Here is a 125,798-nt window from a genome sequence, read left to right as displayed (position 1 = left end):
ACACAGGTAGCTGGGGAGCAGCAAACCCAGACAAAGGCAGAGAGGAAATGACGGTCAGAGGTTCATCTTACATGGCACCATCCCGTCAGATCTTGGCCCTGGGATGGAGTTGGAAGAGTTGCTTGATGGCACGTGGGCCATGAAGCAGATGACACCATGGATTTTTGTCACCTACGAAAGAACCAATGTGGTACCTGACTAGACATTGTTGATGTTTAACTACGAGAGAAAGAGACCAAATCAAGACGCTGGACAGAGTGGAATCAAGTATAGCAAAAAGGCAGTTTATTAAAGTCAAAGATATCTTGTCCTTGCAGTTAAGCGTGCACGGACCTATTCATATAGCTCAGAAGGAGTTAGCTGAAAAGGCTGCTTAAACAGAGTGTCCAGCGGATTTTGTACATAGAATGACGTAGGTTGATTCTTGTAGTTCTGTCTTCTGACTGGTCGGTGAAGGTTGGAGGCGGGCCTGCTCTAGCCAGAGCAGGAGCCCCATTGGTGCACAGCGGAGTCCCCTGCTCTTGGCACCCGACCAGTAGAGGGGAGTGGAGTGTGCGTGTGCGTGCTCATGAAATGTTTGTGTGTCAAGGAGTCGTGAGATAGGGGGACTGGCAGTGTCTGCTTTAGGCTCAGGTGTTTCCTGTTTTTGCAGGAGTGCATACAAGGGTCAATGTCAGTGAAATAGTTTGGCACTCTAAGCTCGTTAGTGTTGCTGGATGTTCTTTGTAGTTTACAGGGGAGTGTATTTGAGTGATGGCAGCTATGTGTCCTTCGGATAATCATGTTATTGCATGTAGGCTCTAAACTTGACTGAGGACATCCGGTTTAACCAGAGGGTTGGCCAGCTAGTAATGCTTGATATTTGATTATTTATATAACAACATCCTGTGTAAAGGAGCAAATTTGTGTTAATAAACACAAAAGGAGCACTGGATGTCTATTGTTAGTCCTTACTCAGACGAAGTGTCGAACCACGGCTTTTCAGCTAAAAATGAATTTCAAGAAATGAGTCTTAGCTGAAACCCTATACCCGGGACTTAGCGAGTGTGATTCACCCGTGAGGGTGAGGTCCGGTCAACTAGAAAGGGAGTACCAGCTGCTAGCAGGAGTGTCTGAGACTATGCCACACTTATAAAAATAGTATAACCCGACTTGCGGCGACGATATGGCGATGAGCAGCAGCTAACTAAAGAGGCTGTGTAGCTCCACTTGAATGAGTAGGTGTGTCCAAACTTTTGACTTTTTATGTCTTCACTATTATTCTACAATTTAGACACATTTGCACACATATGGAATCATGTAGTAACCTTAAAAGTGTTAAACAAATCTAAAAAATATATACAGTGGGGCAAAAAAGTATTTAGTCAGCCACCAATTGTGCAAGTTCTCCCACTTAAAAAGATGAGAGGCCTGTAATTTCCATCATAGGTACACTTCAACTATGACAGACAAAATGAGAAAAAAAATCCAGAAAATCACATTGTAGGATTTTTAATGAATTTATTTGCAAATTATGGTTGAAAATAAGTATTTGGTCAATAACAAAAGTTTATCTCAATACTTTGTTATATACCCTTTGTTGGCAATGACAGAGGTCAAACGTTTTCTGTAAGTTATCAATGAACCTACCAGGTACAACCCCAAATCCGTTAACACGGGCACCCTCATAGATAGCACCCTAACTAACTCGCCCTCCAAATACACCTCTGCTGTTTTCAATCAATAGCTCAGCGATCACTGCCTCATTCCCTGCATCCATAATGGGTCTGCGATCAAACGACCACCCCTCATCACTGTCAAACACTCCCTAAAACACTTCTGCGAGCAGGCCTTTCTAATCGACCTGGCCGTGGTATCCTGGAATGACAATGACCTCATCACGTCAGTAGAGGATGCTTGGTTATTCTTTAGAAGTGCCTTCCTCGCAATCTTAAATAAGCATGCTTCATGCAAATTTTTTTAACTAGGAATAGATATAGTCCTTGGTTCACTCCGGAACGGTCTGCCATTGACCAGCACAAAAACATACTGTGGCGTTCTGCATTAGCATCAAATAGCCCCTGTGATATGCAACTTTTCAGGGAAGTTAGGAAATATACACAGGCAGTTAGGAAAGCTAAGGCTAGCTTTTTCAAACAGAAATTTGCATCCTGTAGTACAAACTCAAAAAAGTTCTGGGACACTAAAGTCCATGGAGAATAAGAGCACCTCCTCCCAGCTGCCCACTTCTCTGAGGCCAGGAAACACTGTTACCACCGATAGATAAATCCACTATAATTGAGAATTTCAACAAGCATTTCTCTACGGCTGGCCATGCTTTTCACCTGGCTACCGCTACACCGGTCAACTGCCCGGCACCCTCCACAGCAACCTGCCCAAGCCCCCACCATTTCTCCTTCACCCAAATCCAGATAGCTGATGCTCTAAAAGAGCTGCAAAATCTGGACCCCTACAAACTCAGCCGGGCTAGACAATCTGGACCCTCTCTTTCTAAAATGATCTGCTGAAATTGTTGCAACCCCTATTACTAGCCTGTTCAACCTCTCTTTCGTATCGTCTGAGATTCCCAAAGATTGGAAAGCTGCCGCGGTCATCCCCCACTTCAAAGGGGGTGACACTCTAGACCCAAACTGCTTCAGACCTATATCTATCCTACCCTGTCTTTCTAAGGTCTTCGAAAGCCAAGTTAACAACCCAGCCATCCTACAATCTAAGCTTGATGCCCTCAATCTCACACAAATTATCAATGAACCTACCAGGTACCACCCCAAAGCCGTAAACACGGGCACCCTCATAGATATCATCCTAACCAACTTGCCCTCTAAATACACCTCTGCTGTTTTCAAACAAGATCTCAGCGATCACTGCCTCATTGCCTGCATCCGTAATGGGTCAGCGGTCAAACGACCTCCACTCATCACTGTAAAACGCTCCCTGAAACACTTCAATGAGCAGGCCTTTCTAATCGACCTAGCCAGGGTATCCTGGAAGGATGTTGACCTCATCCCGTCAGTAGAGGATGCCTGGTTATTGTTTTAAATGCCTTCCTCACCATCTTAAATAAGCATGCCCCATTCAATAAATGTAGAACCAGGAACAGATATAGCCCTTGGTTCTCTCCAGACCTGACTGCCCTTAATTAACCAACACAAAAACGTCCTATGGCGTTCTGCATTAGCATCGAACAGCCCCTGTGATATGCAACTTTTCAGGGAAGCTAGAAACCAATATACACAGGCAGTTAGAAAAGCCAAGGATAGCTTTTTCAAGCAGAAATTTGCTTCCTGCAACACAAACTCAAAAAAGTTCTGGGACACTAAAGTCTATGGAGAATAAGAACACCTCCACCCAGCTGCCCACTGAACTGAAGATAGGAAACACTGTCACCACCGATAAATCCACTATAATTGAGAGTTTCAATAAGCATTTCTCTACGGCTGGCCATGCTTTCCACCTGGCTACCCCTACCCCGGTCAACAGCACTGCACCCCCCACAGCAACTCACCCAAGCTGATGTTCTGAAAGAGCTGCAAAATCTGGCCCCCTACAAATCAGCCGGGCTAGACAATCTGCCGAAATTGTTGCCACCCCTATTACTAGCCTGTTCAACCTCTCTTTCATGTCATCTGAGATTCCCAAAGATTGGAAAGCAGCTGCGGTCATTTCCCTCTTCAAAGGGGGGGACACTCTTGACCCAAACTGCTACAGACCTATATCTATCCTACCCTGCTTTTCTAAGGTCTTCGAAAGCCAAGTCAACAAACAGATTACCGACCATACCTTCTCCGCTATACAATCTGGTTTCAGAGCTGGTCATGGGTGCACCTCAGCCATGCTCAAGGTCCTAAACGATATCTTAACCGCAATCGATAAGAAACAATACTGTGCAGCGGTATTCATTGACCTGGCCAAGGCTTTCGACTCTGTCAATCACCACATCCTCATCGGCAGACTCGACAGCCTTGGTTTCTCAAATGATTGCCTCGCCTGGTTCACCAACTACTTCTCTGATAGAGTTCAGTGTGTCAAATCGGAGGGTCTGTTGTCCGGGCCTCTGGCAGTCTCTATGGGGGCCACAGGGTTCAATTCTTGGACCGACTCTCGTCTCTGTATACATCAATGATGTCGCTCTTGCTGCTGGTGAGTCACTGATCCACCTCTACGCAGAAGACACCATTCTGTATACTTCTGGCCCTTCTTTGGACACTGTGTTAACAACCCTCCAGGCGAGCTTCAATGCCACACAACTCTCCTTCCGTGGCCACTAATTGCTCTTAAATACAAGTAAAACTAAATGCATGCTCTTCAACCGATCACTGCCTGCACCTGCCCGCCTGTCCAACATCACTACTCTGGACGGCTCTGACTTAGAATATGTGGACAACTACAAATACCTAGGTGTCTGGTTAGACTAAACTCTCCTTCCAGACTCATATCAAACATATCCAATCCAAAATTAAATCTAGAATTGGCTTCCTATTTCGCAAGAAAGCATCCTTCACTCATGCTGCCAAACATACCCTTGTAAAACTGACCATCCTACCAATCGTCGACTTCGGCGATGTCACTTACAAAATAGCCTCCAATACCCTACTCAATAAATTGGATGCAGTCTATCGCAGTGCCATCCGTTTTGTCACCAAAGCCCCATATACTACCCACCACTGCGACCTGTACTCTCTCGTTGGCTGGCCCTCGCTTCATACTCGTCGCCAAACCCAATGGCTCCAGGTCATCTACAAGACCCTGCTAGGTAAAGTCCCCCCTTATCTCAGCTCGCTGGTCACCATAGCAGCACCCACCTGTAGCACGTGCTCCAGCAGGTATATCTCTCTGGTCACCCCCAAAACCAATTCTTGCTTTGGCCGCCTCTCCTTCCACTTCTCTGCTGCCAATAACTGGAACAAACTACAAACATCTTTGAAACTGGTAACACTTATCTCCCTCACTAGCTTTAAGCACCAGCTGTCAGGGCAGCTCACAGATTACTGCACCTGTACATAGCCCATCTATAATTTATCCCATACAACTACATCTTTCCCTACTTTATTTATTTAGCTCCTTTGCACCCCATTATTTCTACTTTGCACATTCTTCAACTGCAAATCTACCATTCCAGTGTTTTACTTTCTATATTGTATTTATTTATTTAGCTCCTTTGCACCCCATTATTTTTATTTCTACTTTGCACATTCTTCCACTGCAAATCTACCATTCCAGTGTTTTATTTGCTATATTGTATTTACTTCGCCACCATGGCCTTTTTTGCCTTTACCTCCCTTATCTCACCTCATTTGCTCACATTGTATATAGACTTATTTTTCTACTGTGTTATTGACTGTATGTTTGTTTTACTCCATGTGTAACTGTGTTGTTGTACGTGTCGAACTGCTTTGCTTTGTCTTGGCCAGGTCGCAAATTGTAAATGAGAACTTGTTCAACTTGCCTACCTGGTTAAATAAAAGTGAAATTAAATAAATCAATAAAAAAATAGGCGGTATCACAGGATTTCTACCCATCCAAGCAGTCCTTATCGATTCACTTACTCAACACGATAAGTGGTATTACAGGATTTCTACCCATCCAAGCAGTCCTTATCGATTCACTTACTCAACACGATAAGTGGTATTACAGGATTTCTATTTCTATTATTTGACTATGCAGATGGACGGTTGCCACTCCAAACTGTATCAAACAGAACAATCAACAGGGCAGACAGACAACCTGAATGAGACTGAACACACCCACCCCAGATGAGCATCTGAGCGATGAATTGAATGGCCCACTGACTCGGAGTGATTGAATAAGATGAATGGGTTGCATTTTGTGCACAAACTCAGACAGGTCTAAACAAATAAGTCCAGCCAAACTGAATCAGACAACACAATCACAACTCAAACAGACTGAACAAACTGGTCAGATGAACCGTCTGAACAAATGAGTGAATAACCCCACTCAACTGAGCCAGTCAAGACAGATGAGGCACACAACTCTCCCTCTGCAGTGGTCACACACCCATTACTATACATTATTCACATTTTCAACCCTCAAAGTTTCTTATTATACCCCCAATATTTTGCATGCATTTCATTTGAACTGAAAAGCTCCCAATATTTCTTTGGTTCGTCAATTTGGAGACCAACTTGGTGATCTACCGCTGAGACACGTTCCTGAAGCGAACCACACAAACTCTATACTATAGGCAAGAACTTTACCTTTGTTTTCAAGTGGCTGTTTGTGCTGTTCATCCAAGAGGCCCATTCACAGCTGTAGATTTTCACCGTCTCTGGTCCCTTTTTGCCACTCCTGGCAAGCTCGTCATTTATCTTGTGGAAATATTCAGTCAATAATATTTCTGAAATACCGTAGCCTGCAAGTTCAAATAGACTTAATTACAAAGTAATATACGCCGAGCTGGTTCATGAAGTAACTCACTTTCCAGCCTTGGCACACACTGAAATGTAATGTATAAGTGAAATGTATAAGGGCCACACATGTTCTGGAAAATGTCCAATACTATCATTTGTTTTTCAATAGGACAATGACCCAACACACCTCCAGGCTGGCCTCCACAATCACCAATTGACCAATCAACCAATTGAGATGGTTTGGGATGATTTGGACCGCAGACTGAAGGAAAAGCAGCCAACAAGTGTTCAGCATATGTGGGAGCTCCTTCAACACTGTTGGAAAAGCATTCAACCCTAAAAAGTTGACAACCAATTCATTGAACTACATTACCCTAGCAGTAGGCAAAATGCTTATGCTGAAAAGCCTTGTTAGTGCATAGGGTAAATTAGCTTTTGGATTTCCTGTTGTTTTTTTTCGGATTCAGACGAAAGCTAATATTTCACTTAACTTTTTTTGTATTCATATGTTACAGGTTTCTAGTGATACTTATTACAAAGACAATTTCCTCTGGGCTGTACATTAATTCACTTTCGTTTTGCTTTCTGTGTAAGGGACAATACAAACAAGACAATAATGAAGAGAAACAAAGAGATTCATCTCTTTTATTCCCTGTAAACACCATATATACATATTGAATCTGGAATATTAAAAACATTTGACCATTTTACAGAAGATCATATCTACAAATGTATAATAATCACAGTTTGAATTTTCAATCAAACAGAGCACATTGAACAACACCAAGACAATCAACAGAAAATACCAACATCTCGCTATAGTCAGTCATAATTTTACACTCACAACACATCTGTTCATATTGCTAATTTCACTGTTACGGGAGACAAATTTGCCACTCTCTCTCTTTGTGGACTGGTCTCCCAGGCAAATAACATTCATTTAACAATGCTCCAATGTTTTCATGTTGTGAGAATGTAGGCCTAGGTTGGACCACACATGGGAGTGCTTGACCCTTTTCACAATTCAAATGGTACTTTCCAGCACGTTCAAAGTAAAGGTTCCAGCAACTATGGTGGATGCGGAACCAGGCCAGTGCATGGCTTAGTAGTGTGAAACGGGTACTAGAGTTATGCTTCCAATGGTTTTGTTGTCATGGAGGACACATTTCTTTAACCATAAGAGTACCACAATATCCACAGTCACTACATCTGTCTTACCAAGATATCTAGTATGTTGTTCATTTGACAATCAAATTAAACAGTAATGAAACGATTCAGGCAAATTATTTTTGCTGTGTCAAATGAACAATTGTTGCCTTTGTAACATAAGTTACAAAAATCATTGATTGGTGAAAGTCTTCATTGGTTGAAGATACTCTACAACGTTAATCTTTAAGCCATATCAACAGTTTGCTGATCAATGATAAACTGTTTTACCCATAGTGTATATAGCTCTGCTTCTGGGGTATTTGGGTAACTCAGTGATAATAACGAGATGTCTGCTACCCATTTCATTATGTTAATGTATTTATTCAGATGAATTCCTTCTTCAATATTCTCTCAAGCTGCTCCTGAACAATCGATTGACACATTTGCCCACGCTGCATGTTCTCTACGCAATGTTGCGGAGTAGAGAGCCAGACTGGGAATCCTGTGTTTTAGGTTTGCCAAGTTGAAAGGGTGCAAAAAGAAGAGTAGTGTTTCCCCTAGATTTTTTTCCCCTAGGCGGGACTTAAAAGCCCTCAAACCAACAAGCCGTAATCAAATTACACAAATTGATCCTGTGATTGTTCAATAGCGGGGGGCCAAGTAGACTTGTTTGGGGGAGAAGGCATCCCACCTAAACAATGGTGGGAGAAACACTAAAATCCCAGAGGAGTCAAGAGTGGCCTCCTTTACACTAATCGAAATAGTTACACATAGGTGACAAAAAACAAATTGGGGAAAATAACTGCAACCAAAGACTGCAGCTTAGGAGCTAGTCTTCATCAGAATTCTCCATACTTCTCTGTGTGTGTGGTGTGTTGGTTGTAGCATAGGCAGCCGTGGCTGAGGAAGTCACTCTTTATCATGTCCTTGCCAGAAGACAGTGTGTTGCAGGTGCATGTGAGCTCCTCTGCGAGTGGTCGGGCTACCTTTAAAATGTAAATGTTGTTTACACCCATCCCTGGGACCATACGCCTCTAGCTCGGCCAGGTGACCCTCACTATGACAGCTGAAGAACATACTGGTGAAGAAGCAAATGGGGGGAGGCTACAATGCGTTGTCCTACAAATTAATGACAGTAAAAACAAGGGAGTGTGTGAGAAAGGATGGAAACAAACAATTGAATATAAAATAATAATCTAAAAGATTTCCTTCAGTGAATGGACAAAATGAAGAACAAAAAGGAGAGAGCAATGGACTTGATTTTAAACTAAAGAAAAGCAAAGAAAACATTACATGCCAATCAAAACCGACAGAAATAAATAAATCACATTCAATTAACAACTAAAGACCAGCCCTAGATTATCCAGCTGAACTCATTATTATTTATACAACTTCATAGTAGGACATTTGGGGTCAAGCCAGGAGTTCTTCTTTGACATTGGTGTTTGCAGAATGTAGGCCAAATAGCGAATCGTGACTCCAGATACTTTGTCATAAATCGAACATTTGATGTCAATGGGAGATATGCATACAAATACAAGTTATGAATGATCATCTCAAGTAACATTTTTGCCTTAAGTGCTTTGTAGGGCTACGGTGAGAAAGGAAAGTGGACCTGGTGGACAAATGTTTGAAGGGTTGTGGGTTGAGTGCATTAGTAGTCTTTAGTTACTGGTTCACAGTGAGAGTACTACTGTATGCGTTAGGGGTCACAGCAGGAATTCAAAAATATATTCAGCAAATTGGCACAAACACTTTTTTGGGAGAGTAATAAGGATTGGCATGCACATGGACCTGCATTAGCAACTGGCTTCAGAAAATGCTAACCAACATAATCCTTTCAATTCATTCATAAATAAAGCTGTCCTTGGCATCCCAGGAAAGTGTATTAGATTATGCGGGGAGGGGGTAGTAGGGCAATCCATTGGTCAGAGGATCTGAGTACTCATCCCATTGGAGAGAAGAGTTGGGGTTTTTCATAAAGAACAGGCGACTGGTATTCAACACTCAAATTTCTCTGTTACACTGCGTGTGCGTGTGTGTATGCGTGTGTGTGTTCGTGTGTGTGTTCGCATGTGTGTGTCTCAGTTAAATTCTTGATGTGGCACAAGATAGTTAGTTGGTGGGGTCTTCAACATTCCCTCTTCACTTGGTCCTCTATAATTTCCTTCAGACACTCGTCTAGCATGCGCAACTTTCTCTGAGCAATGTCCTCCAGCTATCGTTGCTGTTTGATAAGTCGCTCAATCTCCGCCCCTAACGTCTGAAGATTTTCCTACAGAGAGATGGAGACAGAGACAGAGAGAGAGAGAGAGAGAGAGAGAGAGCGAGAGAGACATCAGGCAACCCATTCAACAGTAAAATATTCTGAGCTGGACTACATTGTTTTCCGTGGGTCATTTTGAGTCCTTCGCCTTGCACATTTCTAGGTCATCAAAGTTAGAAGACTGGAGAAATGGAAGATGAGAATGAGGACAGAGAGAGAGAGTACAAGACAGAGAGAGGGAACAAGATGGTGAAAAAGACGCACAGAAGAAAGAACGAGAGAGGAGAGAGAAAAACAGTGAAAAACAGAAAGATGCTTGCAGCAGGGATGGATGTGTATCGTCTTGGTGCTTTCCTCAGAGACTGATTGCCTGATCACCCCAGTAGACTAATCCTTCTACCATGGGCAATGCTCTGCTGGTCAAACAATTGGACATCAAACCTGGGTCTTCTGTGCAACTCAAAACCTCAATAACCCACTGAGCTTAAGTCTAGGAATTTGTTCTGGGAGCTAACATGGGATTTTGGGTTTCAGTCAAGGTAACTCATAATGCGAGGTTAGTTCACCAAACCAGCGCTCTGGTTGTGATATCTGTGAAGCCAGCTACCATAATTAGTGGCTTTCCATAGCAATATCCCAGTGAGCAATGACCAACGCAGGACATCCATGGACGTTAATAGTGGTTGAAATTTGGTTAGTCTGCTCTGGCCTTGAATTCAACGTCTACAGACGTAGATTTTTGGTCAGGTCCGAACCGGCCTTGATTTGACCCAAACATAGACGTCAATACTGTTTTACTGTACTCTACTATACAGTACTCTACTGAACTCTACTGTACAAACTTGTGAAACAGATGTCTATGATTGGTTCAGATTTGGTCCGGTTTATTTAATTGTCAGCCATTGTTGCCATTAATGCTAATTATTGCTAGTTTGACCACCATAGGGCATCTTTGAGAAGCATTTGATAGTCTTCAATATTGGCTGTACTAGAGAATTTAAAACCTTTTTTTATAAGAACATAGTATATGGGATTGATTTGAAGAAATGTAGCCTAATTGATTGATTAACATTATAGTGTTTCTATTCCAAGAGAAACGAAAAGCGAAACCCTTGGGTTCCGTTAGGAAAATATGGTGCTGTACAACATGACGGTCGGGAGTAGGTTACAGTACTAAGAGCATAACATTTACACACCCTAATTGTAGTCTAACCAAATCCCAAACAGAGATTAAGTGAAAATAAAAATCTCATTGATTTACCAAGACCAGTCCCCATGCTTGTCTCAGAGCAGTGCAAAACAATGCTGAAACAGTTGACCACACAGGCTGTTGCTTCAAATCCTATTGCTTCTAACTTCAATATGCTTTTAAAATAAATAAGACATACACCACTTTTAACAGCACATTACTCAACACTAGTGAGACTCATGTTGCCTACGGTAGGCCTACAGCATATCTACAAATATTTTTTTCAATGACGTGACTCTCTGCCAATAATTACATTTAGAGGATTGGAGGATTCTAAATTAATATCTAAAGGGGCATTTTTTGATAGGGCAAATCTGATATGTGAGAATATCTAAGGGACTTTTATATAATTCTAAATGAAATAATATGAAATGAAATAATAATTTGTTTAAAAAATAACTATATATATATATATTTTTTTTAATTTTACCCCTTTTTCTCCCCAATTTCGTAGTATCTTGTCTCATCGCTACAACTCCCGTACGGGCTCGGGAGAGACGAAGGTTGAAAGTCCTGCGTCCTCCGATACACAACCAACCAAGCCGCTGCTTCTTTAACACAGCGCACATCCAACCCGGAAGCCAGCCGCACCAATGCGCCGGAGGAAACACCGTGCACCTGGCCACCTTGGTTAGCGTACACTGCGCCCAGCCCGCCACAGGAGTCGCTGGTGCGCGATGAGACAAGGACACCCCTACCGACCAAGCCCTCCCTAACCCGGGCGACGCTAGGCCAATTGTGCGTCGCCCCACGGACCTCCCGGTCGCGGCCGGTTACGACAGAGCCTGGGCGCGAACCCAGGACTCTGATGGCACAGCTGGCGCTGCAGTACAGCGCCCTTAACCACTGCGCCACCCGGGAGGCCCAAAATAACTATATTTTGGAGATTATTTCATTTTCAAATAACCGAAAGTGAGCGTTTGTAATCTGAATAAAGGCCCAAATTATATTTATAAAGTCAAAAATATAATTTATATTTTTAGAGGGAGAGAAACCAAAAGCCCGGCATGCCTATAGGGACATCCCGGCCCGCCAAACCCAAATGATGCTGGGCCAATTGTGTGCCCATGGGACTCCCTATCATGGTCGGATGTGATACAGCCTGGATTCGAACCAGGGACTGTAGTGATGCCTCATGCACGGAGATGCAGTGCTTTAGACCACTGCGCCACTCGGGAGCCATGCACAATATAACCAATATATATTGTCCTGCTAATAGCCCTTCCTAGAAACGTTGTTTGCAGAATTCCCTGCCTGCTATGCTTGTGAAAACCAAGGTACTACTTTTTCACCTGTTAAAGGTTCCAATTGATAAAAATTTAAAAAAGTAACACATTTGCATATTTGAGTTTAACCATAATATTTGGTGTATTATTTGTTCTGTTTTCTGGTGGATTAAACTGAAATTGCAACCAACTTTCTATGGTTTATTTAAAAAATAATCATATTTTGGTTTCAAATAACCGAAAGTGAGCGAAAAAAAAGGCCATTCTTGAACATGAGGTGAGACAAATTTGTAAATAAAGCCAGTTTGTCATTTAGAATGGGACTTGACTTTAAGAAAGCTGAATTAATTTGAGTAATATTATGGAGTTTCTATTCCATGAAAAACAAAACCCTCAGGGTTTCCGTTAGGAAAATATTGCGCTGTACAACGTGACCTTTATTTAACTAGGCAAGTCAGTTAAGGACAAATTCTTATTTACAATGGCAGCCTACATTGGTCAAACCTGGACGACGCTGGGCCTATTGTGATACAGCAAACCTAACTAAAGAATACATTTGATGATAGAATTCTCCCCCTACCCTCCTTCTTTGCAAGAGTCTATTGTCCTGCTCACATCCCATAATGGCACTGTACAACATGACCGGTAGGGAGTAGGCTACAGTACTACACCAAGAGAAAAATAACCCTAACATTTCCACACCCTAATTGTAGTCTAACCAATGCCCAAACGGAGATTCAGTGAAAATAAAAATCTCATTGATTTATCAAGACCAGTCCCCATGCTTGTTTTAGAGCAGCGATGTCTTGACCTCTGAATGCTGTCTTTTCCCCCTTCCACTTGCCTCTTCCATTAATTTTGAAAGAGTATTTTCCAGTAAGCAACCATTTGTTCCCCTTCATTAGCCTATTTTGTTCCAATATTTCTGTCATTCAGTTATATTTATTCCTTATGGATCATGAGAGATGGTGGAAATATTTTTCCTTTTACAGACTATAATACATGGTGTCCAGGTCAGGATAACCAAAACATTTATTAATTAAAAGAATATCAGAAAGAATGTTGGTACTTATTTATTTTGATCAAAAGCCATGAATGAGTGAGTCACTCAGCTTTATGTAGGTGCCGAGGCTATATGACTGTGCCATCAGTTTGACTTTTTAGCAGACATCACTTGCTTATGTTCTCTTAGAATAAAAACCTCCGTGTAACAACCCTTTTAGTAAGCAATACTGACATGTAGTAACAAAAAAAATATATGTATTTTTCCGGGTGCGCGTGCAGGACAGAGGAATAGCAATTCTTACACTATTGTTCAGGAGGAACGGAAAATTGCATGTAATTTCATAAACCATGTGCCATGTGCCATCGAACATCAAAAATCTCTTCCCAACTATTTTGCAACCTATATGGCTTGCAACCAACAATTACATTTAGAGGAATTGGAGGATTCTAAATAGTTTGTTTAAAAAAATAATTATATTTTGGAGATGATTTCGTTTTCAAAGACCTCCCCTAAACCGGACGACACTGGGCCAAATGTAAGTTGGCCGGCACGGCATCGAACCAGCATCTGTAGCAACGCCGTTTGCACTGCTATACAGTGTCTTAGACCACTGCGCCACTAGGGAGGCCCCATCCACAAAGTTTTAAAAGTTTTAAATGCTGATCAATTGCATGTTGGTAAGAGTCTATTGTACTGCTAATAGCCCATAATGGCGCTGTACAACTTGACTGGTCGGGAGTTCAATATAATTGAAAAGTTTATTTCTCTTAGAATAAAAACCTTACTGTAACAACAGTTTTAGTAAGTAATACTGGTGAGTAGTAACACAAAAATAGGTGTATTTTTCTGGGTGTGCGTGCTGTACAGAGGAATAGCAATTCTTACACAATTGTTCTAAATTCAATCACCTTCTTCATCCTCATCATTCAGGTCATTGAAATTCAATTTTGAAGTCGTGCACAATTATCAGTTTCTATTTGGTTTATGTCGCCCATTCATTGTCAGTTAGTGACACATTAGCGCCTTGGGACCCAAAAGCATAATCAGTGCTCTAACTCCCCCTTGCACTGGCCTGGAGCAATGAAGCAGTGACGCAGGGTACAGTACTAAGCCACAAATTCCATATTAAATTAATTATTAAGTCTCAACCACTGTAAAAAAGTTTCTGTAACCTTTACTGAGAATGTCATTGTAGTTGAAAGGTTCTGTTGGTTTGTGTTAGGAAACTTTGAATATGGTCACTGCCAGTTCCAAAGCTCTTGGTTAACACAATGGGAGTAATAATACGTATTCCATACTGTAATCTTCATTTTGATCCATTATCCTTTATTCAATGTAACAACTTTTAAACGTGACAATATTTGTTGACATATAGATAGAAAAGTGAAATGATGTACGGTTGAAATTTGCTAATAGAAACAATGACCCCAAAAAAACATTCTCAACATCCGTGAAAGACCTATTTTCAATGTCCATAAAATACGTATTTTTAACATCCGTAAAACACTTATTTTAATCTTTCACTTAGAACCAAAAATGAATGTGACTTCAATGTCCATAAAATATGTATTTTCAACGTAATTTTGCTCACAAGAATGTCATTGTCCTCACACTGTACCTTGGCCAATGCCATACTAAACAATGAGTCCCCAGTCCGTCATTAAAAAACATATAATAAAAAAAGATTTAAGAGGAAAAAGTAAATAATTGAAAACTTTCAAATTACTATCTTGGCCTTATTTGCCAGATCCTTGGAAATGTCAAGATCATATTGCTAGATTCAACAGATCAGAGAAGTCTTCTAAAAACCATTGCTACATTACAGCCAGTGTTTCCACTTGAATTCCCCATTTTTGTTAAACATCTAAAACCAGACAAAGTATGTAGAAAGGAGCAATATATTTTTAATAAGTAATCTTTGAGTACTATCACCAAAATAAAAATTCCAAATGTCATTGATTTTGTTATAATGTTCTTGACAGCCATGACAAAATGTGTACTATTGCAGGAAATTGCACCGTTGGTCATGCCAACTAACTAGAATAATCCCAGTAAGCAAAACTACATTGAAATATTTTATTTTCCAGACGTTGAAGTTCATTTCAATTTAGGCTCTGAATGAAAGTTGAAAAGACGTATTTTCCAGACATTGAAAATACATTTTTTCCAGACGTTGACCAAAAACCGGACATGTAAACCAACGCTGGTCCGGACTGCACCAAAAAAAAAGACGTCCAAAAGGTGTCAGCGTCGGCCTGTGCTGACTGAGATATAGCCTACAGTGTGGCCTGAAGTTACATTTTAGCAATGCCCATTTATGAGGTAGGCCTACCGTTTGTAAAAAAAAATATTTAAAAAAAGACAGCTGGACCAGAAAAAGACATCCAAAAGGCGTTGGCGTTGGTCCATGCTTACTGGGGTATAGCCTACCATGTCGGCCCGCTATGGAATTTTATGAACGCCCATATATGTGGTAGGCCCACTGTTTGTAAAACAGTCGGTTGCATTGGCTTTATTAGTCCTGATTCCTATGACTACTCAATTTGGGTATTTAAGATCTGAATATCAGCTACACAACTTTATCAGGAGGACTTATCATGAGCCTATTTGCAATGTGTTTACATAGCGGGAAATGCAGAAATATTCTATTTTTCGCTATGATCAGCACCTAAAAAATTGAAGGATACAAACTTGAAACCACTGATCATGACAATTTAGTCCACAGGATGACATTTCTGAACAGCAGTTGTGAGCAGCCTGATTGTCCATTACATATTGTCCATTTTACCTTGACCTGTCCTGTTTTTAGGATACAGTGTTTGTTAACATGTCAGCACATTTTTTACTTAGATTAGGCTATTTGATCGGAGAAACCTGCAAGATCTAAAAAGTTTCCATACTCTTCACATACTCTTTCTACCATATGCAACATCTGCTAAATAATTTTTTCGGATGAAATGTTGGAGCCCGCAGCGATGTGTTTCTCCAACAGCACCCTGGAGAGGCGCGCTGGGAATGTACAAAATAAATATTTTGCGTCCCTGCCTTTTACAAGGTGGTCACATGGCGACATCAGCACTCAGCTAAAAAGCCAATATGCCAGTGGTTGAGAGAAATTGTAGGTTGTTTTTAGGCAGAATTATGTGAGGTTTTATGTGTTGGAGTTGCGTCTTGGTCAGTTTAGCTCAGAAAATGCAACCCTCGTCAATCTGCCACCATTGGTGGCCACCTAATCCTGCTTAATGAGCGGGCCGGCCCTGTGTGTGCATAAAAGCGTTTCCACTGCAATTTGTTGCTTCATCTTTATTCCCGACAAAAAAATGTAATCTACATTTTTCTAGTTTGCATCATGCCTGTTCTTTTATGTGTCAGGTAATTAATCTGCATAAAATGGTTGGATGGAAACATGGTTACTGACTGATAGTGCAGGGGTATGTAGTGTGAGCAGAAGTTAATTGTATAGCTTAATAAACTGAACTCTGGGGCTCTTATTCCCAGCAACACAAGGTGAGACAGTGTGTTCGGGGGACCCACCTTGAGTGTGATGTTCTTGAGCAGCGTGTCCTCCAGCACGGCCTGCAGCTTCCTGTTGATCTCCAGCGAGAGGTCAAGGGTCAGGCCGCTGTCAGCCGGGTGTGAGGTGTATAGGGAGGCCATAATGCCCCCCCGCCTGCCAAATTGGGCTTTGTTAAAGTCTGAGGCCTCTGAAGAGAGGGCGCCCGACTCCTCTCTCAGCACATAGCTCTGGATGATCCTGTAGGGGGCAGAGAAACAATAGTCCAGTCAGTTGCGCACATTAGACTACCATTTCAGGTGACTGCCATCCACACTCAATACCCATTTTAAACTGTTGGGCACATTCAATCAGAGCCCTAATGGCAGTAGTTGTGCACATAAGAGTTAATTAAGCAGGTCACCACAGGAGAGAGGGTTGCCAAGACCCTATTAACCAAAATCACCCATCTAATCAGTATGTGTGTGCGTGCGTGCGTAGGCTATAATGCTTCAATGTTTCACTTGTTCATTTTCTTAGCATCAGCTCCAAATCAAAGTCTATAAACAAGCTACAATGAGCAACAATAAATGCAACAACTTCAAATATTTTAGAAATCAGTCAATTTAAATAAATTCATTAGGCCCTAATCTATGGATTTCGCATGACGGTGAATACAGATATGCATCGGTTGGTCACAGATACCTATAGAAATAAGGTAGGGGGGCCTCCCGAGTTGCACAGCGGTCTATGATAGCTAAAGTATGATAGCTAAGAGAAAACACCTGTCTCCAGATTACATCTTCAAACTAAGGGCAACCGTGGCATGGCATTCGTGACAGGGAGACGCATCCATCATGCATGAGGATGTATACGGTTAAGATAGTCAAGCGTTAGCTAGCTACCTTTTCAGATATTACACATTTCTAAATTTGACAGAAAATGGTTTCATTTCAAGCTAGCTAGCTAACATTAGCTGGCTGGCTCCCTAGCTGACATTATTTATATCCCAGAGCTGTTTGCTTTGCTAGTTAGAGCCTAATGTTAGCTCCCAGCAGATTCATGCAGGGTAGCAATGACATGATTTGGCACTATGTTCATTGTTGTTTAACTACCTAACGTTAGCTGGCCTGCTTATTAGCTAACGTTACATGTGTGATCTTACAAGTTGTTTACATAGCTAGGTTCATTGTTTCCCTAGCTAGCTAGCTACACATCTATCTAGCTAGCTACAAGTGTTACAACACCCGGTGAATATGGCCGGTGTCAGTAAACGTTGGCAAAAAAGCGTAATGAAATTATTACCAGCAGAGCTGGTTAGGATGTTTTCATGTTATACAGAGGTAAACAAATCATTGGCCAGAGTGTGCGCTCTGAACCCCCCGAGAGCGAAACAAGATGGGTGGGGCTAAAGCTTAAGAAGGTGTAAATGATGCTGAATGGGTGTAGACAAATTAGAGCTCTTCACTAGATACTAAAACAGTTGGCCAACAGCAAAATTGACAGAAACTTGTGTCCCTAAAAAAACGATTGCATAACCCTAACTCTTCTCTCCAGCTATCACTCAATAGTCTGGCTGCTGATAAAGTGTTTAATGTGATTAAACATGGTAAGGAGTCCCCCTAGCTTGTGATGTGTTCCATACTGTCTGTTTGGCTTTGGAGGTGGGCATGAATATGGATATGCCATCGTTAGTGATCGACACTCACGCACCATGGACCGAGCAGCTATAAATATCCGATAGTCTTGTCTGTCAGAAGAGGGGATGGACAAGTGTATGTGTGTTTGTGAGAGAGAGAGCGAACGAGTGAAATGCTTACTGGCTGACAAAACATTGATAAAGAGATGATGTGCCAATCCCCTGCAAAAAATCACTCAAACACAGCCTTCAAGAATCCACCAAGCACTCTAAAAAGGAATGACGTCATGTGACACCACCTGACTCTGTGACGGTGTCAGCAAATCAAAGCAGAGTTTGTAAGAGCAGAGTGAGTTAGCAGAGGCTAAAGCCAGGTTAAGGCTAAATTAAAGTTATTAGCTCCCATGGTAGAGACTCTCTGCTCGTCATTAGCATACACTTTGGTAAGACCTCTACTAACCCTTACATTAGCATTAGTTTGCTGAATTTTCTAACCATTAGCATCATGTTTTGCTATGTTTCTGCTTGCCATTAGCTTCCTATTTGACTAAGTCTTCATGTTTTTCTAGGCTGCTTGTATTAGCTGTTATAGCCATACTTTCCCAAGCATCTAGTGTGGCAAAACACAAACCATACCAACAACGCAAGTAGACTAAACAGTTTTGTAGAAGAAAAAAACTAAAATCCAATGGCAAGCCAACACCTGCCAGTAAAACAAATCCTTATCAGTCTCCAACATCTCTCTTTTGCCGCAAGGAGAAAAAGTCTAAATAAGGGATTGAACCCACAACCATTGGAGTTGTACATGTGTGCTTTCTGCTGGGAGTGTTAACACTTCTCTCACTCACTTTGTCTTCTTGCGGATCTCCTCCACCAGCTGCTTGATGTGGTCCTCCATGAACTCTATCTTCTCCTGCTTGCGGGCGTGGGACTTCTGCAGACGCACAATACGCTCCACAAGCACGGCCTTGTCCACCTCGGGGTAGCTGTCCACCACCGTCGGGCCCGACTGGCTTTCCAGTGAGCGCTCCTCCATGCTGCTGCCACCGTGCCGCGCATTCAGGGAGCCTGGAGAACATAACATACAACTTCATTGTCTATCGAAACGTTTTCCTATCTTATATTCCCAACCCCATGCACACACACACACAAGACGCTGGAACAGCACAGGCTCAGCCACAGAGGAGCGTCCGTGCAGCAGGTTAGTTGTTAAGTGCCTCAAGGGCACAAACATAGACATCTAATTATTTTTCAGTAGGTGGCACCAGAGATTCTGATGCCAGCTACACTCTGGTTGCCGGCTCATTCCCCCAGATTTACCAAATCAGCCCTGGGATTTGAACGAGAAGGATGTGGGAGAGCATAGGACTTCTGTAGATTCCGTCTGCAGCAGTGCACCAACCCTGGTTTGTTCCAGCCTAGCACTAACACACCTGATTCAACTCATCCTGGTCTGCATTGAGGATTGTTTGAATCAAGTGTGTTAGCGAAGGGCTGGAACAAAAGCACATACTGCAGGTCTGGAATTATTAATACTAGCCCTACTCCTCATGTTCTCATCTCCTTCTTAAAACCCATTGGATGAGAAAGCCAGAGGTCCTTCCCCTCTGACCTTTCCCTCCAATGGGCTGTGAGAAAGCAATGAGGAAAGAGGACGTGAGGAGAATGCAATTGAGATCTTCCCTAGCACACGCTAGCTAGCTGTTCATTATAACAATGTTTTCTTATTTATACCTTATGTGCATTACACTATGATATTTATATTCAATACAAAATGTATTGGCTATATACAGTGAGGAATATACAATGACTATAAGGTTAAAGTGCAGACTGAGGGCATTTCCATCCATATCGCATGAAGCGTTTAGAAATTACAGCACTTTTTGATTATTTACCAATGAATGGTAAATGTATTGTGTCATTACTAACAATTCATTAAGGATTATCTGTAGTCATAGCAGCATCTACTTTAATGTAGTGTTTAGAAACATATGATATTGTAATTTACAATAACAGTGACTCCAAAATGACAAAATGAAGCAATTAGGCACCTCAGGGGTTTGTGGTATATGGCAAAAATACCACAGCTAAGGGCTGCTCTTATACACGACACAACGTGGAGTGCCTGAATACAGCTCCTAGCTGTGGTATATTGGCAATATAGGGGCGGCAGGTAGCCTAGTGGTTAGAGCGTTGGGCCAGTAACCGAAAGATGGCTGGATCAAATCCCAAACGCTGACAAAGTAAAAATCTGTCGTTCTGTCTCTGAACAAGGCAGAGTAGGCCGTCATTGTAAATAAGAATGGGTTCTTAACTGACTTGCCTAGTTAAATAAAGGTTAAATAAAATAAATATACCACAAACCCTTATTAACTGGTTACCAACGTAATTAGAGCAGTAAAAATACATGTTTTGTCATACCCGTGGTATACAGTCTGATATACCACCGCTGTCAAACAATCATAATTCAGGCTTCGAACCACCCAGTTTATAATACATTATTTACTATAAATTTCGATGGGGCACAAAATAATCTGAAACAACCAAAACAAACGGAAAATGCGTCCAACAAGTTAGTTGCAAATGCAAGGAATATGGGACCAAATAGAAAACTTTATCCTACTTTAATACACATAAGTGAAGAAAATATGTACTGATGCTAGTGGTTGAATTAATTTGGGATCTACCACATCCCACAACTGTCCCAAACTATATTTGGAATATTTATTTTAATTGTATTTATTCGCACAGAATAGGTAAACTTTTGTACTATGGGGGAGAGTATATTGACATAGGCTAGTGCTTTTGCTGTTCGTTAGGCTTAGTCATCTTGTTGGCTGACGAAAAGTAAATGTGGACTTCTCCCAATATCTTCAATATGCACCTCGGAATTGGTAAGGACGTGCGCAGTTGCGTCCCTGATGTATCTGTCTTGTGAGTGAGAGGTGCAGCACTCAGGAAGAAGGGAATTATAATTATTATATTTAGCCCAAGGGCACAAAGACCACTGGCCCCAAAAGCCATGGATTTTTTTTAGGGGGCATTAGGGCCACACAAAGGGGATGCCAATGGAAAATTTGAGGCATTATTAAATTGTGAATGAGAGACTGATGAAGTGTTGTGTGGAAGCCAGGAGAGGATAAATGTGTTTATGCTCATTAATGGTCAATTACCGAGAGCTTGACAATCACCGGCTGACAACATTTAGTGACCGACACAGCCCTATCTGCAGTTTAACTTCATAGTCATTGTATCATTAAAATCTGCTGGAGTACAGAGCCAAGATACAAACAAATGTGTCACTGTCTAAATACTTTTGGACCTCACTGTTTTTCAATTGTAAATGGCATGTGCTGATGACTGAAAATGTTTATGCATGAAAATGCTTTTCGTCACACACTTGCAGAGCAAAAAAACTTAATACACCAGCTGCGTCAGAGAACCGCAAATCAAACCATACCTGAGATAACTGACGAGCTGGGTAACAAATGTATTGATGATTTAGAGGTCAATTCATGCTTTCGTAACTTTTACTCACAATTATACACTTCAGAATCTGCTGGCAATCCTACCTTACTCGACACCTTCTTTGAGAACTTAGTTATTCCTACAGTTGAACCTGAGATAGCTGCTGAATTAGAAAAACAGTTCCTCTGTAGAATAGATTGTTTTAGCAATTAAATCTATGCAGTGTGGCAAATCCCCTGGACCCGATGGAATTCCCAAAAAAATATATCAAAAAAATTATCAGATCAACTCTCTCTTCTCTTGCTTTGCGTATTTGAGGAATCATTCTCCTCAAACTCTTTACCCTCAACAATGAGACAAGCATGTATTTCAATTATTCTAAAAGGGGGGGGGGGGGGAAACTTGAATGTGGTTCATATAGGCCAATTTCTTTACTCAATTGCGATCCCTCCATTATCTTAAATATCGTCATTCTATTTTTCAACATTAGACGTCTTTACAATATACGTTATAATCCCTCTTCATCTGGCAGAGATATTGTTATCACTTGATGCAGAGAAGACGTTTGATTGGGAGGAGTGGGAATATCTATTTTATACTCTCAAACTATTTGGATTCGGTCCCAATTTTATGTCCTGGTTCAAAGTCCTTCACTCTTCCCCTACGGCTGCAGTGTGCACAAATAATGACCTTCCTATTTTCCAACGTGGACCAAGACAGGGATGTCTTCTATCCCCTCAGCTGTTTGCAATCGCAATTGAGCCTTTAGCCATAGCAATACGTAATAACATCACTATCAAAGGTATTCAAAGAGGGGGCATAAAGCATATAGTTTCACTCTATGTGGGTGGTTCTACTAAAGACATTTGGTAAAATATTCGGGTATAAGGTTAATTGATGCCTATTAATCCTTCTGCCATGCAAACTTCTTTTAGTTATGTGACGACTCAGAAATGTAAATATTTATGAATTTGGGTCACACACAATTTCAAAAGATCTCTACAAAGCCAATTTCCCTCCCTTGATACTCCGCCTGAAACAGGATCTTGAACGCTGGGATTTACTTTCTTTGGGTGGAAGAATTAGTACTGTTAAAATTAATATATTACATAAATTGTAATACTTATTTCAATGTATTCCTATCTCCATAGATAAACTGATATCTGCTTTTATCTGGAACAAGAAAAACCCTTGGATATGTAAGAGCGTATTACAGAGATCTCGTCCCCAGGGTGGTCAAGCACTTCCAAACTTCCAATATTATTACTGGGCAGCTAATATAAGAATCATTCTATATTGGATGACAGAAATCCCTGATGTTACAGGCCCAAAATGAATGGTGTTGGAGATCTCATCCTGCGGCACCACTTCCTTGGCAGTCTTCCTCTGCTCAAAACTTGCATTAATAGTTTCCAAATACACTAAAAACCCTATTGTGAAACATTCTCTAAAAATATGGAAACAGTTCAGGCCATCGTTTGGTCTCAGTAAATTTTCAACTTCTGCCCCATTATTAAAGAACCATACATTCTCTCCATCATTAATAGACCGGGTGTTTCATATCTGGTCTGAAAAAGGGTTCTCCTCAATGAACGACGGTTTTCTAAGATACTGGAGAAACCTATAGAACCTTCTGCCTTTATTAAATTATTCAGTGGCACCACGGGAGGCAGTTCTATGGGCAACATGCTGGCATTTACTACTCTTCTAGCTAGACGCTTTCTACTATTTAAGTGGAAGGATTGGTTTCCTCCTACTTTTAACCATTGGATAAAAGGTAGCTATGCAACATCTCAAGCTAGAGAAAATTCACAACTCTGTTAGGGGTTTCCTATCCTTTGTAGAAAACATGGACCCAGGTAATTTCACAACTCCATAAACAACCCAAATTGGAATTGGTATAATTATTTTTACTATTTTTTAAATACTTTTTTTGGGATAAAGAGTTACAGTTGGTGAAGTATTTTATGAATATTAAAGCAAATGTATATAGTTTAGTTATGTATTTATTATGGATCCCCATTAGCTGCTGCTTTGGCAGCACGTTACAATACATTTCACTACAGGCCACTACTCTAAAAAACACATTTCTATAACACAAAATCCATGTGTACATGTGTATAGTGTATATGTTAGCTGTATATACTGTACAGTTCAAGTCGGAAGTTTACATACACTTAGGTTGGAGTCATTAAAACTTTAAAACATTTTTCAACCACTCCACAAATTTCTTGTTAACGATGTATATTTTTGGCAAGTTGGTTAGGACATCTACTTTGTGCATGACAAGTACTTTTTCCAACAATTGTTTACACTTATAATTCACTGTATCACAATTCCAGGGACTCAGAAGTTTACATACACTAAGTTGACTGTGCCTTTAAACAGCTTGGAAAATGCCAGAAAATGATGTCATGGCTTTTGAAGCTTCTGATAGGCTAATTGACATCATTTGAGTCAATTGGAGGTTTACCTGTGGATGAATTTCATGGTCTACCTTCAACCTCAGTGCCTCTTTGCTTGACATCATGGGAAAATCAAAAGAAATCAGCCAAGACCTCAGAAAAAAATTGTAGACCTCCACAAGTCTGGTTCATTCTTGGGAGCAATTTCCAAACGCCTGAAGGCACCACGTTCATCTGTACAAACAATAGTACGCAAGTATAAACACCATGGAACCACACTGCCGTCATATTGCTCAGGAAGGAGACGCGTTCTGTATCCTAGAGATGAACGTACTTGGTGCAAAAAGTGCAAATAAATCCCAGAACAGCAGCAAAGGTCCTTGTGAAGATGCTGGAGGAAAACAGGTACAAAAGTATCTAAATCCGCAGTAAAACAAGTCCTATATCGACATAACCTGAAAGGCCACTCAGCAAGGAAGAAGCCACTGCTCCAAAACCGCCATAAAAATGCCAGAATACGGTTTGCAACTGCACATAGTGACAAAGATCAGACTTTTTGGAGAAATGTCCTCTGGTCTGAAACAAAAATAGAACTGTTTGGTCATAATGACCATCGTTATGTTTGGAGGAAAAAGGGGGATGCTTGCAAGCTGAAGAACACCATCCCAACCGTGAAGCACGGGGGTGGCAGCATCATGTTGTGGGGGTGCTTTGCTGCAGGAGGGACTGGTGCACTTCACAAAACAGATGGTTTCATGAGGAAGGAAAATCATGTGGATATATTGAAGCAACATCTCAAGACATCAGTTAAAGCTTGGTCGCAAATGGGTCTTCCAAATGGACAATGACCCCAGGCATACTTCCAAAGTTGTGGCAAAAGGGCTTAAGGACAACAAATTCAAGGTATTGGAGCTGCCATCACAAAGCCCTGACCTCAATCCTATAGAAAATGTGTGGGCAGAACTGAAAAAGTGTGTGTGAGCAAGGAGGCCTACAAACCTGTCTACAAACCTGTTACACCAGCTCTGTCAGGAGGAATGGGACAAAATTCACCCAACGTATTGTGGGAAGCTTGTGGAAGGCTACCCAAAACATTTTACCCAAGTTAAATAATTTAAAGGCAATGCTACCAAATACTAATTGAGTGCATGTAAACTTCTGACCCACTGGGAATGTAATGAAAGAAAGAAAAGTTTAAATAAATCATTCTCTCTACTATTATTCTGACATTTCACATTCTTCAAATAAAGTGGTGATCCTAACTGACCTAAAACAAGGTATTCTTACTAGGATTAAATGTCAGAAATTGTGAAAAACTGAGTTTAAAGGTGTATGTAAACTTCTGACTTCAACTGTAGATGGTAAACCGAAGGGGGCCTAAGTTGGACCCTCGTGGGATGCCAATGTTTCAGTAAAGAGAGTCCAACTGAGTGTCCCCCAGATGAACCCTTTGACTTCGGTTTGTCATCCAATTAGTGGCTTCAGTGGACACATTAAGGGAGGATAGTTTGGATAGAAGGACCTCATGATTCACACTATCAAAGGCCTTTTCAAGATCCAAAAAGACTGCGCCCACTTCACCACCTATGTCCAGTTTAGATTTAATTGCACTCCAGAAAATAGCAATTGGCTGTTTGTGTAGAATGGTTAGTTCTGAACCATTTGATGTATGGAGTTGCCCTGAATGAGGTGATCAGTCAGCCACCCATCTTTCAGCTACCTTTTGATAGCACTGGAAGAATGCTTATAGGTCGGTCATTTTCCACCAGTGTTGGGTCGCCAGATTTTAAAACAGGTATCACTACAGCATACTTCCAAGCATTGAGGAAGAACCCATATTTGATGGACAGATTAACTGTATGTACAATAGGGGCAATCAGATAATATTTGTATTTCTTCAGGAATACAGTGTCTAGACCAAATACATATTTTGTTCTAGAGCTCCTGAAGAAGCTAATAATACTGTCCACTGCTGATGCTGAGATTTCAAGAATTCTGAATATTGGTTTATTATTATCTATGGGAGTGAGAACTGTGGTCTTGGTTGAAAATCTTTGAGCCAGTTCCCTGACAGAGTCAACAAAACATTGTTAAAGGTGGTGGATATGAAATTGGAGCCTTGAATTAGAATCCCATTCATCTTTAATTCAGGATGCTTTTTGGACTTTTCAGCTCCTCTCCCTGTTAGTTTGTTGAGATTTTCCCAAATCCCTTTGCCATTTCCTTTTGCTTCATTGATCAGGAGGAACTGAGGACTTTAAAAAAATATATATATATGCCACCGTACTTCTCAGTGATGTTAAATATACATCTGTCATCATTCTTACCAGACTTCAGTGCCTTTTCAAGGAAAACTCCCGTTCTCTGATCTGCCTCCAGAGGTCCTTGTTGAGCCATGGTAGAGAGGTTTTCCATCTTGGCTTACGTTGAAATTTCCTGGTAAAAGAGGTATCCACTTTGTCAATAGCTGACAGAAATGTTGTGTATCCAGACTCTGGGTCTTCATTGCGTAATAGATCAGACCAGTCAATTTGACTTATAGCTTCAACACTTTTCGGGATTTTCAGATATGCCAGTTAGTAAGTTAATGGATTTAGTTATTCAATCAGGTCTGTTAGTGAACACCAGATCAATTATAGTCTGGGATGTCTGTGTTACTCTGGTTGATCCTTGTATTATTTGACTCAGGTTGAAATGCTCTGTGATTTGATTTTTTTCCTGCAAGTTTTGTTTTTCCAGTTTAAATTGAAAATCGCCCATGAAGATGAGCTCCTTCTTATGATGACATTCTTTAAGCATGGCATTAACATGGTGAAAAAATTAGATATCAGATGTTGGTGGTCGATATAATCCAATAACAGTTTAAGACATGAGGGGAGAGGAAGACATTCAGCCCCATACATCCAAGGTCATTGGCATGTTTACATATGATACGATTGCATTTAGAGTTATCGTTGATGTACATAACGAATCTAACCCCCTCTGCCCTCTCCCTCCGGAATATGGGATATCCAGGGACAGTAAAGGCAGAAATAGGAGACGATTTATTCAGCCATGTTTCAAAGAAACAGAAAGAAATCAAGATTAGAAATAATGTGATGAATTTTCAGATGACCTAGTAATATTTCTCTAGGCTTGGAACGAGGGTCCTAGAGTATTTTAGGCTGATTAACGGTTTGAAAAAGGTTCATAGTACAATGTTTTCTAATAGCTGGGTTAAGGGAACTGAGTTTCTGTCTCGAAGGCGGATTTTGTTTGGGACACGTATCAAGAGTTTGCATTAAAATTAGATTATCTGCAGATTGCTCATTCTCTTGAAAAGCCATGTTAGTGACAGAGGTTATGCTCACATACACACAATGTCCTTCTCTGAACCAGGCAATATAGGCTACTCAAATATAGATTTTTCAAATCATGCATGTTCCACCATTCATCAATGATTTCGGGTCTGGATAGCTAATTAGGGGGACTTTGCCACTTCTCCCAGAATTACATCCTCCATACCAGCCATTTTTTCTGCAGGTGTCCTAACTCCAGAGAGCGTGTTACCCTGGGCTGCTTGGGTGTTTGTTGATTCCGGATTGTTTGAATGAAGGCCAGCATTGATGTTTGGCTGCCTTCTATTGTATTCCCCAGAGAGTTGCACCGCCTTCGGGGTCCCTTATTATCCTCAGAGTTTTTGGGTTATGATTGTCACTGGTCTCAGTAGCCCCTTTCCCAGCTTCATTTTAAACATCTTCCCTCTTCTTCTTCTTCTTCTTCTTCTTCTTCTTTTTCTTGGAATGAGAGGTCATTGCTGTAGACTCTGACTCACCAGATACCAACGCAAATAATTAATTTACTCCACCATTGTCCTCGGGAGCCGAGAAGTTCTGTTCTTCAACCTGTCTCACTTTCTGTCATTTCAGCTGGGATGCGTGATACGTCTGCCCTACTCATGGGGACTGGATTGTTGTCCTGCACAGTGTGAAAAAGTTTCCTCTATGCACCTTATGTTGTCCAGTGTAGTAGGACTGTACTCTACCATCTCCTGACCCCCTCTAGAGTGAGATTGTGTCTGCCAGTCCTGTGTACATGCAGGGCCTTGTCCATTATAAAATACTTTGATCCAGTGAGGGCCTATCTTTACAGACCGTGTCATGGGAGTGATGGGTGCTGCTTCAACATATACAAAACTATCTTCATTGGAGCAGTTTGTGAGTTGACCCTTGTATCTTATCATTTCCCTCAACAATCTCCCCACCACCTTACATCCAGCTTCAGCCAGAAACTCAGTCACAACACTATCATCTGCTGATTCAGGTAGTTCTTCAATTGTAACTTGAATTGTAACTTGTTTTCCTCTGACTGTTATTCCTTTGATCAGAAGCTTTGCCCTTGCTTCCTTACTGAGAAGATATAAATGCCAGAGTGAACGTACTCTCTGTACTGACCTCAAGTGACCTCGGGGTGCCATTTGAAAATCCATAGGCGAATGAGTAAACTCACACTACCATCAATTCTACTTGCTAACATGCAGTCATTGGAAAATAAAATTGATGATCTATGATTACGAATATCCTACCAACGGGACATTAAAAACTGCAATAACTTATGTTTCACTGAGTGGTGGCTGAATGACAACACAGATAATATAGAGCTGTAGGGATTTTCAATGCACCGGCAGAACAGAGAAGCTACGTCTGGTAAGATGAGGGGTGGGGGTGTGTTTATTTTTGTCAATAACAGCTGGTGCGCAATGTATAATATTAAAGAAGTCTCGAGGTATTGCTCGCCTGAGGTAGAGTACCTAATGATACGCTGTAGACCACACTATCTACTAAGAAAGTTCTCATCTATATTATTCGTCGCCATCTATTTACCACCACAGACCGATGCTGGCACTAAGACGTTGGTAGCCATGAAGTGCTTTGAAAGGCTGGTCATGCCTCACATCAACTGCATCCTTCCGGATACCTGTGACCTACTCCAATTCACATACCGCCCCAACAGATCCACAAATGACACAATCACACTGCCCTTTCCCACCTGGACAAAAGGAACACCTATGTGAGAATGCTGTTCATTGACTACAGCTCAGCATTCAACACTATAGTGCCCGAGAAGCTCATCACTAAGCTAAGGACCATGGGATTAAACACCTCCCTCTGCAACTGGATCCTGGACTTCCTGACTGGCTGCCCCCAGGTGGTAAAGGTAGGCAACAACACGTCTGCCAAGCTGATCCTCAACACTGAGCCCCTCAGGGGTGTGTACTTAGTCCCCTCCTGTACTCTCTGTTCACCCACGACTGCGTGGCCAAACACAACTCCAACACCATCATTAAGTTTGTTGACAACACAACAGTGGTAGGCCTGATCACCAACAACGATGAGACAGCCTATAGGGAGGAGGTCAGAGAACTGGCAGTGTGGTGCCAGGACAACAACCTCTCCCTCAATGTGAGCAAGACTAAGGAGCTGATCGTGGACTACAGGAAAAGGCGGGTCGAACAGGCCCCCATTAACATCAACGGGGCTGTAGTGGAGCGGGTCGAGAGTTCCTTGGTGTCCACATCACCAAAAATCTATCATGGTCCAAACACACCAAGACAGTCATGAAGAGGGCACGACAAAACCTTTTCCCCCTCAGGAGACTGAAAAGATTTGTCATGGGTCCCCAGATCCTCAAAAGGTTCTACAGCTGCACCAATCGAGAGCATCCTGACGTGCTGCATCACCGCCTGGTATGGCAACTGCTCAGCATCTGACTGTAAGGCGCTACTGAGGGTAGTGCATACGGCCAAGTACACCACTGGGGCCAAGCTCCCTGCAATTCAGGACCTACAGTTGAAGTCGGAAGTTAACTGAGGTTGGAGTCATTAAAAGTTGTTTTTCAACCACTCCACAAATTTCTTGTTGACTATAGTTTTGTTAACCTCTCTGCGCACCGAACCTGTTAGCGGGATTAAATTCAACAACATACGGTGATCGCTACAAAAATAGTCATATTAAACATTCGCGAAAATACAAGTGTCTCACATGTATCAAAAGCCTAGAATCTTGCTAATTAAACTGCGTTGTCAGATTTAAAAAAGGATTTACTGCGAAAGAATACGATGCGATTATCTGAGGACAGAGCCCTAACAAAATCACAAATTGCAATAAAATAAATAGTTTACCTTTGACGATCTTCTTCTGTTTGCAATCCCAATGCTCATTGTTACACAATGAATGGTCTTTTGTTTGATAAAATGCATTTTTATAGCCTAACACGAAACATTTTGTGAACCGTTTGTGTCGTGAATTCCGTCTCACTCAATTTTCGACGACACATTCGATGTAAATACACACACTAAACGTGACTTTATCCAGTCATGTTTGGTTTCATTGCAATCAACTGGTTGTTTGTAACACAACCAAACTTGATGGGTCATTTCACGGGACGTATTAACTGAAAGAAACCGATTTGAAGACAAGTAATGACATCATTGTGCACCAATGATATGACCGCTGTTTCGTTGATTGACTGTATTTTAACCCAATGACCACTGATCGTCTTGAAATCTAGCTTGGTCGATAGCCAATGAGCTGAGGTAAACTGCAATATGTAATGGTTATGTGTTGGAAGACCAACCCATGTAGTAAACTCCGACGTAAAGAGGGTCATTCGCCATTGAAGATTCATACTGGAGCAACGCATGTTACGCACAGCACTATTTTGGTAAAGCACATCTTCAGCTGTTTATATATCAATAAGTATGGCGACTAAGTCAGGGAAAGCTAAATCTAAGTCTAGATATACAGATGTACACACAATTTTAGAATAAATTGATCGGGAAAGTGAGACAGAGATTGTTGGAGGACGATTCATTTAGCTAGCATAGCTTTGATTTCCAAATGGAGGAATATGTTTTGAACGGAAAGAACATCATTTTGGACTGGTAAGCTAATGCCGTTGTTTGAAATTAATAATATAAAACATGTGATTTTTAAAATTTAAGTAGCAATATATAAAAATGTAATGAAATGTGTGAAGTACACGTTGGATATTCATTGTGGGTGGGGGTAAGTTTGTATGTATGTGTATGACCCGTAGCCTATGTTTGTATGTATGTATGTGTATGACCCATAGCCTATGTTTGTGTGTGCATATATACATATTGTGGATTAGAGGGAGCATGGCTGAGATGAGTGTGTCTGCCGCTCCACCCCACCCCCACATGAAATAGCCTATTTGAGGCTGTTGAGGAGAGGGCAGGCCCACAACAATGGCCAAAGTGAAATGGAGACAGTAGATACAGCTGAATCTGTTGTAATATAATAAAGACAGTAGATCTAGCTTAAATGTCATAATATAAAATAGACAGTAGATCTAGCAGGTCTATAATAATATATTAAACCTTATGTTCCCTGTACTCATATATATATATATATATATATATATATATTTATTATACCTGTTGATACAGGGCTCATATGTCAAACTATTCTAACTGAACATTTTCTTTCACAGTGACACTGACTCCAAATGAGACCCCCCAGTGCCAAGGTGTCCATCCCCCACTGAAGCTGGTTCATCCAGCCGGACACCTGTTGTCTCAGCGCTACTGGGGCATGGACCGCAAAAAATGTCCCCATTCCAACTGCACTAAAGGACCTTAAGAGCATGGGAGGTGTGGACCTGTCAGATGTGCTGATAGGCTATTACAATGTTCTCCATAAGACGATGAAATAGTACAAGACCTTCTTCTATCATTTCATCGACATTGCTGTGGTGAATGCATTCATCCTACACAAGGAAATGGCTAAGAGCTGTGAAAAGCCCCCCATCTCACAGCTAGCCTTCAGAGAGCTGCTCATTAAGGAGCTTGCTGGCTACAGCACCACGTTCTGCTCCTGCCACAAGTGGTGTTCATCTGCCCAAATGTATTTCTGCAGGCATGGATGTGCCTCAGGGCCAAAAGGACACAAGCATAGAGGCGTCGCTGTGTTCTTTGCAAAATGAAGTCCCCTATCACCTGCACATGCTTGGTGACCCTCTGCTTTAGAGCAGAAAGAGACTGCTATGGCACCTGGCATCAGCAGCACAATATTGTGTAGAGGACTGAGGGTCTTCCAAATATTGAAAGTGTTATTTTGTAAATCTATTTTTTTTTATTCATGTTTAATCTAAAAAAGAAATGTGGGGGGGGGGGGGGGGGGGGACTGTTTTAGAATACCATTTTGGTATTTTGTATATAGTTATTCAATTCAAAATGTATAACTTCACCAATTTGGCCACTTGGGTACATTTGGGCTACTTGTGTGGGACACCTGGGTGACTTCATGATAAATGTCATGTAGCACACTCATTTTGGAAGTTATCATTTTGAAACTTTGCACAAGTACTGTTGCCCTCTTATATTTTTCACTGAAATTGTCCCTATCATACTATCTGAATGTTTGTTTTGTCTTGTTCATTTTAAAGACGATGATACAACAATAAAAGTAAAAAACATATGTTTTTTTCATTGTATTATCTAAACCAGATCTATTGTGTTATATTCTCCTACATTCAATTCACATTTACTAACTTCAGTGTGTTTTCTTTCCAATGAAACCAATAATAAGCATATCCTTGCTTCTGGGCCTGAGCTACAGGCAGTTAGATTTGGGTATGTCTTCAGGCGGAAATTGAAAAAAGTAGGGGGTAGCTGTAAGAGGTTAAAGTCAGTTAGGTCATCTATGACAAGTCATTTTTCCAACAATAGTTTACAGACAGATTATTTCACTTATAATTCACTGTATCACAATTCCAGCAGGTCAAAAGTTTACATATAAAGTTGACTGTGTCTTTAAACAGATTGGAAAATTCCAGAAAATTATGTCATGGCTTTTGAAGCTTCTAAAAGGCTAATTAACATAATTTCAGTCAATTGGAGGTGTACCTGTGGATGTATTTCAAGGCGTACCTTCAAACTCTGTGCCTCTTTGCTTGACATCATGGGAAAATCAAAAGAAATCAGCCAAGACCTCAGAAAAAATATTGTAGACCTCCACAATTCTGGTTCATCCTTGGGAGCAATTTCCAAATGCCTGAAGGCACCACATTCATCTGTACAAACAATAGTATGCAAGTATAAACACCATTGGACCACGCAGCCGTCATACCGCTCAGGAAGGAGACGCATTCTGTATCCTAGAGATGAACGTACTTGGTGCAAAAAGTGCAAATCAATTCCAGAGCAACAGCAAAAGGACCTTGTGAAGATGTTGGAGGAAACAGGTACAAAAGTATCAATATCCACAGTAAAACGAGTCCTATATCGACATAACCTGAAAGGCCACTCAGCAAGGAAGAAACCACTGATCCAAAACCGCCATAAAAAAGCCAGACTACGGTTTGCAACTGCACATGGGGACAAAGATCATACTTTTTGGAAAAATGTCCTCTGGTCTGATGAAACAAAAATAGTACTGTTTGTCCATAATGACATTATGTTTGGAGGAAAAAGGGGGATGCTTGCAACCCGAAGAACACCATCCCAACCGTGAAGCACGGGGGTGCAGCATCATGTTGTAGGGGTGCTTTGCTGCAGGAGGGACTGATGCACTTCACAAAATAGATGGCATCATGAGGCAGGAAATTATGTGGATAAATTGAAGCATCATCTCAAGATATCAGTCAGGAAGTTAAAGCTTGGTCGCAAATGGGTCTTCCAACTGGACAATGACCCCAAGCATACTTCCAAAGTTGTGGCAAAATGGCTTAAGGACAACAAAGTCAAGGTATTGAAGTGGCCATCACAAAGCCCTGACCTCAATCCCATAAAACAGTTGTGGGCAGTTGCGAGCAAGGAGGCCTACAAACCTGACTCCGTTACACCAGCTCTGTCAGGAGGAATGGGCCAAAATTCACCCAACTTATTGAGGGAAGCTTGTGAAAGGCTACCCGAAACGTTTGGCCAAGGTTAAACAATTTAAAGGCAATGCTACCAAATACTAATTGAGTGTATGTAAACTTCTGACCCACTAGATTTTGATGAAGGAAATAAAAGCTGAAAGAAATCAGTCTCTCTACTATTATTCTGACATTTCACATTCTTAAAATAAAGTGGTAATTCTAACTGACCTAAAACAGTGAACTTTTACTAGGGTTAAATGTCAGGAATTGTGAAAAACTGAGTTTAAATGTATTTGGCTAAATGTATTTGGTATGTATTTGGTTTGTAAACTTCCAACTTCAACTATATATAATAGGCGGTGTCAGAGGAAAGCCCATAAAATTGTCAGACACTCCAGTCACCCAAGTCATAGACTGTTTTCTCTGCTACTGTACGGCAAGCGGTACCGGAGCACCAAGTCTTGGACCAAAAGGCTCCTTAACAGCTTCTAACCCTAAGCCATAAGACTGCTGAACAACTAATCAAATGGCCACCGGACTATTCCATTGACCCCCCCCCCCCCCTCCATTTGTTTTGTACACTGCTGCTACTCACTTTTTATTATCTATGCATAGTCACTTCATCCCTACCTACATGTACAAATGACCTCTAACCTGTACCGCCGCACACTAACTCGGTACTGGTACCCCCTGTATATAGCTCCGTTTTTGTTATGTTATGGTGTTACTTTTTGGTTATTTTTATCTTAGTTTATTTGGTAAATATTTTCTTAACCAACAGTGCAGTTAAAGAAGAGTCAAGGGCTTGTAAGTATTTCACGATAAGGTCTACACTTGTTGTATTCGGCGCATTAACAAATAAAGTTAGATTCTATTTGAAATGGTTTGGATGAGTTTCATGTATGAAACTGTGGTAGAGATTATTCTCCTTAATGGGGTTGGCTATGGCCTCCTGCTTTGTCAGAATTTCTCTTTCATGATAAAAATAGGTAAAACAGTCTCCTTTTTTGACATTTTGTCCCACAACCTTGCTCAAGGTCTCATTTTCCTTGACTTTAGTTTTTGCATTGCTGGAAATAGCCACAAATACACCAGCCATTTTAATTGTAGTGTTAATGTTTAAAGTAATTTGTTTAAAATTGAAATGTATCAACAATTCAACATTATACAGTGAAGATACTTCCTACTCAATAATTGATGGATGGTTGAAAAACATTTTTAAGAATTTGAAGTTAGGATAGCCCGAATATGTGAATTTTTGGTTTGGTGCCTCTAGCTTGAACAGTTCAAGAGTTACTGTTGGTAAGTCATGTTATGCTAATTTATGCAAATATATATACTTATTAGTTGATAAGTGTTTAAGAAAATGTACTTATGAACATGAGCAAAGTAGTTTAGAATCTCTAGCTTGAATACGTCTAATGTAGATAGTTACAGTTTATAAAAGCGTTAAAGAATTTGATAGCCTGAATATTGTAAAGTTGATCTTGTAGCTTAATTGTCCAAGGAGCAGGACCATTTTTAATTGCTATTTCTGTATTGCCATGGTTCTCATTCAACCCCATGTTAATTTAGGCACATTTTAAATGGTTATGTTAATCAAACGGCCACCTAAACTTTTTATATTGAACGCCCCCAAGCTGTACCCCCGCACATTGACTCGGTATCAGTACTCCCTTTATATAGCCTCGTTACTGTTATTTTATTCTGTTCATTTTTATTTTATTTTATAATTTATTTTATTTTGTAAACTCTATTTCTTGAACTGCATTGTTGGTTAACTTCTAATGGCTGGGGGCAGTATTGAGTAGCTTGGATGAATAAGGTGCCCAGAGTAAACTGCCTGCTACTCAGTCCCAGTTGCTAATATATGCATATTATTAGTATATTTGGATAGAAAACACTCTGTAGTTTCTAGAACTGTTTGAATGATGTCTGTGAGTATAACAGAACTCAAATGGCAGGCAAAAAAAAAATATCCAACCAGGAAATGCGAAATTCTGAGGTTGGTCGTTTTTCAACTCATTCCCTATTGAAGATACAGTGGGATATTGGTCATGTTGCACTTCCTAAGGCTTCCACTAGATGTCAACAGTCTTTAGAACCTTGTTTGATGCTTCTACTGTGAAGTGGCCCCCACTTCACAGTAGAAGCATCAAACAAGGTTCTAAAGACTGAGAGGAGAATGAGTCAGAGGTCTGCCAGAGAGCCACGAGCTGGTGATGCTTGTTCACGTGAGAGCGAGCTCTGTTCCATTGCATTTCTACAGACAAAGGAATTCTCCGGTTGGAACGTTACTGAAGATTTATGTTAAAAACATCCTAAAGATTGATTCTATACTTCATTTGACATGTTTCTACGGACTGTAACGGAACTTTTTGACTTTTCGTCTGCTCTTAGTGAACGCGCTTTGTGAGTTTGGATTTGTTTACCAAACGCGCTAACAAAAGGAGCTATTTGGACATAAATGACGGACATTATCGAATAAAACAAACATTTATTGTGGAACTGGGATACAGTGCCTTGCGAAAGTATTCGGCCCCCTTGAACTTTGCGACCTTTTGCCACATTTCAGGTTTCAAACAGAAAGATATAAAACTGTATTTTTTTATGAAGAATCAACAACAAGTGGGACACAATCATGAAGTGGAACGACATTTATTGGATATTTCAAACTTTTTTAACAAATCAAAAACTGAAAAATTGGGCGTGCAAAATTATTCAGCCCCTTTACTTTCAGTGCAGCAAACTCTCTCCAGAAGTTCAGTGAGGATCTCTGAATGATCCAATGTTGACCTAAATGACTAATGATGACAAATACAATCCACCTGTGTGTAATCAAGTCTCCGTATAAATGCACCTGCACTGTGATAGTCTCAGAGGTCCGTCAAAAGCGCAGAGAGCATCATGAAGAACAAGGAACACACCAGGCAGGTCCGAGATACTGTTGTGAAGAAGTTTAAAGCCGGATTTGGATACAAAACGATTTCCCAAGCTTTAAACATCCCAAGGAGCACTGTGCAAGCGATAATATTGAAATGGAAGGAGTATCAGACCACTGCAAATCTACCAAGACCTGGCCGTCCCTCTAAACTTTCAGCTCATACAAGGAGAAGACTGATCAGAGATGCAGCCAAGAGGCCCATGATCACTCTGGATGAACTGCAGAGATCTACAGCTGAGGTGGGAGACTCTGTCCATAGGACAAAAATCAGTCGTATATTGCACAAATCTGGCCTTTATGGAAGAGTGGCAAGAAGAAAGCCATTTCTTAAAGATATCCATAAAAAGTGTTGTTTAAAGTTTGCCACAAGCCACCTGGGAGACACACCAAACATGTGGAAGAAGGTGCTATGGTCAGATGAAACCAAAATTGAACTTTTTGGCAACAATGCAAAATGTTATGTTTGGCGTAAAAGCAACACAGCTCATCACCCTGAACACACCATCACCACTGTCAAACATGGTGGTGGCAGCATCATGGTTTGGGCCTGCTTTTCTTCAGCAGGGACAGGGAAGATGGTTAAAATTGATGGGAAGATGGATGGAGCCAAATACAGGACCATTCTGGAAGAAAACCTGATGGAGTCTGCAAAAGACCTGAGACTGGGACGGAGATTTGTCTTCCAACAAGACAATGATCCAAAACATAAAGCAAAATCTACAATGGAATGGTTCAAAAATAAACATATCCAGGTGTTAGAATGGCCAAGTCAAAGTCCAGACCTGAATCCAATCGAGAATCTGTGGAAAGAACTGAAAACTGCTGTTCACAAATGCTCTCCATCCAACCTCACTGAGCTCGAGCTGTTTTGCAAGGAGGAATGGGAAAAAAATGTCAGTCTCTCGATGTGCAAAACTGATAGAGACATACCCCAAGCGACTCACAGCTGTAATCGCAGCAAAAGGTGGCGCTACAAAGTATTAACTTAAGGGGGCTGAATAATTTTGCACGCCCAATTTTTCAGTTTTTGATTTGTTAAAAAAGTTTGAAATATCCAATAAATGTCGTTCCACTTCATGATTGTGTCCCACTTGTTGTTTATTCTTCACAAAAAAATACAGTTTTATATCTTTATGTTTGAAGCCTGAAATGTGGCAAAAGGTCGCAAAGTTCAAGGGGGCCGAATACTTTCGCAAGGCACTGTATCTGGGAGTGCATTCTGATGAAGATCAAAGGTAAGTGAATATTCATAATGTTATTTCTGACTTCTGTTGACTGCACAATATGAACTTTATCGAACAAAACATACATGTATTGTGTAACATGAAGTCCTATGAGTGTCATCTGATGAAGATCATCAAAGGTTAGTGATTCATTTTTATCTCTATTTCTGATTTTTGTGACTCCTCGCTTTGGCTGTAGAAATGGCTGTGTTTTTCTGTGACTTGGCTCTGACCTAACATAATAGTTTGTGTTGCTTTCGCCGTAAAGCCTATTTGAAATCGGACACTGTTGTGGGATTAACAAGAAGTGTATCTTTAAAATGGTGTGAAATACTTGTATGTTTGAGGAATTTTAATTATGGGATTTCTGTTGTTTTGAATTTGGCGCCCTGCACTTTCACTGGCTGTTGTCATATCGATCCCGTTAGCAGGATCTCAGCCATTAGAAGTTTTAAGGGCTTGTAAGTAAGCATTTCTCGGGAAGGTCTATACCTGTTGTATTAGGCGCAGCTTGGCTCCTGAACTCCATCCACGCATTTCAAGGCGGCGTTGAAACAATGATTTATCAATGACCCAAGACCAGTTCAGTTAATCCCTACCATTGTGACAATGAGTCGTCATAATGCTGCATCAAATGTACATTATCCTTGGGGCATTGGAAGACACAATGTAAGTAACGTAATTTATGTCCCTCTAATTTCCCTGAATACCTCTGTTGTCCTACAGCTATTGGATGCGTAATCATGAGCCTATGAACCAGAGTTATAAGGTTAGCACTGAGGCAGTGTGCCCTAGTAGGAAGACCAGAATGGGTAGCAAGGGATACGTTTGTCCTAAATAATTCCAAAACTAAAAGCATTGTATTTGGGAGTAATCATTCACTAAACCCTAAACCTCAACTACATCTCGTAATGAATAATCTGGAAATTGAGGTGACTAAACTGCTTAGAGTAACCCTAGATTGTAAACGGTCATGTTCAAAACAAGCAGTAGGAATCAGATTTTAAAAAACAGATAAATATACACCTTATGGAACAATGGGGGCTGTGAAGAGACACACACAAAGGTACAGACCCATTCATACACACACGTTGTGATATTGTTGTATGGTGGTATTAAACATTTTGTATTGTAGATATGTAGTGGTGTAATAATAGTATATGATGTACTGTTTCATCTTTTGTTTTATATGTAAGTGCTTTAATATGTTTGGACCCCAGGAAGAGTTGCTACTGCCTTAGCAGCAGCTAATGGGGATCCCAAATAAATACAAGTACAAATGTGAGAAATACAATTGTATTTTATATAGTTAAAAAGTATATATAGTTTCTAAAATCTTTTGTCAGGTAATCTAAGTATGGTCAGTCTAAATATCTCAGCGTTGTTTTTTTATGGCACTTTTTTTGGCATTGAAATGTACTGGTATCCATAGCAACGTCTCCATTTGGGCTGCTCAATGACATGATATGCTATTATTTCAGCTTTGAACAGCAGAGAAGTACAGGAAGATTTAATATTCCCCAACTTGTTGTCTAAGTTGATTGCAAAGTGGGGAGCTTTAGAATGCTGAAAAAACTCCCATTACAGTGAATGAAGATGGACAAAAGAAAGACAAAGTGTATTAGTTTAACAGATATCAAAACGTTGTACGCAAGCAACCAAATCCACAGTCTACACGTTACAAAGTTTGAAAGACGTTTCCAGCTTAAATGATGTAAGAGTAGCGTGAAGAACAATAAGAAGAAGTATGACGAAGATCTGAAGTTCGGACTATTGCTGTGCAAGTCCCACCTAATAATAATATGAAAGAAATCTAGAGTTGTGCATTGCTTTGCAGGCACATCAAAGAACACTGATTCAACATATTTCTGCCGAATGTGTATACTGAGGTCTTGTGGGTAATGTAGTCAGAGATGAACAGGTGCCAAGTGAACATACCTGAGGAGCTGGAGCGACTTCCCATGCTGCTGACATCCCGGTCACAGCCACCATTCTCCACCTGCTCCAGCCTCTTACGGGCTGCTCACAGTCAGAGAAACACACCGGTCAATTAAACTGATACACACAGAAAGGGACATGCACTAAAACACACAGCACATAAACATACATAACATACATATAAACATAAAGATGCATCCTCACATGCTCATGATCACACACACACACACACACACACACACACACACACACACACACACAAACACACACCTCAATTTGAAACAGTATATTCCAGAGTGATGGCAAAGGCTTATGACCAATGATAGTACTTTGTCCCGTGAGAAAGTCTGCCTGCACTGCATGTCAAAATACCTTAAACTAAGAGCTTCTCCAGCTGAGGTAGGGAGCAGCTGACATGAAATAATTTCTATTAGAACCTATAGAGAAGGAGCAGTGTGGCTCTTTAAAAATATCCCCACCTTTGTCTTTCTCAAATTCCTAAGAGTGGGTCCCTGAGCGCTCTAGCTCCTGCTCTCTCTCTCTTTCTCACTCCATCTCACAGCGTAACTGGAGCAAAATCCTTACCTTCCAACAGCTTAGCCCAATGCTAGTCTGCAACTTCATTGTTTTGTTAGAATGTGACACATTTCTGACCTAGCGTTAAGTTCGTTCTTGAATAGAAGTGGTATTTGGGCATGGCATTTTGGAAAAAATGAAGTTTCTAGATTTTGTATTTATTTAAAATGTATTTGGGTACATCTTCCGACTCAAAAATCTACTAATATGCTTAATGACTAACATTTACCACCATGATAACATTGTGTCACCAGTAGGATTAATTAAGGTAATTGAGGATTTTCATAAATGGAAGCCACAGAATCTAAGGACATTCATTTGTAAAAAAAATATTTAGTGGTCTCTCGAGTGGCGCAGTGCTAGCTGTAGTTCGAGTCCAGGCTCTGTCGCAGCCGGCGGCGCCCGGGAGACCCATGGGGAGCCGTACAATTGGCCCAGCATCATCCGGGTTAGGGGAGGGTTTGGCCGGCAGGGATGTTCCTGTCCCATCGCACACTAGCGAATCCTGTGGCGAGCGCACGCTGACACAGTCACCAGGAGTACAGTGTTTCCTCCGACATATTGGTGCGACTGACTTCCGAGTTAAGCGGGCATTGTGTTAAGAAGCAGTGCGGCTTGGCTGGGTTGTGTTTCCGAGGATGCACAACTCTCAACCTTCGCCTCATACGAGTCCGTATGGGAGTTGCAGCGATGGGACAAGACTAACTACCCATTGGATACCATGAAATTGGGGAGAAAAAGGGGTAAAAAATATTAATATTTAGTGAAGTCATTTCATTAATCATTTTGCTCACAATGTAATTTCATTTAATTTAAATTGAGTAACACAGTAAATAACCTTTTCATTTAGACAGAAAACCACCAAATTATCACTGGGAAGCTCAAATTTATGATTAACGAATCATTTTCTTTAATATAGACCCATCCCACGATTATAGTTTCTCACTGGAGGAAATGGTCAAGGTCCCTGTCGATCTTTGTAATTAGTGATTTTCAAGGCGGTTACACCAATTACAAATCTTAGAAGCATTTAAAAAAAAAAATGTTTTATTTAACCTTAATTTAACTAGGGAAGTCAGGAGCCCCATTATATAAAAAAAATAGAAAAGGGATTTTAATAACCTTTGTTTTCATTGTTCTATACTATATATTACATATTTAGTTTACTTTCTAGCATTCAAAATAATAGATATCTCTAAATCCCCAAAATATGTCACTACAACTTTAATCATCACCACTGGGACAAGCCAATTTGCTTGCCCTGACTACATTAAACAATGCACAAAAAACGCCCTCGTGCGGGTCATTCGCTGAAGCCTTATTCAATCATGCCCAGCAGGCCAATCAGGGCTTTGCGGGTGTAAGCCCCACCATCCTATATAATGGGCCGAAAGCCCTGGTTCCCTCATTCTTCACCAGTTCACAAGTCTGTTTGCTTTTGAGCCTGTTTAGCAGCTTTCTTCAGAAAAATTTGCTCTCAACTTTACTGTTCCATTCTGTTTGGGTTACAAGTTTCGAGATGTATGTATGGGAATCACATGGTATACACCGTCAAACAAAATACTTACTTGCAGGTTTCCGTCTCAACAATGCAACAATAACAAATAATAAAAGAATACGCACATAAAGTAGATGGATCAGTAGAATAGAATAAATGTTTTAGCATAAGTTTACTACAGGAAGGCATAATTTACAGTCCATTTTAACACATGTTTTGGGGAAGGGGAAATTGGGAGGCAAGTATTTAAATTGTGCAGTATTAGCAATCATAATGAGTCTGAAAGCAGTAGTTGTGATGCGTGGGTAGTATTCAAACCCCTTGACTTTTTCACATTTTGTTACGTTACAGCCTTATCCTAAAATGGAATGAACTGTTTTTTCCTCATATATCTAAAAACAATACCCCATAATGGCAATGCAAAAACATTTATTTATTTTTTTATGTTTATGACGCTACAAGCTTGGCACACCTGTATTTGGGGAGTTTCTCCCATTCTTCTCTGCAGATCCTCTCAAGCTCTGTCAGGTGGGATGGGGAGCATTGCCGCACAGATATTTTGAGCTACTCCTGCGTTGTCTTGGCTGTGTGCTTAGGGGTCGTTGACCTGTTGGAAGGCGAACCTTCACCCCAGACTGAGTGTTCTGGAGCAGGTTTTCATCAAGGATATCTTTGTACTTTGCGCCATTCATCTTTACCTCGATCCTGACTAGTCTCCCAGTCCCTTCCGCTGAAAAACAACATGATGCTGCCACCACCATGCTTCACCGTAGGGATGGTGGAGGTTTCTTCCAGATGTGACACTTGGCATTCAGGCCAAAGAGTTCAATCTTGGTTTCATCAGACCAGATAATCTTGTTTCTCATGGTCTGAGAGTCTTTAGGTGCATTTTGGCCAACTCCAAGAAGACTATCCTGTTCTTTTTACTGAGGAGTGTCTTCCGTCTGGCCTCTCTATCATAAGGCCTGATTGGTGGAGTGCTGTAGAGACGGTTGTCCTTCTGGAAGTTTCTCCCATCTCCATAGAGGAACTCTTGAGCTCTATCAGAGTGACCATCCCTGACCAAGGACCTTCTCCCCCGATTGTTCAGTTTGGCCGGTGGGCCAGCTTTAGGAAGAGTCTTGGTTGTTCCAAACATCTTCCATTTAAGAATGATGGAGGCCACTGTGTTCTTGGGGACCTTCTATGCTGCAGACATTTTTTGGTACCCTTCCCTCCCAAGAGCTATGCCTCGACACAATCCTGACTCGGAGCTCTATGGACAATTCCTTCGACCTTATGGCTTGGTTTTTGGACTCCAATCAAGTTGTAGAAACATCTCAAGGATGATCAATGGAAACCGGATTCACCTGAGCTCAATTTAGAGTCTCATAGCAAAGGGTCTGAATACTTGTGTAAATAAGGTATATCAGTTATTTATTTTTAATACTTTTGCAAAAGTTTCTAAAACCCTGTTTTTGCTTTGTCATTATGGGGTATTGTGTGTAGATTGATGAGAAAAAAAAGATAGAATACATTTTAGAATGAGGCTGTAAAGTTTTTATTTTTATTTTTTTAAGTCAATACTTTCCAAAGGCACTGTATATGTGTGTATGTCTGTGTGGGTGTGTGTGTGCATGAGTGATTGCATGTGTGCTAAGGTGCAGAAAATCAGAGCAGGTGGTCAGTCCAGTTCAATTGTTCAGCAGTCTGAGCAAGTTGAGATGACTTGTAGATAAAAACTGTCTCTGAGCCTGTTGGTATCAGACATCATGCTCCGATACCGTCTGCCTGACAGTAAGGGAGTGAACAGCTCGTGGCTGGGGTGTGTGAGGTCCTTGATGCTGTGGGCCTTCCTCAGGCAACATTTCGAGAAGATGTCCTGGATGGGTGGGAGCACGGTCCCAGTGATGTACTAGGCCATTTTCACCACACGCTGGAGGGCCTTGTCGTCCTGGACGAGCAATTCAGACACTTTAGGAAGTAGCGACACTGTTGCACTCTCTTAACAAGAGCTGTGGTGTTGTTGGTACATGTTAAGTCCTCGATGATGTGGACGCAGAGGAACTTAAAGCTGCTGATTCTCTACTGCAGTCCCATTGATGTGGATCGGAGCATGTTCCCTCATCTGCTTCCTGAAGTCAACAATCAAAACTTTAGTTATGCTGATGTTAAAGGAGAGGTTGTAGTCCTGGAACAACAATGCCAATTCACCTACCTCCTCCCTATAGGCTGACTCGTCGTTGTTGGTTATCAGGCCTACAACGGTGGTGTCGTCAGCAAACTTGATGTTGTGCAAAGCCACACAGTCGTGGGTGAACAGTGAGTACAGCAGAGGGCTGAGGAAACACTCCTGGGGTGCCCCTGTATTAAGAGTCAGTGTGGAGGAGGTGTTGCCAATCCTCACCGCCTGTTGTCTGCCCGTCAGGCAGTCCTGGATCAAGTTGCAGAGTGTGGTGTCCAGACCCAGGGCTCTCAGCTTGGTGTCAAGCTTGGAGGGAACAATAGTGTTCACGAGTCTGAGTTGTCGAACATCAATTCAAGTTTGGGTTGTCTTTTTGCGTTCCTAATGGATTTGTGGAGCTTGCACCTGCTTGCCTTGTACGTGTAGTGCGCCACTGAGTCGTCGGGGTTCGTTCTGCTGACATTGAATGCTGCAGTACAGGTCCTCAGCATTGTATGGATACCTCCGATCATCGAGGGGTTTTTGGTTGGGGTATGTCCAGATTTTTTATTGTGGGTACAACATCACCAGGCCGGGCAGTTCCCCGTCCCTTCCTGGGACAAGTTGCTCACATGCACAAGGGAGCCGTACGTCAAATCAAATCAAAAGCTGTGTTTGAAAACCCATACTAACATACTGTATACTACATACTTAACGAGTATATACACTAGATACTATATATTATTAGTTCATTTTAGTATACTGTAAACGAACACAATCATTTCAGTTGAGCGTGCGAGCGCTTTGCCCGTCTACCGGAAGTTCATGCTGTTGCTATGCAACATCTCACTAGCTTGTTAGGATAACAAATTACTAGCTAGACATTTTACAACTTCGGGCGTGTTCTTAAATTCAATCTGGAGTGCCAGAGTGCGCTCTGGGCGTTTGTAAATTCAGAGCGTTTCACTCTCGGAGCGCACACTGGACGCTCTAGCCAAGGAGTAAGGTTGATTCCAGCGTTCTGACCTAACAACAGCAGTCAAGCACCCAAGCTAACTGGCTCATGTTGGCTAGCTTGCACTCTGACCATTTTACTCGCCCTAGCAGAGCTGGATAAGCAGTTTTCATATTATCCAGAGCGTTGGTGACACACTGTACTGCTGGCAACGATTAAATTACACATTTTTGCCGACGTTTACTGACACTGGCCATATTCATCAGGTGTTGAGCGTTCGTAAATTCATCAGTTGTTCTGCGCTCTAATCTTGTACACTGAAATCGGAGTAGATAACCAGCGCCAATTCATGAAAGCCCCCGAATGTCCATCCAAAACTACAACGACTATCCCACTTAGCTAAACTAAGAATGACGTGAATAATCAAGTCAATAAACGTTGGGTAGTTAGTTATACCTACCATATAGTTAATATACTGGCAAGTTTGATATATTAGTAGCCAACTAATCAAATCAAAAGTTATCACATGAGTACGCAGTTCAGCTGGTGAATAGAGGGTGCAGTGAAATACTTATGTTACTAGCTCCTAACAATGCAATAAAATGTCAAACAATTCAAATAAGGAAAAAAATATTTCTATAATATATATATAAGAAATATAAGAAATCAAGAACACCGGGACAAATCCAATCATCCACCCAAATAGCACTGTAACAGTACTCAAAATCAGTCTATACGTATGTACAACAGAAGTGACCAGTGGTTCAATGTCTCTATATCATGAGACCGCAGGATTGGCTGTGTGTGCGCACGAGTGTGAGTGTGTATGTAAGTGTGTGTGCAAGGGTTTGACGTGTGTGTGTGATAGCTTGTGTGTGTGTGTTTTATGTGAGTGAGTGTGCATCACAGGGCACGGTACTGGGCAGAGGCCGGCTAGTGGTGACTGTTAAACTGTCTGTCATGGTAATAGAAGATGTTTTTTTTACATCTCCATCTTAGTTCTGATGCACCTGTACCGTCTCCTGTCAGACGGTAGCCGAGTGAACAGGCCGTGGCTTGAGTGGTTGAGGTCCTTAATAATGATCTTCTTGGCCTTTCTTTGACATCGGGTGCTGTAGATGACCTGGAGGGTAAGCAGAGTGCCCCCGGTGATGAGTTGGGGTCCTTAATAATGATCCTCTTGGCCTTTCTTTGACATCGGGTGCTGTAGATGACCTGGAGGGTAAGCAGAGTGCCCCCGGTGATGAGTTGGGCTGCTTACACCACCCTCTGGAGAGCCATGCGGTTGAGAGCGGAGCTGTTAACCATTCCAGGCGGTGATGAGTTGGGCTACTTACACCACCCTCTGGAGAGTCATGCGGTTGAGAGCGGAGCTGTTAACCATTCCAGGCGGTGAGGAGTTGGGTTGCTTACACCACCCTCTGGAGAGCCATGCGGTTGAGAGCGGAGCTGTTAACCATTCCAGGCGGTGAGGAGTTGGGTTGCTTACACCACCCTCTGGAGAGCCATGTGGTTGAGAGCGGAGCTGTTAACCATTCCAGGCGGTGATGCAGCCTGTAGAATACTCTCAATGGTGCATCTGTAGAAGTTTGTGACGGTCTAGGGCCATGACAAATTTCTTCAGCTGCCTGAGGTTGTAGAGGTGCTGTTTTACCTTCTTCACAAAGATGTTGGTGTGCCGAGACCATTTCAGGACCTCAGTAATGTGCACGCTAAGAAACTTGAAGGTTTTGACCCTATCCACTGAGGCCTGTCTACTGCGGCCAAAACACGCCTTTACAAGGTGTCAAAAGCGTTCCACAGGGATGCTGGCCCATGTTGATGCCATTGCTTCCCACAGCTGTGTCAAGTTGGCTGGATGTCCTTTGGATGGTGGACCATTCTTGATACACACGGGAAACTGTTGAGCGTGAAAAACCCAGCAGCGTTCCCGTTCTTGACACAGACCGGTGTGCCTGGCACCTACTACCATACCCCGTTCAAAGGCACTTAAATATTTTGTCTTGCCCATTCACATGTCTCAATTGTGTCAAGGCTTACAAATCCTTTAACTTGTCTCTTCCCCTTCATCTACAATGATTGAAGTGTATTTAACAAGTGACATCAATAAGGGTTCATAGCTTTCACCTGAAATCACCTGGTCAGTCTGTCATGTAAAGAACAGTTTGTTTTGTATACTCAGTGTATGTTGATAACTGGTAGAAATAAATATAATTTCTATTTACATGAAATTTCTTGCAAAAATAAAACACCATATTAAATAAACAAAAATACCATCAATTTCCTTATGCAAACCATATCGGAGACTCAGAGCAGACAAAATAATGGTACAATTACATCTAAACGGTTTTAAATGTAATTTGATACATGTCAGGGTTAATTTGCTAATCGATGGCCATAATATTGGGTTAAATGACATTCATTAGACCTATGATTCATTATTTGCCAGCAGCATACCACCCTGCAGCCCACTGCTGGCTTGCTTCTGAAGCTAAGCAGAGTTGGTCCTGGTCAGTCCCTGGATGGGAGACCAGATGCTGCTGGAAGTGGTGTTGGAGGGCCAGTAGGAGGCACTCTTTCCTCTGGTCAAAAAATATCCCAATGCCATAGGGCAGTGATAGGGGACATTGCCCTGTGTAGGGTGTCGTCTTTCTGACGGGACACTAAATGGGTGTCATGACTCTCTGAGGTCATTAAAGATCCCATGGCACTTATCGTAAGAGTAGGGGTGTTAACCCCGGTGTCCTGGCTAAATTCCCAAGATGTCCCTCATACCATCACGGTCACCTAATCATCCCCAGCTTACAATTGGCTCATTCATCCCCCTGCAACTATTCCCCAGGTCGTTGCTGTAAATGAGAACGTGGGGAGTTTCTCCCATTCTTTTCTGCAGCCCAGACAAATGCAAAGTAGTGTAAATATATTGCTGTCAAGTTATGAGTGCATTTCCCATTACTTTGGGTTGTGTAATTATATTATAATTCTCACATGAATGTGATGCTGAATGTACATTCATGACTACAACCAGCTTTCCATCCAAACGTTTTATGCGAGTGAAGTACATGTCAGATAAAACATTTTATGGCAGGCCTGATGGAAACAGAACATTATTCTGTAGACTTTCCAAAAGTCCACAAAACAAAATAATCTAGACTAGATGGGATCTTTAGTGTCATTAAAATGAATTATGCGAGAAATATAGGTGGAAACACTTATGTATAAATATTGATATAAAAACCAACATATCGAAGTAAACTTAAAATCACGCGATGACACTATAACTCGCCAGGAAAGCATGCAGTTCATTAGGATACAGATGAAATAAGTTATGAAAGCTTAATGCTGCTTTCCAATAAATATCGAGGGTCTTATTCTGGTGACATGATCATTGACGCCTGGCTGCCGTTCGACAAATAAAAATTATCTTGCTCTTTTGTCCATAATAATCTCATCATGTAGGCTTATACGTGCGCTCTAGCCAACAGCGCGCGCACTCACTATATAACACAATATTTTTTGTGAGGAAAAACATCAGTAGAGTTGAAAATGCGATGGAAACCCATGGAAACCTAGCTATTGTCACACAAAAATTATTATAATTTAGTAGAATAACAACATGTTACAATGCCTATGTGTAAAATTGATTTCTATGTCATTTAGAAACTAAATCGTCCGTGCACTGCACTGCGTTGTTCACCTTTTACTTAGTTGTTTCTGTGGGCTGTCCCTCATCAGCTCTGTAATCAATGTAATCACATAGTTCGCTTCTGCAGCCAGTTTTGTCAAACTACAGACATAAAGGTATGATGTTTTCATTAGAAGGAGCCATGCTGTTCGCAATTTCTCTCTCCTCTCTCTTGCTTCTCAAAAGTCTCTCACACTATCAGCTGCATGCGCAAGTGCAAGTAGCCTGGCTAGCTACTGCTCCCATGAGAACATTCAGGCAAATTACTAGACAGACTCAATGTACTCAATGTACATGGCGTGACAGCAGTACCGAAAGTTACAACAATTCTAGTACCGAACCGTTTTTCAAATTGTATCGGTAAAATGTGCAACACTCACTATTCCATATGTTAGCCTAGTAGACCCCCCCCTATCACTTTGAACCCCCAGAAAGGGTGGATTTTAAAGACTCACTCCAGTCTCCTTTTCACTTAATTTATCAACCGATTTACTTAACAAAAGATACATCTCAATAGGTGGTTCAGGTATGTCATGACACGGCTCAAGTGGGGAGGTGGGCTGCAAATTCGATCCGGGACCTGGGAAATAAAAATTGAGGCCCCCCCCATCTTGGCAGGGAAGAACACATTTTGCTGTTTTAAATCTAATTTCCTCCAATTCTACACATTTTGTCATGGAACTGAGAGAATTGTGGTTTTAAAAGCTACACTGAACAAAAATATAAATGCAACCTGTAAAGTGTTGACTTGTTTTATGAGCTGAAATTAAAGATCCAAGAAAATGTCCATGCGCTTATTTCTAATCAAATTTTGTGCAAAAATTTGTTTACATCCCTGTTCGTGAGCATTTCTCCTTTGCCAAGATAATCCATCCACCTGACAGGTGTGGCATATCATGAAGCCGATTAAAATGTGTAGTTATGTCACAACACAATGCCAAAGTTGAGGAAGAGTGCAATTGGCATGCTGACTGCAGGAATGTCCACCAGAGCTGTTGCCAGAAAATTGAATGTTCATTTCTCTACCATAAGCCACGATAATTTGGCAGTACATCCAACAGATCAGATCTAAAAACTCACATTTCTCAGGTCGCCCAAAAAAGTCACATACTGCAGCTTTAACTTTTCTAAATACCTCCTATCTGGTTTAACTGTTTGTTTACATATAAACCTTATTTATTTTTTGTCATTTTTAATTCATTGTTTTACACCTAGACGGTCTGCCCAAGACTTTTCTAGGCAGAAAAAAAACAAGTTGTCTAAAAAAAACACTATTTAGCTGAAAAAAATGTTTTTACCCTTAAGTATGTGTACATTACTGTATTTATACTTGGGATATTGTTTGACCAATTGTTTGATTGCTTGCCAACCCTGCCCGGGGTAGGGCTTCATCCTCTTGGTTACCGGTCCAACGCTCTTAACCACTAAGCTACCTGCCGGTTCCCCCGAAAGGGATGAGGGAGACATCTCACCAGATTGACCCTCTTGCACGAGGGATCCATGGCTTGGGGCGTGTTATACAGTATAGGCAGGCAAGGCTTACACCCGCAAATCTCTTATTTGCCTGTTAGGCGAGATTTAATATGTCTTCAGCGAATGACCCACACAAGGCCATTTCCCATAGTGAAATGTCTCCCTCAACTCCTTCAGAGAACTGGGGTTACATTCCATAACTAGGGCTCTGATGGTCATGGAATTTTGGATGATGGTAATTGGCAATATTTCCATTTTAAATACTTTCAAATAGAATGCGTCACATGTAATTGAACCCAGGTCTGAAACGTGGAAGGTTTCTAACCTTGCGATAACATCTTGATTTGAGTGTGGTTGATTTCTGACGCACCATCAACTATGTAGTTAGACTGTGGACGGATTCTGACCTAGAATTAGCTGCTTGGTCAGGTCCTTGATGTTGGCCGCCTGTTTCCTCTTCTGGGTATGCAACTCGTCCCTCTGCTCCTCCACATGGGTCTTCAGCTGGGCCGTCTCCATCTGCAGCGTGGCCCTCTCCGCCTGCAGAGCCTGGACCTCATCCTGCCGCAGGGCCTCCTCCTTCCGGAGACGCTCAGTCTGCAAAATACATTGAATATGCAAGTCAGATAATACAAGATAAACACACAAACAGAATCACATTTTTTAAGGGCAGGGGTGCTCAGCTCCAATTCTGAAGTTCTGCAATCCTATGGCCCTGTTTCCTAAATCATTAAAATGCTCATAGGAGCATTGTTATATCTGAGCTGTTTCTCAAAACCATTGTTACTAAACTTGTACCTAATCCAAATTATTGTAATTAAAGACTTGGGATACTCGTAGAACAGATAAGTGCATTGTTAAATTATGCTTTGCCCTCCCGCTAGAGGTTGATATTACCTTGGGAGTCCCGCGGGTCTTAAGGTTCCTGCGGGACTCCTACAGCAATGGGCGTGAAATTCTAAAGTAAATTTCGGGACAGGACGGGAAAGGAATGACAATCCACAGGAACGGGCAGTACAGGAATAATTTGCAACTTTAAAAAAATATATACCAGTCAAAAGTTTGGACAGATACTCATTCATTATTTTTTCCAATTGTGTACATTGTAGAATTATAGTGAAGACAAAAAAAACTATGAAATAACACATATGGAATCATGTAGTAACCAAAAAAGTGAAACAAATCCAAATATATTTTATATTTGAGATTCTTCAAAGTAGCCACCCTACTACAGGTACTCAAGAAGGTGGTCTGATTTCATAACTACTAAAACAGGACCCAGGTGGTAAGTATAAAGATCCAGTCTATTTAAAAACTGGAGGCCTCATACACTTCAATGTTGTGATGCGAAAATCCTGGCGAAATGCATAGCACATAAAAAAGGTTTTACCAGTTCATCCTGATCAGACAGGTTTTTTACATGGACGATATATTGGAGATAAGTGCCGCAACGGTCTAAGACACTGCATAGCAGTGCAAGCTGTGTTGCTACAGATGCTGGTTCAATACCCGTGCAGCCCACCACACTGGCAACACTTTAAGGGGCATTGCACTAATAATGGCGCTGACTAGGGAAACGTTCCCGCTGTTCTTAGTGCCAGTCTGCACGTTCAAACTAAAACAATGTAACTACTAATGATATATTTATGCTTTCTTCAATAACATAATTATGAAAATACTCTTTCAAAATGCCGATGTTTATTTAGTTATGGATCCATAACGAATTACTATTGGGAATAAAAATTACTGAATTACAGAAATATCCTCTAATCCTCTATATGTATCACGTCATATTTTTCGATATACCATAGGCGACAAAAGTCTTACTGGTATTGAGTAATGTGCTGTTAAAAGTGGTGTAGGTCTTATTTATGTAAAGAGCATATTGAATTTAGAAGTAATTGGATTTGAAGCAATAGCCTACAACTATTTTAGCACCATTTCACGCTGCTCTGAGACAAGCATGGGGACTGGTCTTGATAATGAGATTTTTATTTTCACTTAATCTCCGTTTGGGTCCCGACCGTCACGTTGTACAGTGGCATATTTTCCGTTCCATCCTAACGGAAATCCAGAGGGTTTTTAGTTTTTCTTGGAATAGAAACACCATAATATTAATCAAATTAATTAAGCAAGTACCAGACAAAGGTTTGGACACACCTACTCATTCCAGGATTTGTATTTATTTTTTACTATGTTCTACATTGTAGAATAATAGTGAAGACATCACAACTATGAAATAACAAACATGGAATCAGTTAAGAACTAATTCTAATTTACAAGGACATCCTACTTCTTCCTCCCCGTCGGGGAATTGAACCCTGGTCTCCTGCGTGCTTGCATTCTCTAGTACAGCCACTATTGAAGACTATCAAATGCTTCTCAAAGATGCTCTCTGGTGGTCAAACTAGCATTAACTAGCATCAATAGTACCAGTGGTTCACTTAATGGCACTTAATTAACGTGCCATAGAATTCTGTGGCACCATGCAAGCTGCGCCACAGTACATTGCAACTTTTAACAGACAAACCACTGTATTTAGTCTAGGGTGTTAATAATTATTTTCTGATTTAAATTGATATATTAAGTTCTGAATCAAAAACAAAGGTTCTGTAATATTAACAGTAAAATAAAGATCTGTCGAGACCAAATACTTTACTCAATTTCAACTTATTTTTAGGGGAAATTGTGAGTTACTTAAAAAAATTGTCGGGGCCAAAACTATCACCACCACGTTTCCATTTCCTCTCTCTCCTTTATTCCTTTCTCGAGCGTGCAGAGGGGCTGTCAACCGTTTAGTGAAATAGGTTTTGTTGCAAAAACATGTTACTATCGATGTTCCCAAACATGTTACTATCGATGTTTCACTTGGTTTTCCAAATTAAGTACTGGGTAGCTGTAGGAACAGGGTTTGGAGAGCCCATGGCATATTAATAAATATCACCTGTTGCGCAGTGTGAGCATGCTCCTCAAACAGTGGTTGATGCATGGAGAGAAATAAGTGTTCTTATATTTATTTCTCAGCTGCTCATTTTAAGTACAGCTCCGCTATAACACCGAAATGGGCATCATTGAAAATTGGACCGGTAGGAAACCGTGTGGCCTCCATTCGCTATTCGAGTGCATGTCTTTTTCCCCTGCCCATTTGATAAATGGGCCACTCTAAATATTACATACTAGTAAAGACAAGATTAAATTGAGAATAGTCTGATGGGTGAACATATGGTCACTTGATGAGAGAACAGCTGTGCTGCCTGAGACAAGGAAAAGAGCACAAGGTTTTTTGCAAATTTATAATATCATCAATAGCCTATAGTTGCATCATGCAGCCCGTATATGTTTTGATTTCTAAGACATTCTAAGGTTTGTATCGTTCACAACTAAAGTTGCCAAATAACCCTAAGTCTAGCGTATAGGACCTGTTTCAAATGAGCACTTTTACGCTCAACAGTTCATACTGTATGTGCACTCGCTCCGGAATGGGAATAATATCCTTTGTATTTTTATTCAATTATATTTTTCTTACTATAAAAATAATATAATGTCTTGTCAGCTAAATGAACAAGCCTACAACCTGTCATGGAGCATAGCCAGATAACATACAGTACTGTTTTTCGTTAAATGTTTCTTCAGATCTGACCAAAATAAATAATGGATTTTTTGTGATGGTGTATATTTTCAGATTCAGAGTAAAAAACAATAATAGAAATATACACATAACAACTGTGGCAGTGATTAATAAATAAATGTCCATTGGGGTAGAGGCAGAGTAAAGACTGTTGAGGGGTTGGGGAGAATGACCATAGGGAGAGCAACATGACCCTTGAAGGAGTGTGGGGACCAAGTGAAATAAAAACAATAAAATACATCCATAGGGGGAGTAGCAGGGGGACCAGGCGTTCCACGGCGGTGGAGTTGTCTTACCAGGCTGTGATGCTGCCCGACAGTATGCTCTCGATGGTGCTACTGTAGAACACTGAGGGTCCTCAGGGACAGGCCGAATGTCTTCAGGATCCTGAGGTTGAAGAGTCGCTGTAGTGCCTTCTTCACAACGGTGTCCGTGTGATTAGAGCATTTCAGCTTCTCTGAGATGTGTATGCCGAGGAATTTGAAGTTATTGACCATCTCCACGACTGCCCTGTTGATGAGGATGAGGGCGTGTCCAGCCGGGTTCCTCCTGAAGTCCACAATCAGCTCCTTTGTTTTGCTAACGTTGAGGGAGAGGTTGTTTACCTGGTACCACGCAATCAGAGTGCCTACCTCCTCCTGTAGGCTGTCTCGTCATTGATGGTCATTGATGGTGATCTACTACTGTCGTGTCATCAGCGAACTCGATGATAGAGTTGGAACTGTGTGAGGCCATGCGGTCGTGGGTATACAGGGAATACAGGAGAGGACTGAGGACGCACCCTTGTGGGTCCACGTGATGATAATCAGTGTCGCGGAGGTAATGTTGCCTACCTTCACCACCTGGGGGTGGCCTGTCAGGAAGTGAGCTTTGTAATGAGCTTATAGGGAGGGCACTATGATATTGAAGACCGAGCTGTAGTCGATGAACAGCATCCTTACATATGCATTCATTTTGTACAGGTGGCTAAGGGCAGTGTGCAGTGTGCAGCGCAATGGCGATTGCATCGTTCGTGGATCTGTCAGTGCGGTAGCCGAATTGGAGAGGGTCGAGTGTGTTGGGGAGGGAGGCGATATGATCTTTGACTAGTCTCTTGAAGCACTTCATCATAACTGAAGTGAGTGCTACTGGTCGGTAGTCATTTAGTTCAGTTACTTTCCCTTTTTAGACATCTTGAAGCAGGTAGTTATAGCGGCCTGAGCTAGGGAGAGATTGAACATGTCCGTGATGTGGCTGGCTTTCTTTTTTTTATACCATGATCGTTATGAGCCCCTGCCATATAGGCCTTGTGTCCAACCCGCTGAATCGCTCCTCCACTTTGTCCCTATGCTTGTATTTCGCCATCTTGATTGATCTGCGTAAATCATATTTGTACTGTTTAACCAAACTATTGTCCCCGGTCCCCTTGCCCTGTTTATAAGCATAATCTCTTTCAGTTTTGCTTCAAGTAGATGTAGATGTTCCAAAGGTGCACATCAGCTGCTTGTATGCATAGAGGCCTGGAGATGCTAAACGTGTGTATGTTAATTAACGGTCAATTACCGTGAGACCGGCAGTCTGTTGCATAAAAATAACCGGCAGACAAAATGTCATGACCGCCACAGGCTATCTTACAAGAGCATTATCATCATGTGAACTAATTCACAGTACTATTCCAACCTCAGTATGGAAATATACAGTACCAGTCAAGAGTTTGGAGGCACCTACTCATTCAAGGGTAATAGTGAAGACATCAAAACTATGAAATAACACATGGAATCATGTAGTAAGCAAAAAAGTGTTAAACAAATCTAAATATATTTTATATTTGAGATTCTTCAAAGTAGCCACCCTTTGCCTTGACAGCTTTGCACACTTTTGTCATTCTCTCAACCAGCATCATGCGGCAGTCACCTGGAATGCATTTCAATTAACAGGTGTGCCTTGTTAAAAGTTAATTTGTGGAATTTCTTTCCTTCTTAATGCTTCCTTCAACCAGCTTCAGCTGGAATGCTTTTCCAACAGTCTTGAAGGAGTTCCCACATATGCTGAGCACTTGTTGGCTGCTTTTCCTTCACTCTGCGGTCCAACTCGTCGAAAACCATCTCAATTAAGTTGAGGTCGGATGATTGTGGAGGCCAGGTCATTTGATGCAGCAGTCCATCACTCTCCTTCTTGGTCAAATAGCCCTTACACAGCCTGGAGATGTGGTGGGTCATTGTCCTGTTGAAAAATAAATTATACTCCCACTAAGCGCAAACCAGATGGGATGACGTATCGCTGCAGAATGCTGTGGTAGCCATGCTGGTTTTTTGGTTACTCCATGATTCCATATGTGTTATTTCATAGTTTTGATGTCTTCACTATTATTCTACAATGTATAAAACAGTAAACAAAGAAAAAGCCTTGAATGAGTAGGTGTGTCCAAACTTTTGACTGGTACTGTATGTAAAACACAGGCAAATTACGTTTTCGAATGCAACGGGCCTTAAACAAAAAGGAAAGAATGGGAGCCAGTACTTTGTGGGCTCTTTCTCTGTAGGTAATATAATTTTGCTGCCCTTTTTGTAATGTGCGTGTGTGTTGTACTATGTTTTTCTCTTTCTATTCTGTTTTCTTCTGTTCTATTATAGTCAGTTTGATCATTGTTTTCTTTCCCCTGGGAAAAAATGTACTACCTGAAATTACCTTGAAAACCTCAATCAAAAATGACAAAAACATTGAAAACAACAGTCTGTGTTGTGTCAACTCACCTGGTCGGCCAGTGCTGTCTGCGTCTCGTCTAGGCGGCCCTGCAACTCCATGGAGTTGGTGCCCAGTCGGTCCAACTGGGCCTGTAGGCCATTGCTCTCCGACTGCAGCAGGGCGTTCTTGCTGCTTAGCTTCTCCGTGAAGCCCAGGAGCTCAGCCTCCCGCTCCCGGCTGCCTTGCACATCCAGCTGGAGGTCACAGATCTGGACGTTCACGCTCTCCACCTCCTCGCGTAGACTGACCATCTCATGCTCATCCCTGAGGAAGACACATTGCACATCACATTTTTTTCCTAATTATCTAGCAGACAATTATTTGTAGCGATTTACAGTCACAGCGCATTCAACTAAGGTAGGTGAGAAAACCACATTTCATACAAAATCACAGTCATTGCAAGTAAAGCTATCCTCAAAGAAGCTGTAAAGCTATCCTCAAAGAAGCTATCAGCAAAATCAGTGCTAGTAAGACACACACACACCATAAGTCAGTGTGCCCTTAGAAGTGTACGTGTGGATTAGTGCACAGGGATGTCAATATGGACAGTGACAGCCATTTCTCTTAAGTTGCTCCCTTTCCTATGGCCCATTTATTTGTCCTCAGAATGCTTTGACAGGTGAAAAAAATGGTATGGAAAGTCAACCTCTACTGTGTTGCGTTTCCCTTTACAGTGCTGTCGAATCAATGAGGATTGGGAGAGATAGGACAGGATGCCACTTCAGAGAATTGGCATTCATTCACAAGGTCACACACTAGAATCAGCCAAATGGTGCAGAGGCAAGCAATACAAGATCAACCGACTAGTCTGTCTGTGTGTGTGTGTGTGTACGTTTGTGTGTGGAGGGAATGTTATAGTGTGTGAGAGGGAAAACGAGTGTGACTGTCTTTGTTTGTCTGTGTGTGTGCACAAGTGTTGGCTCACTGTTGGTGCTGTTCCTCCAGTGCGTGTATCTCTCCCAGCTTGTCTCTCTGCCTCGCGATCTCAGCCTTCTGCCTGTTGATGATCTCTCTGTACTTGGAGAGCTCATCCTCCCAGCGAGGCCTCTCATCCTCCAGACACTTCACCTAGGACCCAGCACCGCGCATGCACAAGCGAGTGCACACACACACACACACACACACACACGAGAGAATCCCAATTTATACCTGGTGCTAACATGTGTCCTTTGTCCTGATCTTGTCCACATTCTGTTTGTGCCCACATTTTTTGAAAGGTGTCAGTGTTTTCCATATATGCATTTAGCAGCGGCGCACCTCCACTGCTAAATCGCAGCCGCCACTGCAATTTAAAAAATTATAATACAAATGACTTAATTTCAATAATTTTTGGGGGGTAAAACATTTTCAGTATAAACTTAAATGAGTAAAAACAGATATAAAGCATGTAGAATAGATAATGGAGCTATTTATTTTGTAATGACATCATCTTTGAGAACTAACAAATCATCCCCCCCAAAAAAATAGACAGTCAGGGAGATAAAAAAATTCCAGACATGTCATGGCATGGGGCCCCCCCATTGATTTTGTGATAATGTTTGAGTCACTCAGATAGCATAAGAACAAGGCATAAGCCATGGCAAAATGTGTATAATTGCAGGAAATTTGCTTTGAAACGGCAATTTTCTCTCATACCCATGACTAAATGTGTAGAATTACAGGAGAATAGCTTTAAAACTGTCAAATGTTCTCTCTGCCCAATGGCAAAATGTGTAGTATTGTAGGAAATTATATTTAAAACAGCAACATTTTCTCAGCAAAATGTTTTGTCTCCGGACGTAGTAAGGCAGACACATTTCAATACCATGTGTAAACATGACGGAACTTAATTAGATAGTGAATGGATTATCTTGATTGGATAATGAAAGCCACGTTAGTGCAAGGTGTAAATGAGGCTAGAGAGACAGACACACACACGCAGAGGCCAAGACACACACACACACCTTTGCCCGCAGAGTGGTCAGTTCATCCATTCCCTCATTGAATGTCCTCTTTAGGTCTTCTAGCTCCTTGGCCTTGGAACGGTGCATCTGTCAATTAAAGCAGAAGATTTGCTTGGTTAGCTAACAGTCTGAAAAGCTAGTGTTTCAAATCCAATTGCCACCTATTCGCGATGACGTTACAAAATGCTTTCTAGAATATGTACTAGAATATGTAAAGTAGTAAGAAGAATAGCTCATTTAGCATAATTTTAAGAATATTTTAAAGCTTTCCTATTTCTCAGTAGCCTGAAGTGACTTTGGGATATTACTCAAGCAATACGTGAAAGGTTTGAATCTGGAGAGCATAGGTGAGGTGAATGCAAACCAGCAATATCACTTCCAGTAAAGCAACATTAATCAAATCGAAGCTAAAACATCCTCATAAAAACAAACTTCCCAAAATACTACAAAATGTGCCCTTGAATTAAGTTGATATCCATGGCAACGGGGCATTGCATAAATGAGAAACAGCAGTTCTGAAGTGTTTTGAGTTGTGACCGATTGCTTAAATATTGATAATTTCTCTGAGATTTCTATGAAGTGTTAATCTTAAAAGAGGGCAGTGGATATGGGGCAGTGTGTAAGTGTATGTCGGTGTGTGTGTGTGTCTGTGTGTGTTGTGTTGGACCTCTAGCTGGTCTGTCTGTTCCTGTTTGTGTTTCTCCAGTTCGCCTTTGGTCTCGCGCAGCTTGGCGTCCAATTCGTTCGACTTGATCTCCTCTGACTCCTGAGAAAGTCAGGGGGGGGGGGTGTTAAAGAGAGAAAGCACAGAGAGGAACAGGGGGGAAGGAGCAACAGATGGAGTGAGAGAGGATGGGGATAGGAAAGGAAAGAAACAAGAAGTAAAGAGAAAAGAGATCGATTTAAGGGTAAGATCGTGTCAGAAAAACCAGTGATTTCCACAAGAAATAGAAAAAATAGCCAGCCTAGCGATGCCAGGCCAGGGGGGGTCTGGCCCAAGAAGCTCTATTTTGGTGGCTTCTGGTACACTCTAATGCCTTGATTACATCTGAAATACACAGCAAAATAATTTAATACTTTATAGTTCATCTCCAAGATTGGAAAAATGTGTTGTGGTATTGTGTCGAAAGACATGACTGTACAATTGAAATGAAAATGTATGAATTCAGTGAATTGTTAGTTGTTTTGGATATTGTCTTGGTCTAGTCCTACATGATCAGGAATAGTTTCCAAGTAGAACACGAAACCTTTTTCTAACATTTAACCTGTCTTCTCTTGAGATTAAAGTATATTTACAGTTTTACTGCCAAATATTTATTGCAACAATGAGGTTAGTTCTTCAAATAATATATTTTCTTAAAACAAAAGAAAATGGCGTAAATAGCCCACATTATCTTTAAAAATAAAAGGTTTTGTTTTTCTAGGTAGAGAATGCAAAACAAATTTCCACTGGATTCATGAAAATAATCATGATGTCATTCTGCCAGTTAATCATAGGCTACTTCGTAGTTAACATTTAATTGAAAAGGGTTTTGGGATAGTTTTTCCATCTACCAGTAGACTGTTTTCATTTTACACACACACTTACACACACTTACACACACTTACACACACTTACACACACTTACACACACACACACACACACACACACACACACACACACACACACACACACACACACACACACACACACACACACACACACACACACACACACACACACACACACACACACACACACACACACACACACACGGCATTTTTCCTATTTTGTTACCTTACAACCTGGAATTAAAATTAATTTAAAGGTTTGTATCATTTGATTTACACAACATGCCTACCACTTTGAAGATGAAAATTTTTTGGGGGTGTGAAATAAACAAGAAATAAGACAAAAAAACAGAAAATGTGAGCGTGCGCAACTATTCTCCCCCCAAAGTCAATACTTTGTAGAGCCACCTTTTATAGCAATTACAGCTGCAAGTCTCTTGTCTCTAAAAGCTTGGCACATCTAGCCACTGGGAATTTTAACCATTCGTCAAGGCAAAACCGCTCCAGGGCCTTCAAGTTGGATGGGTTCCGCTGGTGTACAGCAATCTTTAAGTCATACCACAGATTCTCAATTGGATTGAGGTCTAAGCTTTGACTAGGCCATTCCAAGACATTTAAATCTTTCCCCTTAAACCACTCGAGTGTTGCTTTAGCAGTATGCTTAGGGTCATTGTCCTGCAGGAAGGGGAACCTCTGTACCAGTCTCAAATCTCTGGACGACTGGAACCGGTTTCCCTCAAGGATTTCCCTGTATTTAGCGCCATCCATCATTCCTTCAATTATGACCAGTTTCCCAGTCCCTGCCGATGAAAAACATCCCCACAGCATGATGCTGCCACCACCATGCTCCACTGTGGGGATGGTGTTCTCAGCGTGATAAGAGGTGTTGGGTTTGCGCCAGACATCGTGTTTTCCTTGATGGCCAAAAAGCTCAATTTTAGTCTCATCTGACCAGAGTACCTTCTTCCATATGTTTGGGGAGTCTCCCACATGCCTTCTGGCGAACCCCAAATGTGTTCACTTATTTTTTATTTTAGCAATGGCTTTTTCTGGCCACTCTTCAGTAAATGTCCAGCTCTGTGAGGTGTACGGCTTAAAGTGGTCCTATGGACAGATACTTCAAACTCCGCTGTGGAGCTTTGCAGCTCCTTCAGGGTTATCTTTGGTCTCTTTGTTGACTCTCTGATTAATGTGTTTTTGTGGGCAGCCCTCTCTTGGCAGGTTGGTTGTGGTGCCATATTCTTAATGGATTTAAATAGTGCTCCGTGGGATGTTCAAAGTTTCTAATATTTTTTTATAACCCAACCCTGATCTGTACTTCTCCACAACTTTGTCCCTGACCTGTTTGAATAGCTCCTTGGTCTTCATGGTGCCGCTTGCTTGGTGGTGCCCCTTTCTTTGTGGTGTTGCAGACTCTGGGGCATTTCAGAACAGGTGTATATATACGGAGATCATGTGACAGATCATGTGACACTTAGTTAAATAAAGTCCACCTGTGTGCAATCTAATTATGTGACTTCTGAAGGTAATTGGTTGCACCAGATCTTATTTAGGGGCTTCATAGCAAAGGGGGTGAATACATACGCACGCACCACTTTTCAGTTTTTTAAAAATATTTCACTTCACCAATTTCGACTATTTTGTGAATGTCCATTAGATGAAATCCAAATAAAAATCAATTTCAAATACAGGTTGTAACGCAACAAAATAGGAAAGGGGGATGAATACTTTTGCAAGGCACTGTAACTACAACCAGTTAGCATGTCGAAGATTTTAGAGTTCTAGCACATGAACGCGGCATAATTCCAACGTATGCATGCCAGCTGGAAATCGTTGCATAAGTTATTGTACCCTACTGATGACGTTACAAGCGTAATTGAGAAATTACGGAGAGGTTTAATTAAAGAAGAAAGGATTGACTTTTTCAAATGCTAGTTAACCTGTTTGGGCTAGGGTGCAGTATTTTCACGTTTGGATGAAAAGCGTGCCCAGAGTAAACTGCCTGCTACTCAGTCCCAGTTGCTAATATATGCATATTATTAGTAGATAGAAAACACACTGAAGTTTCTGTTTCTGTTTGAATGATGTCTGAGTATAACAAAACTCATATGGCAGGTGAAAACCTGAGAAAATTCCAACCAGGAAGTGGGAAATCTGAGGTTTGTAGTTTTTCCAACTCTTGGACAATCGTGGGGTCATTTTGCACTTCCTACGGCTTCCACTAGATGTCAACAGTATTTAGAACCTTGTTTGATACTTCTACTGTGAAGTGGGGCCGAATGAGAGGGGAATGAATCTGGCAGAGAGCCACGAGCTCGTGACGCGCGTTCCATTGCTTTTCTTCAGACAAAGGAATTCTCCGGTTGGAACATTATTGAAGATTTATGATAAAAACATCCTAAAGATTGATTCTATATATCGTTTTACATGTTTCTACGAACTGTAATATGACTTTTCGTCTGAACTTTTGCCTGGACCTGCCCGTATGTTGTGAGTTTAGATTGTGTACTGAACGTGCGAACCAAAAGGAGTTATTTGGACATAAATGATGGACTTTATGGAACATATCAAACATAAATTGTGGAACTGGGATTCCTGGGAGTGCATTCTGAAGAAGATCATCAAAGGTAAGTGAATATTTATAATGCTATTTCTGACTTCTGTTGACTCCACAACATGATGGATATCTTTTTGGGTTGTGTTGGTCTCTGAGCGCCGTACTCAGATTATTGCATGGTTTGCTTTTTCTGTAAAGTTTTTTTTTTTTTAAATCTGACAGCGGTTGCATTAAGGAGAAGTATATCTTTAATTTTGTGAATGACACTTGCATCTTTTATCAATGTTTATTATGAGTATTTCTGTAAATTGATGTGGCTCTGTGCAAATTCACGGGATGTTTTAGAGGCAAAGCCAAATGTAAACTGAGGTTTTTGGATATAAATATGAACATGATCGAACAAAACATACATGTACTGTGTAACATGTTGTCCCGGGAGTGTCATCTGATGAAGAATATCAAAAGGTTAGTGATTCATTTGATCAATATTTCTGATTTTTGTGACTCCTCTCTTTGGTTGGAAAATCGCTGTATGCTTTCTGTGACTAGTTGCTGACCTAACATAATGATATGTTTTGCTTTCGCCGAAAAGCTTTTTTGAAATCGGACACTGGTTGGATTAACGAGAATTTTATCTTTAAAATGGCGTCAAATAATTCTAAGTTTGAGAAATGAAATTTGAATTATGAGATTTCTGTTCATCCGCTAGCGGAACCCCGTTCCTAGACAGGTTAAAGGTCATCACATTTCACATTGGATTTCTTAACAAAAAGGTAAGACTGCAGTGGAGTTCTGCACATACAAGCTTGTTAGCAATCTAGCTAAATGTTTGCTCTGGTCCAACGTTAAACCAACTCTGAAGTTCAAAGACATTAAACTTTCCTCCATAGAAGCCGTTCATCTGTAGGTATAATTCTGTGGGCCCAATTCAGCTTCAAAGCAAGCTTCCTCCATCCTCTCTCGCTGTCTCCTCACCCTCAAAATTTCAGTTGCATCTCGCACCCTACACTGACAGGCAGCAGTGTGTTTGTCTTTCATTATGCTTAAATCATGCTGTTAGGGCAAAATAAAATTAGCTCTTAATGAATTTCCTATACAGATTAAATTGCTTACCCGCTCCACAGCAAGCTACTTTATCTGCACTTAATTTAATGTTTGCTTAAATCATAATAATACAAAAAAAGTATATTTCAGAGGTTTAAAAAGGAACAGAAAGGAATGATGTAAACCGGTACTTTTTGAGGGTTCGAACCAGTTCAGAACTTTGCTGGTCGGAGCAGTGGAATAGAACAAAAAAAAGTATCATTCCGTTCAGAACAAAACGGACTGGCAAATTGAAACTTATAAATTAAAAGTAGCCTAGTTAATATGAGGTGGAAAGTGTAGCCATCTGTAACTGGCCGATTTGCCCACAGCCGGCACTAATGTAAAACATTGAATAAACATAATCAATTCCAAAGCAAAGATCTGAGGCCATATGTATTAAGTGTCTCAGAGTAGGATTTGATGATCTAGGATGTAGGACCCCCCCCCCCCATAGCCATGTAATCTTTTTCATCGTGCTCTAAAAGGCAGACATCTGCACTCCTACAGCATGTCGTTTGATACATAATACGGCACCAGATAGCATATGAAAGGACACAGCCCTCTACTGGCCCCTAGTGGACAGAAACTAGCCTGATTTCAGAATATAAGTCACATGATACTTTCTTGGATTTCAAATAAAGCTCATCAACACAGGTTTTCCATCTTTGAAAACACACAGACGCACACCTGATATGTGCGGATCATGTCCTGGCAGTTCTTGCGGATCTGCTCCGTCTCCTCCTTGGCCTGGGTGAGTTTGGCCGTGGTCTCTCGTAGTTTAACTTTAGTCTCCTGTGGCGAGAAGAAGCCAGTGAATGTTACAGTTTTTCGCAATCACAGACAAGCATTTTGTGAACAATGTCATCAATTTTCAAAACCCTGTACACACGACACAGAACTATGGCCTTTTGCAAAACAGTAAATGTATTTTCAAAATGTAGTTGCCATCAAAAATAATTGGTACCATAAAAATTGCAAATACATTACACAAAAGAACACGACTGCAGACAAAAAGATGATCAAACATACATACCACTTGAGTCAAGTTGACAAAACAAAGTTAGCTTGTCTAAATAAATAAAAAACATTTAAATCAATATTTCTTTACAGTCAATCAAAAATGCAGTCACACAAATACAACCATCAAAATGTGCAGAATTATGGGTAATTCAGCTACTCTCATTTTATCCTTATTTCACCAAACAATTTAATACGCATCAAATCAAAGATTGTTCCATCGGTATAATCACAAACCAATTACAATTACATTGCAGGGGTTGTCATTAACGGTTGCCTGATGGCCCGGAGATAAGGCGAACTGAACAGTCAGGCAGGTGGAATTTGGTCCCGAAGACAACCGTTACTTTGCATTGACTATAGTGTTCCATTTGTTCATGTGCATCACACAACAACAAAGAAACAAGGAAATATAGAAAATAGATTATTTTCATCAGAATAATCTACTTCCTTTCATTTTTAACAAAAGCCTGACCACCTAGTTTAAGATCAAAAAGTAAACACAGGGGAAAAAATGTATGACTGCCAAATGCGGGTAACTTATTGGTGACAGGGGGGCAGTATTGAGTAGCTTGGATGAATAAGGTGCCCAGAGTAAACTGCCTGCTACTCTGTCACAGATGATAATATATGCATATTAGTAGTAGTATATAAAAAACACTCTGTAGTTTCTAAAACTGTTTGAATGATGTCTGTGAGTATAACAGAACTCTCCAACCAGGGAGTGGGAAATCTGAGGTTTGTAGTTTTTCAACTCTGCCTATCCAAGATACAGTGTAAATTTGGTCCGATTGCACTTCCACTAGATATCAACAGTCTTTAGAACCTTGTTTGAGGCTTCTACTGTGAAGGGGGAGAGAAAGAGAGCTGTTTCAACCAGAGGTCTGGCAGAGTGCCCTGAGCTCAGTCTCGCGCGCGCCTGTGAGATTTAGCTACGTTCCATTGCATGTCTAAAGACAAAGGAATTCTCCGGTTGAAACATTATTGAACATTTATGTTAAAAACATCCTAAAGATTGATTCTATACTTCGTTTGACATGTTTCTACGAACTGTAACGGAAATTTTTGACTTTGTCAGGATCTAGTGCTCACGCCTCATGAATTTAGATTTGTGAACTAAACGCGCAAACAAAAAGGAGGTATTTGGACATAAATGATGGACTTTATCAAACAACACAAACATTTATTGTGGAACTGGGATTCCTGGGAGTGCATTCTGATGAAGATCATCAAAGGTAAGTGAATATTTATAATGCTATTTCTGTCTTCTGTTGACTTCACAACATGGCGGGTATCTGTATGGCTTGCTTTTGTGTCTGAGCACTGTACTCAGATTATTGCATGGTTTGCTTTTTCCGTAAAGCTTTTTTAAAAATCTGACACAGTGGTTGCATTAAGGGGAAGTGGATCTATAATTCCATGCATTACACTTGTATCTTCTATCAATGTCTATTATGAGTATTTCTGTAAGTTAGTGTGGCTCTCTGCAAAATCACTGGATGTTTTGGAAGCAAAACATTACTGAACATAACGCACCAATGTAAACTGAGATTTTTGGATATAAATATGAACTTTATCGAACAAAACATACATGTATTGTGTAACATGAAGTCCTATGAGTGTCATCTGATGAAGATAATCAAAGGTTGGTGATTAATTTTATCTCAATTTCTGCTTTTTGTGACTCCTCTCTTTGGCTGGAAAAATGGCTGTGTTTTTCTGTGACTAGGTGCCGACCTAACAATCATTTGGTGTGCTTTCGTCGTAAAGCCTTTTTGAAATCGGACACTGTGGTGGAATTAACAAGTTTATCTTTAAAATGGTGTAAAATACTTGTATGTTTGAGGAATTTTAATTATGAGATTTCTGCTTGAATTTGGCGCCCTGCACTTTCACTGGCTGTTGTCATATCGATCCCGTTAGCGGGATCTCAGCCGTAAGAAGTTAAAGGCACAGTCAATTTAGTCTACATAAACTTCTGACCCACTGGAAGTGTGATACAGTGAATTATAAGTGAAATAATCTGTCTGTAAACAATTGTTGGAAAAATTACTTGTGTCATGCACAAAGTAGATGTCCTAACCAACTTGCCAAAACTACAGTTTGTTTACAAGTCATTTGTGGAGTGGTTGAAAAATGTGTTTTAATGACTCCAATCTAAGTGTATGTAAACTTCCAAATTTAACTGTATAGGGGTAAGAGTTTAGCTACAGTTTCAAATATACATTTCAAATTTTGACAGAAAGTTGTTGTCATTGCAAATTAAAGCATGATGTTAGCTAGCTAACATTACGTGTATAATTTGTGTGTAGTAATGATCTCTCAGAATGTCAATTCTGGATTGCTAGTTATAGCCAAATTTTAGCAAACTAATATTGAACGTATTAGTATATGTAAGTAATATAGTACATATTAGTACCCAAATTAATACAACCACGAGCATCAAAATAACTGTTTTAAGCAATGAGCCTGACGCAACAGATCAGAATTTTCAGCTTAAAATGGTGATAAACTATTAGGCTATTTCTTCACATTATAAGTGCAGCAAGGCAGTAGGCTATAAGTGTGAATGTTCCATTAGCAGGAAAATACCATTATCAAAAGTGACCACAAATGTGATTATGAAGGTAATGCTTTTATTATAAAAGGTGCATTTATAATGGTGAAAATGGTCTTCCCAAACTTGAAACTCACGCGCTGCGCTGTGTATGAATGCCAGTTAGGCTGTACACTCGTTGTAAAGCAGATTAATGTGCTTCATTTTAAAAAGGTATTTGGACACTTTAGTTGTGATTAAAACCTTATCACAACATATAGGCCTTAATCTTGTCTTTACATATACTAAATAAGTGTGAACTTTGTTTTGATTTAGAATGAACCATTATCATGCATCCGTCTCTGAAATAAATACATGTCATCTATGCACTTGAATAGCAAATGAAGGATGCTTTTCCTTTTTGGTTAATTTTCATGCCAGCCAGGTACCCGATACTCCTGTTGTAAAGACAAGAAATGTGCTTAATACTAGGAAAGTTGATAAATATAGTAGGCCTAGCCTTTTGAAAGCTGATGGAATCCGCCTCTTTTTAATAGAGGCCATCACTCTGTTTTCTCCTGCAATTGCAAAGCCTATAGAAATGTTGCACAACATGAGCTCATACGCTCTCGTGAAGAGTTTGATTAGATTTTCGATAACATTTTCATTGATGTCAGAATGATTAGGTGGACAGTAGAGTGCTGAGTAACATGCAGTTAGGAAGTTTGGCAGGCTACTAATGACCATCAGCAGCATCATAGCTTGGAGAAACCTAATTACCGTGACTAAACAGTCACCTAGAATTTGACTGCCATCATGACTCGTGCCTGCCCGTGTGGCGGTAATACGGTCACTGTAACAGCTTCTTTTTACGATGTAAAATATAAAAGAGAATGATATCAACCCGCAAGGTGTGCAGTCAAATTACTAACATGAGCGCCAACGCTGATAAATATGCATAACACAAACTCATTACACTATTGTTGTTCTAAATTAAAACAACCTCATCATACAGTTAGGCCTAATTTAAATTGTATTGTTAAGTAATTTGCACAATTATAGCCCATTGTCATTAATTCAGTAATTGGCATAGTTTGCGTCGCTTGACAGAGTCAAGGATATGTTTCGCATTATTCCAGAGGTCTACTGCAACATGATGAATGTTATCGTTTCCCTTACAAGACATTCGATTAGTAATAGAGTTATAGTAAACAAAACAGTTCCATAAGAGCTTATTTTTAGACACGCATCAAATTATTTGCTGCTGATATGAGCATAACAAACTCATCATTACACAATTATCTTTCTAAATTAATTCAACCTCTTCACCCTCATCATTCAGTTAAGCGTAATTTAATTTAAATTGTGAAGTAGGTGCACAATTATCGCCCATTCACCTATTTGTCATTCATTCAGTAAGGAGAGAGACGCATTTGCGCCTATAGCACTTTGTCTTGGCGGGTTAAGTTACGAATAGGTGTGAAAAATAAAAGGTTAAAAGGCTCTAAATACTTTTCTATTTGCGATTTCAAAATTCTGACAAATGAGCAGTGTAAAATACCACCATTTAGAAAAGTCAGGGAAGGAGCCGGACAAAGCTTTTTATTTTTTTTATTTACAAAATCAAGCGTCAGTGGCCTTTGGCGGTTCTCGTGAGATTTAAATAGTTTTTCCCCCTCATCACTCTACACACAATACCCCATAATGACAAAGCAAAAACAGGTTTGCAATAAAATATCAAATTGAAATATCACATTTACATAAGTATTCAGACCCTTTACTCAGTACTTTTTGAAGCACCTTAGACAGCGATTCCAGCCTCGGGTCTTCTTGGGTATGATGCTACAAGCTTGGCACACCTATATTTGGAGAGTTTCCCCCATTCTTCTCTGCAGATCCTCTCAAGCTCTGTCAGTTTGGATGGGGAGCGTTGCGGCACAGCTATTTTCAGACGTCTCCAGAGATGTTACATCAGTTTCAAGTCCAGGCGCTGGCTGGGCCACTCAAGGACATTCAGAGACTTGTCCAGAAGCCACTCCTGTGTTGTCCTGGCTGTGGGCTTAGGGTCGTTGTCCTGTCAACTGTGACAGGAGTATATAGACGGGTGTGTACCTTTCCAAATCATGTCCAATCAATTGAATTTAACACAGGTGGACTCCAATCAAGTTGTAGAAACATCTCAAGGATGATCAATGGAACAGGATGCACCTGGGCTCAATTTCGAGTCTCACTGCAAAAGGGGTTGAATACTTATGTAAATAAGGTATTTCTGTAATTTATTTTTGTCAATATGGGGTATTGTGTGTAGATTGCTGAGGATTTTTTATTTTATTTAATAAATTTTAGAATAAGGCTGCAACGTAACAAAATGTGGAAAAAGTGAATGGGTCTTTTTACTTTCTGAAGGCACTGTAGGTGTCGATATGATAGCAGACAAAAAGTCCATTATTTTGTATGTCGATACCATTGCAAATGTGTGTTTCCAGGAGTCGCATTCTCGCTTTGTCATCAAAACAGAGGTAAGGCATGATGTCTCTTAAGCGATCCCATGAAATGTTCTCTCCAAAGAAAGGTATCCCATATACAGTACTAGTCAAAAGTTTGGACACACCTACCGTAATTGCTGGAGCTATAAGCCGCTACTTTATTCCCACACTTTGAACCTGGCGGTTTATACAATGACGCGGCTAATTTATGGATTTTTCCCGCTTTCGCAAGATTCATGCCGCCGCCAAAAAACAGCACCGTCACATAATGTGACGTAAATCGAGCGCGCTCAAACTTCCCATCATTCTGATTACGGTAGTAATTTTGTCACCCTCATCATGGTAAAGACACAGAGAAATGCATTTGATGCAGCTTTCAAGTTGAAGGCGATCGATCTGGCTGTTGGAAAAAGAAATAGAGCTGCTGCATGGGAGCTTGGCCTTAATGAGTCGATAAGACGTTGGAAACAGCAGCGTGAGGAACTGACTCAGTGCAAAAGGACAACAAACCTTTCAGAGGGAAGAAAAGCAGATGGCCCAAAGTATTTGCAGCCACTCGACATCAGCGTAAATCGTGCATTTAAGGTGGCGCTCCGTGTTCAGTGGGAGGCTTGGATGACAAGTGGGGAGAAATCCTTCACTAAAATGGGACGCATGCGAAGAGCAACTTATGGTCAAGTCTGCCAGTGGGTCCTGACAGCGTGGAGCATTGTCAAAAAATCCACTATCATCAACGGGTTTCGAAAGGCTGGACTGCTGCGTGTTGAAGTGGCGGATGAAAGAGACGAGAGCGACAATGAAAACAATTCTGAGGCTATTCAACTCCGACACCGAAGGAGATGACTTCAGTGGTTTCAGTGCACAGGAGGAGTCTTGGTAAGCTGTTTTAATTTTTGTTACAAGCCGTGTTTCGTTAAAGCCTATTTATTTTTGTTACAAGCCGTGTTTCGTTTAAAGGCTGTGTAAAGTTAATTTGTTTCAATGTACCGGTAGGCACCTGCGGCTTATAGACATGTGCAGCGTATTTATGTACAAAATACATATTTTTTAATAATTCAGTGGGTGCGGTTTATATTCAGGTGCGCTTAATAGTCCAGCAATTACAGTACTCATTATTTTTTACTATTTTCAACATTGTAGAATAATAGTGAAGACATCAAAATGATGAAATAACACATATGGAATCATGTAGTAACTAAAAAATTGTTAAACAAATCAAAATATATTTTATATTGGAGTAGAAAGCTGAGTATCTTGGCTATTGACCTGAGACACTTACTACCCTATATGGGCATACGATTGTATAAGGGAAGGCGAAGCCGATTAACCTAATTTCAAGATGGCTGCTACCTACATTCCGGTTAGCGTTGTGAAGCATAAATTAAATAAACACGGAATACGTTGATTCACACCGAAAGACAGGTCTCCTAAGATCATGAGGATGTCTTATTTGTCTGCCTGTGACCTACCGTTACTGACCACCAGCCCCGAGAGTCAAAATGTTTTTTTTAACAAAGTTTTCACCAAACAGCAAACATTTTACAAGGTAAGCTTCGATTTGATCTGTGTTTGAGCTATAGCTACATGGGGGTATGAAATTAATCAAAGGGTTCGGTAGGAACAAATTTAGGCTATTGCCAATGTTATACGAGTTAATGGCAACATCGAATGTCCACCGAGTGACTATATCTTTGCGCATTAAAAATATGATGAAAACACCCCGACACCACTACAATGTTTGACAGAGGTTGGTGTTGTATACATTTTGTTTTTATAACAAATAGCATTTAGGAATTGCAAATATATAATAGCACTGGAATTATCTAATAAGACATGTCACTTTGGAGAGGTTTAGGGACACTTGGAAAAGTCCTGCGACCACACCTGACACCACTTACTACAACATCTGCCGATGTGTTAGGTCTATCAATCCCATTTTTTTCTGATATTGTTCACATGTTGTGGAAGCCATCTGATGTGTTTCCAGCTCTGGGCATCAATAATTAACTTATGGCTTGCAAACAAAAAGATGACTCTGAAAATAAAATATATTTTGTGTGTGCTTAATCTTGCGTATTCTGAACTATGTAACTCCTACCGATCTTCTGATAATTTCCTCATAATCTTTCCAAATATACCAAGTTATATTCATGTCAGAATCATGTAATTACACATGAATAGCAGTTACTTTTGTGTATGTCTATTTAGGCGGAAATCCACATTTTGCCATTACATCTGAGAGGTTTTTAATTGACAAATACAATTGTATATGAAAATACATACATTTGGTGATAGAGTTTATTCTATATTGAAATAGGCTTACATCATGATAGGCTACAACACAGAAAATAAACAATGTAGCCTAGTATGTTATATTTTACAGCACAGAACTTCCCAACCCCACAGTATTACTCTACTGTGTTGATATTAAAAATAAACACACTTGGTGATACAGGGTTTATTTTATATTGGAATAAGCCTACATCATGATAGGCTACAGCACAGAAAATAAACATTGAATGTAGCATAGTAGGACAATGCTACATTTCCCCTACCACTCTAACAAAACAATAGCATAGCGCAGGCTATAACATTCTTACCTTTCAAACCTCCATTCCCTATGGGGAACGGTAGATCATTTAGTTTAAAAAGTATGAATGTTTGTCATGAAGGATTTCCTGCTTTTGAAATGTGGCAATTTTTACAATGTTGAACTAACTCCTAAATCATTTTTTCTTTTAGTCAAGATAAGATGAGCCAGACGAGTCAACCAACCCCACTGAGGTGGACAGAGATGGCAACCTCTTCCTTATCAGGTGAATGAACACTACAGTACTACTCTGCGCACCACAAGACTAAGAGATGGCACAGGACCCTGTTTTACCATCTCATTGACATTGCTGTGACCAACTGCTTCATCATGTACAAGAAACTCTGCCTATAAACAGTCATTAGTTTGAGCTTTCCCTTGGGTGCAATATTCATGAAGGCCAGTAGATGGGGACCTAGTCCCACTAATGAGTGTGAAGGGATGGCTTTCACCTGTGGCAGAGCATGTGAGGGACAGACAATTGTGTGATTGGGCTTTTTGTTTTGATGAAAATTTGTCCAAAAAGTCCAAAAAATGTATATAGTCATTGGCTTGATTGATATTTGTGACTTGTTTCAGGAAACTAGGCGTATGTCGTGCGTCACAACTTCACAGCAGTGCCATTTGAACGTACATTTTAGTTGGTTTAGCCACGGAAAAAGCCAGCAACCTTTCGGCTAGTCATGATTGGCTGAGATAATGAGTGGGAAGGACATGCCGAGAGATGAGTTCGGATTGGTCTGCCATGTAGCAAGCTTTTTTGAACGCTATCGCGTAGTAGAACAGCATAACTGTTGCTCTCTACTTTCTGGTGGACCGAGTTTTGAAATCAGTGGAATTAGAGTATGATAGCTAAGGAGATGGGCTGTTGTATAAAACACCTGTCTCCGGATTACATCTTCAAACTAATGGCAACTATGACATCCGTGACAGAGAGGGAGAAACGTCCATCCATGTATACAAGTAAGAGAGTCTAGCTAGCTACATTTTCCAATATTACACACTTCTAATTTTGTCAGAAAGATGTTTTCATTTCAAGTTGAAGTGTAATGTTAGCTAGCTAAGAGATGGCACAGGACCCTAGCTAAAAAAGTATACTCTATCAGAGTGACCATCGTGTTCTGTTGGGTGGCCAGCTCTAGGAAAAGTCTTGGTGGTTCCAACCTTCTTCCATTTAAGAATGATGGAGGCCACTGTGTTCTTGGGGACCTTCAACGCTGCAGACATTTTTTAGTACCCTTCACCAGATCAGGATTTGTTTTTTATTTTTTAATACATTTGCAAACATTTCTAAAAACCTGTATACACTTTGTCATTATGGGGTATTGTGTGTAGATTGCTGAGGATTTTTACTTATTTAATCCATTTTAGAATAAGGCAAAATGTGGATAAAGAGAATATGGCTGAATACTTTCTGAATGCACTGTATCTCATTGTTACCATACACCTGCAACAAGATAGCTCAGATATGCGATTGCCTTTTTAAATTTTGAACGTGGATATGATAAGTATGGTAGAAGCTCTGTACAACAATGTGGAAAAATAAAAGTATCCAAAACACGTAAAGACCTCTATGGCCTATTTATTGCCTTACCTCCCTACTCTTCTGCATTTGCACACACAGTACATAGATGTTTCTATTGTGTTATTGACTGTACGTTTGTTTGTGTGTAACTCTGTATTGTCGTTTATGTCGCATTGCTTTATCTTGGCCAGGTCGCAGCTGTAAATGACAACTTGTTCTCAACTGGATAAACAAAGGTAAACATATTTTTTTTAAGATTGAGAGACTAGTCAAGGATCATATCACCCCTACTTTACCTGACACCCTAGACCCACTTCAATTTGCTTACCGCCCCAATAGATCCACAGGCGATGCAATCGCCATCACACTGCCCTATCCCATCTGGACAATAGCTCAGCATTCAACACCATAGTACCCTCCAAGTGCATCATTAAGCTAGAGGCCCTGGGTCTGAACCCCGCCCTGTGCAACTGGGTCCTGGACTTCCTGACGGGCCGCCCCCAGGTGGTGAAGGTAGGAAAAAAACACCTCCACATCGCTGATACTAAACCCTGGGGCCCCACAAGGATGCATGCTCAGCCTCCTCCTTTACTCCCTGTTCACTCATGACTGCATGGCCATGCACGCCTACAACTCAATCATCAAGTTGCCAGACGACAACAGTAGTAGGCCTGAATAGCAACAATTACGAGACGGCCTACAGGGAGGTGGTGAGGGCCCTAGGAGTATAGTGTCAGGAAAATAACCTCTCACCCAACGTCGACAAAACAAAGGAGCTGATCGTGGACTTCAGGCACCCCCCTACCCACATCGATGGGACCGCAGTGGAGAAGGTGGAAAGCTTCAAGTTCTTCGGCGAACACGTCAATGACAAACTGCGGTGAACCTCAGGAGGCTGAAGAAATTTGGCTCGGCACCTAAAACATTCAAACTTTTACAGATGCACAATTGAGAGAGTCCTGTCGGACTGTATCACCGCCTGGTACGGCAAGTGCACCACCCACAACCGCAGGGCACTCCAGAGGGTGGTGAGGTCTGCCCAACGCATCACCAGAGGCAAACTATCTGCCCTCCAGGACACCTACAGCACCCGATGTCACAGGAAGGCCAAAAAAGATCATCAAGGACAACAACCACCCAAGTCACTGACTGTTCACTCCGCTATCATCCAGAAGGCGAGGTCAGTACAGGTGCATCAAAGCAGGGACCGAGAAACTGAAAAACAGCTTCTATCTCAAGGCCATCAGACTGTTAAATAGCTATCACTAGCACCTTAGAGGCTGCTGCCCTCTATACACAGACCTGGAATCACTGGCCACTTTAATAATGGAACAGTAGTCACTTTAATCACATTTACATATTTTGCATTACACACACACACACACACACACAATTCTATACTATTCTACTGTGTCTATGACGCTCTGACATTGCTCGCCCAAATATTTATATGTTCTTCATTTCAATTCCTTTACTTTAGACGTGTGTGCATTGTTGTGAAATTGATTGGTATTACTCCACTGTTAGAGCTAGAAACACAAGCATTTCGCTACAACCACAATAACTACTGCTAAACACATGCATGTGACAAATACAATTTGATTTGATTAAAATCTTGAATTTGTTTTTAAATCTCCATTATACAAATAGTGCAAATTCATTATGCCCTTGAAAATCATAAACTAAGTCACACACAATGATACTGTATTTGGGCGTATAATAGTGTAGACTATTATTCTTCTGCCACTTCCATCATGTTTCTTCCTGTCTTTTAACTTTTGTTCTGATGCGATTAATATTCAGGCTTTGGCCACAGCGATTCGGTGTCTGAAAATCACAGACTGAGCCAATGGTTTTTCAATGGGAGTCATCTGTTGATCATCAACGGAGATGATTGTCTATCAAAAAACACGATGTCTGCTTTTTTAGTTTGTCCAAAAATAAACTTGAGATTAACTTTTGACAGACAAAAATAGACAATTGAAGAACGCATGTAGGATTTCATCCATGCTCATTCTTTGTCGCTGTCGCCTTACTATTCAACAGTGTAAAAAAATGCAGTTGGTCTTACCTTATGGGCCTCGGTCTCACTACTCAGCTTGTTCTGGGCCCATTTGACCTTGATGAGGTGAGAGTTGATCCCCTCCTTGACGTTCTCCAACTCCCGATTCAGCCTGCTCACCTCTCCCTCCTGAGGACAACAAGAGATGGATTCCATTAGGATGTAACAGGCACGGTATGCCATTTCATTTGTAATTAATGTTAAAGGATCACTTTACTCAAAAAACATATTTCAGTATTTTGTTCATTAGTCCACAGCAGTAAAGTTTCAGTAAAAAGCACAAGTTGTGATAATGCAATAGGCAGCAGGTACAAAGAAAAACATTCCACCACTATCATGTTCATCATCATCATCAAAAGCCTTTGAGCAGACTCCTTCCAATTACCTACAATAAATATGAAAGACTCAAGGCGAAATAGATTTTCCAGTGCAAATAAAGCAGCGGTGTCAGAAAGTCCATCTAATATTGCACCAGCGCCACCTTAGCAGCTGAACATGTGGAACTTTGTTGCTTAAACATTAACCCTGCGTTACCTTGGCGTCGTGGAGCTGCTGCAGCCGGCCTTTCTCCTGGGCCAAACTGTTTCCCCTGAGGGCTTGGCGGTCCACCTCCTTGGTGGCCTCCCTCAGCCTCCTTTCCAGCCCCTCCTTGTCCCTGCGCAGGTCCAGAGCCTCCTTCTCCCCACGAACATACTTCATCACCATGGCCTCCTTCTCCTGACGCGCCTCCTCACACTTCTTCCCAGCCTGGGAGGGACACATGAATTAGTAGCTGTTACATTGATTATATCATAATGTATTACATTGATTATATCATCAGTATAGGCTGGTGAGAGGAGGACAGCTCATAGTAATGGTGGATGGAATGGAATCGATTGAATGGTATCAATCACATGTTCCATTAACTTCGTTCCAGCCATTAGTCCTACTATAAGCCTGTCCTCCGATGTAAAGTGCCACCAGCCACCACAGGTTAGTATGCAGTTATGTGGACAAGTAGACACAGACATGGACAAACATGCAGACACACATTCACTGATCTACACAGAAACACAGGCGCATGCATTATGCAAGTTTACACACAGACATGCAGAAAAATAGACAGAAATGATGCATGCTCAAGTGCACACTCATTCATGCTTAATTAAAACTCTTGTATTATATCTGGGGGTGTAGTGACGGTCTCCCTGATTGCATGTTGTAAGTGGATAGTGCTGCAATTGAACGTGGCAGTTTGGTTGAGGTTTCAATACAAAAATCCACAATGAGTATGTGTGAGATCTAAACAAGAGCCATACAAAATGGTAGGGCAGTGCATTGATAGGTCAGCATGTAATCTGCCAGTTAGGAAAATCCTCAGTCATTGGTCAGGGTAAAAAATGCCAGCTGGCCCAAGGACAGTTGGGTGTTCTCACACAGGTGTGTTCATTTCTCAAGAGAACGCTATCCCCTCGATCTGTCAGACAATATTGGCAAAACGTTACCATGCTCATCCTCAATTGATATCTCCATCAACACAAACACAAGGGACTATGTGCGAGGGAAGGTGAGAAAGAGTGAAAGAGAAATAGAAAGAGAAAGACAGACAGACCGAGAGAGAGGTGGTATATTGCAGTAGTGTTCATGTCTGTATGGCAGAAATTGTTTGAGACTTTTAGAGATTTAGTGAGGGTAGAATGCAGGCGTCATCTTGAGATATGGAGTAATATTTAGATGGCGTGAAAAAGCTAATAAACTTCCCCAAAACAATCTTATATTGTTCAGCGAACAGTGAAATGGAATGTGTTATCCTTCCAGAACTACCAGACCGTCACAGACCATTTTAGCCAAAAAACTTGGCTGCAAGTGGATCTTCTAGCATGACAATAACCAAAAGCACAGATAAAACTGCACAAAGAAATTGTTAATTGAACGCAAAATAAAAATGTTCAATGATCTTCTCAGTCTCCAGTTGAACCCCATTGAAAACCTGTGGTTTGAATAGAAGAGGACAATCCATAAACATAGATGGACTTCAAGGATCTGAAAATATTCTGTATCGAGGAATGGTCCAAGATCCCTCCAAATGTGCTCTCCAAGCTCATAAAACATTTTAGAAAAAGGCTCAGTGTCATTATCCTCACAAGTGGAGGGTTCTGGAGTATTGAACAGGGGTTCCAATCATTTTGACCCCTATCTTTTCGAGAAGAAAAATGTATTATTTGAAAATGTATTACTTTCTCTGAGCAATTGTCTTAGTATAAAATTACATATATTTTGCATACAATATAGCTCAGAAAAGTATTATTTATTTTATAGAGTATTTGTTGCTCATCTATATCAAGGGATCCAATAATTTTGGAACCCACTATATAGGAATGGAATCGCCTTTTTCACTGCACCCATTTGATTTGAAGAAAACATTTCCATACACGTTTGTAGAAGTGGTCAGGAAGATACCTTTTGGACCTGAATGCAAAAACATTCAGGCGATAGAGGTTCTCAAAGTTTACCCATTTTGCATACCACACGCTACCATGTAACTTCTTCATCACTGAAAAAGGTAAAACCACTGCGAATTATATCAGTTGAAGGCTTACAAAGAGGGTTGTCAAATAATGTATAACATAAAATGTAAAAAACACAAACTACACACAAAACTAAATCCTTGCAAATGTTGTAGCTTAGACCCCATTTTAAATTATCTGAGGTGTTTGTGTTGTGCTCACCATCGGTTGAGACCCAACATACGCTTTAATTCATGGTGAGTTTTTTATTTAACCTTCATTTAACTAGGCAAATTAAGTTAAGAACAAATTCTTATTTTCAATGACGGCCTAGGAACAGTAGGTTAACTGCCTTGTTCAGGGGCAGAACAACATATTTTTACCTTGTCAGCTCGGGGATTCGATCTTGCAACCTTTCGATTACTAGTCCAATGCTCTAACCACGAGGCTACCTGCCGCCCCGTGTGTCATTTCAATCATAGAAAAATCCCTTCAGACCACCGTAAACTAGCTGGAACACAACTGACATTTTAATTGAATTGTCCACACACAGTCGAATATCAACTTGAATGGGAATGTCTATTGTATTATCTGAGTTTCTATGATTTCAATTAAGTTGACTATGAAAGTTTACTATTGACAAAATAATTTAAAACAATGTGTATTCCCATTCAAGTCAACAGTTTATAATGGGTTGGACCTGCAACCATCTTGTGGTACCATTTTAAAGTTGAAATTTCAAATGTTTTTACATTTATCAGCCAAACATGACACCCACCCTGCATTCAAGAATATTCTTAGTCTCATCCGATGGCGGGCAAAACACATACACCTCAGATGATGTGGAAATAAGTGGTGGGTAAAACATGCGAAGATGACATCTGTATTTACGCTTATTTAGATAATTGACTTCAAAAGATACATGAGGGCTCATTCAGGTCCAATATTCACATTTTGACCTTTTCTACCATGGGCAAATATGTATGAAGTCTGTTCAAATCAGAGGTGCGGTCAAAATTCCCCTTTTTGATTGGTTTCATGTGGAACGACGTGAGGCGAAATTAGCCAGTTCAGCTACTCTAAAATGGGAGGGACTGTGTTTTCAATGCAGGGCTTGACATTAACCTTCTAATTTTTACTCGTCCGAAAGCTCAAATCACACAAACATTTTCTGTAACACCATGGGCTAGAAAGGTGAATGAACATGTTGATGCTTTATGCAGGGAACCACTTTACAAAATAAAATTCATCATCATCGTCATTATTGCCATACAGAAAATCAGACAACGTAGGATAACCTCTTGACTTCCTTATATATTCAAGCCTGTCTCAACATACAGCTCTGTAACAGTTCATGTAATAACACTGGTTATTGTAATAATAAAAATAGCGTAACTTTCAAATTTTTTATGTAATAAAACCTGTTCATGTAATACCTTGACGGATAACGTAATAGGTAAGGGATAAACGTTGTGTACATGATCTGGAAATAATGGACGACGTGGTAAGGACGACGCACAGCGGAGTCCCTCCGTGGAGTTCCTTAGTTCCAGAGAATGTACAGAGGAGGCGTTTATCCCGCTTATACCAAGGTTGCCAAAGAAAACAATACTAAATTACACATTCAACAAAAGAAATGGAATGTTTTCATGAATATTTTAATAAGTCCTACTATTTCATCCTTTCACTAAACCTGGTCGTTAATTCTATCAGTTAGGTTGCTCGAGAAGCGGAATGGTCGTTCATTCGATTTGAAATGTTGCTAGAGAAGCGGACTTTGATTTGTTCGATTGCTATGCAGACTGGCAACGTTCTTATCCCTTGCTTGCTAGCAAGCCAACTACAGCTAACAGTCACGTCAAACTCTGCAAATAGAATAAGAGCAAAGGACCTGCACTTGCGTTTAAGCTGTTTTCTAGTGACATTTATTTGGATACATGATACATACAAGTTAAGTTAATGGCACATGCACAAGTACAGTGAAATGCCTTTCCTGAAAACGCAAAACCCAACAACGCAATAATCAATAACAATGTACTACAAGACAAAAAAACTTGAAAAAATAAGAAAGATTGAAGAACACAATAAGTAAGTAAGTAAGTAAGTAAGTAAGTAAGTAAGTAAGCCTACTATATACAGGGTCAGTTCCAATACCATATTTACAATGTGCAGGGATAAAGGAGTGACGGAAGTGTAGTTGTAGTTGGAAGTTTTCATACACTTAGGTTGGAGTCATTAAACCTCGTTTTTCAACCACTCCACACATTTGTTAACTTGTTCAAACTATAGTTTGGCATTTGTTTACAGACAGATTATTTAACTGTATCACAATTCCAGTGGGTCAAAAGTTTACATACACTAAATTGACTATGACTTTAAACTGCTGGGAAAATTCCAGAAAATTATGTCATGGCTTTAGAAGCTTCTGATAGGCTAATTGACATCATTTGAGTCAATTGGAGGTGGATGTATTTCAAGGCATAACTTCAACCTCAGTGCCTCTTTGCTTGACATCATGGGAAAATCAAAAGAAATCAAAAGAAATTAAGTGTTCCCTTAAGTGGAATCAACACCTAAAGTAAACAAACCCATAACCCCTTTCCGGTAATCTAATCATTGCAACCTGTTGCATTAATTTAGTAAAAAATATAAACCTGTTGAACAAATCTAGAACCTTCAAAAGTTTATGCTGTCTCATCAGCGTAATAGTCAAAACTAACTGCAATCCACTTTAATGACTGGACACTGTTCCACATAACGGAAACTGATTATAATTTTAGAATACATTATCTTCCTGATTAAATTCACTGGTGTTACCTAAACTATAAAACCCAGGAACATTAAATCAGAAACTATCAAAGAATGTTTCCAATTCAACTAATCTAAATCTGAGGTTGGTATATTTTCAAACCATTCCCTATTGAAATCCCATTGCGATATGAATGAAGATTCACTTCCTAGGGCTTCCACTAGATGTCAACCGTCTATAGAAATTTGAATGAGGCTTCTACTGTGTTGTGGGACTGAATAAGAGCAGAATGTGTCTGGCAGTCAGTCATTTCCTGGTCAAGCGCATTCCACATGATATCCACTTGCGTTCCGTTCCTCAAGACACAAAGGAATTCTCCGGTTGGAACTTTATTGAAAATGTATGATAAAAAACATTCTAATGATTGATTCTTTACTTAGTTAGAAATATTTCTTTGACCTGTAATATAACTTTTTGAAGATTTTCTCCGAAAAAATGGTCGACCAGCACCAGCGTTTGGATATGTATACCAAACGCGCTAACAAAAGTAGCTAATTGGACATAAATAACGGACATTTTTGAACAAATCAAGCATTTATTGTGGACCTGGGATTCCTGGGAGTGCATTCTGATGAAGATCATCAAAGGTAAGGGAATATTTAGCATGTCATTTATGGTTTATGTTGACAACAACATGGCGGCTAATTTGACTATTGTTCTGAGCACCGTCTCAGATTATTGCATGGTTTGCTTTTTCCGTAAAGTTTTTTTGAAATCTGACACAGCGGTTGCATTAAGGACAGGTATATCTATAATTCCATGTGTATAACTTGTATTATCATCTACACTTATGAGTATTTCTGTTGAATCGATGTGGCTATGCAAAATCACTGGATGTTTTTGGAACACGTGAATGTAATGCGCCAATGAGATTTTTAAAATAAAAATATGAACTTTATCAAACAAAACATACATGTATTGTGTAACATGAAGTCCTATGAGTGTCATCTGATGAAGATCATCAAAGGTTAGTGATTCATTTTATCTCTATTTGTGCTTTTTGTGACTCCTCTCTTTGGCTGTGAAAATGGCTGTTTTTATTGTGGTTTGGTGGTGACCTAACAATCGTTTGTGGTGCTTTCGCTGAAAAGCATATTTGAAATCGGACACGGTGGTGGGATTAACAACAAGACTACCTTTAAAACAGTATAAGATACATGTATGTTTGAGGAATTTTAATTATGAGATTTATGTTGTTTTGAATTTGGCACCCTGCAATTTCACTGGCTGTTATCATATCATCCCGTTAACGGGATTGCAGCGGGATAATTTTTAATAGATGCCTGGGATCAAATATCACAGATTCCTTATGCTAAGAAATGGACTACATTTTCGACAGCAAAAAGTAATACATTTAGGGGGGTAACAGGAACAATCTAATGCAAAACAGCTATTACATATGTCTTTGGACATTGGGGGCGGCAGGTAGCCTCGTGATTGGTTAGAGCGTTGGGCAAGTAACCGAAAGGTTGCTGGATCAAATCCCTGAGCTGACAAGGCAAAAATCTGTCGTTCTGCCCCTGAGCAAGGCAGTAAACCCACTGTTCCCCAGGCGCCGAAGACGTGGATGTCAATTAACTTCTTCGATATAGGGGGCGCTCTTTTAATTTTTGGATAAAAAACGTTCCCGTTTTAAACAAGATATTTTGTCACGAAAAGATGCTTGACTGTGCATATAATTGACAGCTTTGGAAAGAAAACACTGACATTTCCAAAACTGCAAAGATATTGTCTGTGAGTGCCACAGAACTGATGTTACAGGCGAAACCCAGATAAAAATCCAATCAGGAAGTGCCGCATTTTTTGAAACCGCCTCATTCCAATGACTCCTTATATGGCTGTGGAGGAGCTAGGAGTCAGCTTACGTTTTCCATGTTTTCCCCAAGGTGTCTGCAGCATTGTGACGTATTTGTAGGCATATCATTGGTCTCACCATAAGAGACTAGATCTACCAGGTGGTCGCTTGGTGTCCTCCGTCGCAATTATTGCGTAATCTCCAGCTGCGTGTATTTTTCCGTTTGCCTTTGATGAGAAACCGACTGCCAGGAATGATTTTTCATCGAATAGAATTGTGAAAAACACCTTAAGGATTGATTCTAAACAACGTTTGCCATGTTTCTGTCGATATTATGGAGCTAATTTGGAAAAAAGTTCGGCGTTGTGTTGACTGCATTTTTTTTTTTTTTTTCTTAGCCAAACGTGATGAACAAAACGGAGCTATTTCTCTTACACAAATAATATTTTTGGAAGAAATGAACATTTGCTATCTAACTGAGTCTCCTCATTGAAAACATCTGAAGTTCTTCAAAAGGTAAATTATTTTATTTGAATGCTTTCCTTGTTTTTGTGAAAATGTTGCCTGCTGAATGCCAGGCTTAATGCTATGCTAGGCTATCAATACTCTTACACAAATGCTTGTGTAGCTTTGGTTAAAGCATATTTTGAAAATCTGAGATGACAGTGTTGTTAACAAAAGGCTAAGCTTGTGTTTCAATATATTTATTTCATTTCATTTGCGATTTTCATGAATAGGAAACTTTGCGTTATGGTAATGAGCTTGAGGCTATGATTACGCTCCCGGATACGGGATTGCTCGACGCTAGAGGTTAAGGCAGCGCCCCCACCTCTCCGATTCAGAGGGTCTGGGTTAAATTCGAAGACACATTTCAGTTGTACAACTGCCTAGGTGTCCCCCTTTCCTTTCCTAGTAATAATACCAGGATAATTGTACATGGTTATGTAAGAGAGAGACCAGTCATATAATATGATATGGGAGTGAATTGTTATACTTGTTGGCAAGATATATGTTGCCGTGTCTAAGGGTAGGGCATGCTAAATTAAGCGCACATAAACATTGGGATATATTAAAACAAACTATTAATGATTCGGGGGAGTACGGTGCATAAAAACCGTATGTTTTGTTTGTAGTTAAAACCTTATCATATATTTTGTCTCTCTTTGAAATGTTTCCTGATTCTATGGTCTTGGGAGAGCAGTGAGTGAAATTCTGCAGTGTTGTTAGTATAAAGGTATCCGAACTGTTTGTTTTTGCCATATGGTTTACAACACACACACCTTACTGGTTATGAATATGGGTTAGTGCCGAGATATCTTATAGGGGCACACACACACACAATTTTCTGAAGTCTTTATTTTCTGAGTTTTAATTAAACACGTGAATTATTTTGATAAGAAATGTACTGGAAACTTAATGTCAAATGGGATATGAAATGTTTGACTGTTTTTCATGAATTAGTCTAATACAGTGAGAAACACCTCTGAAGGGTTTGTATGACCTCTGTCCTGACTTTCCAGTGTGGTTTGATCGCCTTCAATGGAAAGCCATTTGGATGATGAATTTAAGGTAATTTGTAATACTGATAATTAGCCATATTTGTAATTCGGAACATCGGGAAGAAGGAGAGGGCGTTGCCTTTGATAAAGGGTAGGCTGTCTTAAGTCGATTTTACTATGACCATATGGGTAAAAAAAAAATATCTTTATGGAGTTATGGGTAGTGATCCTAATTCGATTTTGTTATTTGAAATTTTGTTTTATTTTTAACCATTAGTGTTTGTTTTTTTACACATGACACAGGGAATTACCAGTCCTCTGGGGGTTTGGATTGAAGTTTACACACCTCAAGTGATATGTAGGAGTGTATTGAGTGATATTTGAAGGAGTATATTGTTGTGTTGCTTGTTCTCTTCTGTTTCGATACAAATCTCCCAGATTGAGTCTGCTGGAAGTTCTCCTGGTGTGTTAGACGTCTAACTTCCTGATCCTGTGGCTCTGCGATGAGGGGAGTATAAGCCAACTTGGGAAAAAAAAACTGTTCCAATAGAATATGTTGTTATTCTCTTTCACATATGTTGAGATTTGTAGGAAGAATTATTGGTAAAAGTAATAATTTGTCATATAGTCCATGTTTGTCTGGATTTCCAGAATCAGAAATGAACTGAACTAAACTGTTGTTCTGATCTGTCCTCTCTAGAGGTTATCGCGAAAGGTGACGTCAGATGGTGTCTTGATGCATAGCAGGGATAATTTGGCCGAGAACGGTGTGAACCTCAAAACTCCCTCTAACCGGCTGAAGAAGAGTGACAAAGGCGTTCAATAAGGCCCTGTCTGCACCACTTCTAACCGAGAGACCTGAGTCTGAGCCAACAACCAGTGTACAGCCTCCAATCGAGACGGTCAACTGTTTTTTCTCTCGTGCTTTTTATCTCAGGAGTGTGACAGGAGTACACGTGGAGTGAGCAAGGAGAGAAATCCGTTCCAAAACTACGCTCATGTTGCTGGTATATTGGTTGGGAAATGGACAAGACATAATTGGTGGTAGAGGTGGGGTACTGTACTGTAAAGCTATCTGAAGAAGACACCAGAAGAATCCGTGCCTGACGGGGGTGGTCAATGTGTGTTAAATTGAGGATTTTCACAATGAGTGATATGACCAATGTGAATCACTGAAGAATGTCACTAAATTTTGAATTAGGTTTTGATTATGATTTGGAAAATGGATGATTTAAAAAAAAACAGAGTTTAGAAAACAGAGTTTAAAATTTGAGTTTAGTATGTTAATAATTATATGAGAGAAGCAATTCATGTATTTTTGCTTGATTGGTGAAGAGGGTGAACTCTGATCCTGAGAGTGAAACTGATCCTAATCTATAAGTTGCCTTATAAATAGGGGAATCATGATGCTTGTCCTGGGTCATATTCATTAGGCACCAACACAACATATTTTACTTAAACCAGGAGTCACTACCTGGATTTGTCCAACAAGATACGCTAAATTTAGTTTCTGGGATTTTTTCCACCAGGCTGGTCCATTGGAGTGTGCTAGATAACTAAAGCTTATTTTCTTAAACTCCATTGTTGCATGCACTGCATTATGCTTTTAATATGTGCTTTTCACGGTCTATGAATATATAGCCTTGAATCATATAAACTGTATGCATCTTTTGTTTTCTTCATGGGTTCGTGCAGATGACTGTGTAGCATGACCTCCCCAGACAAATTAGTAGAATGCTTAGAATATGTGTTGGAGGTTTAAATTGGAGACGGTGCCAATATTCTTGGGAGGATGCTTAGCCCGTGCTATAGCAGCCGGTCACATGCAGGAACCCATGAAATTAAATATTGCTTTTATGCTTCTTGTTTTATGAATAATGTATGCATTTTCTACAAATATTAATGTCTCTTTAAACCTTGTAATTTCCTTTTAAGTTGAAAGATTTTGCAAAATGGGGGAATGTGAGAGTGAAACTACAAGATTGCTATAACAGCATTAAAACATCAACTGATTGATTTATGCAACTGAATAGGGTTCTTAAAAGTTTGTGTCTGTGTGAACTGAGAGTGGGCCTCTGAGACTTAATGCTGACAAGTAGATGTACGATGCCTTAGGCCACATTCCAATCATGTGAGAGAGATTGCGCCGGTTTGACTGGAAGGTACAAGGGATAGATGGCTCAGGTATGGATAATTATGAGGAACCTTGTTTTGGGGACCAGACCCTGATTTCTACACAATAAGAACAGTATTTCACTGCAGATACTGTCTGCTGTGAATTATTAGTATCTTTCATACAAATTCTAACCTTGTGACGATTTCATACATCTGTTGTTTGTTATGAACATTCAGGAGGGTGTGTCTTCGCTATAAAAAGGTGTTGTATTCTTTGTGTCGGGGCTTTCAACGAATCACCTACGGGTGAGTCGTTGACCAGCCATCGTTATCGCAGAGCACTCAATCGATTCACTTTGTATGTGTGTGTTGTATTGACCTGCTCCCTTATTAATAAGTGAATACAGATTTAGTATAATTGACTTGTGTGATAAGTTTGTCTCTCCTCATTTGATAATACAGAAAATAACCACCACAACACCTACTCCCGTTGCCTGCTGCACTGCTGCTTGGATTCCACCTGGTGATCTGTTCACCATCTACCCTGGCCTGTCTCCCCATCTGGTACAGCTACCCCCACCACACTCACCCCTCTCTCCCGAGCTTTCACTCGCCTCCAGCACACACTGGAGCGAGTGACTCTGGGGCGAGTTACTCTGAACTTACAATGGCTAGCCCAAAGTTGTTATATTTTTTTTTTATATTGTGCATTTTGCTATTTTCCTCATGTCTCCTGCATGCTTTGTTGACTATGAACTGTCTTGTTTACCCAACCATGGGCCAGATTATGTTTGTTCCCATACTCAGGACTCTGACTGTCTATTGGTTACACAGCCCATCAACTGTTGCTAGCCCCAATTCTGACTCTGATATCTGCTTCACTGATTTCTGCTCTCGTAAAAGCCTGGGTTTTCTGCACGTTAACACTAGAAGCTTATTACCTAAAACGGATCAATTGAAAGTTTGAGTTCACAGCTCCAATCCAGATGTGATGGTCATTACTGAGACGTGGTTAAGGAAGAGTGTTTTGAATACTGCCAACCTTCCTGATTATAACCTTTTTCGGCAAGACAGATCTTCCAAAGGTGGGAGTGTGGTAATCTTTACCAATGACTACCTTCAGTGCACCTTCAAGCTCGCTCCTGGCCCCTTACACTGAGTCTGCATTTGTCCTGCTAGGTGACCTACACTGGGACATGCTTAAACCATCTGACCAAGTCCTAAAGCAATGGGACTCCCTAAATCTTTCTCAGATTATTACTAATCCCACAAATTATGACTCCAAAACACCCAGAAATTTTTAGTTTTGGGTTACCAGGTGCCTATTTTCAATCACCAGGTGCACGGAGGTATATCCTAATCCGTTTTTCAAAAAATATCTTAAACCTTCCATAAATCACTCAGGCCGGCCCCCATTGATAGAGGGCCGTAGTAGGGTACTCCCAAAGCGGGCATGAATATTAGGAGGCCAGGTAAGTGCCAGGCTCTTCTCCTCAATGTTATCCTCACAAATAATCCTGATAGGTATCAGTCTGGTGTTTTCTGTAATGGCCTTAGTTAATGGCCTTAGTTAACAACTGTTTTACAGCCTGTGTTCGTAATAGCTTCTCAGTGAAGTGACCCGTCTTGATTAGTCACAAACGCGTGCTAAAAAACTTGAATGAGCAAGCCTTCCTTCATTAACTGGCCTCTGTAAAACTGTATAGAATCAGCTTGATCCCCTCTGTAGAAGATGCTTGGACCTTCTTTTTAACAAACAAAAATAAAATTATAATTAAAAATAGGTTCAGCCCTTTGTTCGACCATGATCTTGCAGAGTTACTCCAACTCAAGAATTGCATTTGGCGAATCGCTCGGCACAGGCATACTCAGGCTGACTGGCTCTCATTCAGGCAAATGAGAATTAAGTGCACTCAGGTTATCCAGAAGGCCAAAGTTAGTTACTTTAAGGAACAGTTCTGTCTTTCTAGGTCTAATCCCAAGAAATTCTGGAAAACAGTTAAATACCTCAAGAATAAACCCTCCTCCTCACAGCTGCCCATGTCCCTTAATGTTGATGTGGTTATTACTGACAAGAAGCACATTGCTGAGCTCTTTAATCACCACTTCATTAAGTCAGGATTCCTATTTGACTCAGACATGCCTCCTTGCCCGTCCAACATTTCCTCATCTCCCACCCCATCCAATGTCACTAGCCTCAATGCTCCTCCCACTTTTCCCCCTGCCCTGCTACAAAGTTTCTCCCTGCAGGGCGTCACCGAGTCCGAGGTGCTAAAGGAGCTCCTTAAACTTGACCCCAAAAAATCATCATCTGGGTCAAGGTTGCTTCCCCTAACATTGCCAAGTCTATCTCTGACCTTTTTAACCTGTCTCTCCTCTCTGGGGAGGTTCCCATCGCTTGGAAGGCCGCCACAGTTCGTTGTTTATTTAAAGGGGGAGATCAAGCTGATCCTAACTGTTATAGGCCTATTTCTATTTTGCCCTGTTTATCAAGTGCTGGAAAAACTTGTCAATAATCAACTGACTGCATTTCTTGATGTCTATCATATTCTCTCTTTTATGCAATCTGGTTTCCGCTCAGTTCATGGATGTGTCACTGCAACCTTAAAGGTCCTCAATGATGTCACCATTGCCCTTGATTCTAAGCAATGTTGTGCTGCCAAAGCTTTTGATACGGTAGACCATTATTGTGGGGCGGCTAAGGAGTATTGGTGTCTCTGAGGGATCTTTGGCCTGGTTTGCTAACTTCCGCTCTCAAAGAGTGCAGTGTATAAAGTCAGAACATCTGCTGTCTCAGCCACTGCCTGTCACCAAGGGAGTACCCCAAGGCTCGATCCTAGGTCCCACACTGTTCTCAATTTACATCAACAACATAACTCAAGCAGTAGGAAGCTCTCTCATCCATTTATATGTGGATGATACAGTCTTATACTCAGCTGGCCCCTCCCCGGGTTTTGTGTTAAACGCTCTACAACAAAGCTTTCTTAGTGTCCAACAAGCTTTCCTCTGCCCTTAACTCCTCCAAAACAAAAGGTATTGTGGTTTGGTAAGAAGAATGCCCCTCTCCCCACAGGTGTGATTACTACCTCTGAGGGTTTAGTACTTGAGGTAGTCACCTCATACAAGTAATTGGGAGTATGGCTAGACAGTACACTGTTCTTCTCTCAGCACATATCAAAGCAGCAGGCTAAAGATAAATCTAGATTTGGTTTCCTCTATAGTAATCATTCCTCTTTCACCTCAGCTGCCAAACTAACCCTGATTCAGATGACCATCCTACCTACCCATGCTAGATTACGGAGAAATACCTTATTGATCGGACAGATAAGGGTACTCTCGAGCAGTTAGATGTTCCTTATAGGACACGTCACTGCACTCTATTCTCCTCTGTAAACTGATCGTCATCTCTGTATCCTCGTCTCAAGACCCACTTGTTGATGCTTATTTATAAAACCCTCTTAGGCCTCACTCCCCCCATCTTAGATATCTACTGCAGCCCTCATCCTCCACATACAACACCTGTTATGTTGTTGCCACCTTCTTGCCCTTTGTGCTTTTGCCTGTGCCCAATAATGTTTGTACCATGTTTTGTGTTGCTACCATGTTGTGTTGTCATCTGTTGCTGCCTTGCTATGTTTTTGTCTTAGGTCTCTCTTTATGTAGTGTTGTTTCTTGTAGTGATGTGTGTTATATATATTTTTTTTAATCATGTTTAATCCCAGCCCCTGTCCCCGCAGGAGGCCTTTTGCCTTTTGGTAGGCCTTCATTGTAAATAAGAATTTGTTCTTAACTGACTTGCCTATTTAAATAAAGGTTAAATAAAAATAAATGACGCCTGATTAAAGAACTTTCTCACATTTCTCGTGGAATTTGAACGGCCTTAATATTCCTATCAAGCATTCCAGCTGTCTTGATATTCTAGCAAGAAACCATATTGAATTAGCAATGCTCCAAAAACACACCTGCTCCAAAAAGGACGCACTTAGAAGAGTACTATTTGTACAAATTGACTCCTTTTTCATCAGCCCCAAACAAAACTAAAGGTGTAACCATAATGATATATAATAAAATGAAAATCACCGTCCTTGGTAAAGGCAAAGTCCAAGAAGGCATTATCACTTTCCTTTCCTTAAACGTATCCATAATGGAAAGAAATTTGCCTTTATTGATGTGTATGCTCCAAATTCATATGATCCTAAGTTTTCTGAATCTTTTCTGATTCTCTGAACATTATACATGTTTGAATTAACTTAATTCCAACTGGTTATTGAGAGACAGACATGAATGCCATTCTGGACATGCGGGACAAATCTAACAAGACCAACTACAATCCAAAAGCTCTCCAACGTATGTGACCTATTCCAGGAAGATAGGTATATGTAGCACATCACTACTTCACAGCAGAGGAATTTGAGAATTTCTTTGGAGCAGAAATGCCATCTGGAACACGTGCCTTAATAACAAACTTGTATTCCATCTGTAAATATGAATAAAATTGTTAAATTATTAGCCTAGTTGGTTTAGCCACAGAAAAAGACAGGAACTTTCCCGTTAGCCATGATTGGCTAAGATAATGGGTGGGCTGGACATGCCGAGAGATGAGTTCGGATTGGTCTGCCATGGAGCAAACTTTCATTTTATTTGATATAGTGCGTGTTTATCAGAGATAGTCATTCAAATTTTGCTACATAGGACCAAATGAAGGTGGTGGGTCATATATACTCTCGGATTGATGCCTGGCAACCTCATAACCCTAAAAAAAATATATATAAATATATTTTTTTTAAAGAGTACACTTTCTATTCAAACAAGCACTCCCGAATCTATTTCGTACGATTATCTACTCCTCATTTTTCATTCATCAAGAAAATAAATTTGACATATGATCATATCTGATCATCATGCTTATTAGGTTAAGATGGGGCAAGGTTTTAAAGACTGCACCAACAAATATGGCCACTCTGTTTCTAGCTCCTTTACAATAATTTCTCTACACCAGCAATAACATCTGCTAAATATGTGTATGTGACCAATAAAATGTGATTTGATTATTACTGCCATATACAAATGTCTGAATCTTGTAAAAGAGCCACAAGCTAGCATGAGGGACAAGAAGTAGCTAGCGACATTGAGGTTTGTTTAGAGAAAAGTCAGCTAACCTTGTACGCTAACTAGGTATAATTAGATAGCTAATAGCAAGTTCAAATTCTCTTAAGATTTAAAAGCCAACAACATTTTTATAAAACAGCATATTATTGACCTAAAGGTTTAGTTGTGTTAGCCCTGTCGCCAGCTTATCCAGGATCAGTCATACATAGAACAACCATGTACTGTCTATCTATGGGAACAACTGCAACCTTTTTGCAAGCAACATTGCTAAAATGAATAAAATATGTAATGCTCATTTTCTGTAGTCTAATTTTCATCTCCATACTGTACCTAAATTACCAGGGTTCCACTAAACAATTTTATGTCAGCACTTAAAGGGCATGTACAGAATCTGGTATATGGTTTGCCTATATATTGTATAATTTTAAATTGAGAACATATAGTTCAACATGTAAACAATGTGCAAGTTTAGCTATTCTCTGCTTCAGATGGCAAATGACCAGTAATGCCCTCATACTGTAGGCCTATGCATGCCATATGATAAGATGCTAAATGGATTCACATAGTTGAGTGAGTGAGTGAGTGAGTGAGTATCAAATAAAACAGATTGGAGATCTTACAATTAGACAAAAAGGGAAAGTTAATTTGAGAATACAACACACACACATTGGACAGAGCCCATTTCCCTCTTTATTGCAGGATTACGTGATTAATCAATATTGACACTAGTTCATTATTAATAACAGATCTCTTAAGTTTAAACACTTCACTTCATATAATCAACACTTCAAAAAGTACAAATAAGCTAACTTGTATGTAAAGATCAGACATCTTAGTCTAAACAACAATAGATAAATGAGTAGTAAGAAGTAGGCTATTATTACTAAAGCAAAATTGCAGGCAGGGTACCAAAAAATGTCTGCACCATTGAAGGTCCTCAAGCACACAGTGGCCGCCATCATTCTTAAAATGAACGAAGTGTGGAACTACCAAGATTCTTCCAAGAGCTGGCCGCCTGGGCAAACTGAGCAATCGGGGGAGAGGGGCCTTGGTCAGGTGGGTGACCAAGAACCGATGGTCACTTTGACAGGGTTCTAGATTTCCTCTGTGGAGATGGGAGAAGCTTCCAGAAGGACAACAATCTTTGCAACACTCCACCAATCAGGCCTTTATGGTAGAGTGGCCAGACGAAAGCCACTCCTCAGTAAAAGGCACATAACTCACTTGGAGTTGGCCAAAAGGCACCTAAAATATTCTCAGACCATTAAGAACAAGATTCTCTGGTCTGATGAAAACCAAGATTGAACTCTTTGGCCTGAATGCCAAGCATCACGTCTGGAGGAAACCTGGCCCCATCCCTACGGTGAAGCATGGTGGTGGCAGCATCATGCTGTGGGGATATTTTTCAGCGGCGGGGACTGGGAAACGAGTCAGGATTGAGGGAAAGATGAACAAAGCCAAGTACAGAGAGATCCTTGATGAAAATCTGATCCAGAGTGCTCAGGGCCTCAGATTGGGGTGAAGGTTCACCTTCCAACAGGATAATGACCCTAAGCACACAGCAAAGACAAGGCAGGAGTGGCTTCGGGACAAGTCTCTGAATGTCCTTGAGTGGCCCAACCAGAGCTGGGACTTCAACCCGATCGAGCATCTCTGGAGAGACCTGAAAATAGCCCGTGTAACGGTGAAACGTAACAAAATGTGGAAAAAGTCAAGGAGTCTGAAGACTTTCTGAATGCACTGTAACTAGGAATAAAGTGACAGATAGTAAACGGTAGCAGCAGCGTATGTGATGAGTCAAAAAAGTGCAAAAATGTTCAATGCAGATCGTTAAATAGTTAACCAAATAGCTACCCGGACAAACTACTGTATTTAGCAGTCTTATGCCTTGGGGCTAGAACCTGCTCAGGAGCCTTTTGGTCCCAGACTTGGCGCTCCTGTACTGCTTGCAGAGAGAAGAGTATGAGTTGGATGGCTGGAGTCTGAAAATTCTTAGGGCCTTCCTCTGACACCTCCTGGTATAGAGGTCCTGGATGGCAGGAAGCTCGGCCCCAGCGATGTACTGGGCCGTACAAACTGCCCTCTGTAGCGCCTTACGGTCGTTTCGCCAAACAGTTGCTACACAAAGCAGTGATGCAGCCAGTCAAGATGATCTCAATGGTGTAGCTGTAGAACTTTTTGAGGATCTGAGGGCCAAATCGGTTCAGCCCCGAGGAGGAAGGGGCAATGTCGTGCCCTCTTCATGACGGTGTTGGTGTGTTTGGAACATGATAGATCCTTAGTGATGTGGACACAGAGGAACATGAAACTCTTGACCTGCTCCACTACAGCTGTGAATGGGGGCGTGCTAGGCCCTCTGTTCCCTGTAGTCCACACTCAGCACCTTTGTCTTGCTAACATTGAGGGAGAGGTTGTTGTCCTGGCACCACACTGCTAGGTCTCTGAACTCCTCCCTATAGGCTGTCTCATTGTCGTCGGTTGTCAAGCCTATTACCATTGTGTCATTGGCAAACTAATTGATGGTGTTGGAGTCGTGCGCGGCCACGCAGTTGTGGGTGAACAGCAAAAATAATTTAGACAGGTTACCTTGGTGTTCTAGGGCACAGGGACTATGGAGGTCTGCTTGAAACATGTAGGTATTAGAGACTCGGTCAGGGAGAAGTTGAAAATGTAATTGAAGACACTTGCTAGCTGGTCAGTAAGCGTCCTGGTAATCTGACTGAATGTTAACCTGTTTGGAAAGGTCTTCCTCAAATTGGCTATAGGGAGCGTGACAAAATCACACACAAAAAATTAAAATATATACAAATTATTAAAAAATATAAATAAAAGTCTATTGCATAATGGAAACATGTGTTTTTGCTGTCCCAGTACCAATTCCATGACACACCAAACACAGAACAGGCTTGGAGCAGTACAGTATTGACCTTGTAGCAGTTTAGGGAGAAAGTGCTTTAATCAAAGACACAGAGGCAGTAGGGGATGGCACTTGAAATGTTGATGTAGATGTGTAGTAAACTTGTCTGAGACCTGGAGACTTGTGTACACTTCCTGAGCTATTGTCTACGCTTAAGCTTAGCAGGGTAACCCGTCTTGTGGCCTGCAGGAGACATAGGTTAGAAACCAGTCTGTACCATTGGTGCCATGACCGGGATCTGTGAGGAGGTCAAATGGGTGGAGTGTAACGAATGTAGTTCTGTAAACCATTTTTGCATGTTGAGTAACCTTTTTTGATAACTAAAGAGGTTAGAGTGGCAGGCCAGTAAATGGAAAGTTGAAAGTTTAAATTCCAGGGCTGACAACAAATCTTGCGAGTTTGAGCCAGACAGTTGTTGTTGTTAAAACCTGGGTCTCTTGTTACCTTGCTGATCTACGGGGCAGCATGTAAGCCTACAGGTTAGACGAGAGGTAGACCAAGACGCTATTGTGCCCATGAGCAAGGCACAACCACAAAACCATTAAAATGTGAAATCTTCTTTATCTCAGGGGAACTAACAAAAGTCTTCAAGTCTCACACAAGGTTACTCACTGTATGAATATTCCTGTATGATGTGGATGAGTTTGTTTATGTTTATAACTGGTGGTGGGTAGTGGTATGTGCATCAAATTAAGGGAAGTAAATTAATTTGGCCCTAAATCTATGGATTTCACCTGACTGAGAATACAGATACATTAAAGCTAGCTTTTTTTTTTAAGGTACTGGCGTGTATCAGAAAACTAGTCAGTATCTGGTGTGACCACCATTTGCCTCATGCTACGCGACACATCTCCTTCGCATAGAGTTGATCAGGCTGTTGATTGTGGCCTGTGGAATGTTGTCCTCTTCAATGGCTGTGTGAACTTGCTGGATATTGGCGGGAAATGGAACATGCGGTCATTCACATCGATCCAGAGCATCCCTAACATGCTCAATGGGTGACATGTCTTGTGACTATGTTCTATAGAAGAACAGGAACATTTTCAACTTCCAGGAATTGGGTACATGTCCTTGATAATGCACGGCCCATGTCACATGTGAGACATGAAAATGAACGGCAATGAGCCTCAGGATCTCGCCATAGTGCGAAGCTGAACATTGTATGCTGGAAAAACTTGGTTTGTTATTTCTGATTAAAACCAAACCGCTGTTCATTAAAAATGAATACAGAACTTGTTTTTAAGTGGATTCCGCGATACGGTTAGCTTTTAACAGCTAGGACCGCTATTTCTTCTCCCAGAATCCCGCCTAAAAGACAGGTTGAAGCATGCTTGACAGAGACGATAAGCTGCAGGACATCAAGAGAACAAATTTGGTACCAGATAAGTTTTGCAGTGGAGCCCACTGTCTGGAGAAATACATTAACGGTGCCATCGCTGTATCTACCATGCTTTGTTTCGGGACAATTATAGGATTGAGGTGGCTGGACGGTGGCTGGACGCCGCTGGACGGTGTTGGTGATTGTTGGATGCATCTCCACCTTGATGTTTGTCTTCATCCGACTGGCCGGTGTTGCCCGGAGCTCCCACATCAGATAGCGGAGTTGAAGGAGCACAGCAAGAGGAGCAAGGCAATCAACAATGGTCGCATGTCACGAGCAGTGGAATCCGAAAACAACAGCCTGCCGCAAAGCAATCTACATTCCCAACGAGAGGCCCGGAGCGGATCGTCTTGCCGTCTAGCCTGATCATCCTGCACCTTTGAGGGTGCCTCTGTCTGCGGCCACAGTACCTACTAATATGATTTCGAAGTAGCCTTCCGTCCCTGCTCTGGATTGAGGGAGGCTTCTCCATCTGTCGGATGCCTGTACCAGGAGCAACGGGGTCAAGTAATCCTGCCTCTCGCCCATCCATAAAGGGTTCTCCGAATCCTGTGAAGCGTGGGAGGATTTCCTCATCCTTCTCACAAGCTGTTTTTTTGGGCAGCTCCATGGTAAGAAATGTGACATTTCCTGGAGCAAAAACAATATCCTATCCCGGAGATCAAGTAAATTACATTACTAAGCTGCTCCCTGAAGGGCAGATATGAACAGCTGAAACTGGATTTTAAAGAGCTGATTGACTCTCTGCTAAATATTAACAGAAGGCCCATCATATCTGGCCCTGTGCACTTCTGAGAAAATGGCATTTGAATGTTTTGGTACTACTATTGGAGACCCCTTCTTTGTCTACACCAATTCAGCATCGTTCACACCCACTTTAACGTAATTGCTGGACTATAAGCCGCTACTTTATTCCCACACTTTGAACCTGGCGGTTTATACAATGGCGCGGCTAATTTATGGATTTTTCCCACTTTCGCAAGATTCATGCCGCCGCCAAAAAACAGCACCGTCACATAATGTGACGTAAATCGAGCGCGCTCAAACTTCCCATCATTCTGATTACGGTAGTAATTTTGTCACCCTCATCATGGTAAAGACACGGAGAAATGCATATGATGCAGCATTCAAGTTGAAGGCGATCGATCTGGACATCAGCGTAAATCGTGCATTTAAGGTGGCGCTCCGTGTTCAGTGGGAGGCTTGGATGACAAGTGGGGAGAAATCCTTCAATAAAACGGGTTGTAACAAAAATAAATAGGCTTTAACGAAACACGGCTTGTAACAAAAATTAAAACAGCCTACCAAGACTCCTCCTGTGCACTGAAACCACTGAAGTCATCTCCTTCGGTGTCGGAGTTGAATAGCCTCAGAATTGTTTTCATTGTCGCTCTCGTCTCTTTCATCCGGAGGCAAATACCCCGCTGAGCTCATGCTGCCACTTCAACACGCAGCAGTCCAGCCTTTCGAAACCCGTTGATGATAGTGGATTTTTTGACAATCGCATGCGGCCCGTTTTAGTGAAGGATTTCTCCTTAAGTAGCGGCTTATAGTCCAGCAATTACGGTAGACGGCCAGACTGAATTTACGAACGCACTCAAAATGGTTACTTGCATAGTCTTTTGTAAAGACATGCAGCTATCTAGGTAAACAATAAACCATAATCCTTGCAGGTAGCTAACTAACCAGGTTCAATGTTAGCTAGCTAACATTAGGCTATAGCTAGCTAAGCAAATAGCTCTGAGATACGAATAAGGTCATACACGTAACGTTAGCTAGCTAGCGAGGTAAACAATGAACCATAATCACAACTCACTACCCCACATTAATTAGGTAGCCAACCAACCAACCAGGTTCAATGTTAGCTAGGCTAAACCAACTAGGCTCGTCATTTAACAATTGTATTTGTGTTTACAGATGGCTACAAGTTTGTTATAAAGGCACATGAAAGTTCACAGGAGAGCCATTTGAACGTAGACTTTACATTGTTATCAAAATGTTTTTGGGGGCAGAAATGCCTTCACGAACATGTGAAGTAGTGAACCGCGACATATGCCTGGTTTCCTAAAACGGGTGACATATTTTCATAGTGATAGGTGTAATGGAATGGCAGAGATAGGGAGTTGACCGTGTGAAACTCACTGCATGCTGAAGACACATTGAGCTAATTTAAATATATTATACTGCTTGCCTGACAATTTTTTTCTACCTGTCTTGGACTGTCGTGCACTGCTATGCAAGGGTCTTCTTGACATCCTCTTTCTCCGGGAGCTTACCTGCTCCAGCCGGTAGGCAGTCTCTCTGTGCAACTGTTGCAGGGCGTTCTTCGCGGCGCCATCCTGGTAAACCAGTTTGTCCCTGGACTCCTTCAGCTCCCTCAGCAGCTCCTCCACCCGGCCCTCCAACTGGGAGAGACACAAAAGACGTTGTAGGGTGAAGTTGCCCCTAGACACTTATCTTTGTGCATTTCCCCCCCTAATGGTTAGGATAGGGGGAGGAAAAGATGATCCTAGAGCTGTATCTAGGAGAAACATCACCCAGGAGCAACAAAGAGTAGAGGACAGGTCCGTCAGGTTAGACAGGGACAGACCTGGCTTAACCTGCCTGACTGATAAGCATGCCAACATACATAACAGTGCTTCAGAAACTATTCAAAACCCTTCACTGTATCCACATTTTTCTGTGTTACAGCCCGAAAAAATGTATTAAAATGTAGATTTTTTTTGTCACTGGCCTACACACAATACTCCATAATGTCAAAGTGTAATCACATTTTTTCGAAATGTAAACAAATTATTTTAAAATTAAAAACTGAAATATTTGTAGTCAATAAGTATTCAACCTCCTTATTTACACTTGCAATAATACATTCTGGAGCAGAAATCACTCTGTGACGACCTCATCTCTGTACCCCACACATACATTTGTCTGTAAGGTCCCTCCCTCAGTCGAGCAGTGAATTTCTAACACAGATTCAACCACAAAGACCAGGGAGGTTTTCCAATGCCTCTCCAAGAAGGGCATATATTAGTAGATGGGTGAAGAAAAAAGCAGACATTGAATATCCCTTTGAGCATGGTGAAGTTATAAATTACACTTTGGATGGTATATTAATACAACCAAGCACTACAAAGATACAGGCGTTGCCTGAGAGGAAGGAAACCGCTCAGGGAATTCACCCCGCGGCCAACGGCGACTTTAAAACAGTTACAGAGTTTAATGGCTTTGATAGGAGAAAACTGAGGATGGATCAACAACATTGTAGTTACTCCACAATACTAACTTAATTGAAAAAATGAAAATTAAGAAGCCTGTGCAGAATAAAAATATTCCAAAACATGCATCCGGTTTGTAACAAGGCACTAAAGTAATAAAAGGGCGCTGTACTGCAGCGCCAGCTGTGCCACCAGAGACTCTGGGTTCGCGGCCAGGCTCTGTCACAACCGGGAGGTCCGTGGGGTGACGCACAATTGGCCCAGCGTCGTCCGGGTTAGGGAGGGCTTGGCCGGTAGGGATATCCTTGACTCATCACACACACGTGGCGGGCAGGGCGCAATGCACGCTAACCAAGGTTGCCAGGTGCACAGTGTTTCCTCCGACACATTGGTGCGGCTGGCTTCCGGGTTGGATGCGCGCTGTGTTAAGAAGCAGTGCAGCTTGGTTGGGTTGTGTATCGGGAGACGCATGACTTTCAACCTTCGTCTCTCCTGTACGGGAGTTGTAGCGATGAGACAAGATAGTAGCTACTAAAACAATTGGATACCACAAGATTGGGGAGAAAAAGGGGTAAAAATTTAATTTAATTTGATTTTTTATTTATTTTTTTAAACGTATGTTTGGGGCAAATCCATTACAACACATTACAGAGTACCACTCTCCATATTTACAAGCATAGTGGATCATGTTATGGGTACGCTTGTAATCATTAAGGACTGTGTAGTTTTTCCAAAGGCCAAATTGTCATTGGAGATGCTTACCAAGAAAACAGTGATTGTTCCATACAGAATAGCCGTGTGGGCGCAGTCCCTTGGAAATCGGTTGGAAACAATATCATTTGTATTTTATTCAGCTATGTTCAATTGTATACTTCTTACTATAAAATAATTCCACAGGAATTACAAGCACATATTTCTGCTAAATGAACAAGTGTAGCCCACATTGCCAGATCAAGGCCAAACATAAGGACAACTCAAAATATGCTATTCTGTTCATCTGAAATAGGCTACATTTCCCTCATATCATGTTTCTTTAGACCTGCCTAAAATAAATAGATTTACTGTGATGGTGGAGGCTATATTAAATAGATTTGTTAGACATTTTAAAATGTAGATGTTCCAAAAGGTCTGCATCAGTGGCTTTTAGGCTGTGCACGGAAGCCCGGAGATGCTAAAAGTGTTTATCAACAGTCGATTACCATCAGATCAGTGGATTACCATCAGATCAGTGGATTACCATCAGATCAGTGGATTACCATCAGATCAGTGGATTACCATCAGATCAGTAGATTACCATCAGATCGGCAGTTATTTGCATTACCGACACAGCCCTAGCCAGGCAAAGAGGATGGGCTCCACCTTAAGAGTATGATTTCTCAACAGTCAGTTCTCTCTTGCCACCATGGCTTGATCTTTTGAAGGTTCAACCTGGGTTTTCATTAGTAAAGTAGGTTGAGATGCATTTGTGGGGGGGGGGGACAGTATTATTGCGGCATCAGTATCATTATTCACAATTGAGTGAACGTGTAGCATCTCCGTAAACTGCCAATATTAGATCATTCAAAAGGGAAACTCAGGTGAAAAGATGTCTAAATGGAAACCGTTGGAGTAAGAAGTAAGCCAGCCTTGTCCGAGCCAGCCATGAGGCATCTTAATGGAAGTGACACCAGTCTGGAGTTGGAGTGCTTACCTTCTTCACGGTGCCCATGTGCTTTTTCTCAGTCTCCACCCTCCTCTTCAGTTCTTCCCTCATGGTGTCCTTCTCTGAGCAGATACCCAGGACCAGCTCCTGATGCTTGTTGTTTTCATCCAGTAGCCTATAAAAAGGTCAACAATCCAAGCGTAAGGGTACAGCCACACAGACGCATGAACAGGGATGGAAATTGTATATGAAGTATGTTTTTGTCCTTCAAAAGTACAATATCTCTATTAAAAAGCATAGCTTAGCAAAACTTTTCAAATAGACAAGAGGCCATTTTCTACAGAACAGGTTCGGGATATTACAGCTTGTGATTGCAGAACGTGCATAAAAATATGAGATAAGATAATTCATCTATCCACAAAAAAGGCAGGGATATACAGTAGACCTACCTACCATGGTATCATGTGAATGTTTACTTGGCACACAATATACCAAATTATAGCGACATACAAGTTGTAAGAATATTTTGAAGATAAATACACCACGCGAACTAAAGGTCAAGAGGGAATTAACAATCAATGGAAAGTGTTTTTTTTTCTGTAAAGGGGAATTAATTATCAATGGGTCAGAGACATGGGAGGAATTTGTCTAGGCATTGAGCCTGAAACAAGATACTTGTTATCTGGCCATTGGCCAAATTTTATTGCAAGGAATTTTAATTGGTCAACCACAGGCTAGAGTTGAGTTATAAAGCTACATCCTGTCCCTTTGTTCTGTAGAGAGAATCACTGAGGACAGGGGAGAATGAACATCTACCTCTCAGCATAACATTTATGATTTGTCCCCTTTGAATAAACCAAATTTCGTCCCCGATTTGCTTTGGGGTTATTGAAGAGTAACATCAACTGCTAACAAACGTCAAGACTTTGTTACACATCACCATGGAATGGATTACCTTTTAATAGCCTTTTCCTGCTGCACATACTTGTACTGGATGCACTTCTCGAAAACCATTGGGGAGCCGTCCTGGTCAGCCTGCATGCCATTTACATGGGGTCCACCCTTGCGCCCCCCTCCCCCTCTCTCAGGCAGCTGGCAGGAGAACAGCTCCTGCTCCAGCTCATCCAATAGGGACTCCTGGGAGACCGACCGCTGGATCTGAGTCATGAGCTTGCGGCTGCAGTCCGTGTCGTAGGGGCTGGGCAAAGAGTTGGTGTTCGTGGGGGCCATCGTTCGTGGACTGGAAATTCCAGGGTCCGCAAAGGCAGAGCTGGGTGTGGAGGGTGTGGCTGGGCTATTGGTGACGTTTTCCTTTGTGGGGGAGGGTTCCACGGAGCACTTGAGGGGGACATCGACATCTGCTGGTTGAGATTCTGCGTATCTGTTCGGAATAGCGGTTGAGCAGTCACCCACTCCAACTAGAATAGCGGGTGGAGATTCCACTGCCTTGCCCAGAGTCGACGACAAGCTTTCTATCGTCACCTCCAAAACCGAGTTGGTGCTTTCCAAGACCGAGAGTGGAGGTTTAGTTGTCTCATCTACAAGAGTTCTTGCGTCTTCGATTGAGGCTGTCCCAATATCACAGCTAATGTCCACATTGACAGACTCCTCTCCACCCTCTTGCTGGCACTTTTTCTTCTTCTCGTGTTGTATTCCATCTCCCTCCAGACTCTCCTGTTTGATGTCATTCCCCCTTTCTGCACAGACCTTATTTTCCTCCATCGTTGTGTCACTCCTGTTGCTCTTGTTGACCACTGATGACCCCTTTGGCAGGGAGTTGACCTCTGATTCCTGGGCCAGGTCTGAGGCAGAGGCTGGGTCAGACTGCTCCATGGTTTTCCTCAGCTTCACACCTGACACACAGAGACAGAGAGGGATGTGGGGTAGAGAGAGATCAATGGGATTGAGTAATATGAAACACTTCGAGCATAAATTGCACATATAGCCTAGGCCTAGAGGATACCCTTTGGAATTTCACAGGGCAGGAGGTAGGCTAATAGTTTTAATGGAACTATTGCTTTTGCTTTAAATGGGACTTTTGCTTTAAATGGGACTTTTGCTTTAAATGGGACCTTTTACAGTAACAGACAGCGATGATGGCACTAATTTCCTTTTCCTTCTTACCATTAACCCAGCGGGGCAAATCAGGGGTTCTACACTAACTTTTCCCACAGCATAGGATTTGGTCACACCATTTAAAAAATAAATACAATTATAATTGATAATGACCTGGCCTGTGTCCCATAATGTGCCTGCATTCCATACAGAACCTGATGTGCCTGCATTCCATACATAGCTAGCTAGCTAACGTCAACAGGTTAATGTCAACACACCATAGTCATGGATCCACAAAAATCGATCGAATGGTACAAATCTGATTTGACATTATAGTGGCTATCGCTGTTTTGGTTGTTTGTTTTTTGCTTATTGACATTGCGAATATAATTTTGCCACAGTGCTGGGAGCTAACCAACCATGTTCAATGTTAGCAAGCTAACATTAGGCTCTAACTAGAACAGCAAACGGCTCTGGGAAACAAATAAAAACAGCTATCAGCTAGCTAGCTAACAGTACACTTTAGCTTGAAATGAAACCACTGTCAAAATTAGACTAGACTATCTTAAATCATGCATGATGGACGCGTCTCCCTATCACGGATGCCATGCCACGGTCGCCCTTAGTTTGAATATGTAACCCGGAGACAGGTGTTTTCTCCATCTCTTTTGCCATCATACTCTAATTCCCCTGATTTCAAAACTTGATTCTCCAGAAAGTGGAAAGCAACACTTATACAGCTCCACTACACAATAAAAAATGTTAAAGCTGCGTTCAACAGGATTACCGACACAGACTGACGAACTCAAATAGACAAAAGCCATTATGGCAGACCAATCCGAACTCCTCATGTTCCAGAAGGCATTTCTGCAAAAAACTGCATTGACAAAAAAAAAGATCCATATATATATATATATATAATATATATATATATATATATAATATATATATATATATATATTTTTTTTTATATAATCAGGGGAATATATATGTTTTTACGTTCAAACGGCTCTCCATGGAAGACGAGACTTGGGACATACGCCTAGTTTCCTGAATCGGGTCACATATAAGCCCTACACGCACCGCACACAGCAGGGATTGACATTCGGGTCAAATTGCCAGTGGCACACCGGGCCAGGGCCAATAGAAAGCTACTGGCACAAATGACCCAAAAAAAATACTGACACGGGTCAAGATCTGACAGGAAAGCCAATAATGCATTCATCATTTCAACAGCAGGTGGTTTTGTCTTTCATTTGAGGACTGAGAAAGTAGCCTATACAGGGTTCATATAGACATTTGCAAGTCAAATTCACACACTTACAATATATTTAAAGCACTTGACCCTACAATCGCTGGGTGTCAAACTAATGACCAGTCATTCTGTCTGCAACATTATAAACAGTGTAATTAATATATTTCAAATATGCTACAGTAAAAACAATAATTTGGTTGCGTTTATGAAGGCCTTGAGTAACAGTATACGATTTGTATGTTATTTCCAATACCACACCAGCATTTATTAGTTCAAATCAAATCAAATCAAATCAAATTTTATTTGTCACATACACATGGTTAGCAGATGTTAATGCGAGTGTAGCGAAATGCTTGTGCTTCTAGTTCCGACAATGCAGTAATAACAAGTAATCTAACTAACAATTCCAAAACTACTGTCTTGTACACAGTGTAAGGGGATAAAGAATATGTACATAAGGATATATGAATGAGTGATGGTACAGAGCAGCATAGGCAAGATACAGTAGATGGTATCGGGTACAGTATGTACAAATGAGATGAGTATGTAAACAAAGTGGCATAGTATAGTATAAAGTGCCTAGTGATACATGTATTACATAAGGATACCGTCGATGATATAGAGTACAGTATATACGTATGCGTATGAGATGAATAATGTAGGGTAAGTAACATTTATATAAGGTAGCATTGTTTAAAGTGGCTAGTGATATATTTACATCATTTCCCATCAATTCCCATTATTAAAGTGGCTGGAGTTGAGTCAGTGTCAGTGTGTTGGCAGCAGCCACTCAGTGTTAGTGGTGGCTGTTTAACAGTCTGATGGCCTTGAGATAGAAGCTGTTTTTCAGTCTCTCGGTCCCAGCTTTGATGCACCTGTACTGACCTCGCCTTCTGGATGATAGCGGGGTGAACAGGCAGTGGCTCGGGTGGTTGATGTCCTTGATGATCTTTATGGCCTTCCTGTGACATCGGGTGGTGTAGGTGTCCTGGAGGGCAGGTAGTTTGCCCCCGGTGATGCGTTGTGCAGACCTCACTACCCTCTGGAGAGCCTTACGGTTGAGGGCGGTGCAGTTGCCATACCAGGCGGTGATACAGCCCGCCAGGATGCTCTCGATTGTGCATCTGTAGAAGTTTGTGAGTGCTTTTGGTGACAAGCCGAATTTCTTCAGCCTCCTGAGGTTGAAGAGGCGCTGCTGCGCCTTCTTCACGATGCTGTCTGTGTGAGTGGACCAATTCAGTTTGTCTGTGATGTGTATGCCGAGGAACTTAAAACTTGCTACCCTCTCCACTACTGTTCCATCGATGTGGATAGGGGGGTGTTCCCTCTGCTGTTTCCTGAAGTCCACAATCATCTCCTTAGTTTTGTTGACGTTGAGTGTGAGGTTGTTTTCCTGACACCACACTCCGAGGGCCCTCACCTCCTCCCTGTAGGCCGTCTCATCGTTGTTGGTAATCAAGCTACAGTTTGTTACTGTAGGCTTTATGAGAAAAAAAATTGAGTGTTCAATCAATGTTATTATTCATGGAGTGCCTTTGTTACAACTATGAAACAGAAAGCATGTGTTGGAAGATGGTAACAACTTATTTTTAATAACGACAAAATAAAATAAAAATACCCCAAACACAGTCAAAATCCGGGCAGTCAACTGATGAAAACATCAGCAGCTTAAACATCATTATAAGCACTAAGTGGCCTTGATAACTATGAAATAACACATGACCCGATTCAGGAAACTTCAGGATTCAGGAAACTAGGCTTATGTCGCGGGTCACTCCTTCACAGGAGAGCCGTTTGAACGCAAAATACATTTTTATCAAAATGTTTATTTTGTCAGATATACCTTCTCGAACATATGAACTTTCATATGTCTTAATAACAGACTTGTATGCAAACTGAAAATACAAATACAATTGTTAAATTACGAGCCTAGTTGGTTAAGCCACAGAAAAAGACAGCAATCTTCCGGCCAGCCATGATTGGTTCAGATAATGAGTGGGCTGGACATGCCGAGGGATGAGTTTGGATTGGTCTGCCATTTAGCACGCTTCTGTCTATTTGAGCTGGTCAGTATAATTAATCCGATTTAACGCTGCTTTTAAAAAATAAAATAAAATGAATGGCGTAGTAAAAAAAATAACATAAAAAGACTCCACTATGCAAGTATCCATTTCAATAGAATGTCACTGCAAAAACTGTTTCAGAGCACTCTCGTCTGAGTATGCCAGCGTACAGAATAACTGATGAATTTAGGAAAACTCAACACCAGTTGAATATTGTCTGTGTAAGTAAACGTCGGCAAAAAAGCATAATTCAATTGTTGCTAGGAATGTTAGCTAGCTAACATTGAACCTATTTGGTTAACTTTAGCTAGCTATGACAATCGGTTTGTATTGCTAGTACTCTATGGATTAGGAATATGGTTAATTGTTCAGATAGCATGTCTAAACAAAAGACTCCACTTCACCAGATGATTACAATGACCCATCAAGTTAGCCAGGTGTGTCTGACTGTGATTACAGCTATCTGGAATGTCTTTCAGCATCCGTAGAACACACCCGTCTCTCCTCCACCAATCATACAAGGAGAATGTTCTAATGCCTCCCATCAGAAAGACCTGTAGAACACACCTGACTCTCCTTCACCAGTCATACAAGGAGAATGTTCTAATGCCTCCCATCAGAAAGACCTGTAGAACACACCTGACTCTCCTTGACCAGTCATACAAGGAGAATGTTCTAATGCCTCCCATCAGAAAGACCCGTAGAACACACCTGACTCTCCTTCACCAGTCATACAAGGAGAATGTTCTAATGCCTCCCATCAGAAAGACCCGTAGAACACGCCTGACTCTCCTTCACCAGTCATACAATGAGAATGTTCTATAATGCCTCCCATCAAACAACTAAACTCAGCAAAAAAAGAAAATGTACCTTTTTCAGGACCCTGTCTTTCAAAAATAATTTGTAAAAATCCAAATAACTTCACAGATCATTGTAAAGGGTTTAAACACTGTTTCCCATGCTTGTTCAATGATCCATAAACAATTAATGAACATGCTCCTGTGGAACGGTCATTAAGACACTAACAGCTTACAGACAGACGGTAGGCAATTAAGGTCACAGTTATGAAAACTTAAGACACTAGAGAGGCCTTTCTACTGACCCTGAAAAACACCAAAAGAAATATGCCCAGGTCCCTGCTCATCTGCATGAACGTGCCTTAGGCAGGCTGCAAGGAGGCATGAATGCTGTAGATGTGGGCAGGGCAATAAATTGCGATGTCTGTACTGTGAGACACCTAAGACAGCGCTACAGGGAGTCATGACAGACCTAATGGAACAAACACCTGCACAGGATCGGTACATCCAAAATTCACACCTGCGGGACAGGAACAGGATGGCAACAACAACTGCCCGAGTTACACCAGGAATGGTCGGATTCGCGTTTATCGTCGAAGGAATGAGCGTTACACCGAGGCCTACACTTTGGAGCGGGATCGACTTGGAGGTGGAGGGTCCATCACGGTCTGGGGCGGTGTGTCACAGCATCATCGGACTGAGCTTGTTGTCATTGCAGGCAATCTCAATGCTGTGCATTACAGGGAAGACATCCTCCTCCCTCATGTGGTACCCTTCCTGCAGGCTCATCCTGACATAACCCTCCAGCATGACAATGCCACCAGCCATACTACTCGTTCTGTGCGTGATTTCCTGCAAGACAGGAATGTCAGTGTTCAGCCATGGCCAGCGAAGAGGCCGGATCCCACATCTGGGACCTGTTGGATCGGGGGGCGAGGGCTAGGGCCATTCCCCCCCAGAAATGTCTGGGAACTTGCAGGTGCATTGGTGGAAGAGTGGGGTAACATCTCACAGCAAAAACTGGCAAATCTGGTCCATGAGGAGGAAATGCACTGCAGTTCTTAATGCAGCTGGTGGCCACACCAGATACTGACTTTCTTTTGATTTTGACCCCCCCCCCCTTTTTTCAGTGACACATTATTCAAATTTCTGTTAGTCACATGTCTGGGGAAATTGTTCACTTTTTGTCTCAGTTGTTGAATCTTGTTATGGTCATACAAATATTTACATGTTAAGTTTGCTGACAGTAAATGCAGTTGACAGTGAGAGGATAATTATTTTCTTGCTGAGTTTATATAGAAGATAATGCAATAATGTTACCAGGATGCCACTCAGGACACTTGGGTGGAAAGCTGCTGCCATCCCATATGACAAAAGCAGCAGTATGGCAACTTGGGTTGCAAAGGGTCAGAAACTTTCCGGGAAATGTTCTGAATAGTTCTATTATTCTATACTATTTTAGTTAAGCCCGGGAATTTTACTTAAATTCAGCAAAAAAAGTTAGCTTATAAAACATTGAACTTTTTTTGTGGACACAAGGCAAATCTAGGTCTTGTGGCATATTTTGGTTCAACTATCCCCAATTCAATGGAATTGCAACCCTCTGCATGCACAGTGCATTCTTCCATCGCATGTGCAGTGCACTCTTCCATCACATGTGCAGCTGATTCTCAATATCACACACTAATGAGATGCTATTGAGCCCACACTATTACAGTCACGCCAAAAGTTTTGAGAATGACACAAATATTAATTACCACAAAGTTTGCTGCTTCAGTGTCTTTGGATATTTTTGTCAGATGTTACTATGGAATACTGAAGTACAATTACAAGCATTTCAAGTGTCAAGGCTTTTATTGACAATTACATGAAGTTGATGCAAAGAGTCAATATTTGCAGTGTTGACCCTTCTTTTTCAAGACATCTGCAATCCACCCTGGCATGCTGTCAATTAACTTCTGGGCCACATCCTGACTGACGGCAGCCCATTCTTGCATAATCAATGCTTGGCGCTTGGCAGAATTTGTGGGTTGTTGTTTGTCCACCCGCCTCTTGAGGATTGACCACAAGTTCTCAATGGGATTAAGGTCTGGGGAGTTCCCTGGCCATGAACCCAAAATATTGATGTTTTGTTCCCCGAGCCACTTAGTTATCACTTTTGCCAAGGCGTTCCATCATGCTGGAAAAGGCATTGTACGTCACAAAACTGTTCAAGGATGGTTGGGAGAAGCTGCTCTCGGAGGATGGGTTGGTACCATTCTTTATTCATGGCTGTGTTCTTAGGCAAAATTGTGAGTGAGCCCACTCCCTTGGCTGAGAAGAAACCCCACACATGAATGGTCTCAGGATGCTTTACTGTTGGCATGACATAGGACTGATGGTAGCGCTCGCCTTGTCTTCTCTGGACAAGCTTTTTTCCGGATGCCCCAAACAATCGGAAAGGGGATTCATCAGAGAAAATGACTTTACCCCAGTCCTCAGCAGTCCAATCCATGGCTTCTTTGCTGCCCTTCTTGACACCAGGCCATCCTCAAAGTCTTGGCCTCACTGTGCGTACAGATGCACTCACACCTGCCTGCAGCCATTCCTGAGCAAGCTCTGTACTGGTGGGGCCCCGATCCCGCAGCTGAATCAACTTTAGGAGACGGTCCTCACGCTTGCTGGACTTTCTTGGGCGCCCTGAAGCCTTCTTCACAACAATTGAACCGCTCTCCTTGGAAGTTCTTGATGATCCAATAAATGGTTGATTTAGGTGCAATCTTACTGGCAGCAATATCCTTGCCTGTGAAGCCCTTTTTGTGCAAAGCAATGATGACGGCACGTGTTCCCTTGCAGGTAACCATGGTTGACAGAGGAAGAAGAATGGAAGCTTCAAAAGGAGGGTGGTGCTTGGAATTAATATGTTATTCCAACTCAATCAGCATGGCAGAGTGATCTCCAGCCTTGTCCTCGTCACTCACACCTATGTTAATGAGAGAATCACTGACATGATGTCAGCTGGTCCTTTTGTGGCAGGGCTGAAATGCAGTGGAAATGTTGTTTTGGGATTCAGTTCATTTGCATGGCAAAGAGGGACTTTGCAATTAATTGCAATTCATCTGATCACTCTTCATAACATTCTGGAGTATATGAAAACACACAAATCGGCCGATTTAAACGGTATCAGCTTTTTCTGGTCCTCCAATAATCGGTATTGTTATCTGGGCTGAAAAATCATAACTGGTGGACCTCTGTCTACAGATTTTCCCTTCTCCCTGTTTTTTTGTTTGCTTGTAAATGTTGATGCTGGTAGGCTAATGCAAACAAAGCAGAAATTACAGTTTCAAAATATTCTGTGGGACACCAAACATATTTTCATACTCTGGTCGTTTATATGACAGTCCGCTCCCGCCTGCAGCAGGAAAAATGGAGTCCGCACCGCAATTATCAGAAGAAACTGTGTAACCTAGCATTTATAGTATAAATGCTTTGCCATTTAATTTGAAGTTTTGTTATCCTCCCACAATGTATGGAAGAAATGTCAAGTTATGTACAGTATCACTAGATTTGTTTTAAGATTAAAGTTATACTGTGCAACTTTTAAAAGGTCTGGATGCCTTATGTGGAATACAATACAGCTGCATTAAACAGAGACCTTTTCACACAAGCACTGATATTTAACCCTTTCTCCTAGGCTGTCTCCTCCTACACATCTGTACAAACACTGTACAATCATTGTATCTTTATTGCTAGATAGGACCCTAAGTGATACGGGCCATAAACTTTTATTTCACCCTTAACGTGACCTGACCTGATCTCGACCCCCCCTCCCCCCATCACTAATCCAGGGCTCTCTCCTCTAATCAATGCCTGCCAAGCTTATTTAACCATATACTTTCCTCCTACAGATAACCATTAACCTCTGGTGTAGCCCCTCGGCTATGGCACCCCTCATTTCTCTATTACAGCTGATGATTAATAAGGATGTAAACTGATGATTAATAAGGATGTAAAATATCATCACTTGTTGAGGATGGCTCGTTGTCAGGCTCAAAAAGCCTCAAATTTGCCTGGATGGCCACCAATTTGTCAAGCCTTGTATTGGTCAACCTGTTACGTGGTGACAGGGGTCTCAGGGTCAGGCAGCCAGGGAAGACCAGTCTGTGACAGAGGTGAGGTGAATTTTTGCAGGTACAACATTTTATTCTCTCCGTTCAGCAAACCCTGGACAATCCAGATGATAAGAAGGAGGGCGCCCAACAAACGTGAGTCAAAGTCCAATCAAAATGTTTTATCATAATTGAAGAGGAAAAGGCACAACACGCACATAGGTTAGGCTACTATGGTGGGCGAGAGTTGTGCCTTTTCAGTTTTCAATAAGTATGGATCACCCATTTATTTGTCTCTGCCAGCAAATAGTCCCCCTAAAAGGTAGGCTATGTCCTATAGGCCTATGCAAACATAGCAAGTGTCACTGTCATCATTCTTGCTGCCTCTATTGCTCTACTGCTATTAGATAGTAATAATAGCCACCTCATAACAGCCACCTCATATCGCTATTTGACAAGATAACTTGAGGCTAGAGCTGACCTTGCTGTAACGTAAACTCACCCCATTCCGTACAAATGTGTGCAACCGCAACATTCAAACGAGGCTACAAAGAAAACTAATGGGACTGTAGCGACTGTGTTGACTTCAAAATCTGGGGTGTGAACTAAGTTTCTATTCAAGCGTTGATCGACATGGTAATGGCTCTATAGTATTGGAGTAAAGTAGAAAAAACGGACCCTCTGTTACATCTTGACGTGTCATGTCGTAACGTACAGCACGCACAAAGCAACTATTTCTGTCTTACAAATCTCTCTCCACCGGGTGTAGCACTTCTAACATCCTTTAAAAACAAGAAATGGACAGTGAGGGGGGATACCTAGTCCTTTTTTGCGTCATCATTGCATGCGATCATCATTCTCAAAGCCGTTGTTTAATTCTAAGATCACTTTAGCACCGCCCTAAAAACCCGATTCAAATTTGACATAAACCTTCAAATAGGTATGTAATGACACATTATGTAAACTCTTTATAGTGTTTTATTTACATTTTAGAGGCGATAAGGTGATAAGTTGGACAGATCGAGTGAAAAAAGCCATTTTCCTACAAGATCTCTCCTTCTCACTATCACGCATTAGTTTCGCTTCCCCACCCGCCATTTTTTTTTAAACCCGACGGAGCTCATTGCCTTCTTGAATTATGCAGAAACAGGCAGCGTGGAGGTCATCTCGTTAATTTTGTTGGAAAGGGGAGAAAATGTGCTTTACAATGGTATTGACATTACAGTTGATCTGAAAGTATTATGTTTTTGGGGCGCTAAAATAGGGTAAATTGTACGGACCAAGGCGATGTACAAAAGTGAGTGAGTTTACGTTAGTAGCTACTCACTAGCTTAGCTTAAATCATTCACCTCAAGAGAGGGAATGAAACAATAGCTAACATTACATGTCAGTTAAAATCCTAGCTCAGCACTGCAAATAACCCCTCGTTATAAAAAAATGTATGTTAAGTTAAACAGCAGTTACCTTGCCAGCTGTATCAGTCAACTAAAGAGTAGAAAATTAATGTTATTTTTAAACAACTCGGTGAAAGAGCGCAACGTGTACACTGAAATATGCTTAACTCTCCTGTGCTGGTCCAGCCAGCCTTCCAGAAGCTTTGCCTTCACACAGCCTGTCAGCCCACTCAGTGGTGTCCGTGTGGTCCTAAAGCACACTGTTGCCTGTTTTGTAGCATATTCCAATGATAAAACTGGGGGACACACAAATTGCAGAATGTGGTGGGGTCATGCCCCTGACTGTAATTGCATGCATGTATTTTCAAAAGTCAAAAAAGTGGTCTTAAAAAGTACAAAATAAAAACTTTATGCTTAAGTAATTTCTCCAAGGTCTTTACAGGTTGTTACACACACACACACATACATATATAGAGAGAGAGAAGAGAGAAAGAGAGAAAGAGAGAGAGAGAGAGATAGAGAGATGTGTGGTTCGAAGGTATTTTAGATGTATTTCTACATTTAATGGGATCCTATGGGCAAATGGCGTAACATGATATGCCTATAAAGTATCTAAATATGTGGGATATTGACCGAAAACTTTCGTGGGATATCAAACAACAGTATTGGTAAAGGCTAAAACAGGTACACATGTCAAAATGTGGAAAATACTCCTTTAAGTGGAGGATGCTCTTTACTGAAAAAACTCCAGATTGATTCTTTAAGTAAATTAAACAGGGTTTATAAACTCATATTTCTATAAACCCTAACTTAATCAATCCAATTGTTTTCAAAAAAGATATAATAATAATCGATACAATAGTTGTAAGCATTGGTCCTAGTAAATAATTAAAGTTACCAGCAACTATACATTAGAATTAGCTTATTATCATTACCGAAGCTGACCTAAAAATGATGTGGAAATTAGAAATGTGTTTTTCAGTAATGAGAGGCCCTTAGCTCAATCTGCAAGTAATAGGAGACTGCCATTATGAACCAGCAAACAATTGACCACATGACTAAAGCCCATTCATTCCTCCATGTTGGTGAGGTAATTGTTCTCAAGGTTTCTCCCAATTTTAGTTTTTTGGAAAGGGAAGGTTAAGTGTTTTAAAGGGGGTGTTTGAGAATAAGGTTCTCATTCTGAAGAAATATAAGTGAAGAAAGTAAATGAACTTGTGCTCACCTAAGAACTTCTCCTCTAGATGATATATCATGGGTGAATAAATCTATTTTCAAAATGATTGGAGTTTCTACAGGAACTTGAAAAAGTTTTATGGTAATGAAAAACATATCCACAGACACTGTTTTTACATAATAAATATTATAGTTCCATCTAAACTTCAACTAGTATACCATTTATGTTATTTATGGACAAACTACAGCAACATAGAGTTTCTCACGTAAGAATTTAACCCAGAAGCATTTCGGTAAAGAGAATATGGGGTGAAAATATACAAAATTCAGGTGAAAATGTCAAATGTATTTAAAATGACACACTATGCCATAAACTAGCCAACTTGTCTTCAGAATGATAGTTGATTGCTGCAGATGCATCATGGTTTTCTTACTCAATTTGGTACTGCCATAGTTAAAACTGGTTTCATGAGAATCACCCATGCAGTCGACATGTCGGAATTGTTTTTGCCCATAATGCAACACTTTGAAAGGCTGGTCATCCACTTTGTCATAAGTGATCCAATCGAACGCCCCACTGACTCCAGATGTTATGTCACAAAGCTAGGCTACCTGTTTCCCCAAGACAAAAGCTGTGTTCGAATACCCATACTGTATACTACATACTTAATGAGTATGTACTACATATTATATACTATTAGTTCATTGTAGTATACTGTAAACAAATGGTATCCTTTCAGTTGCATGTACTAACACTTCACCTGTCTACCAGAAGTTGATGATGTTGCTATGCAACCTCGTGCTAGCTTATTAGCATAACAAAAGGCTAGCTAGACATTTTACCATTTCAGATATGTTCGTAAGGTCAATCTGGAGTGCCAGAGTGTTGTCACTCTGTCACTTTGTTCGTAAATTCAGAGTGTTTCGCTCGCTCTCGGTGCTCGTCACTGGATGCTCTGGCCGAGGAGCATGGTTGATCTGAGTGTTCTGACCTCACAACGGCAGTCAAGCACCTAAGCTAAACTGGCTAATGTTGGTTAGCTTGCTTGCTATTTCCAGACAAAAATGAGACAACACCTCACTCTGACCATTTTACTCGCCCTAGTAGAGCTGGTTAGGCTGTTTTCATGTTATCCAGAGCGTTGTTGACTTTAACTGTGCTGGTGGGAACAATTTAATTACGCTTTATTGACAATGTTTACGGACACCGGTCAAATTCAATGGGTGTTGAACGTTCGTAAATTCATCAGTTATTCTGCGTTCTGGCACACTCAGACAAACGTGCACTGAAATCGGAGAAGATAACCAGAATTAACAAAGTCCAGTGAGAACGCACAACGACTATACCACTTAGCTAAGAATGAAATGAGTAATCAAAACAAGAAACATTGGATAGTTTTATAGTTTATATACTGCCTGGCAAGTTAGATGTATTAGAAGCCAACTAACGTTAGGTAATTGGCTAACATACATGCTGCTGTGATGCTATGTGGTTCGTAAGGATAGCATAGGTATCAAATTGTCAGCCAACATAACGTGTAAGGTAACTAATTTGAAAAGTTGTTACGTTATTACATTGCTCAACATTTTCTTAACATTTGTCATAATTAGTTAAAGCAATGAATTTGTAGCTGTGTTCGAATACCCATACTAACATACTGTATACTACATACTTAATGAGTATATACTACATACTATTAGTTAATTTTAGTATACTATAAATGAACAGTATGCTTTCAGTTGAGCGCACTCTCTCTTCACCTGTTTATCGGAAGTTGATTCTGTTGCTATGGAACCTCTTGCTAGCTTAACAAATTACTAGTTAGAAATTTTACGACTTCGGGTGTGTTCTTAAATTCAATTGGGAGTGCCAGAGTACGCTCGTAAATTCAGAGCGTTGTCAGATTGTTGTTTGTAATTTCAGAGCGTTTCACTCTCGGAGCTATTCACTGGATGCTCTGGCCGAAGAGTAGGGTTGATCTGAGTGTTCTGACCTCACAACGGCAGTAAAGCACCAAAGCTAACTGGCTAACGCTGGCTAGCTTGCTAGCTATTTCCAGACAAATGAGAGAACACCTCACTCTGACCATTTTACTGACACCGGTCACATTCAAAGGGTGTTGAGCACTCGTAAATTCATTATTCTGCGCTCTGGTACACTCAGACGAGAGTGAGCTGAAATCGGAGTAGATAGCCAGAGCGAATTTACAAAAGCACCCGAATGTCCAGCTAAGAATGACAGGAATAATTAAGTCAATAAACGTTGGGTAGTTAGTTAGCCTATAGTTAATATACTGGCAAGTTTGATGTATAAGTAGCCAACTAACTTTAGCTAACAACATACATACATACTGCTGTAATGATACGCTATGTTGTTCGTAAGGACAGCGTAGCTAACAAATTGTCAGCCAATATAATATAAGGTAACTTATTGTTAAAGTCATTCATTTATTACATTGCTCAACATCTTCTTAACATTTCTTATAATAGGTTAAAGCAATGAATTTGTATCCCCTCGTACTTCAGCTGCATATTGTCCTTCGTTTCCTTCAAATCTGAAAACGTTGTGAAGCCCCGCCCATTTCCTGAAGAACTGCATTATGGGCCCTAAAAGCACGGAAAGTGTCCACTGCTGATATACTTCGTATTTTGGCGAATTTAGTACATCCGGGAACTTTTGGTATACTACCTATACCCATACTATGACCATTAAGCATACTATATACTCAATTTACGTCACAAATAGTATGGTAGTGTGAGTATTCAAACACAACTAAAGTATTTTGTTAGAATACCCCACGACTGGAGGTCCTTTAGAAAAGGATGTGGGCAGTGGTAATTTAAGATGGCACGAGTGCCATATAACTAGGATTCTGGTAATGACTCCGCCTGTGTCAAAAGTCAATAACCTAACTTAGCTACATACCCTATGTAACAAGTACAACCTAAGTTTGTATACAAGCAGGGGGCTAGACAGCTTTCGTCAGCTAGCTCATATGCCGCGTTTAGACCACCTGGGAACTCCGAACATACGAAGTCATGGCGTCGGTGATCTTCAGGTCGGAGCTCTACAAACTGGCCCGAGTTGGGTTAACGTTCAAAAGATTTGTCCTAGTCGGAGCTCTACAAACTGTCCCGAGTTGGGTTAACGTTCAAAACATTTTTCCTAGTCGGAGCTAATTTTTTTCCGAGTTCCCAGTTGTTTTGAATGTGGCAATATGATGCATAGCTGGTATTCTGGCTAGCGCAAGTCATATTGAATGCCATATATATGGATGTTGAAGTCATTTTCTATCTAGTAATAATACAACGACCAATAGAAATAGCTAGCTAAACACATCTAGCAAGTTAGCTTACGTTAGCTAGCTAGCTAACGATAGCTAGCTAACCAACGCGTTAGCTACCACTAAAATGTATTCTGTTAACTAGACAGAAAATACGATACATTGATAGTTTGCATTGCAAATACCCACCTTATATGACATATCCATTTTGTAAGGTTCCGATGTTTCAAAAAAATTGACACTTTCCTTGACAGCTGATCCAGCTCAGCTGGTTACCCCCAACAAGTCGCTGAGGTGACAGTAACACCAGAGACGGAAAAGAAAACGAGACACCCCTCTCGCTTTTTTCCCCCGTTTTTTTTCTGGTTGAATGAAAGTCAATAACCCGGAACTGACAATCGTAAAAGTCCTGAGGGAACTATTGACCACGTGAAGGTCCTATCTTCATTAATCCACCATCTTTGGTGACACATCAACAAACATGGCCACTGCAGGAAAGATCCTTGCTAGATTGGTGTGAACGGGAAGATGGCGGAAGTGGATGCTGAGTTCGAATTAAGCAGCGCGTCGAGTGAATTTGGTGAAGACGAATGTTGTGAATCGACTACAGAAGTATCTAAAACTGTAACTAAAAGGACATGGTCTAAAATTGGATTGGAGGATACGTGTATAAATTATAATGAATCGCTTCTTGTTGGGATGCGTTTGTTGAGTAAGGATGCATATGTGGGAAACCCGTTTGAGGTGTCAAATGGTGAAGTATGCGCTTGGAAAAGTGGAGTCTATCAAAGTGACCAGGAGTGGTCTTATTTTGATGAACTGTATTCATGAAGAACAGAGGAAGATGGCATTGGGCAAAATAATCTGGACAACAGAAGTTGTGTTTTGAACTTCGGAAGACCGTACCCGTCCAAAAAAAAAAATACTTAAAAGTACTACTTAAGTAGTTTTTTGGTGCATCTGTATTTTACTTTACTATTTATATTTTTGACAACTTTTACTCCACTACATTCCTTAAGAAAATAATGTACTTTCTACTCCATACATTTTCCCTGGCACCCAAAAGTACTAGTTACATTTTGAATGCTTAGCAGGACAGGAATTAATGTATTTACACAAAATCCCTGGTCATCCCTACTGCAGCTGATCTGGCAGACTGACTAAACACAAATGCTTTGTTTGTAAATTATGTCTGAGTGTTGGAGTGTGCCCCCTGGCTATTTGTAAATGTTTTTAAAAAATAAAAGAGATTTATGTTGTCTAGTTTGCTTTAATACAAAGAATTTGACATTATTTGTACTTTTGATGCGTAAGTATTTTCAAAACCAAATACATTTTGACTTTTAATTTACTGGGTGACTAACTTTTACTTGAGTCATTTTCTATTATGGTATCTTTACATTTCCTCAAGTATGACAATTGGGTAGTTTTTTTCCACAACTGCACATGTCAAAGGAGTCATCTCAGGGTTGACGACATGTGTTCAGGTTGAATAACTGAAGAGAATTCCTGGTGTGGGTGGTGTTCAGTGTGATCCGGTGGGTGAATGGAGAAAAATAAGAAAGTCTGTCAGTCCTGTTGTTTTTTTAATAAAGAGCAAATACCTACACGTGTGATTAACCCATCATCGCTGCAGTGATTATTGAGTATCAAACATCTAAAGAACAATAAATACCCAGGTATTGATGGAATTATGTCTGAATTTTGCCAGTTATTTCCTGAACAAGTTGCTCCCTTCCTACTTGTGGTATTTTTAGAGAGAATTAAAAACATTGTTCTCCTTGTCTACAATGAATCAGGGATTAATAACACTGATCCCTAAGCCTAAAAAATAAATGCTTCTCATTGATAACTGCCGTCCAATTTGTCTTAGTAATGACTATAAGATATTAGCATTACTACTTGCAAAGAGAATAAAGAAGTCCTGGATTCAATAACTGATGAAACACAGTCATATCTCTAACAATCTGACTAGTACTGATGTAAACAATATGTAACAATATCTGTTGGTCTGTGGTGTGTAGTGAGGAGCAAACAGGCACTGCACTTGACACATTTATGAAATTGCTTACTCCAGTAGCTAATAAGCATGCACCCATTAATAAATTGACTGTAAAAACTGGAATTGAAAAATTGTATGGCTGAGAGGGATGAGGCAAAATGAATGGCAAAATAAGTCTGACTGCTCAACCGATTGGCAAACGTATTGCAAATTGAGAAATCATCTGACTAAGCTGAATACAAATAATAAGAAACTAGACTATGAAACAAAGATAAGTTAAATAAAGAATGCTTGTAAAAGCTATGGAGCACCTTAAATTAAGTTCTGGGAAAAAAGGCAAACTCAGCTCCATCATTCATTGAATCAGATGGCTCATTCATCACAAAACCAACTGATTTTTTCAACTACTTTAATGATTTTTTCATTGGCAAGATTAGCAAACTTTAGGCATGACATGCCAGCAACAAATGCTGACACCACATCCAAGTATATCGGACCAAATTATGAAAGACAAGCATTGTAATTTTAAATTCCTAAAGTTAGTGGGAAAGAGGTGAACAAATTATTGTTGTCTATCAACAATGACAAGCCACCGGGGTCTGACAACTTAGATGGAATATTACTGAGGATAATAGCGGAAGATATTGCCACTCCTATTTGCCATATCTTCAATTTAAGCCTACTAGAATGTGTGTGCCCTCAGGCCTGGAAGGAAGCAAAAGTCATTCCGCTACCTAAGAATAGTTAAGCCCCCTTTACCGGCTCAAATGGCTGACCAATCAGCCTGTTACCAACCCTTAGTAAACTTCTGGAAAAAATTGTGTTTGACCAGATACAATGCTATTTCACAGTAAACAAATTTACAACAAACTTTCAGCGTTCTTATAGAGTAGGACATTCAAAAAGCACAGCACTTACACAAATTACTGATGATTGGCTGAGAGAAATTGATGATAAAAAGATTGTGGGGTAAAAATATTGTTAGACTTAAGTGCAGCTTTTGACATTATCGATCATAGTCTGCTGCTGGTGTCGTGGAAATATTCAGTCAATAATCATTCTCAAATAGCGGAGCATGTGCGTTCAAATAGATTTCTATTACAATATAACAAAAGCCGAGCTGATTCATGAAGTAACTCCCTTTCCAATCACGGCACAGACTTCTTATAATTTTTCCTCATGTCATACCCATAGTAACTCCTCTTAATGTCTCATCCCCTCTGGCATTTAGCCACCATTGTCTTATTGCCTCACACTAATTTTAGTTTGGTTTCATATTAGGGCATGGAACACGTAGAGCCACAGAGACTGTTCAAATAGACAGACATGTTTTCTACTAATACAGGTGCATAAATGTAGGACCCAAGCAACAGTCTTAGGTACTTTACATAAATAACCAGACATGTCATCCTGCTAACTCCTCTGAAAGAAACACCCATGTTCTGACAAAAAACCAAGAGGTGTAACCATAGCAACAGTACATTAGGCCATAACACAGTTACAGGAATAACCAGTCGTGTCCACACCCCAGACAGGTGCATGTCTAATGGTTTCTAATGACCGAGCACATATAGAGTGCACCCATCTTACTAGCTCTTCTACATTTAATAATTAACACACATGGTCTGGACAATTCTCAATATATCCCTCCTCTCGGGCTAAAAAGCCCCATACCTTATAAATTACCCCAGTACAAGTGAGAAAGGAAGCACCTCAGCCCCCCCTTTCTCATTCGTACAAGAGGAGGTAGGACCAAACAAACCTCCTCCCATAGCTAGAAAGAAGTATAAGATCCCTCCTCAAGCCAATTATCCTTTAACATACAGTGTAAAAACAAATCCATGCATTTCTCAGCCTTGCCGGAGAGTTTTAGTTATGTAAAATAAAATAAAAACAATAAAAACATACAAAATACTAAACCAAACCTCATAATGTTGTTCTTAATATGACACCTAAACATATGGCCCTCCCACACAGACACCTCTCTAACAACTATTCGGGTCTGTAATGAAAAGACCTGTTAAAAGGAATAAGGGCATGATCCATGGACTCTTGTAACCGGAAAACCCTATGTCACTTGTCTAGGAGAACATATCAACAGAAGGTCTAACTTCATTTACTAACTTTATTTACTAAACATACTCTTTATCACAATACAATGGGCAATCACCCCTTTGATACAATGTACAAAGGTTCAATGTGATGATAATGTCCATCCCCTTCTGTTCAGTCTTTTGAGCACCACTTACATTGGTTGACACCTGTGATCAGGATCAGGATCCTCATTATCCTTGACAGAACTGGATATATGTCAGGAAGTTCAACATCTATTACATTCTATAACTCTTGATAGGTACAACAACCCCATCCTGCCCCTGGAGCTACACCCCATAGGCATTCAGGATTTCCAAATGGACAGTCCAACGGTCCACCTTTTTAGTATTGCATGGTTTTCCACTTTAGTCAGTGTATTGTCCAGGAGCTCCAAAAACAGGGTACACCTCCACAAATGGGTTTGTAATGACAGTTTGTACAGACATCTGTTTTACTGTGGTTTGGATGAGGAGAGATTTCAGTAAAGGTAAAACATAACAGAATACAACACCCATCACCACTAGTGCTATGCCTATCATGATTATCATTTTTGTAACATTGCACCCCATTTTACCAGGATTGAGTCCAACCAGTCCCAGGCATGGGAATCATGTCCAGCATTGTCCTTTACTTCCTGTCATAGTCCTTTCAGCTTGGTCATTGCTTTAGTAAATGAACCATCTGGTGCAGTGTTATTGGGGATGAAGGTTCAGCATTCATCTCCAAACATAACACAAGTCGCACCTTTCTCTGCCAAGAGCCAATTTAAAGCTTGCCTGTTCGGGCCATGTCATTTTGCTAGTAGCCTGTACTTGTTCTCCCAAAGAGTCTGTATAGTTAATTAATCTTTTTTTGGTTAGAGTAAATGTAATTTCTCCATTCTAGGTTTTTGTTTGGTGTTATCCAAAGAAATATTGATTCAAATCCTGACTTAACTCATCTCTTGCTTTGTATTCCCTGGGGATTCCTCCAGGTTGTCCTATTGCATCTAAATAGACCTTGGGGTCAGACTTATATTCTCTCCTTTCTCTATGTTTTGTACTTTGTGGCTTAGCATCACTGGGATTCCATTTAATGATAGTTGTCTGTTGAATCAACCTAACCCTTGCACAAAGGCCTGTCCATCCTGTTGGTAATGTCGCCCTTATCCAGAATAAATCTGCCACTACCACTGTCTGTTCTTCATATGGTTCAATTAATGGTAGTGCTAGAGTTTGATTGAACTATCAGGAGTAATTACTGTTCCCACCCAACTCCCAGCTGCTTGATACGCAGCCCTTTTTGGTGTGTCTGCATTCCAATTGGTGTTATTAGTTAAGTGCCATGTGGTCTCACATGTGCCTCTAAACTTCCCCATCTCATGCTGTCTTTTTGTGCTGTTAAAACATTCATATGGTTGTTCATAATCTATTCAATATTTATATGGGGTCTCTAACCTCTGTGCTTCCACCCATACATCCAACTCTTGACACCATTTTCCCCAGTCTGTTTGGTTGTAATATCTGTGATAGTGTGGATTTCCCAAATATGACAAACATTCAGCTGCACAATAAGGCCTTTCTGACTCCCTCCAATAACAACTGTTTTTATTAAAGTCAGCACAGTCCCTATAATCATGAGGATTAGGTACCACCCACTAACTCTTTTAGTGGAGAGGGTGCACACAATAAGCAATTTGTCAATCTTAATTTAGACGCTGGGTCACGACTCCCGCCGAAGTTGGCTCCCCCGCCTGTTCGGGTGGTGCTCGGCGGTCGTCGTCACCGGCCTATTAGCCGCCACCGATCCCTCTTTCTTTTCGGTTAGTTGTCTCATTTGTTACACCTGTTCCTATTTTGTACAGTATGTGCTTGATTTTCTTCCCTATTTAGCGTACAGAACTACCCACCACCAAAGGACCAAGCAGCGAGGTGTAATGGACTCCTGGACATGAGAGGAGATCCTGGACGGGAAGGGACCCTGAAGGCAGGCGGGGGAGAATCGCCATCCACAGGAGGAACTGGAGGCAGCTAAGGCTGAGCGGCAACATTACGAGGGAACACGGCTGGCAAGGAAGCCCGAGAGGCAGCCCCCCCCCCCCCCCCCCCCCCAAAAAAAAAAAATGGTGGAGGGGCACACGGGGAGTGTGGCAGAGTCAGGTTGGAGACCTGAGCCAACTCCCCGTGCTTACCGTGGCGATCATGGGACTGGTCAGGCCCCGGGCTATGGGGTGAAATTGGAGGTGAGCGAAGGAAGCGAAGCCAAGACTGTGAAGGAGTTGATGGGGAGATTGGAGGAGAGAGCGATGAGAGAGCTGCTGTGTTGGTGCATGAGGCACGACATCCGCCCAACGAAGCGTGTCCGCGATTTGATGTCACCTGAGTCAGCACTCCATACTCGTCCTGAGGTGCGTGTTAGCCGTCTGATGAAGACTGTGCCAGCCCCACGCACCAGGCCTCCTGTGCGCCTCCCCAGCCATGCACGTCCTGTGCTAGCTTGGCGCTACAGATCTCCAATACATGCTCTGAGCCCGGTGCTCTACATTCCAGCTCCCCGCATCTGCCGGGCTAGGGTGAGGATCCAGCCAGGACGGATGATGCCAGCCCTGCTCTCCAGACCTCCAGTGCGTCTCCTCGGGCCAGGATATTCTGCGTCGGCTCTGCTCACTGTGTCTCCAGTGTGTCTGCACAGCCCAGTGCATCCTGTGCCTGCGCCCCGCACGTGCCGGGCTAAAGTCACCATCCAGCCAGGACGGGTTGTGCAGGCCCTTAGTTCGAGACCTCCAGTGCGCCTCCACGGCCCGGTCTATCCTGTGCCTCCTCCACGGACCAGGCCTCCAATAGGTCTCTCCAGCCTGGTGAGTCCTGTGCCTGTCGCCTGTCCGGCGCCGCCAGAGTCTCCCGCCTGTCCGGCGCCGCCAGAGTCTCCCGCCTGTCCGGCGCCGCCAGAGTCTCCCGCCTGTCCGGGGCCCGATGCGAGGGTCCCCAGTCCAGGGTCGGCGGCGAGGGTCCCCGCTCCAGAGGCGCCACCTAAGTGGGCCAAGGTGTAACAGGTGTAACATAAGGCCCACCCGGACCCTCCCCTTTAGAGTCAGGTTTTGCGTCCGGAGTCCTCACCTTTGGGGGGGGGGGGTACTATCACGCCCTGGCCATAGAGAGGCTTTTATTCTCTATTTTGGTTAGGCCAGGGTGTGACTAGGGTGGGCATTCTATGTTCAATTTCAATGGTTTGTATTTCTTTGTTGTTTGGCCGGGTGTGGTTCTCAATCAGAGGCAGCTGTCTTCGTTGTCTCTGATTGAGAACCATACTTAGGTAGCTTTTCCCACTGGGTTTTTGTGGGTAGTTGCTTTCTGTTTTTGTGTCTGCACCAGACAGAACTGTTTCGGTTGTTCTCGTTGTTGTTTTGCTATTCAGTGTTCAGTTCAACTAATAAAGGATGAACACGTACCACGCTGCACCTTGGTCCTCACCTCCTTCCAATAGCCGTTACACGCTGTATATTGAGCCCATTCATACCATTCATTACTTGCTACTTTCTTTACTATTTTGTCCTTGTATTGTTCTGGGGTTGAATCACCAATTGGGGTTACAGTCACCATTTCTTGACGTAAACTACTGGGATTGATTGGAGTGTTCCAAATGTTTTGGAGGTACCCAACTGGCACTGACGTTTCTGACCTACCTCTAATGGCAGTGGGCGGTAGCTGGGTTGTTACTGCTGCTGTTTTAATTACATCTATTACTGCTGTTGTCTTTACTACAGCCGTTACTTCTGTCTGTCTTGTCAGAGGCTCTAGGTTGTGGTCAAGCTGGATAATAGACACATTATTCCCTTCAAACCATTTAGTGCTAACTATTTATATTATATATTCTTCACCTTCCTTTTGAACACACTTGTCCATGGTAATCAGCCAATTAGCTTCTCCTTTGTTTATTTTTATTTTACATCCATTTATGTCCCAGATGGCTTCTCCCAACGTCTGATGATGATCCACAGAGTGCTATTTCTGGTAGAGGTCTGATTCTCCTAATTGAGAGGGACCTCTGAACTTCTGCATCCGTTATTATTTGTGATGGAATGGGGATGCTAATCCTACTTTTATCCAAAGGAGATTTAATAGACACTTGTTTTCTTACCCTACTTCTGACATACTCTGTAGTTATACGTGGATCTATTTCCATGTTTCCTATGCTTGCTGCTGTTGCTGTCAAGCCTATTTTACCACTCTTAAGTTGTTTTGATTTCCACTGTCAGACAGACCATGTGAGGGCAGAGAAGTCGATGGTAGGGAAATCTCCTCCCCATCCTCCTGTCGATGTTTCTCCATCCACTTTGACAGTGCCTCTGTCAGGGGTATCTGCCAGAGTA

General features: G+C 41.1%; 1 protein-coding gene across 2 annotated transcripts; it reads right to left on the bottom strand.

The window, feature by feature from the left end:
* Positions 1–6,999: 6,999 nt before the first annotated feature.
* Positions 7,000–117,872, bottom strand: LOC139376476 (coiled-coil domain-containing protein 186). 2 transcript variants are annotated; one of them, XR_011627933.1, is made up of 17 exons: positions 117,544–117,872; positions 102,198–103,095; positions 101,291–101,417; positions 98,662–98,790; positions 76,809–77,021; positions 76,284–76,403; positions 64,746–64,850; positions 59,531–59,629; positions 58,864–58,950; positions 57,846–57,988; positions 56,929–57,184; positions 50,976–51,165; positions 40,239–40,319; positions 26,597–26,705; positions 19,245–19,464; positions 16,799–17,018; positions 7,000–9,792 (listed from the first exon to the last, which is right to left on the bottom strand). XR_011627933.1 is itself a non-coding variant. In XM_071119109.1 (16 exons), exons 2-16 carry the CDS (start codon positions 103,073–103,075, stop codon positions 9,736–9,738), a joined length of 2,925 nt encoding a protein of 974 aa, XP_070975210.1. In that variant the 5' UTR covers positions 103,076–103,095; positions 117,544–117,870; the 3' UTR covers positions 7,000–9,735. The 2 variants fall into 2 exon arrangements, 1 of the variants encoding a protein (XP_070975210.1); XM_071119109.1 differs by lacking the exon at positions 26,597–26,705 and having other exon boundaries at positions 117,544–117,870.
* Between the last annotated feature and the right edge of the window lie 7,926 nt (positions 117,873–125,798).

Source organism: Oncorhynchus clarkii, chromosome 20 (genome assembly GCF_045791955.1).
Source record: "Oncorhynchus clarkii lewisi isolate Uvic-CL-2024 chromosome 20, UVic_Ocla_1.0, whole genome shotgun sequence".
In the NCBI taxonomy this organism is placed as follows: Eukaryota; Metazoa; Chordata; class Actinopteri; order Salmoniformes; family Salmonidae; genus Oncorhynchus; species Oncorhynchus clarkii.
The sequence above is the reverse complement of the archived record's forward strand: the minus strand, read 5'-3'. Positions and strand labels throughout refer to the sequence as shown.

Coding starts and splice junctions, on each gene's coding strand:
- LOC139376476 (XM_071119109.1), bottom strand. CDS start 103,075: ATGGAGCAGTCTGACCCAGCCTCTGCCTCAGACCTGGCCCAGGAATCA. Junction 101,418..102,197: donor CAGGAAAAGGCTATTAAAAG/GTAATCCATTCC, acceptor ACCTTTTTATAG/GCTACTGGATGAAAACAACA. Junction 57,185..57,845: donor CTGGAGGAACAGCACCAACA/GTGAGCCAACAC, acceptor TGTCTTCCTCAG/GGATGAGCATGAGATGGTCA.